Here is a 106,053-nt window from a genome sequence, read left to right on the forward strand (position 1 = left end):
AGATAGATAGATAGATAGATAGATAGATAGATAGATAGATAGATAGATAGATAATCTCCTGTTGGCTCTGTTTCTCTAGAGAACCCTGATATATATGAACTGAGAACTTTTTACAAGGCAAGTCTTTTCTTCAGTTCTTACAGGTGAGTGATTCATGTTCTGTAGATTATGCTTTTTACTTATTGCTGGTCTGAGGAAAACTAGAATTCTGGTTCTACTTCAATTTTTATTGATCCATTCATCATTGTTGAGTTCTTTTCATTAGAAAGTGGAAACAGGGGCACCTGGCTGGCTCAGTCAGTGGAGCATGTGACTCGATGTGAGGTATGTGGGTCAAGCCCCACACTGAGTGATTACTTAAAAATAAAATCTTTAAAAAAATGAAAAGAAAAGAAAATGGAAACTGGTGGTCTGCTGGATCTTTTGCCCTACCTCCAGGGGTCATGGTAAAACAATTTTTGAGAAATTCCCTGATCTAGACCACGTCAAACATATCTTAGAACTTCAAAATCCCTGGGGCGCCTGGGTGGCTCTGCCTTCGACTTGTGTCATAATCTCAGGGTCCTGGGATTGAGCCCCACGTCGAGCCCCACGTCGGGCTCCATGCTCAGCTCAACGGGGAGCCTGTTTGTCCCTCTCCCTCTGCTCCTCCCCCTGCTCATGCTCTCTCTCTCTCAAATAAATAAATTAAAATCTTTTTTAAAAAAAGTTGGTATCAATCTAAGATATAACTATACACAAAATAGATATAATTCCTGCCCTCCCTGGTGAGTAAGAAATACAAACAAGTGATTCTAATATACTGTGCTATGTGTTAAGCCAAGCCCAGGGACGTGAAGGGAGCCCATGCCTACGTCACCTGCGGTAATCAGGGAAGTTGTGGAAAGTCCTCTTGGATGAAGTGACACCTAAGTTGTGATGTGAAAGGAGAGGAGAAAGTGGCAATGAGTGGTTGCCTTGTGGTGTGAAAGAGGAGTGAAGGGGAGGTAGGAGGTTGGAGGCGGAGGTGAGAGATTTCCTCCAGGCAGAAGAAACAGCAGTGACAAGAACACCACACGAGGTGGTACTAGACTTCGTTGAACCCACTCCCACCCCACCCTCTACTTTTTCTAGGCTGAATTCAGATCACAACATATCCACTGATAAAAATGGGAAGCTGTTATTATACAGCAGTGTTCGTTGCCAACTAACAGCTGACTTTTAGATAATCTTTGTACAGCAGTGCTTGTGCAAGTACCTGAATATTTTACTGCATTGGAACTTTATATTTTATAAAAATTAATGAAAGAAATAAAAAATGTTACTATTAATAGTATAATTGAAACAAAGGCCAAAAAAAAAAATCATTAGGTTTTCCTCACATTGTGAATCTTTAGCCCAAATCAGATGCTTGTTGAAGTGGATTTCCTGTGAGTTCAATGAAAGGAAAGAACGTTATTAAAGCACGTTTAGAAAATACTGGAAATTTACCCTTGACTGTTGTGTCTAAAACATAAAATACAGTGATGAAGGAAATGGAGAAATTGTTAAAATTATGGATTGATAATTGCCATCCTTAAGTATTCCAGTGATTCGAACACAGGAAGAACGTGGTGCAAACAGAATAGGGATGCACCTCACTAATGAACCTGTTACCAAGAGAAAGCTGGAATTCAAGTTTCTCAGTAACTTTCCAAGGTTAATAAGACATTAACAAAAACGATCAATATTCTAAGAAATATACATCATCAACTTCTTTCCAACATGAAAAGGAATTTTGTCTACTAAATGTCAGCATAAATGGGAGAACGAGAATGTGTGTTAAGAAATTTATCATAATGTTTAACCTAGGTTTTAAAAATATTATATATACATATGGCAGGGGTTAAAAAATAAAACCTTTGTACAATAATTGGGAATATTCTAGTATTTGTATTATAATCTTACAAGCCTGGTATAACATGTCTTAACTTTTGCTAATTTAACTTTCACATATTTTGGGGGACCCCACTATGTACAAAAGCAGACAATTACTTGTATTCCTTGACCTGGATCTGTGTGTGTGTGTGTGTGTGTGTGTGTGTGTGTGTGTGTGTGTGGTGAGGGAAATGGTGAGTGACCAGATATGAGACTACAGAGACAAACTGACATTGGATTGTGTAAGGCCTTATAAGACACATAAAGGAATTCAGAACCATCCTGAAATTAATGGAAGTACTGAAAGTGTTGAGGCAGGGAATTATATGAACTTCTTTGCCTCCAGAAGATCATGAGGGTTGCAGCATGAAGAGTGGATGTAGGGGGAATACACTGAACCCCCTGGATCTGTACTGCAGTAATAGTAAGCAGGAAATCATGGCTCAGATTAGGAAAGTGGGAGTAGATATGGAGTGGAATGGATGACTTCGAGATATACTAAGGAGGAAAGTTTAAAAGATTGTGGTGATAGAGTGGATGTTGAGGAAGAAGATGGGAAATGTAAAGTAAACATTTAGATTTCCAGTTTTGGGCATTTGGGTGGGTGATGGCATCAGTTCAGTGTGGACATTCTATATTTGAGTTGGGTGCCTATGAAACACCCAAGAAATATCAAAGAGGGAACTGAATATATGGGTTTCAAGCTTAGGAGTGAGTTGATGGCTAGAAGTCATTGACATATGGATAGTAAAACCATGGGCATGGATAAGATCATCCAAGAGAATGTGTAGACTACACTAGAGTGTTCAGAGCCTTAGACTTCCTTGGGATGGCAATATTTAAGCAAAGACAGAAGGACCAAGGACAACGAGGAGTCGCCATGAAGGAAACAGTGAAGTGTGGTATTAGAGAAGTTAAGAGAACAGATTGTTTCAAAAAGAAAGGAATGCTCAACGAATTCAAATGCTGTTGAAACATTAAGTTAGAGATACCATGGGGTGCCTGGGTGGCTCAGTCGGTCAGGCATTCAACTCTTGATTTCAGCTCAGGTCGTGATCTCAGGTGGTGAGATCAAGCCCCGTGTCCGGTTCCGTGGTGGGAGTGGAGCCTGCTTAAGATTCTCTCCCTTCCTCTCCCTTTGCCCCTCACCCCCTCCAAAAAACAAAAAAGTAAGAGATATCATATAATAGGGATGATATTGGTGACTTTATCAGAGTAGTTTCAAAGCAGTGTTGGGAATGAAAGCCTGGTTAAAAATGGTTAAGGAGTGACTTGGAAGTGAGGTAGGGGAGATAACAAGCACAGAAAATCCTCTGGAAAATTTTCTTTAGTGAAAGGAAGGAGAATCTGGGTAGAAGCTAGAGGGAGGGAGGATATGAGGGCGATACTTTCCACAAATGAAAATACCAATGGCTAGGAACAAGTAGGGTGAGAGGTTGAATACACAACAAAGAGAATGACTGACGGAGCTAGGTCCTCCAGTAGACAGGAGGAGTTGAGATTCAGAAAAGACAGAATGATGGTGTTCTATTGTGGAAAGAAGGACGAAGGGATGGATATGGTTCAAAAGATGTGGGGTTGATTATAATAACTAACATTCACTATCATGTAATTTTTAATTCTTATAATAATAAACTATACAGTATAAGTATTTTTTAAAATATTTTATTTATTTATTTGAGAGAGCGAGAATGAGAGAGAGAGAGCACATGAGAGGGGGGAGGATCAGAGGGAGAAGCAGACTCCCTGCTCCCTGCGGGACTCAATCGCGGGACTCCAGGATCATGACCTGAGCCGAAGGCAGTCACTTAACCAACTGAGCCACTCAGGTGCCCAGTATAAGTATTTTTTAAAAGATTTTATCCATTCATCCATCTGAGAAAGAGAGTGAGCAGGAGCCGGGGAGGAGCAGAGGGAGAGCAACAAGCAGAATCCCGGCGGAGCACGGAGCCCAACCTTGCTCTCACGATCCTGAGATCATGACCTGAGCCGAATTCAAGAGTCAGATGTTCAACCAACTGAGCCACTCAGGCGCCCCTAAGTATTTTTTAAGATTTTATTTTTAAAACTCTCTACACACAACGTGGGGCTCAAACTCACAATCCCGAGATCAAGAGTCACATGCTGTATCAACTGAGCCAGCCAGGCACCCCCAGTATAAGTATTTTAAAAGGCAGAGAATAATAGGATTTGTCCTGCTTATTAATACCATTTTCTCTGACTTCCGAGACTCAAGCCATCTAGGTTTATGAAGCCTAGCCAGACATTTCTTCTTTTGCAAGGCACCTACTACAAAGTCTGAAACATAGTAAGTATTCAATAAATGCTAATTTAATTCCCTTTTGTTGGCTGACTCTGGACTCCTGTAGTCAGCTGCTTCACCACTAAAGGCATCTAGTTCTCCCTTCTGGCTTTGCAGATCTGTACCTTCTGGTCTAATCGTCTCTGCCTACTAGGTCCCTCCTGACATTGAAAATACCTTCTGTTCTGGTCTAGCCCCACCTCTGGAAAATGCTATAGTATAATTCACTCAATGAAGTATATTAAAGACTACATTCATATTCTGCATGAAGATGTGAAGGCATTCTGTGTATGTGCATGCCCCCCACCCCCAGAGCACACAAAGGAATAGAGGAGCCCCTAGAAATTGCTGCTAGCTATGTGATAATTCCTCTGAAAAGTAATACAACTTAGAAAACTGAACAAAAACTAAGATGGGTATCAATTTTCACAGTCTTTCACAGACTTTCGCACAATATATCAAGGAGTCCTTAGGGGCGCCTGGGTGGCTCAGTGGTTAAGCCTCTGCCTTTCAGCTCAGGTCATGATCTCAGGGTCTTGGGATCGAGTCCCGCATCGGGCTCCTTGCTCTGCGGGAAACCTGCTTCTCCTTCTCCCTCTGCTTGTGCTCTATGGCTCTATTGTCAAATAGATAAATAAAATCTTTTAAAAAAGAAAAAAAGGGCCCTTAAAAATATCAAATTGGGTTCTTCATTTACTCGGGATGAAAATGTACAACTGTATTTATAGTTAACAAGTATAAAAATTTGTTAAAGGTTGAAAGACTACAAAGAAACCTGTAGAGAAATAGATAAATAGGACCAAGTTTATCTATTACCTCGTTCCAGGGAAATATTTCATTTGAAACATCAATCCGAGCAGCCGATGGCTTCTAACCAATGAATACTTGATTACACAACAGTAAGAATCGATTTTGGAACTAGTTTAGTGACAGGAGGACAATGTAAAATATAGTACATCATCTCATGTACCTTAACTATAACTGTATCTTAAAGAAAATGATATGAAAATACTACACAGCTACAAGTCCAAAACTTTAATAGATATATTATTTTTTTTACTTTTAAAAAAATATTTTGTTTATTTGTTTGCTAGAGGAAGTGGCAGGCAGGGGAGAAGCAAGCTCCCTGTTGAGCAGGCAGCCCAATGCGGGACTCGATCCCAGTCCTGGGATCATGACCTGAGCCGAAGGCAGATGCTTAACTGACTGAACCACCCAGGCGTCCCTCTAATAGGTATATTATTAACATTTCTTTTAAGATGTCAGCAAAGATTGAAAGAAACAATATAGAAATACTTTCAGCTATACAAATTCAAAGCTTCCATGACAAAAAAAAAAAAAAAAAAGACTGGGGATTCCACCAGTATTTACATACATTTTTTTTCTACACAGAAAATGCCTATATCTAACACAATCTTACCAATTTTAACCCTGGGCAACGGTAGCACTATAATTAGACAACAGACTTATTATTTACACGTTACTTGCCTCATGTCAGGTACGGTTCTAAGCACTCTACAGGTATAAACTCATTTAATACTTTTTTTTAGAAAAGATTTTATTTATCCGACAGAGATAGAGAGAGAGCACAAGTAGGCAGAGTGGCAGGCAGAGGGAGAAGAAGACTCTCTGCTGAGCAGGGAGCCTGATGCAGGGCTCGATCCCAGGACCCTGGGACCATTACCCAAGCCGAAGGCAGACACTTCACCGAATGAGCCACCCCGGCGCCCCTAAACTCATTTAATCTTAAAACCATGTAACAGGTGGGCACCTGGCTGGCTCTACGGGTGGAATATGCAGCTCTTATCTCGGGGTCATGAGTTCAAGCTCTATGTTGGTTGTAGAGATACTTAAAAATAAAATCTTAAGGGGGTGGAGCAAGATGGCCGAGGGGTAGGAGACCTGGATTTCGTCTGGTCTCAGGAACTCAGCTGGATAGGGATCAAACCATTCTGAACACCTACGAATGCAACAGGAGATCAAAGAAAAGAATAGCAACAACTCTCTGAACAGAAAACGACCACTTTCTGGAAGGTAGGACGTGCGGAGAAGTGAATCCGAGGCGATATTCGGGAGGATAGACGGCGGGGGAGGGGGCCTCCGTTGGCCGCTTCTGGCAAGTGCTAGAGCCGCGAGCACAAAATCGGAACTTTTAGAAGTCGGCTCCGCTGAGGGATGTCACTCCAGTGGCTAAGAGGGGGTTGGAACCCTCGCGGGACAGTGTGGTCTCAGGACCCTCGGGGTCACAGGAAGACCGGGGGTGCCTGAGTGCGGCAGAGCTCCTGGGTAACAGAGCAAGGAAGCAGGCTGCACAGACAGAGCCGAGGCGTGGGCTCTCAGCTCGGGGTTGCCATAAACCGTGATCCGCGGCCCAGTCGGGCCACTGCACCTCCAGCAGGGACCTAACAAGCGGCAGATCTGGGGAGACTCCCCTTCCTCCCCCGGGGAGGAGCGGCGCGGGAGCACACCGCAGGGATCTGCTGGGTTTGGAGACTCCACACGGGGTCGGGTGCCAGAGATAGAAACGCTCGATCACAGGCCAGGTGAGCACGGAGTGCGGCCAGAGACCGGGGAGACGGGAGTGACTGACTGCTTTTCTCTGGGGGCACACTGAAGAGTGGGGCCCCAAGTCCTGGGCTCCTCCCCGGGTGGAAAATGGGAAGCCGCCATTTTCAGTCTCGTCCTCCAAAGCTGTATCGAAAACTTGCAGGGAACAAAAGATCCCGAGAGCCGACCCAAGCAGATTGCTTGGCCCGGACCGTCAAGGGCGGGGGCAATTGCGCCTCCGGCAAAGACATTTGAGAACCATGGCAACAGGCCCCTCCCCCAGAAGATCAGCACGAACAGCCAGCAAGCCAAGACCAAATTTACCGATAAAGGAGAACAGCAGAACTCCAGCGCTAGGGAAATACAGCACATAGAATTCACGGCTTTTTTTCCCCCTGATTCTTTAGTCTTTTAAAGTTAATTTTTTTAATTTTCTTTTTTTTTGAATTTTTCTTTTTCCCTTTTTCAACCAATATCTTATCAATCCCTTTTTAAAAAAATATTTTTATGTTTAATTTTTAGGGTCATATTCTATCCCTTTATAGTAGTTACCCTTATTTTTGGCATATATATATATAAGTTGTTCTCCTTTTAAAATTTTGAGATACAGTTTCTTCTAACAGATCAAAATATACCCTAAATCTCTAGTGTATGGCTTTATTCTAGTCTCCTGCCTGATCACGTTCTTTCCCTTTTTTATTTTTTCTCTCTCTCTTTATTAAATCCTCTTCTTTCTTTTTTCAAACAACTTCTTATCAATTCCTTTTATAAATTTTTTTTATAATTTTCATCTTTACAGTCATATTCCATCCCTTCATCATATCGACCCTTATTTTTGTACATATATAAGTTTTTCTTTCTTTAAAATTTTGGGAGGCACTTTCTTCTAACAGACCAAAATACACCCAAAATCTAGTGTGTGGCACTGATCTATGCACCAGCCTGATCATATTTGATCATATTCTGTTTTTTTTTTGTTTTGTTCTGTTTTTCTTTGTTTTTATCTTTTTCTTTTTTTCTTTTTGTTTTTTCTTTCTTTCCCTGTCTTTTCCCCGGCTTCAGGTCTTTTCTGATTTGTTTAGAGTATATTTTCTGGGGACATTGTTACCCTGTTAGCATTTTGTTCTCTCATTCATCTATTCTCTTCTGGACAAAATGACAAGACGGAAAAAAATCACCTCAACAAAAAGAACAAGAGGTAGTACCTTCTGCCAGGGACCTATTCAATACGGACATTAGTACGATGTCAGACCTAGAGTTCAGAATCATGATTTTAAAGATACTAGCTGGGCTTGAAAAAACCATGGAAGTTATTAGAGAAACCCTTTCTGGAGAAATAAAAGAACTAAAATCTAACCAAGTCAAAATCAAAAAGGCTATTAATGAGGTGCAATCAAAAATGGGGGCACTAACTGCTAGGATAAATGAGGCAGAAGAGAGAATCAGTGATATAGAAGACCAAATGATGAAAAATAAAGAAGCTGAGAAAAAGAGAGATAAACAACTACTGGATCACGAGGGCAGAATTCAAGAGATAAGCAATACCATAAGACGAAACAACATTAGAACAATTGGGATCCCAGAAGAAGAAGAAGAAAGAGAGGGGCAGAAGGTATATTGGAGCAAATTATAGCAGAGAACTTCCCTAATGTGGGGAAGGAAACAGACATCAAAATCCAGGAGGCACAGAAAACCCCTCTCAAAATCAATAAAAATAGGTCAACACCCCAACATCTAATAGTAAAACTTACGAGTCTCGGAGACAAAGAGAAAATCCTGAAAGCAGCTTGGGAGAAGAGATCTGTAACCTACAATGGTAGAAACATTAGATTGGCAACAGACCTATCCACAGAGACCTGGCAGGCCAGAAAGGACTGGCATGATATCTTCAGAGCACTAAACGAGAAAAATATGCAGCCAAGAATACTATATCCAGCTAGGCTGTCATTGAAAATAGAAGGAGAGATAAAAATCTTCCAGGACAAACAAAAACTAAAGGAATTTGCAAACATGAAACCAGCCCTACAAGAAATATTGAAAGAGGTCCTCTAAGCAAAGAGAGAGCCTAAAAGCAACATAGACCAGAAAGGAACACAGACAATATACAATATACAGGGTAACAGTCACCTTACAGGCAATACAATGGCACTAAATTCATACCTTTCGATAGTTACCCTGAATGTAAATGGGCTCAATGCCCCAATCAAAAGACAAAGGCTATCAGATTGGATTAAAAAACAAGACCCATTGATATGCTGTCTGCAAGAGACTCATTTCAGACCCAAAGACACCTCCAGATTGAAAGTGAGGGGGTGGAAAACCATTTACCATACTAATGGACACCAAAAGAAAGCTGGGATGGCAATCCTTATATCTGACAAATTAGATTTTAAACCAAAGACTGTAATAAGAGATGAGGAAGGACACTATATCCTACTTAAAGGGTCTATCCAACAGGAAGATCTAACAGTTGTAAATATCTATGCCCCTAACATGGGAGCAGCCAATTATATAAGGCAATTAATAACAAAAGCAAAGAAACACATTGACAACAATACAATAATAGTGGGGGACTTTAACACCCCCCTGACTGAAATGGACAGATCATCTAAGCAAAAGATCAAAAAGGAAATAGACTTTAAATGACACACTGGACCAAATGGACTTCACAGACATATTCAGAACATTCCATCCCAAAGCAACGGAATACACATTCTTCTCTAGTGCCCATGGAACATTCTCCAGAATAGATCACATCCTAGGTCACAAATCAGGACTCAACTGGTACCCAAAGATTGGGATCATTCCCTGCATATTTTCAGACCACAATGCTTTGAAACTAGAACTCAATCACAAGAAGAAAGTCGGAAAGAACTCAAATACATGGAGGTTAAAGAGCATCCTACTAAAGAATGGATGGGTCAACCAGGAAATTAAAGAAGAATTTAAAAAATTCATGGAAACCAATGAAAATGAAAACACAACTGGTCAAAATCTTTGGGATGCAGCAAAGGCAGTCCTAAGAGGAAAGCATATAGCAATACAAGCCTTTCTCAAGAAACAAGAAAGGTCTCAAATACACAACCTAACAGTACACCTAAAGGAGCTAGAGAAAAAACAGCAAATAAAGCCTAAACCCAGCAGGAGAAGAGAAATAATAAAGATCAGAGCAGAAATCAGTGAAATAGAAACCAAAGGAACAGTAGAACAGATCAATGAAACTAGGAGCTGGTTCTCGAAAGAATTAACAAGATTGATAAACCCCTGGCCAGACTTATCAAAAAGAGAAGAGAAAGGACCCAAATCAACAAAATCATGAATGAAAGAGGAGACATCACAACCAACACCAAAGAAATACAAACAATTATAAGAACATATTCTGAGCAACTCTATGCCAGCAAATTAGATAACCTGGAAGAAATGAATGCATTCCTAGAGATGTATCAACTACCAAAAGTGAACCAGGAAGAAATAGAAAACCTGAACAGACCTATAACCACTAAGGAAATTGAAGCAGTCATCAAATATCTTCCAACAAACAAAAGCCCAGGGCCAGATGGTTTCCCAGGGAAATTCTACCAAACATTTCAAGAAGAATTAGTACCTATTAATTCCAAAAAACAGAAATGGAAGGGAAACTTCCAAACTCGTTTTATGAGGCCAGCATTACCTTGATCCCAAAACCAGACAAAGACCCCATCAAAAAGGATAATTACCCACCAATATCCTTGATGAACATGGATGCAAAAATTCTCACCAAAATACTAGCCAATAGGACCCAACAGTACATTAACAGGATTATTCATCACGACCAAGTGGGATTTATCCCTGGGCTGCAAGTTTGGCTCAACATCCACAAATCAATCAATGTGATACAATACATTAACAAAAGAAAGAACAAGAACCATATGATCCTCTCAATCGATGCAGAAAAAGCATTTGACAAAGTACAGCATCCTTTCTTGATCAAAACTCTTCAGAGTATAGGGATAGAGGGTACATACCTCAATATCATAAAAGCCATCTATGAAAAACCCACAGCGAATATCATTCTCAATGGGGAAAAACTGAGAGCTTTCCCCCTAAGGTCAGGAACGCAGCAGAGATGTCCACTATCACCATTGCTATTCAACATAGTATTAGAAGTCCTAGCCACAGCAATCAGACAACAAAAAGAAATAAAAGGCATCAGAATTGGCAAAGAGGAAGTCAAACTCTCACTCTTTGCAGATGATATGATACTGTATGTGGAAAACCCAAAAGACTCCACCCCAAAACTGCTAGAACTCATACAGGAATTCAGTCAAGTGGCAGGATATAAAATCAATGCACAGAAATCATTGGCATTCCTATACACCAACAACAAGACAGAAGAAAGAGAAATTAAGGAGTCGATCCCATTTATAATTGCACCCAAAACCATAAGATACCTAGGAATAAATCTAAGCAAAGAGGCAAAGGATCTGTACTCAGAAAACTATAAAATACTCATGAAAGAAAATGAGGAAGACACAAAGAAATGGAAAAATGTTCCATGCTCATGAATTGGAAGAACAAATATTGTGAAGATGTCAATGCTACCTAGAGCAATCTACACATTCATGCAATCCCCATCAAAATACCATCCACTTTTTTCAAAGAAATGGAACAAATAATCCTAAAATTTGTATGGAACCAGAAAAGACCCCGAATAGCCAGAGGAATGTTGAAAAAGAAAAGCAAAGCTGGCGGCATCACAATTCCGGACGTCCAGCTCTATTACAAAGCTCTCATCATCAAGACAGTATGGTACTGGCACAAAAAACAGACACATAGATCAATGGAACAGAATACAGAGCCCAGAAATGGACCCTCAACTCTATGGTCAACTCATCTTCAACAAAGCAGGAAAGAATGTCCAATGGAGAAAAGACAGCCTCTTCAACAAATGGTGTTGGGAAAATTGGACAGCCACATGCAGAAGAATGAAACTGGACCATTTCCTTACACCACACACAAAAATAGACTCCAAATGGTTGAAAGACCTCAACGTGAGACAGGAGTCCATCAAAATTCTAAAGGAGAACACAAGCAGCAACCTCTTCGACCTTAGCCACAGCAACTTCTTCCTAGAAACATCACCAAAGGCAAGGGAAGCAAGGGCAAAAATGAACTACTGGGACTTCATCAAGATAAAAAGCTTTTGTAAAGCAAAGGAAACAGTCAACTAAACCAAAGACAACCAAGAGAATGGGAGAAGATATTTGCAAATGACATATCAGATAAAGGGCTAGTATCCAAATTCTATAAAGAACTTATCGAACTCAACACCCAAAGAACAAATAATCCAATCAAGAAATGGGCAGAAGACATGAATAGACATTTTTCCAAAGAAGACATCCAAATGGCCAACAGATACATGAAGAAGTTGTCAACATCGTTCACATCAGGGATATCCAAATCAAAATCTAAATGAGATACCACCTCACACCAGTCAGAATGGCTAAAATTAACAAGTCAGGAAACGACAGATATTGGCAGGCACGTGGAGAAAGGGGAACCCTCCTACACTGTTGGTGGGAATGCAAGCTGGTGCAACCACTCTGGAAGACAGTAGGGAGGTTCCTCAAAAAGTTGAAAATAGAGCTACCATACGATCCAGCAATTGCACTACTGGGTATTTACCCCAAAGTTACAAATGTAGGGATCTGAAGGGATACATGCACCCCGATGTTTATAGCAGCAATGTCCACAATAGCCAAACTGTGGAAAGAGCCAAGATGTCCATCGACAGATGAAAGGATAAAGATGTGGTATAGGGGCGCCTGGGTGGCTCAGTCATTAAGCATATGCCTTCGGCTCAAGTCATGATCCCAGGGTCCGGTGATCGAGCCCTGCATCAGGCTCCCTGCTCTGCGGGAAGCCTGCTTCTCCCTCTCCCATTCCCCCTGCTTGTGTTCCCTCTCTTGCTGTCACTCTGTCAGATAAATAAATACTTAAAAAAAAAAAGATGTACACACACACACACACACACACACACACACACACACACGCAATGGAATATTATGCAGCCATCCAAAGGAATGAGATCTTGCCATTTGCAACGACATGCAACTGGAGGGTGTTATGCTGAGTGAAATAAGTCAATCAAAGAAAGACATGTATCATATGACCTCATTGACATGAGGAATTCTTAATCTCAGGAAACAAACTGAGGGCTGCTGGATTGGGGGGTAGTGGGAGGGATGGGGTGGCTGGGTGATAGACATTGGGGAGGGTATGTGCTATGGTGAGCGCTGTGAATTGTGCAAGACTGTTAAATCATAGATCTGTACCTCTGAAACAAATAATGCAATATATGTTAAGAAACAAAATATAAAGAAGAAGAGGATAGCAGGAGGGGAAGAATGAAGGGGGGGGAAATCGGAGGGGGAGACGAACCATGAGAGACAATGGACTCTGAAAAATAAACTGACGGTTCTAGAGGGGATGGGGGTGGGAGGATGGGTTAGCCTGGTGATGGGTATTAAAGAGGGCACGTTCTGCATGGAGCACTGGGTGTTATGCACAAACAATGAATCATGGAACACTACATCAAAAACTAATGATAATGTATGGTGATTAACATAACAATAAAAAATTTAAAAAATAAAATAAAATCTTAAAAAAACACAAAAAACCATGTAACACAATATGATAAAAAGTACTTTAAAAAACTTGAAATTGCTACTTTTCTCTCCTACCCCATCATATGTATTCAGTAAAGGTCCAGTGAAAAGATCTTTAACTTGGACTTGTAAGATTTGAGTTTGTTTCTGGTTCTACTTATTTCTGGGTGACCTTGGATAAGTTAATGAAACCAGAACTTCCCAAACCCGATGATCAGAATTCGAAGGAGAGTGTTATACGTGCGTGTGCACACTCACACACACACACACGTTCACACGCCTGTTTTGGAGGTGATTATATATATGGGTTTTTCTTTTTCTTATTCAGCTGATCTTCACAATATACTTTTTATTTTCATCCCTAAAATACTTTGAGTATTTATGCCTGACATCATGGATACAAAGATGAATAAAACAAAGTTTTTGGTGAAGACACAGTCATAAACATAAGAATAGCAGCTTAAGCTCTAAAAATTTAAGTCTGGCTGAATTTTAGTTTCTGCAGGCAATCAGAAGCCAAAAATGTCCATATTATAAATATGTTCTGGCCCTGTCATATCAAGCTGGTAACCACCATGTACTACAGGGAACAGTGCATTTGAGAATCTCAAAAGTTTGACTCTGACTCTGCTATTTGACAATTTGTAGCAAGTCTTTAAGCCTTCTGGGCCTCTTTTTTTGAACCATGTGTGCCTCACAAAATTGTGAAAACAAAATGAAGTACTATAAATGTTAAGGAACCATGAGTATTATAGACAGGAACATGTATTTTGAGTTGCTTTTCCATCAATAGTGACAAATTGCCTATAACCACTGCTTTCTTATCTGGCCAATACACCCAAAGAGGCTTTTGTTGTTAACAGTTGTTAGTGTATGTGTAGTTACTTTACATTCATATAATATTTTTTATAAATTGGTATATAATAAGTATGTATATGCACATTATATAGCCATGGATGTTTAAATGTGTTTATGCATATACCTTTCAAAATAGAAATACTGAAGACATGAATCTAGTGGGCAAAATTTCATCTACTGTAGGGTAGACATTGGATAAAACCTCACAGGCCTATATATTTTATTTTGTATTTCTGATTAAGCAATGATGGGAATGACAGAAGATTCACAGGAATGCTTCATGTTTCAGATAAACATGTAATTGCAGGTAAAATTCTTATTATTCTATAGGGACAAGAATAATGCTTTCATAGAAAATTCCAGTAAACATCCCCCCAAACATAGATTAGCTATAACAGCAGTGAACATAAGAACTGTAGTTACTAAAAATTTTTTACTCATACTATATTTAATATATAAGGTTTGATCATAATAAAAATGAAACTCACAAGAAGAAATCTAAGCTTATCTTTCTTTTTTTTTGGAATCTAAGCCTATTTTAAAAACAGAATCCTTCAGGTTCTTTGAGTCGCCCAGGCAGCTAATTTAAGAACGCTCATGAGTTCTACTGGATATTAGTGCTAATTATTAATGATATGTAGTTACAATTATACCCTTTCATCCAAGTACCTCAAAGAGCTTTTAAAGCATTAATTTGTTATTTCTTATAATATCTCTGAGAGGCAGGCCAGTAGAGGGTTATTATCATTTCTATTTTACAAAGAAACTAGGGCATGGAGAGGTTCAGTGACTGTGCTAGGGTCATATGGTGAACGAAGAACAAAAAAGGGCCTCAAGATCATTGTTCTCATTTCCAGTTCAGTATGGTATCCATTAAAGGGTAGTTTAATACACCTACATGTATTCTACTCCAGGAAAACTGAGAATAATATATTTGAATAATCTACAAACTAAAGGTGAGAGTTCCTTATTTTTAATGTTCAAAAATGCTGAATAAAAACTAATAATTACTCTTTGGTTTGCCACTGTAGCTCTTATTTACAGGGCTTTTGTTATTTGTAGCTTTCTGAAGTCTCTGCTCAAAATGATCCATTCTATTTCTGACTGCTTTCAGCTAGGTTGGCGGGGCTATCAACAACTAAGAAGCAGCTGAGACAGGCTGACTAATGAACTTGAGGTTGTCTGTCATTGTGTTCTCATTGCTCACTCTTCTTGAAGTCATCCTCCTCATTTTCCATTCAACAGATATTTGTGCAGCCTACCATCCTCAATCCTTTGTGGCTGCTTTAAAGAAGTTGTTTATTGTCAATGATTAAACCTAAATTTTTTTAAAATTAACAATGGCATTTCATCTTCTGAGTTAATGCTTATATCCTAGTTAATCATTGTCATACTTGGATTTTTGTAAGCCTGACCTTTCTGGTCCTTAACAGGAACATTAAACATTTGAGTATTAGCATGTCGTTGGGCATAAGTAAAACCACGTAGGGATTTTTTAAAATGTAGTATTTCAGCAATTTTCCCAAGAAAAGGGAGAAGTGGTTCTGAAACTGTGCTCAATGAAGTGAGACTGCAGTGGGCTTGGATGTGGTGATACAAGCCTGCGGTTTCTAACTTGAGCCCAGAATTTCCCGAGCTCTAGACCCATGTAGCAACTGCCATTAGACAGCACCACTGGTACTTCAAGCTGGCCAGGTCCAAAATGGCACTCGATTTCCACATCCCCTCCCCTATCCCACCCCAGCCATTTCTTTTTCATTTCGTAAATTACCCCTTTACCCTCCCCCAAAAGCAAAACAAGGCATCATGTTGCTACTTCCATTTGCTTACCCAGAATCTGCCCCCAGCAATCAAATACAATCAGTTGACTTGGCATCCTGATATTTTCGGAATCCATCTTCTTTGAGTCCTCACTGACGCTCTCCTAACGGTCCTTATCCTGTCTCTTGATTTCACGGCCCCTTGTCTACAAGCCCTCTTACCCTTCTCCTCCCCTCATGTCCTCTACTAACAGCCTAAACTGCAAAACTGTCCAGGGTCATTCCTCTACCCATTGCTTCACCAAGGAGTGAAAGTTCGCAATTTGGTTCCTATCTACTTCTGCAGATTCATCTTTTTCAGCAACTCAGGCTTGAACTTTTAAGTCCTGTAATTACCACCCAGACTTCTAAATACGTATTATTTGTCCCTGTGCTGCATGTCCTTTTTATTAGAATCTGGATTTACCATCCCACCCCTTATGTTTTTGCTAGAAAATCCCTTATCTTGAAAATCTAACGCAGTTACGAGTCATCCATTCTTTCCTCTGAATACAATATACCATACTTCCAGTCATAATTATCTGCTTTCATGTCTGCCCATTAGACTTGGGTATTCCTTGAACGAGCTGTGCAAAGCAGGGAGTTGGTACTCAACGGTGGGAGGAGATAGGGGATAAATATATGTCAATAGATAAGACTGTAAGTGCTAACGGATGTTAGGCAAACGATCTATTTCGAACCTGTGAAAGGATTCAAATAAAGCAACCGATTTAGTGGAACTACTCTTAACTTAAGCTACCAAATCACAAGATGGGGGCACCGTTTGATCTTAGCGCCGCACCAGACACCAGACCTGTGGTGTCCGGGGGGCTCGAGCCCCCTGAGTAAAGGACCACAGACCATCCTCCGGCCGAGCTCTCCAGGGATCAGCAGTTAGACATGAGGCCCAGGGGAGCTACCGAAACCCTCCAGCCAGTGCAGGCAACTGACCAAACCATCTCCAAGGATTCGGCCCGCAACGAGCCACGTCGCCAGCTCCGCTCTGGACAACCCCAGCCGCGAGACAGAGCGGCCTCCACCCTTGGACAACCAGGGAGAAGCGGCTGACCCTCGGAAGCAAGATGGCGGCCTCTGCTTTCCCCTCCTTCCCCGAGAAGCCCCTCCTGGTCCCCAGAAGAGAGACAAGGATGTCGCGGCGCCGACGCCGAGATCCGGGAACCTCCGCGAGGCCTGCGGCAGCTCCCGAGCCCCCAGAAAGCGACTCCACCTCTCCTCCCGCGGGGAGCCGGGGGTGGGGCAGTACAAAGTGCAGCGCAGCCAGCTCTCGGTACGCCTCGGGTGGACGCCGGCAAGCCCCCGCCCTCCTGGCCATTGTTCTCCAGCCCCTGCCCTCAACACCCTCCTCTCCGCCCACGGACAGGAAGTCGCTCCCCAGCCGGCCCCGCCCCGCTCCCCCAGCGCCCCGGAAGTGATCTGCGGCGGCTGCTGCAGAGCGGCCAGGAGGAGGGTGGATCTCCGGAGAGCGGAGCGCCCCTAGTCCTCCTCCTCCTCCTGCCGCCCAGGCTCCGCCGCCGCCCGTCGGGCTCGTCCTTCTGCCGCTCGCGGCGGGGAGCCTCCCAGACGACAAGGGCCAAGCTCTCTCCGGCCGAAGCCAGCTCAGCCGCGGCTTCCGGAGCCCGCGGGGCGGCGGACCGGCTTGCAGTGCAGGTGAGCGATGCCTGCCCGGGCCGCCCCGGGAGGGGTTGGGGCCGCCGGGGCGGCGACGGCGGGGGTGTGTCCGGGCGGCGGCGGGCCGAGGCCCAGGCTCAGGGCCCGGACGCCGAGATTGCACATCCCGCGTTCTGCCCGGGAACGAGCTGCGGGAGGAGCGCGGGCTGGAACCCGGGGCGCGGTGTTCGCTACTGTGCGGGCGAGCGCACCCCCGAGAGCCGGCGGCTGCGGCGCGGTCCTCCGAGCCCAGCACCTCCTTGAGTTGGCCTCGTCGGAAGGTCACCCTGTATCTCTGGCCCGCCGCGCCGAGGTCCCCGCCTGGGCGGTGCCCGCGACCTGGGGGGACCCGTCGCCACCGCCGCAGCCCCCGCGCTTCACTCCGCCCCTCTCCCTTCCTTCCCTTTCTTTCACTCCTCGCCTGTACTAGAGCAGTTGCTTTTTAAGCATCTTCGCCAGGGTTTTGTGCCAGTTAAAGGAATGGCTTTTTCAGACTGAAGTCATTAGATGCTCTGCATTGAACTGCACAGATTTACCCATATTAGAGTAATCTAGCCTCTAAAGCGAGGAAGAGAATATAGATATTTTTTGAGTAGGGGGTAATTCCTGTGATTTGTTCCTTATGGTTTTCCGGAGTGGAAGGAAGATGTGATTTGTATGCTTTAGCCTGGGTGTATGTGTGTAAGTGGGCAGGGATGACCACAGAGAGGTGGCAGTGTTGTTTCAAGGTTTAAGGAGAATTAGGGAGTTAACTGGCCTTTGCTTGGGAAACCTGAATGTCCAGACTTGTCAGAGCTTATCCAGGTGTCTTTGGGGGTTGTGTGAGAACTCCAGTGCCACGCCCTACGTGTCACGCTGAAAAGGACCCAGTTTACAAATTGTGTTTGGTGTGTGTTGGGGGCAGGGGGAGTGGGGAGGCCTTTATAAAACATGTGTCATAAGTTAATTTTTGTCCTGAAAGTTTTACAACTTTAATCATGTTCCCAAACTCAGATAACAAAATTTGTTAGTAAACTCTCAGTAGAAGGACTTTTCTTTAGCTTGTTTATTAATATACTTAAATGTATCTTACTAGTTTGTGTTTCTGCGCCAATTAATACAATATTATTATAAAATGACTCTTGTGACTCTTCAGACATTATTTTCAGACTTTGAATTTTTTCAGGGCAGGAACCATGTCTTATGCATTCCTGTGTTCACAAGTGATGACTGGAACATAGAAGTTATTCCCATATTTCTTCCCTGAATGAGTGAATGTGTAGGTGATCCCACAGTTGCCTCAGGAGTCATTTATTTTGTTGGCTTTTTGTTTTGTGTTCCAGTTTCTTGGCATATACAGACTTTGCGTTGTCTTAATGTTTTTTTAGAGTGGTGAAAGGACAATCCAAGAAGAATCCTTTGCTGTTCTTCCAAAACTATCCTCCCCTGAAAGGTTGAAATTATATTTGGGGTATTGTGATTGGATATTATAATAACTTGTATTCCAGTCTTCAGTACTTACTACTTAAACATGTTTATCCAAGGTTATTAAGAAGAGATTTCCTAGTGATAGTAAGTTTATGTTTGGGGTTGATAACCATACCATATCTTAATAAAAAAGAGGAAATTGGGAGTCACCGCTGTTTGGAAAACCTGATACATCACAGAATTGCTTATAGTGGCTTATTTCTGCCATGGGTACATGAAATCCTCTGACATCCTGATATGACCTTAGCATGATTTACCAGTAGCCACTTTCACATTTCTTTGCAGAGATCCAGATGTTCTTTAGTGTGTCTGCTGAATGTGCAGTCATCTGTATCACTTATTTCAAAGTAGTTTCATACAACCCTTTCTTTGCAGGGCTTTCAGGGGAAAAAAGGGCTAATTATAGGGAATAATCTTGTGTACCATTTGTGTGGGGGAATACTTTTTGTCTGTAGATGGGTTGGGTTATTTTCACTTTAGAGAGGTCCAAAAAAAAAAAAAAGTGCTGGTATCTTCTTTCCTCTCCAAATGTCTAGTGGTGGTCCTGCACTGGTTTTCCAAGCTCAGCTTCTGCAGGATATAAATGAATGTACCAGAATCACTTCTTGTATATGTGTGTATCACTGTTATACACACCTGTAACCCTTATAGATGGGTGACAAGGACAGTCATTTTTGAAATAGTATGTATTTTTAATGAGGAAAAAGATTATGATTTGGAAGTAGGGAGACGGTTTATAGTTTTTATATTGTTTTATAAAATGTTTTAACTCTTAGACACTAAGGAGAAAGAAGCCTGCAGTTTCTTATCCCAGCAAAATCACCACTGTACAGAGGTCAGATCTCTCTTTAATTCAGCAACCCTCTTGGTAATAACAGTCTGTATACATTGATTGCCTGCCAAGCACTGTGATAAAAGCTTTAGTTATATTATTTTTAATTTCCACCGTACCTCTGTAAGATAGGTAGTTTTTCCATACTTTACTAAGGTTAAGTGAAGCTGTTGGCTGGAGGGTAATAGCTAGTATTTAGGAGAGTCTGGATTTGAAAGTAACGATTTCTGAGAGCATTGCATATTGCAATTAATCCTAAAAGGCTGAGGAAAAACAAGTTTCTGATTGAGCTGAACTTCAGGAAATGAATCTAATGATCTCAGCACTCTTGGCCATCAGGTGGGCCCTGGGGTCAGGTCACCACTGTTTATCTCCAGCGTGCCTACAAATGCGGTGTTACCATCCACTGTGTGTGCCGTGATGAAGTGGTTGGTATTGTCCTGAGGGGTCCTGAAGGAGGAGAGTGTTAGGAACTCAACAGTGGTGTTGATTACTGCTTTTTACCTCTGAAGTACCTGAATAATCCCTACTGGAGGGGACAATGGAAAACCTATTTTGTAGTGACCTTTCCTGAAATCTTGTTTTTTAGTTCTTTCACTAAAGGAGGTAGTGGGGGGAATGTTGGGGGTAGGGGGAAGAAGCGGAATTGGGAAGAATGTAAAAGAAGCAGAGGTATCCTGGGTCTGTTTTTACCATTTCAGACCATGTATCATTTTCACTTTGGATTTAATATAGAGGCTTAAAGGTGGCAGAGTTCTTGTAAGGGTCTAATTGCTATTCAGTGCTGGTCGAACTCTCTTTATTCTTCTCAAGCCTATGCAGTTTTTTTTTTAATGCACTTTTAATGGGCTTAATTTCTCTTGGTTAAAAAAAAAAAAGAAGTATGTAGCTCTAAGTAAAAAATGGTTCATTCCCCAGCCCCCATAGGAACAGTTATTCTTTGTTTTTCTAAGACACCTTTCTTACTACCTTATTACATTCAAAAGGATTTGGTTACAATATAGAAAAAATGAAATAAAGCTCTATGAGTTTTACGAGTCATGTGAGTAAATTTTAGAAGAGAATTTGAATCTTTGATGTAATTATACCTGAAGATATAATTCCTCAACATCAAGAGGGTAGTCTGTACAAGCCAAAAACAGTAAGCTTACATGAAATATTAGGATACTATTCTTCAAGCCCTTCACAGTTAGAATTCTCTATTAGATGCAATACACCTAACGCTGGACACACATAATCTTTTTGAAGTCTGGGATCCAATTGGGTTGCTGAATTCACTTACTGAAACTAAGTATCAGAGTTTGACAATGTCATGTTGGAGAATGAAACATAGCAAGATTATGAAATGACTTCTACTCCCAGATGCATCATGAAGGGCGGGCAGAGATCCCCAGTTTCCACAAAGATCGCGATTGTAGTCATCTAAGCCACAGGATCCCTGCTTTCTAATGCAGTTGAGTAGCTAGCATAGTAACTCATTGAAAATGGAGGTTGCCCACTACAGATTGCAAATGCTTTAGTTCATCTGCCCCTCTAGATCTGTTCTGGATTACTGTAGCAGCCTGTTAGCCTTTTGTTGCCCACCCCACCCAGATCTGTTCTCCACACTTGGTTAGAGCCATCGTGACACTCCCCTGCTTAAAGCCATTTTGCAGCTCCTTCTTGCCCATTAATAAAATCCAAACTCCTTTAATCCTTAATCTCATATACAAAACTTTCAAGACCTGCTCCTTCCCTAACTCTCTAGCGTCATCTCTTCTCTTCCGGGATATTCTCTTTCAGCAGTAACAAGCTTCTAGAATGCTAGCGTTTTCTTAGTGCCCCATTTCCTCTTGTACTTGTAGCCATTCCTCCTTACCCCAGTCTACTATATGCCTTTTTGTCTTCCAGCACTCAGTGTAGGTTATACCTCTCCAAAACTGTATCTTGATTAGATTCTTTCTCTTGATCTCATCCCTCAGAAACAAGAAGCCAAAAAACCAACAAATAAAAACTTTAACAACCTTCAAGACTGGGCTAGTTGCTCTTTTTATGGGCTGCCATAAAATCCAACATAGCACTTTTACCACTATGGGCAGTGCCTTCATTAGTCTATTATAAACTTTCTTGACCACAATCCATAGTAACTACACACATAACTCATAAATACACTCTTAAAAGCCTTCACAGACCTTTACCAGAAGTTCCCAAACTTTCTTGGTTCATGACATCCTTATCATATCAATAACTTTTTCACAGCATCCCTAGATCAAAAGAAACACCTAACGGTTTAATTTATTAAATAAGCCCAACCAACTTACTAAATATTTAAGTCCTAAAAATTTAGTAGCTGTTCGGAAAAAAAATACACATGAATTAAATAATTTTCTTTCTTGGGCGCCTGGGTGGCTCAGTTGGTTAAGCGACTGCCTTCGGCTCAGGTCATGATCCTGGAGTCCCTGGATCGAGTCCCGCATCGGGCTCCCTGCTCGGCAGGGGGTCTGCTTCTCCCTCTGACCCTCCCCCCTCTCATGTGTGCTCTCTCTCTGTCTCACTCTCAAATAAATAAATAAAATCTTTAAAAGAAAAAATAATTTTCTTTCTTAACTGCATAGTACTCCATGGTTTATTCAACCAGTCTCCTGTACTTGGACACTTAAGTAATTTCCAGTATTTTTCAATTACAAATGACATTATAATGAAAATCTTTACGTACGTATGTCTTTGTATCATTGGAAGTAAATATTCAGGATAAATGCATCTATAAGATTTGTTAGATATTGCTAAATTCCTCTCCTTAATGGAGCTGTACTATTTTGAATATCTATCAGCAGTGTGTAAGAGTGCCATGGCCTCACCAACGGAGTATATTGCCAAGTTTTTTAATTTCTGCCAATCTAATAGGTGAGAAATGGTATCTCAGTATAGTTTTAATTTGTGAATTGAACATTTTTTTGTATACTAAAGGGCCATTTTTTTACATTTTTAAAAATAATTGTTCACGTTATTTGCCCACTTTTTATTTTTATTTTATTTTTTTTTTTTAAAGATTATTTATTTATTTATTTGACAGAGAGAGACGCAGTGAGAAGGGAACACAAGCAGGGGGAGTGGGAGAGAGAGAAGCAGCTTCCTGCAGAGCAGGGAGCCCGATGCGGGGCTTGATCCCAGGACCCTGGGATCATGACCTGAGCTGAAGGCAGACACTTAATGACTGAGCCACCTAGGCGCCCCCTATTTTATTTTTTAAAGATTTTTATTTATTTGAGAGAAAGAGAACACACAAGCAGGAGGGCGGCAGAGGCAGAGGGAGAACTGAGCAGGGAAGCCCGACGGGGCTGGATCTCAGGACCCTGGTATCATGACCTGAGCCAAAGGCAGATGCCCAACCAACTGAGCCACCCAGGTGCCCCATCAAATGTATTAATCTTAAATTTATTACATCTGGATTTTTACTTATCCTTAGAGAGTCTTTCTTTATCCCCCAGTTATAGAGGAATTTACCCATGCCTTCTAATACTCAGTATGGTTTCATTTTCCACATTTAGTTTTCTGATCCATTTGGAGTATATTTCTGAATATGGTGTGAGGAATGGATATAATGTTACTATTTTCTACATGACTATCCAGTTGTCCCAATGCCATTTATTTTTTATTTTTTTAAAAGTATTTTATCTCTGGGCGCCTGGGTGGCTCAGTTGGTTGGGCGACTGCCTTTGGCTCAGATCATGATCCTGTAGTCCTGGGATCGAGTCCCGCATCGGGCTCCCTGCTCGGCGGGGAGTCTGCTTCTCCCTCTGACCCTCTTCCCTCTCGTGCTCTCTCTCTCGCAAATAAATAAATAAAATCTTTTAAAAAAAAGTATCTTTATCTATTTTTTAAAGATTTTATTTATTTATTTGCGAGAGAGAGAGAAACAGCATGAGAGGGGAGGTCAGAGGGAGAAGCAGGCCTTTTTTTTTTTTTTTAAATCTTTGCTCCCTTTATCATATAGTAGATTTCTGTATGTAGTTGGGTGTATGTTATTCTGTTGGACTGTCTGACTCTTCATGCACCAGTGCTACACTGTTTTAGTCATGGAGGCGTTGGATATGATTTCATACCATGTGGGACTAGTCCCCATTATAGCTTGTCCTCTTCGTTGTTGTCCCTGATATTCTTGCATGTTTTATTTTTCCATGTGAACTTCAGCATCAATTTATCTAAGTCCATTCTTAAAAAGCTTATTGCTATTTTTATGGAGATTGCATTAAACTTATGATTTAACTTAGAACTAATTTCTTGATGGTGTGGAGACATTTTAACCTAGAGCAAGCAATGTTTTTTCATTTTCTTAAATCCACTTTTATGTCTTCGGGGAATGGTTTATGGTTTTCTTCATACAAGTTTTGAACATTTCTTGTTAAGTTTATTCCTAAGTATTTTATCTTTGTTGCTGTGGTTGTTGCTATTATAAATAGAATTTTTTATACATTATATCTTCTAACTGGTTATTACTCATGTATGTGAATATTGCAGATTTTTGCATGTTTTCCTGCTACCTTGCTAAACTCATATTTTTTGAGTTACTTCTATCATTGCTTCTTTTAGGCTCAGATACTATTATATCACCTGCAGAGATTTCACTCCTTTCTTTTCTAGTGGTTATGCCTCTAATTGTTTATCCTGTCTAATCGCATTGATTAATATCTCCAGGACACTTAAACTGCAGTTTAACAGTGTCCTTAATAAGAGGTGCTGATTGCTTTATTATTTTTTCTGTGGATATACAAAGATGTACATTGCACTAAATATTGACTTAGATATGGAAGTGCCTTTCAAAGACTGCAGTCCTTCACTGTCTCTATAATTATAAATGGAGATGCATGTGGTGAGAGGCAGGAAAGATGGATTTTCTTAGTGGGCAAAGTACAAAGATAAGCAAGGTGAGGACTGATCTGTAGTTTCCCAGCTCACGCAACCAGTCCTGAGTTTGTTCTTTCTTACCTTGCCACGCAGTTTTGTCGAACTTCATCATAATCTTCTCTCAGACAGTCATGGATGCCACAGGGTAACCTCCTTTTCTCCTATGGGCTGAAGCTCCCATGTGTGTCTGATGATCTAAGGGTGCCCTTCCAGGCGTTTGCAGTCTCAAGTGGTTTCTTTGCGTTGCAGACAGACAAATTAGGCTTACCTTGTGTTGATGTGGTTATGGCTTGGGTTCTTGGGGCTATAGATCATGTGGCGAGGCAGGTTTGTAATTAGATGAATTTATCCATGGGGGTGACCTAAAGTACACAGATGTGGGGTGGTTCCAGACAAGTTTGTAGGGCCTGGATCATCTGTTCTTTCTCCAAAATTCATTTTCAAAGACTTAGTCCTCTAACTGGAAGCGATATGCTTGTGTGGAAGCAAGTGTTGGGCCTCTAGCACACATTCCATCCACATGTCAATTATGGATACACACCAGTGCTGTCTCCCAAGTTCTAGAGGTGCTTTCATTTCACTGCCATGTAATTCACCCACAAAGTTTAAATAGCATATTTTCTGTAGATTCTTATAATTTCACAATTATCTAGGTCCATTTGTGAACTCCCAATCCACATCCTGTTGTCTTTTCATTCTAAGTATTTCCTTTCCCAGGAGTGTTGGGTGGTAGGATATTTATTAATTTCTTGCCCCTTATGCTGAGGAGCTCCTCCCCAGAAGTCCCTACAATTCTTAGTCCATGACCTATTGTCCATCTTCACTGTCCCAGGAGCACTGGTAGGTAGGGTGTTTAATAATCTCTTCTTATCCTTAGGTTGAAGAGCTCTCACTCACCAAGTGAGTGGTCCACTTGTCCATCTCCGCTTTTCCTGGGACCCATGTTGCCTTTTTCTCTCTGGGTCATGTTGCCTCACTTGCATGCAGTTCAGCCTTGCTGGGGTGTGGGGACCGCCCTGCCTTGAAGACCCTCATGTCCCACCCTCTGGTACATCGATGGTACCTTGATGGCAGAACTTGGGGAGGAGGCTGATTTTTTCTGTTCCTATTTTTTTTTCCTTATTTAACCTACCCCCACCTTTTAAGGCTGAGGACAGTCTGTCTCCCCTCATCCTAATGCCTAAGACATTTTGACTGTGACAGAAGATCCCCATTCCCTGAGGTCTTTGGTTGCCCTGGTCTTAATGCTTGGATTATTGGTAACTTTCCCACTACCCTGTTGGTCTCCAGGGTCTCCCTTCTTCTGTGTCTGTTTCTTCATTTATTCCTATTTGCTGCTTGTGGGTTTTAGTAGCTTTCTTGACCCCTTAGAATAAATAAAACTTGATCATTTGCTCTGTTTGTTATCTCTTCTTATTCTTTGCTTTGGCTCAGATCATAAAACTCATTCTTGTCTTTATATTTTGTTTTGTTTTTTGAAGTTTATTTGGGTACAGCTGTTTAAGCTCTTTGTACAGTAACTGGTCATTTATATTTTTTATTCTGTGAATTGTCTTTATGTCATTTGCTTATTTTGGGGGAGTGGAGGGGCTGCATTTAAAAAAAATAACAGATTTATTGAGACGTAATTCACATACCATAAAATTTACTCTTTTAAAGTATAATTCAGTGGTTTTTAGTATAGTCATGGAATTGTGCAACTATCACCACTGTCTGATTTAAGAACATTTTCATGACCCCAAAAAGAAACCCCATGCTCATTAGCTATCCCTCCTGATTCCCTCCAGCCCCAGCCCCAGAGAGTCCACTTAACTGTTTGTACAGATTTTCACATCTGGACATTTCTCCATTCCGTAAATGGAATCACACAATATGTGGTCTTTTGTGTTTGGCTTCTTTCACTCAGCATGTTTTCAGTGTTCATCCAGGTTGTATCATGTATCAGTACTTCATTCCTTTTTATGGCTGAATAATGTTCCATTGAATAGATGTACCACATTTTGTTTATCTTTTTATCAGTTGAGGGACAGATTTGGGTGCTTCCACTTTTTGGCGTATATTGGATAATACTGCCATGAACATTGATGTACATGTTTTTGCATGGATGTGTGTTTTCATTTTTCCTGGGAACAGAATTACTCAGTCATTTGGTAAGTCCATATTTAACATTTTGAGAAACAGCCAAACTGTTTTCTAAAGCACCTACATTCTTTTACATGCCCACTATTGGTGTATGAGGCTTCCCAGTTTCTCTGCATCCTTACCAACATTTGTTATAGTCCATCTTTTTAATTACAGCCATCCCAGGGAGTGTGATTATCTTCTTTCATCTGCTAGAATACTTTGTCTGAGATGCCCTGTGTATGTGAAGTAATGACATCTTAGCATATCACATCTTTTTCTTCTTAGATATTTTACTTTGAGGCCCAATTCCAAGAATGTTTTCTTTATTGTAAAAACTATAAACGTGGCTTTTTGTTTGAACTTCCAGGTGAACTTTGCTTTTGATTCATAACAAGATTTCTGTTTTAGTGTGTCTGATAAGTTTTAAGCTGTTAGAACTTTAAATTGTTAAAAGCACACTGTTAAAAATTGTGGCTTAACAAGTAGAAAGACAAAATGCTGAAGATAGAGGGTGAAGGGGAATCGTTCATAATGAACACCGACAGTGTTTTGGAGATTTGTTGGTGCAGTGTTGACTACAAAATTGAGGAACACCAGTTATACACAAGAGCAGCCAAGAATGATGCTAGGTTTGATCCTATGTTTGTATTCTTATTCTTACCAGGAAGGTACAAAGTGTAAGTGACTAAATTGAAACTTAGCACTCTTGTGTACATGATCTCATTTGATCTTTATATCAGCCAAGAGTTACAGGTGGAATGGGTGCTCTTTGGGATGGGAAAATTTATTGACCTTCATTCAACAGTGTTTTCTTGGATATACCTGTAACTTAAATATTTCCACACCAACTAATAACTGTGTTTCTTTGTCTTCAATGATTCTTTCAAAAAATTATTGGTTAGTATTAGCATGTTCATAAAGCTCTAACTTGCTAAGTCTCTGCATAATTATTTTATGCTTTCAGTTTCCATTTGTTCCCTGTTATTATCTGTATGTTAATAAAGAGATGACAGTCTCTAGATCTCAACTATATCCCTCTTTCTGAAATGCATAGAGAGCTGCATTGGTGATTCTTTTACATTTGGTTACATTTTAAAATGAGAGTGCTCTTCCCCCCCCCCAACTTTGTATTTTGAAATATTCCAAACTTATAAAAAAGTTAAAGGAGTATTATATTGAATGTCTGTATTTCCCAATCACCAATTACCAATTATTATTTTGCCCCATTTGCTTTATCTTTCTAAGTATAGATGCTTTTATTTTTCTCTACTATTTGAAAGAAGGCTGGAGACCTCATGAAACTTCGCCTCTATATACTTCATCTTGCATCTTCTGAGAATAAAGGCATTCTCCTGTATAACCTTAATGCTATTGTAACACACAAGGAAATTAGTAGTAATTCCATAACATCATCCAGATTCAGATTTCCTTCCCTAGTTGCCACCCAGTGTCTTTAATAGCTGTTTTTCCTCTGATCCAGGGTCTGATCAAGGTTCATGATTTCTCTTTGCTTATTATGTCTTATTTAGTCTCTTATTCCATCTTTTCTAATTAACTTTTTTGAGATACAATTTACATATCATAAAATTCACCCGTTTAAGTTTACAGTCATTTTTAGTAATTGATTGTGTAAACATCACCACAATCCAGTTTTAAAAACATTTTTATCACTTCAGTAAAATCCCTTTGCCCATTTGTAGTTAATAATCCCCATTCCCACCTCCAGCCCCAGGCAGTCATTAACTTACATTCTGTCTCCACAGATTTGCCTTTTCTGGGTATTACTATAAATGGAATCATTCCATATGTCATCTTTGGGTTGTTGTTTTTGTTTTTTGTGTTTTTTTTTTTCTGGTTCATCATGTTGTGGCATGTGTCCATAATTCTTTTTATTGGTGAATAGTAGGTATGTATTCCATTTTATGATATGCCACATTTTGCTTATCCATTTACCAGTTGATGGACATTTGGATTGTTTCCCCTTTTGGTTATTATGAGTAATTCTGCTATGAACATTCATGTACAGGCCTTTATGTGGACATATGTTTTTATATACCTAGAAGTAGAAATGCCTAGTGGTATGGTACATTTATGTTTAACCTTTTAAGGAGGTGCTAAACTGTTTTCCAAAGTGGCTACATGTTATTTTGCATTTCCACCAGCCGAGTTTGAGAATTCCCCATTTCTCTGCATCTTTAGCAGTGGTTATAGTCTTTTTAGAAATTATTATGGCCATTCTAGTGGGTATAAATTGGTATCTCATTGTGATTTAATTGCATTTCCCTAATGACTAATGGTGTTGAGCATCTTTTCATGGGCTTATTAGCCATTCACAAATTTTCTTTGGTGGAATGTCTACTTAAATCTTTTTCCTATTTTTTTAAATTGGGTTATCTATCTTGTTATTGAATTGTGAGTTCTTTGTGTGTTTCAGATACAGTCCTTCATCAGATAAGTGATTTGCAAAGATTTTCTCCCAGAGAATGCTGTTTTGTTTTTGTAATGACGTTAACCATGAGCCTTGCTTAATTTTTCTCATTTGCCATGGGGCTTTTTTAGACAATTGGAATAAAAGCTAAATCTTTTCTTAATTCTTCCACATGTCTAGCTAGTACAAAAGCAGAGTAAATAATTAAAGACAATGATAGTCACCTTCATCTTCATTCTGCAATTAAGCGGTGGGAAACTTCCCATCTGAACTGTGAGAAGCAAATAGAGATAGATACTGCAGATATTAGGGTTCTTTTGGTTGTAAGAGCCAGAAATCCAGTGTAGACTGCCTTTTTTTTTTTTAAAGATTTAATTTACTTATTTGACAGAGAGGACAAGCAGGGGGAGCAGGAGAGGGAGAAGCAGGCTCCCCGCTGAGGAGGGATTCCTGGAAGACGCCAGGCTCAGTCCCAGGACCCCAGGATCACGACCCGAGCCGAAGGCAGGCGCTCAATGACTGAGCCGCCCAGGCGCCCCTTGAGTGTTCTTTCATGTAGTTTTCTTTAGCTCTCTGAGTGGGGGTTATATCCAACTGTCTTGGAGTTCCTACGTTCCTACAGATTGCTGAAATCAATTTTTTATAATTAGTTTCCTTCTCTCCTCTTTCATTTACTTGGATTTTCAAGCCCTGTCAGTGTCCATATGTTGTATGATTCATCTTCAAAGTGATTTTTTAAAAGTAAGGATAGTTCCCAATTCCTTTTCTTGACATTGGGTGTATGATGTATATGGTGATAGTGACGATGCTGTTGATGTAGTTGTGGTTTTCCTGCTCTAAAAAGGGGATAATTTTTATTGCTTAAAAGGTTTCTTATCTAAAATCTTTAATAGATAGCTATAACCACTATATAAATACTGTCCCTGAAGTTGCTTCCATACTCTTCCCGTGATCTTTAGGGTTTGTTTTCAGTAGGAAAGTGAAATGCAGAAATGAGAACTTACGGTTTGGGCCTGTCTGTATAAATTGTATCATCTTTCATTGAGTTAGAAGAATGGGCTTTGAAAGGTTTTCTAACATATTCTTCCACCGTTTACAAAAACCCCTTCAAAACTACCCAGCCACGAGCCATTGCTTAAGCACTTGCCGTGATCTTGTGGAAATCTGGGTCATTTTTGGATGTTTTCATTTAAAAATTCATTCTTGTTTTGCACTGAAGTGTATTATCCTGTGACTTCTCTTTGTGCCTGGTTTGCTCTCTGAAGAAGCACTTAGTACACAAACGTATTTTTGAACCCTTGTTAAACAGGCATTTTGCAGATACCTTTCTTCAAATAATTGAAGATGGCAGTGATACAAGTCCTTTGCCAGCTTCCAAAGTGTCTGCCTGTTCAGGCCAAACACCCCTCATTTCTTTAGTTAGTGCCTAACTGTCCTGATCACAGGCTTCCAGAAATAATGCGGTAACATTCACTTATTTCAAGGTCAAATTTTACAACTTAAAATATGAAACACACTGAATAGAGGAAAGAGGAAACTTGAATCTGTAGATTTCTTTCTGTGGCCAGGCCCTGGCGCTAAACAATTTCAGATTCATTATTTCCATTTAATTGTCCAGATTCAGCCAGATGAGGTAGAAGGTGAGGAAACGGAAAGGCTCTCAGAATCAGGAAGTAAAGTTTAAAAACACACAAATAGAAAAGACAACAGACCTTTGAACATCCACAGTAGAAAAGCAAGGTCCTAGCACCCAAGGCTATTATGCATCTGATGCTCAAGAGAATAATTATGACATCTTTCAGAATTCTTACTTTATATCTAATTACAGAAAGCCAGGTAGTTTGCGTCCAAACAGTTAGGGGCAAAGGATGCTGCTGTAGGCAAGCACATAGGCAGTAGTGATCAGTGAGGGACAACTATCAGAGGAAAGCAAGAGGCAGAAGGACTTATAACATGACCATAAGAGAATTCAGACTTCCACATTCTAGGGCTACAGAATCCAGGGAAAACGGCCCGGAGTCATAATAACCTCTAAGAACAGGAGAATAGTTGCTTATTAGGATTCTGGGTTATCAAGGAATTTTTTAAAAAACTTAGTTAAGTTGAGGAATTTGTGAGACATACAATTCTGAACTCAAAATCTTTGTTGAATGCACCTCAAAAATTAGAGTACTATCCTACCTGGATACTGCTTCTGGTGGCTAAATCGCTTGTTTCTCATCGATTATCATCTCTTTACTAAATTCCCATGATGATTTTTTTTTTAATGTCTGTTAAGCATTAAGTAAAATAAGCTGTTCACTTGTTGATGATTGATTGCGGGAGGTAATCTATACAGTCAGAATTTGTCGTTTCCTATAATGTTGGCTGAATTACCAGGGTTCTCCCATCTTGGATGTGCTAAGGTTTATTACAGCTTGTCTTCCCTTTGTGTGCCAGCGCATTCTGATCCACTTCCCCTGCCATCAGTTGATAAATATTTAGAGAATGCTGTTATTGGACTAAGCAGAACAGTTTAAATTTTCATATAAAAATGTATGTGAGTACTTTTAAAATTACCTAGTTAACAGTTGTTTTCTTTTGGATTGGGAAGTAAAAGTATAAGATTGTATTACTCCAGAAATACTTTAGGTTTTAGCCTTCCTCTCCTTTTCTTCCAAACCCCAGTTTGTTCATTTGGTTGCTGTTTTGATATAAGTGGTCAACTGCCCTTTATTCTTGTAAGTTTTAACTGTCTCTAATATTATTATATCTTTAAGTCTTTGATGCACATATTGACAATTTGTTCTTCAATCAAAAAAAGATTAAAATGTATAGTGCCAGAATATTGATAGGGTCTTTTTTTTTTTTTTTTGGTTGTTTAAAACCTAGCAGTAATCTTGTCAGAGCATTGCTACCCTTGAGGATTATAAAACAGTAAGCTTCTCTGTGCTTTTAGTGAAATTTTAGTAACTTCATATTAAGAACAGTTTGTCATGCAGCATAGAATGTATATAATTACCTAACAGATTTGTGAAAAATGTAGGAAACCCAACCTCTGCTTATAAACTTCTTTGTGCTGTTTCTTTATGTTGATAGAGGAAGAAGTATGATACATTCAGACTTTCCAGTGACTTTCTTTAAAAGTGTGAAGCGTTGGGGTGCCTGGGTGGCTCAGTCGTTAAGCGTCTGCCTTCAGCTCAGGTCACGACCCAGGGTCCTGAGCCGCATTGGGCTCCCTGCTCGGCGGGAAGCCTGCTTCTCCCTCTCCCACTCCCCCTGCTTGTGTTCCCTCTCTCGCTGTGTCTCTCTCTGTCAAATAAATAAATAAAATTAAAAAAAAAAAAGTGTGAAGTGCTCTTTGGCTTAAAGTACTGAGACTGTAATTATAACAGCATTTGGGTTCGGAACTCTGGACTCATTTTTTCAACTTACTGTCAGTATAAAATATTTTCGCTTACACTGAAGTATTTGGGCCAATGATAAACAGCAGCACGTTTCCTTTTTGTAGTTTATTTTTCCTAGATTAGTCAGTAAACCTGTGTTTTAGGGCAGGAGGGCTTAGAAGGAAGCATTCCGGGTTTTTTTGTTTTTCGTTTTTTTGAGAGAGAGCGAGAGCGTGCGCACTCCTGGGAGCAGGTGAGGAGTGTGGGGGGTGGGTAGGGGCAGAGGGAAAGAGAGAATCTTAAGTGGGCTCCATACCCAGGGCAGAACCCAACATGGGCCTGGATCTCACGACCCTAAGATCATGACCGGAGCTGAAATCAAGAGTTGGAAACTTAACCGATTAAGCCACTCAGGCATCCCAGGAAGCATTCCCTTTTAAGGCAGTCATATGAAAATAATTTTGAGATGAAAGTTGTTGCTAATGTGTTTTTCTTCATTCCAAAACTTGGACACATTGGCAATAATGTTTCATAAATGAAACGAGAAAGGGAAGGTTGATAGTAGTTGGGGGTTTCTCTTTAGAAATTATAATTTGTTTTGTTTATTCTTTAATATTTGAAGCTGATAGACATCCATTTATTTGTCAGTAGAATGAAACTTTTTTAAGAGAAGTATAGAACATTTTGGGGGAGACAGTGTAGTGTGGTGACATGAACGTAGGTTATGTTTAATAAAATGTTTGTTGAATGAATAAGCACCTGTTGTGTGCCAGGTACTGTGCTGGGACACATAAAAGGACTAGCACTCAACCTGCGCTTAAGGAACAAGGAGAGTTTTCTGGAAGTGACCACCAGGAGGATGAGTAGGAATTTGGTAAAAGAAATTAGGATCAGGTTGAGTTGGACATTGAGGGTTCAGGACCAGGGAATCAAATTCATGCCATGAATTTAGAGTGAGTGTGGCGTATTCCTGAGGGGTAAGGAGGGGAGAGTGTAAAGGCCTTGAGGGAGAGGGTTGGGAGGGTTGTAGACCCATCATAAAGCCCCTCATCTCAGGCCCTTGTGGAGCCATCAAATAAATTTAGGAAGCATTATGATCAGATTTGTGTTTTGATCATTCTCGATAGCAGTGCTTCTGAAATTAACTTTGGTGAAGAACTGTTTTTAAAATTTTCAATACGTATCAGACTGAGAATTTTGTAAAATACGATAATGAATTCCTAGAAAAATGAAATTTTAAAAACAGAAAACAAGCCCATTTCAGTATATGTGCTGCCAAAGCGAGCACAAAACAAGCCCATTTCAAAAGTTAGATTGAACAGATATAAAATCACTCTTAAGTTTCTCTGTAAGTTTCTGAATGTATGCTCTCAAATTTGTTCTTTCCTGGTCATTAACTAGTTAGGCTTTGAGTACCTCTGCTACAGGGGAGTGATCTCTTTTTGATCATATGCCCCATCACTACAGAATTCTAGAAACCCGCATGTGTATATTTATTTTTAAATCACATACATATACTGTGCAGTTATACATTATACATTATAAATCATAAAATATAAATTCGTAAATAATGGGAGGTTATATAAGCTATTTGAAATTTAAAAATTTTTTATAGTATGAATTTTTTCTTTGGCACTAAAACATTGTTTAGTGAAAGCACTGTAGTCAGATGTGCTTTATTATAACTTTTACAAGTCTTGGTTCATTCATACAACAGATAAATAGTATATTAAGTCATCATGTTGTATATAATTTCTCCAAATAGAAATTTGTCAATTTTACCTCAATAAAGCTGGAAAAAAAATAAGTAAAAAAAACAAGTGTTATTTAGGCCCTGTTATAGGTGCTAGGGGATACGGTAGACCATAATATATGCCCCCCCCCCAAAAATCTCTGCTTACACGGTCTTCATTCTAGTGAAAGTCACTTCACTTTGTGAAATGGTGATTCAAAGGCTTTGTTTTAGGTGCAATCTGTTTTATATTTGTTTTAATGCTTGTCACATTTGAAATAGATCCCTCATTAAGATATAGATCAAAAATGAGAATGATGTTGTTGATTGTGTTGGCTTAATGAGAGTCATCAGTTTTTAATTTTATCTAATAAATAACAGATTTTTCATGAAATTTGTCTTGCTGATTTCCATTTTCTCTGATGTCAGTCAGTTCTTGCAAATTCATCAAAATGTGTTTCCTTTTTTGTGTGTATTTGTAATAAATGTTTTCAAAATCCCGTGAAACTATAGATTTAAACAGGTTAGAAATTAATTTTCAATTTGGCGTTTAGGTGAGATTATCTTCTAAAGTGGATACATTTACTACATTTGTAACAGTAAAAGTTGCCAACTCCTGGTGTATCCATTCACTAATATTACACTGTCTTAATTACTGTAGAAGTCTTTATAGTCACTAGAGTAGGAGTCAGCAAAGGTTTTCTCAAAGGGCCAAAATATCAAATGTAGGCTTTGCAGGCCATATGGTCTCTGTTAAAACTACTCACCTCAGTTGTTGTAATAAAAAGTAGCCATAGTCAATACGTAAGCAGATGAGAGTGGCTATGTCCCAACAAAACTTTATTTACAAAGAGAAGCATTTTGCTGTAAACCTAAAACTGCCCTAAAAAATAAAGTCTGTTAAAAAGAAATGTGGACAGAAGAAACAGCATCACTTTTTTTGTTGTTCCTATGGAAGATGCATAACCTGAATCTAATCATCAGACAAAACTCAATGAAGAGACATTCTATAAAATATTTGGTTAGTAATCTTCAAAGTTGTTGAATTCATAAAAGTCAAAGTATGAAGAATTGTTCCAGACTGAAGAAGGCCAAAGAGATGGAACAATTAAACGCAATACATGATTCTAAGCCAGTGCAGAATCTTGGATGGGGTCTGAGGATTCTATGATAGGACTGTGTTAATGTTCATATCCCAGTGGTGATGACTGTACATTGGTTAGTAGGGGATTGTCCTTGTTTGTTGGAAATAAACTCAGAAGTGTTCAGGTGAGATGAAGCATCTTATCAGCAACTTACTCTTTTCTTCTTTTTTTTTTTCCTCGAGAGAGGGGGAGAGAGAGAGAGCAGGGGAGGGGCAGAGGGAGAGGGAGAGAGAGAACCTAAAGCAGGTTCCACGCCCAGCACAGAGCCAGACGCACAGCTCAATCTCACAACCCTGAGATCATGCAGGACCTGAGCTGAAATCAGGAATTGGGACGCTTAACTGGCTGAGCCACCCAGGCGCTCCAGCAACTTACTCTTAAATGGCTCAGGGAGAAAACTTTCTGTATTGTACTTGTAACTTTTCTATAAATTTGAGATAGTTCCAACACTTAAAAAATACATTATCATTAAAAGTAAGTAAAATAGGGGTGCCTGGGTGGCTCAGTCGTTAAGCATCTGCCTCCGGCTCAGGTCATGATCCCAGGGTCCTGGGATCAAGCCCTGCATCTGGCTCCCTGCTCCACAGGAAGCCTGCTTCTCCCTCTCCCTCTGCTTGTTTTCTCTCTCTCGCTGTGTCTCTCTCTGTCAAATAAATAAATAAAATCTAAAAAAAAAAAGGTAAGTAAAATAAATTTATTATAGGAAAAAACCCAAGCAGCCTAGTTTGTCAACCACTGGGTACTTTGGTGACTGTCTTCAAAATTGGTCTTGGATGTTGGATGTTATACAGATTTTTGTTTTAAGATTTTATTTCTTTATTTGAGAGAGAGAGCATGAGTTGGGGGCAGGGAGAGCAGACTCATTTCTGAACGTAGGGTCTGACACGGGGATCAATCCCAGGACCACGATACCATGATCTGAGCCAAAGGCAGATATTCAACCAACTGAGCCACCCAGGTGCCCCATGTTGCTGTACAAATTTTTAAATCAACTGCCAGGTTCTACCAAAAACCTGCTGGGATTTTGATTGGGATTGCATTAAATCTATAAATTTGAGAAGAATTGACATTTTTTTCTTTTACAGTAATGAGTCTTCTAGGCCATAAACATAAACTAAAGCATATTTAGGTCTTCTTTAAATTTTCTCATTGCTGTTTTATAATTGTTTATTTAAAGTTCTCTGTGGTCTCCATCCTCCAAATTGCCCATCAGAGATTGTTGCCTCTGTTCCCTTTCACATTGACCAAATGACATTGTGTGACTTCCAAGACTAGGTCATAAAAGACATTTTAGCTTCTGCCTTGCTCTTTTGGATCACTCATCTGAAGAAAGCAGCTGTCATGTTAAGAGAACATTTAGCAGCCCAGTGGTGAGTGACATCTTAGAGGCAGATTCTCCAATGTTTAAGCCTTTAGATGGTTGCAGTTTGACAGCATCTTAACTGTAGCCTCATGAGAATCTTTGAGCTAGAACCACCTAGCTAGGTTGCTTGAACTGTAGAATAATAAATGTTTGTTATTTTAAGTCACTAAGTTTTAGGGTAATTTGTACAGCAAAAGACAGCACAGTTTTATACATATTTTATTTTTAAGTTTTCATTCTCAAATTCTGTGTAATTACTGGTTTTGTTTCCTTTTTTTGTGGTAAAATACATATGCCATTTACCATCTTAACCATTTTAAGTGTACAATTTAGTGGTATTAAATACATTGACATTCACGTTGTTAGGCAACCATCACCACTGTCATCCGTCCCCATAACTCTTTTCATCTTGTAAAACTGAAACTCTGTACTCAATAAATAATTTCACATTCTCCCTTCCCTTTAGTCCCCGAACCACCACATTCTTGCTGTCTTTATGATGTTGATTGCTCTAAGTACTTCATATACATAGAATCTTAGAGTATTTGCCTTTTTGTGTTAGTTTACTTTGCTTAGCATAATGTCCTCAGCATTCATTCTTGTTGTAGCATACGTCAGAACTACTTGCTTTTTAAGGCCGAATAATATTCCATTGTGTGTGTGTGTGTGTGTGTGTGTGTGTGTGTGTGTGTGTATACCACACCACATTTTGCTTATTCATTTACCCATGGACACATGGGTTGCTTCCATGCTTTAGCTATTGTGAATAATGCTGCTCTGAACACGGGTGTACAAATATTTCTTCAAGACCCTGCTTTCATTTCTTCTGGGTACAAAGCACAACGTGGAATTGCTGGATCCTGTGGTAAGTCTGTTTTTTATTTTGGGGAGAACTGCCATACTGTTTTTTACTGTGGCTGCGCCATTTTACATTCCCACTGCTGTGCACAAGGGTTCTGATTTCTCCACATCTTCGCCAGCACTTGTTTTCTGTTTTTCTGATAGTGGTCATCCTAATGCATGTGAAATGGTATCTCATTGTAGTTTAATTTGCAGTTCCCTAACAATTAGTGATGTTGAGCAGGTTTTCGGGTGCTTGCTGGCCATTCATTTACCTTCTGTGAAGAAATGTTTGTTCAAGTCCTTTGCCCATTTTTAAACTAGGTTGTTTGGTGTTTTTGTTGTTGAGTTATAGCTCTCCCTCGATGTTCTAGATACCAATCCCTTATCAGATATGTGGTTTGCAAATATTTTCTCCTGTTCTGTGGGTTGCCTTTTCACTCTGTTGATAACATCTTTTGATGCACAAAATCTTCTAATTTTCATGAAGTCCAGTTTGTCTTATTTTTTCTTTTGTTACCTCTGCCTTTGGTGTCATAGCCAAGAAACCATTGCCAAATCCAATATCATGAAGGTTTTGTCCTTTTTTTCTTCCAAGAGTTTTATTATTTTAAGTCTTATATTTAGGTCCTTGATCCTGTAATTACTTTTTAAATATTGCAATATAATGTTAAGTTAGGAACACATTTTCAGCAATTTTGCTAAATTCACTTGTTAGTATTTAAAATGTGATTGTTTTGGAATGTTGCCTATGAATAGTCTCAGTTTTGCTTCTTCCTATCCAGTCTTTTGCTTTTTATTTCTGTTCTTGCTTTATTGCACTGACTAGAATTTCTACGACTTTACTGACTAGCAGTGATTAAAGTAAGCAGTCTTGTCTTATCCCTCATCTCATGGGGAAAACATTTGCTATTTTACCTGTAAAGTTTTTGTAAATATTATTTATTAGTATAAAGAGGTTTCCTTCTGTTTCTAGTTTGCTAATAAGGCTTTTCCTATGAATGAATGTTGTATTTTGTCAGACACAATTTTTTGCATCTGTTGAGCTAACCATCTGATTTTCTCCCCTTTTGTGAATTACACATTGATTTGTGAAGAGAACCTTGTATTCCTCGAATAAATCCAATTGGATCATGATTTTTTTTTTGATGTATCATTGGTTTTGGTCTGCTAATATCTTTAATGTTTTTACATCTTCGTTCATGAGAGATTGTCCTGTCTTTGACTTTCTTTTCATTTTCAGGTTTTCATACCAAGATATGTTGGTGTTACAAAATGAGTGGGGATATGGCCCCTCTTCTCTTCTGTATTTTAAGGGTCTTATTTTTATAAAATGAACCATATTAATGGCATAACATTTTGTGCACTTTCAGTTTCAGTTTTGTTACACTAGCTGTGAATTATGCAGAGAATAAATTTCAGATGTGGTGCTATCTCTATGTGCTTATCCTCCTCATTCATCCAAATAGCTCCACCAGTGATCCAGTCACATAGTTTTTCCATGTAGCACGTTGGTTTTATGAAAGAAGTAGTTTGCTTTTGGAGATCTCTTCTCTGCTACCTTTTGCTTTTTTAGCAAATAAAAAAGCAGCTCTTGTGTGTTATGTTATTCTGGAATCCAGTAAATACCTTAGCTGATATGATAGAAACATCTGCATTTTACGTAAGAATCCTCTTGTTCTTGTTAACCTAAAACCTATGTGATTTCCAGAACTGTTTGTTGTTAGTGAAATTCAGTTTAATTTTGCCTTTTGTTTTCTGTGTTATTTTGGACGTTTTTACCATGACAGGAACAACAAGTGTTAATAGAATATAATGTGGATTTTGCTATTAAGAAGCCTGAATGGATGCTTATGAACCTTTATCATTAATTTCAGAGTCATTATAAATAATAAAAGTTTTGACTCAGTATTGCATTACTTTAAAGATGACTAAAAAACATGGAGATTTTCTTGTTCTAACCCTTAATTTTTAAAGACCTTATTAACTCTAATTGTTTCCTACTGCTATTCCATAATCCTTTTATCCAAAATGGATGTGTTTTAGGATTTGGAATCCTTAGACCTAAAGAAAGATAATTTTATGCATATACTAAATATTTCATAATTTGGGGCAGTACTCAATTATCAAATAATATTTCTACAGCAAAATATCTGACTATTCACACTAAATAAGTCAATAGTACAAATAGTCTCTTGTCTGTTCAGTTCAGGTTTTGCCTCACATCAGTTTGCACAATACTTACCTACAAAAAACTTCATCATTCAGACCTTTTTGTATTTTGATACTGTGGCTGACTCTTGGTTAGCAAGGAGGAATAGAAATGAGGGTTATTGTTTATACGTTGGAGACAGCTGATCTCAGCATTCCCCTTCTTTTGTAAACGAACTGATATGGGTCCCTGAGCCTGAGTGGATCATCATTTGAGTTTCAGTTGTCTGTGAATATCCAAATAAATATAAGTAGTAGCACTCTGGGGATACTAGCAGGGCATGCCACTGCCCAGGATAAAGACTACAATTCCCCATCTCCCTTACAGTTAACCATGGCCAGGCTGGCCATTGAGATCAAGCAGAAATGATTTGTGAAACTCCAGGAAGGGCTTTCAAAGTTGAGAGGGTTGTACACCTTAAACTTACTTGTAATGACTGGGAATCCTCTGCACCATGGGGATAGCTGCCCCCTGGAAAACCGGAAGCATGCTGGTTGCCAGATAACATTGGAGCCATGTTGTCAGCCCTGGATTGCCTATCTCTGTATACTTAGATCATCATGGAAATTAATTTCTTTTTTTAACCATCATTTGGGGTTTTCCATCATTAGCAGCCAGACCTAAACCTAACACAGAATTAGATATATAAATCCATATTACCATTTCCATCTTTCATTTCAATTTGGCCTACTTCTCAGATCTGATTTACTTTGTCATTGTTTTCTTCCATGAAACTGATGCAGAGTTTATACTAGAAGTGAAAATGAATTGACTCTCTGCTGTTGTCTTGTTGCTTGCGTGAATCTTTTCAACTAATGGTTTCTTTTCAGGGAGCTTATTAAATTATCTATCTTGTAAAGATGTTTAGGTAAAACTTAGATAATATTTTTTATATCTGTCTGCCTGGGTCATGTAAACTAAATACACCCTAATATTCTGACAGTTAGTGAACAGCTAGGAGAGCACCATTCTCCATCTCTCTCAGATTGCTCGCTCTTCCCTTAGGTCCGACCCCTCAAACTCCTCCATTTGACAGAGACCCAGTGAGGATGTCAGTGTCAGTCAGCATGTTGGCTATTAGTAAAGTTTAATTTCTTTCTCATTTTTTGAGATTAGAAACACATGTAAATACAAGTTCTAATATTTTCCCATATTCCAGTGGCTCATTCTCTATTCATCCTGGGGTGCATATAAGCCTACTCTCAAGGTCAGTATTCTAGAAAATGCACTGGAAGGGGTCAGGCTATCAGGCGAGGATAATATGATTCTTAGAACAGCCCAGGCTGATAGGATAATGTCCTAAATAGGATCAGGGGGATTAAGAAAAGCAGCTCGATTTGAAATACTGTGTAGGGCTTGAGTGATTAATTACGAATGAAAAGTTAAGGAGAGGCATCAAGAATAACGGAAGTTTTTGATATGGGTCCCTGAGCCTGAGTGGATCATCATTTGAGTTTCAGTTGTCTGTGAATATCCAAATAAGTATGAGTAGTAGCACTTGGAAACAGATGGACTCTGTTCACATCTCCACTCAGCTTGTTAGTATCAAGGATTTCATAAACCTGTATTTGAATAAATGGCTCAGCCATTTATTAGCTGTGTGACCTTGGACATGTTACATAACTTTGGGGACTCATTTACATGGTCTATTACAAAAATCTAAACAAAGAAAATTCCTGGGGTGCCTGGGTTGCTCAGTCAGTTAAGCATCCAACTTCGCTCAGGTCATGATCACAGGGTTCTGGGATGGAGCCCCACGTCGGGCTCCCCGACTCATACTGTCTCTCTGTCTCTCAAATAAATAAGACCTTTAAAAATAATAAACCAAGAAAATTCCTATCTACTTTCCAGCCTTATTACTGTATCTAACATAAAGCCTTGGACATTTAAAACCCTTAAGTAAGTGTTTCACCTCCGTGTCACCAACTTAACAGCTGCGCTGCCACTCTTCTATATAGCATGACATTTTTTCCAGGAAGTCAGACTTACACTTCCCTATCAACACACCTTTATAGAGGCTGTGGTCAGATGCCTGTGGGCTTGAAGAGTATCTCTCATTGCCTAAGTCTCTAAAGTCATATGCACAGGTTTGGATGATCATCAATTTTAAAAGGGGCCATGGTTCCTAGTGCAGACCTCATTTTACAGATCTGAAAACCATGGTCATTAGAGAAAAACTAAAGACTTTAGAGGCTGGTAAGTGGCAGAGCCTAGACCGCTGACTCATATTCTAGTCTTTTTTAAAAATGCTCTAAGTTACCAGGGGCTTTGATTATATTTAAAAAACACTATGAAAGTAGGAAGTGAGAAAAAAGTTAACATACCCGATTTGTTTTACCAGTAATTTTTCCATCAACTAGAAAGTATTTTTTGTCATTTTTCACGGTTAACTCATTCATTCAACAAATACTACTGTAGGGATCTACTATGTGTTATGCACTACATAAAGTAATGGAGATGTAACAAACAGTAAACAAAGAAAAATTCCCTGTCCCTGTGAATCTCATATTTTACTGAGGGGAATCCTAAATGGTGTGAGTGAGTGAGACGTGTTTATCTTCTAGTAGAAGGCATGGCAAGATAATTTAGGACCTTACATTTCATTGTAAGACTGTTATTCAGAGTAACATGGAAATTCTTCTCAGGAGTAGATCTATTTTAGAGCTTACAGATTTGGCAGCAGATCAGATGTGGGCTGTGAAAAAGGAGGCAAAAATGACTCAAGGGTTTTGGCCTGAGCAACTCAAAGAATGGGGTTGCCGTTTACTAAGACAAGGAGAAAACAGAGAGAGAGGTAGGTTGAGACAGGTGATACTAGGAGTTTAGTTTTGAACAGTTTGGAGTTTGGAACACAACCAATTGAAGATGTCAAGTAGGCAGCTGAATATAAGTCTGGCCTTCAGGGGAGAGATGAAATCTGGAGGTATAAATTTGGGTGTCATCTCATATAGAAGTATACTGAGTGAGGTTATGAAGGAATGAGTATAGACAGAAAACAGAGGTTCAAGTTGAACTCTGAGATCCACCACACTTAGAACAAAGGGGATCAAAAGGGAGCAGCCATAGAGATTTGAGGAAAACCAAGTGATTATGGTATCCTGGAAATAAAACAAGGTATTTTTCTTTAAAGATTTTATTTATTTGTCAGAGAGAGAGAGAGAGCACAAGCAGGGGGAGCAGCAGGCAGAGGGAGAAGCAGACTCCCTGCTGAGCAGGGAGCCCGATGTGGGACTCAGTCCCAGGACCCTGGGATCATGACCTGAGCCATAGGCAGACGCTTAAGGACTGAGCCACCCAGGCGCCCCCAAACAAGGTATTTTAGGAAAAAGGGAGCGATATCTGGGTCAGCTGCTGCTGCTAAGTGAAGTATAATGAAGGTTGAAAATTGACGATGGGCTTCGCAACCTGAAGATCATTGGTGATCTTAACAAAAGCCTGTTAAGAGTAAGCTTGGGGAGGAGGAGGGGAGGAAAATTAAGACAGTGCGTTGGAGAAATGGAAGCAGGGTTGAGAGTGTTTATTTTGGGGTTTTTTTGTTTTTAATTTTGTTTTTTAAGAAAGGAGAAATAACATGTTTACATTCAGTAGAGAGAGACAGATTGATGTGTTGGTTTTCTGGGCTTTCTGGAGCGATATTTGGAGTCAGCTAAAGGGAATGGAATCCTACTGCATGAGTTGGAAGCATTGATCTTACTAGTTTTCATTTATAGCATGTTGGCAAGCCACAGTTCTGGAGCTAAAATCAGCCTACCAACTGTCATTGAAATAAAGTTTTATTGGAATGCAGCTGTGCCCATTTATTTAGCTATTGTCGCTGGCTGCTTTCAAGCTGTTGTGAGAGTTGCTACAGAGAAGCCTAAGCTATTTACTATCTGGCTCTTTGCAGAACAGGTTTGCCGACCCTGGATTTACAGTAACTGAAAGAGGAGATGAAATGTGAGTGGGAGAGGAGAAGTAGAAGGCAGTTCTAAGGAACTGAACATTTTGAAAAAGGTATTCAAATGTTTTTTCTGGCTTGGATCAGACCAGAAGGAAATGAGAACCTTGAATTTAGAGCAAAATGAGTTATAGCCTAGGTGCTTTTTCAAACTGAGGTGGGTTCTTAGAAGGACTGCAGTCTCCAAAGGTATAAGCCAACCACATAGTCAGCTATTGCTGTGTTACAAATGACCCCAGTCTTAGCAGCTTTAAACAACCAACATGATTATCTCACAGTTTCTGGGGGTCAGGAATCGAGCAGTTGAGCGGTATGGTTCTGACTCAGTCTCCCGTGAAGCTGCAGTCAAGGTGTCAGCCAGAACTCCCATCATCTGAGATGTGGCTAGGTCTAGAGGTCTGGCTTTCTGTCTCGCTCACGTGGTGCTGACAGGAGGCTTCAGTGCCTTGCCACAGGGGCTTCTCCGTGGGACAACTCACAACGTGCTTTCCCCGGAAGAGAGTGATGAGAGTGAGTGCCCAGGACAGAAGCCTTAAGTCTTTTATAATCTAGTCCTGGAAGTGACGTGCCTTCACTTCTGCTCTATTGTAACGGTCATACAGATCAACCCTGGTACCTTATAGGAAGATACTGCAGAAGGGTGTGAATACCAGAAGGTGGGGATTGTTGGGAGCCATCTTGGAGGCTGACTACACAGACTCATTTGAACGTCTGCAAAATACATTGTGTACCTCCAGCTTTGCCGGGTAGTGACCAGTGTTTTCGTAACTGCCCACAGCAGCTAGTAGTGACAGTTTGATTATATTAAAGCCCAACCACAAACACTGTTTAAATATTGTTTCCTTTTTGCTAAGCTTTTTTCTTTTCTGATTACAAAAGAAACATTCATGAAAGAAAACTGGAATTCAGAGAATTGTAAAAGGCTCTGGAAATTAAACATTTTTCATGTGCCTCTGTTTAGATTACTCTTACTGAGATTTTTATTTTGCTGTCTGATGTTTTTCCTGTTTGTACTAATATGTAATCTGTTTTCATATTTCACATTATTTGTGAGCTGCTTTCACATATTTTGTGATATTTTTCAGCGTCCTTCAGTACTCAATGTCACTTTTTAATGATTGTTTTATAATCCCATTTTATGGCTATCCATAATTTAATTCTTCATTTTTTAATTATGAATAATGTTACAGTAAATATCCTTGTTGTTAATTCTCTTTGTACAACCATGATTATGATAGCCTTTTTTTTCAAGTATCAGTTCTTACTAATAATTCACATACAAATTCAACAAAAGCAATAACTGTAGATACAAATTTTATAATATTTATATTAGTTTTTAAATAGGACCATGGTGAGGCTTCTGTGTTGAGGGTCCATAGACATTATTAGGTTCTCAAAAGTGACGGGGATATTCACGTCCTGAGTTAATTTGCAAAAATAGGTCAGTGACTATAAACTTACCTTACATAAACCTCTTGGGTTGGATATAAGAACATAACACATCTAATGTCCCCCAAACTCCTAAATCTTATATGTATGTAAGGTGAGAAGAAAAAATGTTTGTGGAGATTTGCCACTTGCTGTAGTGATCTTAGTAAATGACCTTACTGTCAGAAGATTGAATTGCTTTGTAGTCAGATGTTATATAACATTGATGTGGTTATATTAATTTATTAAGAAAATTGCATGAAGTATCTGCTGAACTTAGAATTATCTCTGTTCCATTTAATTTTTTTCTGAGGCCTTTTTTGGACATTAGTTTTGGAAAAGCTAACTTAACAAATTAAAGCAGTGTTTAATTTGTCCATGATGCATAATACATCATAATTCCAAGTAATACAACATGACATTATCAGATGTGGGAGCAGTCTGTCTCCTTTGCTGGCTCTCTTTTCTCTACCCATCCCTCAATCAGCAATTTTTTTTTTTTTTTGAGTGAGAGAGAAAGAGCATGAGCCGGGCAGGGAGGGAGGGACAGAGGGTGAGGGAGAAGCAGACTCCCCACGGAGCAGGGAGCCCGATGTGGGGCTCCATCCCAGGACCCTGGGATCATGACCTGAGCCAAAGCCAGAAGCTTAACCAGTTGAGCCAGCGAGGCACCCTTCAATCAGCAATTCTTAACTGGAGTTCCTATTCTTGTTGGGGGAATGTCTCAGGATTTTACCAATACTGATTACCTGTTCTCCAGTCATTTTCTAGAGTTTGATTTGTTTTTCAAAAGTATATGTATGTATTAGTTATTTGCTAGATACCATGCTAGATGCTGGGATTTTTTTTTTCAGAACTGAAAAAAAAAAAGCTCTTTGCTGTTGAAAAGCCCCCAGTAATTAATGTGTTGTGAAGCACTGAGAGAAGTTATGTCCAGAATGCTCTAGAACCACCAAGGAAGTAGCCACTCAGGCCCCAGAGAGCAGTTGGAAGGCTGGGCCTGCTTCACAGAAGAGGCTCTGTTTAAACAGCTTTCTTTACCCTCATGTACACATTCACATCACCCTGTTAGGCCATTGTTTTCATTGAAAATGTTTTGATCCAGTTGTATGAATCAAGAACTTTTTTCACGATTGACTTAATATGGTATCAAATATGCATTAAATTAGTCATCTTAGAAATGGCTAAAAAGTATATTTATAGAGTGAGAAGCAATTTAAATTTAATTATCTGAGTCTCTACCACCCTCATTTCTACTGTTTGAATCCTTTGTTGGGAGCTTGTACACAGTTCATTCATTTTTTACCATAATAAGTAATCAGAGAGAATCTGCCGGTGAGCCAAAATTTTGCCTTTTTCTTTTCCTCAGTATTTTTAGTTTTAAATTCTAAACATTTTCTCTCAGTCTGTAGCTTATCCTTTCATTTTCTTTTTTTTTTAAGATATTATTTTAAAGTAATCTTTACACCCAACATGAGGCTCGAGCTTACAACCCCAAGATCAAGAGTCACATGCTCTACTGACGGAGCTAGCCAGGCACACCTCATTTTCTTTTTTGAAAGGGAAAAAAAATTTTTTTTAAATTACGAACTCGGGCGCCTGGGTGGCTCAGTTGGTTGAGCGACTGCCTTCGGCTCGGGTCGTGATCCTGGAGTCCCGGGATCGAGTCCCGCATCGGGCTCCCTGCTCGGCGGGGAGTCTGCCTCTCCCTCTGACCCTCTTCCCTCTCGTGCTCTCTATCTCTCATTCTCTCTCTCTCTCAAATAAATAAATAAAATCTTTAAAAAAAATAAATAAATAAATTACGAACTCAATCCACTTGATATATCTCAAAAGATGCAATACTTTTCTTCATTTATCAACAGTAGAAGTTAGAAATTGGCTTTAAAAAACCTCAGCAAATGACAAACAAATCTCCTTGGAAGTCACAGTCACATATAGAGTGCATCCCGGAAAAGAGTAGGGGCAGATCAGGTACCACCTGCTTTTATGAGTTTCATCAAATACTGGACCTACTCAACGGTGGACAGAAAAGTCAGCTCTCAAAAAGAAGTATGTTACTACGTGAGGCTTTTAATACATACCTTCCTAAGAGCACGTAGTGGGGGCGGGGGGTAATGACATGTTTTCTGAACTAGATCTAGGAAGTGGAATCAGTTTATTCTCTATACCTTAAGGGCTGTCCACTGGTTAATGACTTTTTAAATTTTATTTTTTAAAGATTTTATTTATTTGGCAGAGAGAGACACAGCGAGAGAGGGAACACAAGCAGGGGGAGTGGGAGAGGGAGAAGCAGGCTTCCCAAGGAGCAGGGAGCCTGATGCGGGGCTCGATCCCAGGACCCTGGGATCATGACCTGAGCTGAAGGCACTTAACCGACTGAGCCACCCAGGCGCCACCTAATGACTTTTTTCAAAGACTAAATAAAAACAAACCAAACACACACACCCCAAAATGGAAAAGGAACAAATACTACTAAGATGTCCCTGCTTACTGTCTGGACTGGAACCAGGGAGCAGCTTCAGCAGTCCAGATTAGCCTGTTATAGAGTCATCACAAGTATGCCTTGCTTTTAAACAACAGAAACTTTTTTTTTTTTTTGGAATCAAAAGATCAAAAACTAATACTGATCACTTTTCTGACAATAGAGAACTACTCAGAATTAACCAGTATCGGGGGAGGTGGGGGGCCATACTGATGGGCCCTGCCTCACACAAGTACATGTGGGGAGGTGCAGGGCATTTGTTGTTATTGGAAGGACAGGTTTTAATTTTTGAGTCAAACCTCGCTTTTAGTACGATGCTGACACCAGCTGTGCAGAAAGGGCTCTAGAGAGACGTTCATAGCAGCACACGCCTGCGGCTCTTCAGGCTCCGGCTGGGGGGCGGGCAGCCGGTATTGCGTCATCAAACACATTCTTTAGGCCTTTCCGTATAAGTTCAAAGCACTCCACATATGTGATAGCCTTCAAGCAGTCTCTGGAGTGGTAGGCTTCTGTTTGTTCTTAAAGCTTCTCAGTAGGAGAGTGGTCATCTCTCAGATCAGTTTGGGTCCCAACCAGCAAGAAAGGGGTCTTTTCTCAGGTACTCACTTTTCTTTCACATTTTGAATGAGGACAGAGACAACAGTGAAACACACAAAGTCCAAGAGTATGTGGCTCTCCACCAGTCATAACCATGACTGCATGGTTGTCAGAAACAGTTGGGTACATATTCAGAGGGAAATGTATCCTGTAGGGAATCAGGAGACACATTTTACCAGCAGCACCATCCACCATCGCCCAAAACAATGCACTTGTTTATTTGTCTGCAGTGCTGAAACAGTTTTGTATCTTTTTTGAGTATTTCAGATTTCCTGTTGACTTCAACTTCACCACTGGGGCCTTTCTATCCTTTCATTTTCTTCTTCTACGTGCATCATTTTTTTTTTAAAGTAAGCTCTACACCCAGTGTGGGGCTTGAACTTATGACCCCAACATCAGGAGTCTCATGCTCTCCCAACTGAGCCAGCCAGGAACCACTCCTTTCATTTTCTTAACTGTCTTTTATTTTTTGAAGGGAGAAAATATGTTTTTAAAATTTTTTTTTATTTGAATATAGCTGACACACAACATTACGTTAGTTTCAGGTGTATAGCATAGTCATTCAACAAGTCTGTATATTCTGTGCTCACCACAAATGTAGCTACCACTTGTCACCATTTTGGAATGAATAAATCCCAGGAATAAAAGGCACACCATAGGAATGTAGTGGATGATGGTGGAATCATTTACTTACCGGTCTTTTGAAGAGTAGCAGTTTTTCCTTTTGATGTCCAATTTATCAGTTTGTCTTTTGTGGATTCTACTTTTGGTATTCTATCTAAGAAATCATTACTTAGGGGTGCCTGGGTGGTGCCTGGGTGGTGCCTGGGTGGCTCAGTCGTTAAGCGTCTGCCTTCGGCTCAGGTCATGATCCCAGGGTGCTGGGATCGAGCCCCACATCGGGCTCTCTGCTCAGCGGGAAGCCTGCTTCTTCCTCTCCCACTCCCCCTGATTGTGTTCCCTCTCCTGTCTCTCTCTCTCTCTCTCTCTCTCTCTCTCTCTCTCTCTGTCAAAAAAAAGAAAGAAAGAAATCATTACTTAACCCAAGGTCACCTAATCCAAGGCCACATGCCTAATTCTATGCTTTCTTCTAGAAGTTTTGCAATGATAGGTTTTACATTTAAGAATGGTCCAATTTGAGTTAACTTTTGTATATGGTACTTTCCTTTTTTTACATATGGATATCGTAATTGTCCCAATATCATTGTGAAAAGACTACCCTTTCTGTACTGCATTACCTTTTGCACCTTTGTCGACAGGGGTCCAAAACTATGAACAGCCCACTTTTCCATCAGCAGGTGGATAGGTAAATGAGTGGTAGTGTATCCATACAGTGGAGTTCTGTGCTTATACAGGCAACAACAGGGATGTATCTCAAAATTATGTGGCGTGAAAGAAGCCTGAGGGATACATACTGCATAATTCTAGAAACTAGAAAATGCTAATTAACCTATATAGAAAACAGTGTACTTAATTCTGGGTATCAAGGAGGGTGGCAATAGAAGGGGAGATTACAAGGGGTCAGACTTTAAAATACGTGCATTTTATTATATATTATACCTCAATAAAACTGTTACAAATAAAATTCTAAAAATTTTGTAGAATAACACAGTAAACTTTTGATAGCTAAAATTTTTCTTTTCTTATTCCTTAATCTTTTCTTCATACAATAACCCCTGCTTTATTATTCCTATTAAAAAGTGGTGTGTAGATCTCAACATAGCATTCAGAAAATGTGACCATTGTAAACTCATTTTAGGTATACCTTCTATTTCTTTATTCAAGTCCTTATGTGATGTCAGTTCCTACAGGGTCTATTATCTTTCCTTGGTACCATTGTTCAACTACGTACAACCCACTTTGTTATCCTTTTAACTCATACTCCCCCAAATGTCCACACTTATTTCACCAGTAGAAACTGAAAAATGCATAGGATCAAGATATATAAGGTTTAAGGGGAAAAGTGTAAAAAAGGAAATGATCGGGGGCAGATAACATAGGGAGACAATATTATACAATTTAGATTTTAACCTAAGAGCACTACAGAGTCTGAAGAATTTTAGCTAATCCATGTCAGACAAATTTCCCTTTTAATGTGATAGATTGTGGTTACATAAAGAGGCATGCATTATTAACAAGGGGCTTTGTATCAGTCTCTTTGGTATTTTAGTTAATATGTAGTTTTTGGGGGGTGGCAGGGTCAATACTCTTCTTCTGATACTTTAATTCATTCCCAGGCTTTGTACATTATATCTGCATCCTGTCAAGTGAAATATAAGTAGCAATTCAAAGTTCAGAGCTACCTGAATTTTCTTGCCTGCTTCTTGGATTTGGGAGAATGACAGCTGTATTTAGGCTTAAGAATTTAGTCTACTGGAATTAAATACAGGCTTCATGTATTCATCCTTGCTGTTTTTCAGTATGAAATCTTATAAAATGGCATGTAAATGGTTTTAAATATCTTATTTTTCTTCCTTTCAAACCTGTAAGTCAAGGTTCACTAATTTGGGATTAGTTATGATTCTCGGTAAGGCCCTACTGATTCTCGATGACAGCAAGAGACGGCAAGAACCCAGAAAGGAAAAAGGTGATTTAGGAGCAGTGGCCAGGCTTCTGGCAACTGGAATGCTCTGTTGTTAAAGTGACTTTATTGTTAGAAGTTTCTTTGTCTTCATGCAGCACCTGTCCTTGCCTAACCAAGACCATGTCTTTCAACACCTGGCATAATATGAAACTACTAGATCATATGAGACCAGTCCTTCAGGAGGTTAGTTGAACTCAGTCCTCCAGTAGGGTGAATTGGTGACTGTGGAAGCCCATAAGTGGGTACCAGTTACTAGTAAAATAAACATGCTCAGCCCGTCCCTTGAACTGAACCCTGGGTTTTGGGATAGAGCAAAAGAATGACAGTAAGGGATACTGGCTTCAAAAGTCATGGGTGAGTACACAGTGATGTCCCGTCTGTTCTAACTACACGGACTCAGATACATGGATTCTGCTGGACCATACCATCCTGGGTCAGTTCCGGTTTTAACTCTACCACAGCTTTCTGTGGAATTTCTTGCAAGTGACTTACCTCTTCTCTAGCCCTTATTTCTTCTTATGAAAGATGAGAGAATTGACTATTTTAAGACTTCCTTCTCAGTTTTTCAGTTACATTGTATTTATTTAACATCTTACAGTGAAACTTCTAGGTAAAAATGGAAATAACTTTTTAAATCCTATCACTTGTAAAATTGGAAGAAACAGGCTAGTATACCGAAGGAGATATTGTATTGAATGAGGTCCCTAGGTAAATCTCACTTTCTATGGGGCCTGGACCTTTCAAATGTTAGCTCTTTGATTATCAGATTGTCCTCTATACTGAAGCCTATGAGCCTTACATGATAATGAGATGCTACAACTTTGCTTCTACCCCCAGTTTGATTTTAGGTGCACATGTTTAGTGTTTTCATTTTAATATATGGTTGACTTTTTGTTGATGCAGTTTAAAGAGATGGGAAGCTTCCTTGTGCATGGGCGTGCTACCCAGCCTATGATTCTCGACCATTCCTGATGAGCCGTGACTATCCTTCATCAGCCCCTTGCACCCACTCACGCTCACCGGCCCACAGCCCCCACCCCACTTACAGTAATAGGACATGCATTCTGTTCTGTGTTCTGGCTGTTAGATGTGTTGGAAATGACCGAGGAGGCTTGTCCCTCCTTGACCACATAGACAGTTGCTGTATGTGGGACTTGTTTTAAATTAATGTTATCCAGTCTCTGCTCCTGCCTCCATCAATCCATCTAGAACCCCACTGGTCTTTATTCCAGACATAATGATGATTTGCCCTGTAGTATCATTGCTGACTCCGCTCCTCCTCTTCTCAACTGCCTTTCTTTCCCCCTCATTTCCCCATACAAAGTCCAGGTATATTTTGCCCACTTCTTGGCTAGTGTTAGGAAACTTGCAGCAACAGGTGTACAGAACTTAGTGCCTGGTACAAAGTAGTCGTAGTAGATATTCAGTAAATGTTAGCTGTTTTTAGTCTTGGCTACTTTCTATTAAATGAATCAGATGAAATTGCCGTTTTATAAGTAAAAAAAGAAATCTAATGTGGGCAGTTTTATATAGTTCAACTTTATAGATATACAGTGATAGTTTTTAACCAGGATGCAAATTGGAATTATCTAGTCAGCTTTTTGCAGTATGTAAATATACACTGCCCCTATCCTATCCCATTGAATCAGGATCTTCATGCATGGATCCTGAATAAATACTTTTTTTTTTTTTTAAGAGAGAGGGGGCAGTGCACAGAAGCAGAGAGAGAATCCCAAGCAGGCTCCACACCCAGTGTGGAACCCAGTGCTGGGCTCGATCTCACAACCCTGAGATCATGACCTGAGCCAAAATCAAGAGTCTGGTGCCCAACCGACTGAGCTACCCAGGTGCCCCCCGGGTAAATGCATTTTTTTTTAAAGATTTTATTTATTCATGAGAGGCAGAGGCAGAGGGAGAAGCAGGCTCCCTGTGGAGCAGGGAGCTTGATGCAGGACTCGATCCCAGGACCCCGGGATCATGATGTGAGCCAAAGGCAGATGCTTAACCAACTGAGCCACCCAGGTACCCCATGGGTAAATGCATTTTTAAAAAGCTCCCCCGATGATTCTGATTCATATTCCTGCTAAAATACCTGTCAGATAGTCTTCCCTTCGGGTTGTTTTTCTTTTAATGTACAAGTTCTTTTATACATACCTGTATGTTTTTCATGTAATCTGTTATCTGGTCATGAACTGAAACTTTATTTTTATGACTCCACAAATTACTGTCATTTTTAACTTTCAGATATGATCAAATCTCAAATTAAGACTTATCAGTACTCAATCTTGGGAAGGCAAATCTAGGTGCTATAGGATGTTTTCATGATTTTCAAGGAATTTCCAAGTCTTCCCCCCCCCCCCCCCGCCCCGGTTATGAAAGGTCACTTCACATTCTTTCATGCAACTTAAAGTTAGGATTATGCACTTTTCCAGTATACTCTTGCATTTTCACACAAAAGAGAATAAACAGTAGTAAGCGGGCCACAGTTCAGTTTAACTTACCTTGACTCACGTGACTGACAATGTCAGCTTACCCATGTAATTTTAATGTAGCCAAGAGAAAAGTGGAGGGAGTTTCTTTGAACAGCAGCTTTCTCCCTTCACTGATGGTAATTTGTGTCCTGTTCTCTTGTTTGTTGTTAACCAGTGTTGTGAAATCTCTGGGTAAGTGGGTTCTAGATAAGCCCAAAATTACCGGCAAAATTTTTCTGTTAGCTCATTGGCAGCTATAGACAAGAATAGTAAAACACAGAAAAGAGGATTCTGAGCTTTTTTCTACTTCCTGCCACCATGTTCTCTCCGATTTGCATTCCTTCATCATGAAGTGGGCTTGCTTTAGTGGCATACATACTTCCTTAAAATACAGAGAAGTTTAAGTTTAGTGTGGCTCCTGAAGAAAAATGACTCTCAGATTTGTAAAGCATTTCATTAAAGTGTATGTATACACTAAACAACATACAGCCTTTGCTAGTTACCTCAAAAATGTTTTATCAGGAAGGAATATTGAATTTTACCTAATGCCTTTTTCTTTTCTCTTCTGTTGATTATATGGGTTTTCTCATTTGGCTTATTCATATAATTAGATAATATTCTAGCATTCTTATTAAGCTGTTAGTATTTCTGGGATAAAACACATTTAACTGTAATGGATTATTCATTACTAAGAGGTAGAAATCAGGTATTTGTATTTTACGAAATGTCTGTTCTTTAATGAAATTATAATGTGGCCTTTTTTTTGGTATGATTACTGCTATTTTGGTACCACTGGCTTTTATTACCCAAATAAAATGATTTGGGTAGCTTTTCTGTGCAGCCCTTGAGAATTATCTTTTTATGTTTAAGAGAAATTGTCTTTAAAACTGTCTGGGGCCCGGGGCACCTGGGTTGAGGCCCTGGGTGCTCAGTCAGTTGAGCTTCCAGCTCTGTGCTCAGTGCAGAGTCTGCTTCAGATTCTTTCTCCCTCTGCCGCTCCCTACTCACACTCTCTCTCTCTCTCAAATGAATAAATAAAATCTTTGAAAAACAAACAAAAACTGTCTGGGGCCCAAACCCTGTAGAAAGTTCATTCTTATCAGTTTCTTCCATAATGGTAGTAATGTTTAGATGGTAAACACTTAGGATCTGGAATTTTTTTTAAAAAACCCTGGCTTCATTCCAACGCTGTGACTTTTGGCACCTTCTAAAAGCTCTCTGTGGCTGGGCTGTAAAATGGGGGTTATAGTTTTAATGTCCTTTAAGAGTTTCTCGAGATAAGTAGTTGAAAAAGTGTCCAACTTAAATACTCAATAAGTGAAAATATTTATTTTCCTCCAATGTTATTGTCTATCTCCAGGTATTTTTTTTAATTTTCCTTTTTTTCTTTTTCCTGCTTTCCTTGGGATTTTTCTCCCAGCTTCTTGAACCATATGATTGGTTTGAATGCTCTGTATAAGGTAGTCCTCGTGGGGCACCTGAGTGGCTCAGTTGGTTAAGCAGTTAAGCATCTGCCTTGGGCTCGCTCGGGTCTTGATCCCAGAGTCCCGGGATTGAGCCCTGCCTGGGTCTCCCTCCTTGGCGGGGAGTCTCCTTCTCCCTCTGCTCTCCCCTCCCCCCCGCTCCTGTGCTCACTCTCTCAAATAAATAAAATCTTTTAAAAAAGTTAAGATAGTCCTAGAAGAAGATAAAAATTCAAAAATATTAACATTGGGTAATAGGACCACACAGGTGACTTTTCCCCTTGTCTCTTTACTCTCAAAGTTTTGTATGATGAGTACATGTTACTTCTTATAATAATGAAAAATTGAGTGAAGGAGGAGCACACATCCCATGCATGTGTGTGTATGCACGTGTATGCATGCACACGTGCGTACGTGTGTGTAGGCGGTTGATCAACACTAATGATAACATTAAGAGTGCTCCACGGGATTCAAGATAGCCTTCGGAAGTGAGCCTGTGGTAGAGAGATTTGCAATGGAGAATTTAGCTGATAAATACTCAAGTTGTTATTAAACATAAGTTCAGATTGTCTATTTCTTATATTCATTGTTAGAGTTTTTAATTAAAAACAGTGTTATTTCCTGTCTTTTTGCTGTGCCATACTTATACAGTAAGCATCATAGAGTCCATACCAAAAGCTTAATGGGACTACGTGGATGCCTGGTGCCATGCATAATAGCATGTCAGAATTTCAGAGGTTACCAGTTTCTATTTTCTTTCTTTCTGTGTTTTGAATCACTCCCTGTTATTATTTTAAAAGAATTGGCTGCTGGCCTTCCGCTCCCCCCTGCAGCTCCCCACTGCCTTCTCTCTGCCCACCGTGGCCCTACTGCACCCCCAGGCCAGGCGTGCTGTCCAGGTTCATTGCCACCTTCCACACCGCCTTCGCTCTGCAGCCTCTGCCAGAGCCAGCTCCTGGTGGACCCCTGTGGAAATGGGGCCCCCACATCCCATCATGGGAGTCCCAGAAGCCTTCCAGAGAGACACCAACCGCAAAAAGATGAATCTGGGAGTTGGTACCTACCGGGGTGCTAATGGAAAGCCTTATGTGCTCCCCAGCATCCGGAAGGCAGAGGCCCAGACTGCTGCAAAAAATTTGGACAGAGAATACCTGCCCGTCCTGAGACTTGCTGAATTTTGTAATGCAGCTGCAGAACTAGCCCCGGGTAAGAACAGCCAAGTGCTGAGAAGTAGCAGGTATGTCACCCTGAAGACCATTTCTGGAACTGGGGCCTTGAGGAATGGAGCCAGTTTTCTGCGAAGATTTTTTAAGTTCAGCCAAATGCCTTTCTGGGGAAATCAGGGACACAGGCATGCAGCCAAAGGTTAATTGATACAGTAACCCCAAGACATGCGGCTTTGACTTCACAAGCACTCTGGAGGACATTTTGAAAATGCCACAGCAAAGTGTTCTTCTCCCGCATCCCTGTGCCCACAGTTCCACCAGAGCGGACCCTTGCCCTGAGCAGCGGAAGGAAATCGCAAACAGTGGTGAAGAAGAACAGCATTTCTTGGCATTCTTTGACATGGCCTCCCAAGACTTTGCCTGCGGTGATGGCAACAAGGACACCTGGGCTGTACGCCACTTCATTGAACAGGGCATTCGTGCTGGTCTCGGCCAATCCTGTTGCCAAGAACAGGGGCCTGTATGGGGAGCATGTGGGAGCCGTCACTGTGGTCGGCCAAGATGCTGAGGCAGCCAGAAGGGTGGAGTCACGGTTAAAGATCTTGATCCGTCCCATGTATTCCAACCCTCTCTGATCAGTGGGGCCCAGATTGCCTTGACCATCCTGACCAGCCCCAACCTGGGAAAACAACGGAGGCAGGAAGTAGAAGGCGTGGCCCACCACGTCATGAGCGTGTGGACTTCACTGGTCTCCTGCCTCAAGAAGGATGGCTCCTTCCACACTGGCAGCACATCACTGACCGATTGGCGTGTTCTGTTTCACAGGTGGAGAGGCCAAGGAGTTCTCTGTCTGTATGACAAAGGACGGCCACACCTCTGTGGCAGGGAGCTACCTTGCCCCTGCCTTTCACTAGGTCGCCAAGTCATTTCCCTGGTGACCAGAGACAGCCTTCCCATCTCCGGCCTCCGCTGTTGGGAGAGTCACATGGAGGAAGGATGGTGGATGGTGGCAAGCCAGTCATTTCTTTCAACCACAACACTCAACCACTGAATGTGTTTCTCAGAAAAGAACGTGTTGTGGAATAGGGCAGAGGCTTCTGTGGTGGGTGTCCGAAACTTTGTGGCTCAAAACCGAACTCCTGCTCATCCTTTAACTCGAGCTGTTCCAAAAGAGTTTACATGTACAAGAAAGACCTAGCCCCCCAAAAAACACAAAAAGCAAAAAACCTCGCAATCATACCATTGCGATGTTCCAGAAGCTTTCACTGCCACACATGATGGTGTTGGGGGCACCTCTGTAGACCCAGCCTGAGAATAGCACCTGTGGGAGGCGTTGCGGGAAGACCCCGCTCTAGCATTAGCAGGCAGCCTCGTGTTTGTCCTCCCGTGACTGAGCAAGCTGATTATCCGCAGACCTCCTTACAGAAATCGTGTTGCATGAAAACCAGCAAGCGTGCTGCCACTGCACGAGGAAAATAAAAGATGTCATTTTCTATCTTATTTAAGAAAGAGAAAAGTTCTTTTTAATACTTTCAGGCATTTTAATGTTCCTGTCTTCTCCCTTAGTGTTGCTGTTCTTTGCCTTAGGCACAGATATCTGTAACTAGCCTAGGTTCTCATCCTGTTAGAAGAGCTGTAGTAGAGGTTAGTTGGTACAAAGGGAACTTCTCTTTATTGCTGTAGAATTAATCTTTAGCTTGGAATCCCTGGTTTATGGGGCACCTGAGTGGCTCAGGCGGTTTAGCATCCCGCTTCAGCTCAGGTCATGATCCTGGGACTTGGAGGATCCAGCCCCGTGTGGGGCTCCCTGCTCAGCCTGGAGTCTGCTTCTCCCTCTCCCTCTGCCCCTCCCCCTGCTTGTGCATGCTCTCAAATAAATAAAATCTTAAAAAAAATAAATTCCTGGCTTATAAAAATAGTTTCAGTACTTAATTTGCAGAGCACGATTGATCAGTATGGCCCTTGTTAAATTCTTAGTTTTAGCTAACCTGTCTCAGTGCTATAAAGAACACATTTTTTTAAAAATGACTTCAAGTCTTCTCTGTAGCAGCAGTGAAGACTACTGGCTCTCCTTTCTCTTTTCTCCCATTTGTGCCTCACTCCTCCTTTCCTGTGCCAGATGTTGCCTAATCTTAACTTTTTTCTTTATTTATGATTATTTGATCACTCATTTCAGGAAACCTATTTATTCTTAAAATTGGTACTGGATAATTGTATTCTTTAAAACTGAGGCTAATTTGGGGCGCCTGGGTGGCTCAGTCAGTTAAGCATCTGCCTTTGGCTCAGGTCATGACCCCAGAGTCTTGGGATCGAGTCCTCGTATCGCAGTCCCTGCTCAGCGAGGAGTCTGCTTGTCCCTCTCATTCTGCCCCCACCCCCCGGCCCCGCTCGTGCTCTCTTGCTTGCTCTCTCTCAAATAAATAAATAATCTTAAAAGATAAAGCTGAGGCTAATTTTAATTCGATTGTCTTTAACTGAGATTTTCATAGTTTCTGAATTTGAAGTATTTGGGGATTTCAAGTAAGCCAACAAAGAATTTTAACTCAAGTTTGTAGTGAAAGCCAATAGACTGACTCCTCTGTGTCCCCGACTCCCGGTGAAATGACAGAGGAAAATAAAATTTACAGACAGAAATTTGTAAATTCATGACAGCACTGAGAATGGGAACAGATGGAGTGACCATCAGCAAAGCAGAGACTTCCCAGGTTTTAGAAGACAGAAGACAGATGGCATTGATGGATGAACCAGGGTGGAGGAAGCCCCAGTCCAGCATACCCATGAGGAATAGCTGCAAGTGGAATCTTTTCTTCCCCATAGATTGCTGAAGAGACTTTCAGCTGAGTCAGTAGGAACAGAGCAGAAGAGATGGTAGGACATGGTATTATGAATGCATGCATTAAGAGCTAACTGGATGTTCTGCCCACACGCCCAGCCCATACAAATGTTGCAGCTATTTTAAACTCTCAGCCTGAGGAGGACTAGGAGTTCCAGTGAAAGTGTTAGTGACCCAAGGTAAGCTCTCCTTGTTTGGATATTTGGAGAAGAATCCAACCTGTCATCCTGTTGCTTGCCCAAGAACCTTGAAGTGAAGCGTGTCTGTTAAAATGCCAGTGAACATGGAGTCTCCAGATCTGTAATGGGAAGTAGATCTACCCACCACCAGAGGAAACCTGCTCTGGTAGCCTGGGGAAGCTAGAGGAAAGAAAGCCTAGCCAATGGGGACATGAAATTATATAAAATGTAATACGATACTATTGACAGATTAGTACAGTATATGAATTAACAATTCACAAAATTACTAAATACATGGAAAAAATATTCACACTCTTCATGTAATCAAAGATGGCAGAGAAATAACAATGAGATCTTTTTCCTAATATATAAATAGCAGATTTTTTTAAAGAGTACCAATCGCTAATAGGAATATTGTGAACAGTTGTATAGTCCTTTTGAAAAGGAGTTGGACATTATGCCTAATAAACCTTAACCTCATGAAAAGCATTTTAAGTGTAGAAATAGATGGTCATTCACTGTTACACTGAAGAATTCTAACCGGCTATAATGTCTTCTATTACAGGACTTGGTAAGTAAACTGCTATATATCTCCAGAATGACATATTAAGTAGCCATAAGAATTACAGCCATGAAGTCAACAAAACAACACAGAAAAACAAGTATGACTTAAGTGGAAAGGGATGCAGAAAGCAAACTTGTGTGTACAACTTAACCTTTTCCCATCATGTCTCAGTACTTGATTGTGAGATCCTTGAAGTCGGGGATCCTGACTTGCTATCTCTATGCCCATCCGCTACTGCCCCCTGATGCCTTAGCATGGTACCTGACTCTCAGTAATTATATATTGACTCAGAAGATGGGCATAGGAAAAAGAAACAGGAAGGAAATCCAAAAATAAGCCAAAAGATCAGAGAAGCCACTTTACACAGAGAGAGCTAGCTTACTAATGAAACATGCATTAAAAAGCAGAATTTAACAGATGTCTTCATGTGAACTTAGATTCCTGAAAAATATTTCATGACTATTTACTGTGAAACTTTTTGTCAGTGTTTCTTCTAATATCTAGGGTTTTTTTTTTTTTTAAGATGGACTTATTTTATTTTAGAGAGAGAGAGAGCGCAAGCAGACTCCACACTGAGCGCAGAGCCCAACACCAGCCCGATCCCACAACCCCAAGATCACAACCCAAGCCAAAACCAAGAGTCGGTCGCCTAACTGACCGTACCACCCAGGCGCCCCCCAAATGTCTAGGTTTGATATGTCTTATTTACTTGAATAATTTTTAAGCTGGATCATCCAGACATGATTAATTCAATTCTTTTTTCTGGTTGCATTTTTTAAATTAGCAAAGCTTTCATAGACAATATGCAGTTCATAAATCTATCAATAAGAGAAACTGTAACAGTATATATATATATATATATATATATACATACACACACACACACACACACACACACACACACACACACACCTAATTTATAGCTCATACACAGTAGAACCTAAAGCAGTTATAAGTTACCCAAATTACACTTTTTTATTAGATCTGTTAAGCATCCAGGCTCTGATTATTTCTTTATCCAGTTTTGTAGCTGGTAAATTCAGTAAATAACAATGTATTTAATTTTCAAATAAGTAACATTCTCATGGTTCAAAATTCAGATGATTACTATCTGTTATGTATCCTTCCAGAGTTACCATAGCAGTACAGAAGCAAAATGTATATTGTTTATAATTATTAATTACTTAATGGTTTCGTAAACTACATAATCTTATTTCAAAAGCACGTTTAGGGGTTCAAAGACAAGTGTTAAAATAGCTGTAAATAGTAGTTTATCAGTTTTTTACCTTTCGGGTTCCACCCTGTTATTTATTTCTCAACATTATTGAAATCAAGTCATGAAAGGATGCCTGGGTGGCTCAGTCGGTTAAGTATCTGCCTTCGGCTCAGGTCATGATCTCAGGGTCCTGGGATCGAGCCCCACATCGGGCCCCTTGCTGGGTGGGGAGTCTGCTTCTCTTTCTCCCTGCCCCTCCCCCCTACTCATACACTCTCCATCTCTCTCTCTCTCACTCTCTCTCAAATAAATCTTTAAAAAAAAAAAGAAATCAAGTCATAATATGGTAACAAAACCACTGAGGCCTGGGTGAAAAAAAACACTTAGGCTATACTTAGATTCTTGTTTTAAATTATTTTGCTGTATTAAAAGATCAGTATTGATTTCCATCATTTCCCTGCATGAACCCTTCTCACCACCTACCCCTCCACCCCCAACAAAAGGCTGCTCATTCCTCTTCTTTTCCTTACCCATCATGTCCATTCTAGCCAGAGAGTTGGGTGATTTGGCTTGAACTTCTTCCCCCTTCAAGTCTCACATCTAACCTGTCCCCAGATTGGTTGAGTATCTCTTGAATCCATCCTCACCTTCTCCCTGGTCTACACTCAAGTCCACGTGGCCCTCTAGCCTTCCAGCCATTCTGCCTGCCTCTGAGTCATAGTCTGTCTTCAAAACTCCCGGTGGGTCTCCACTGCTCTGAGGACAAAAATCTAACTTCCTGGTACATCAGGTTCTATTTCTGGCCCTTTTTACTTCTTCTGGCTTCATCTCTCACTCTCCCTCCTGGGTTTACCTGGTTGGCTAGTGCTTTGTCTTTTAAGTCTCAGCCCTCACTTCTTCATTTGTTCTAGAGAATTTTTGTTAGTTTTAACTGTGGCAAGGGCTTTACCTTTGTGCTGCTGTTAGTAATTTTGCCCTGGCTGGTGGCAGAATGTATGCTGCATAGAAAGGTAGGATCTTCTAAAAAGATGCTTAAAAAGATGAATGTTTATGTTACCCATACTTACTCTGTTAGACATCTTACATATGCTGTTTTATTCATGTTAACCTTGGGTTTCCAAACAAGCTGAGACCCAAGGAGATAAAGTAATTCGAGCCTTTGTGATTTTAAGCCTGTGCTTTGATATCTGACATGTTTGACAAATCATATAAATAAATTTTATTATTCAGACAAGGCAAAATGTTAGGCCATCTTTAAGTGGTTTCCAGCTACTGTATCTTTAAAACAGTATTACTTTCCTTAGTTCAGTCTTTATTATAATTTTGTATTCTCCTTATTCAGTGCAGCTTGAATAATTGGAAAATATTATGTTGTTACATTTTAAAAATAAAACAGTGCCTCAAAAATAAAACTTTCCGACTTTGAATGTTGCTCATACAGAGCTTGGTTGTATCTTTTAAAGTGGAGGAAGACCTCCTGAGACTTTAGGGTGACAGTTACTACTAATGTTATATTTCATCTGGACTTCCTTCCACCTTCTCTTTTTAATAATGACTAATTAATAAGGTTTTGTTTATAAATATTCAAAACAGTAGTTTCTTTGTCACTTAATATTTGTCAAAGATATATTGGAATTCTAAAAGTATGAAACAAAAAAATGAATTGGACTCTGTCAAAATTAAAAGCTGCTCCTCTTCAAAAAACATGTAAAGAAAATGAAAAGATAAGCCACAGACTGGGAGAAAATATTTTCTGGTAAAGGATTTTCTTCCAGAAAATGTGAAGAACTGAAAAAACAAAAACCCAATTTTTATAAATGGGCAAAAGATTTGAACACCAAGGACATAGATGGCAGACAACCACATAAAAAGATGCTTGACATGATTTGCTATCAGTGAAATACTACTAATCTACTAGACTGACAGTACTGGAGAGAAAGCAACTAGAAATCACATACGTGTTAGTGGCAATGCAGAAGGGTACAGCCACTTGGAAAATATATTTAAACACAAATTTACCATGCAGTTTAGCAATCCCATTCCTAGGTATTTACCCAAGAGAAGTAGAAAAAAAGAAATACACACACACAAAGACTTCTACGTGAATGTTTATAGCTTCTTCATCCTTAACATCTTTTAAATGGAAACAACCCAAATAAATCTGAATGGATAAATAAATTGTGCTATTTGCAGGCAGCTGAATACCATCCAACATTATAAAAAGATATATGCACTACTGGTACATGTAACAATATGGATGTATCTCAAAAGCCATAGCTAAGTAAAAGAAACCAGGTACGAAAGGTTACATACAATATGGTCCATTTATATAACATTCTGGAAAAGGTCATAGGAACTGAAACTGGATCAGTGGCTGCCAGGGGGATGGGGTCATGGGGAAGATTGACTGCAGAAGGGTAAGAGGAACCTTTTGGGGGGTATGGAAATGTTACTTGGGATTGTGATGGTGGTTACATGACTCTATACATTTATCAAAATTCATTAAAAGGGTGATTTTATTGTATGTAAGCCAAACTGCCTTTATAGAAAAAGTTAAAGCCAGTTTTCAACATCAGAAACTATCTTCACAAATTTAAGGGTAAAGAAAATTCTAGGAGATAGATCCAGTCAGTGACTGCCAAATCAGGTCCCTTGTCTTTTGAGTCAATGGTGTTTGTTTTTTTTATTATAAATAAATCCTTATATATTAAAAAATAAGTCTTTTTTTATTATAGGATTTTGTGCCTTTACCAGTATATGATCTTCTTTCCCCCAAACAGGATCTATCTTCATTTATTTGAGTCACCCTTTATAAAGTTACTAAGTACATTGTTAAATTGTCTTCATGTATATCTTAGACAGTTTGTGTCAGTCTTATTCTTATGTACCCTTTGTGAGTGCTGTTGTAAATTCAGTCTTTTTTTTTTTTTTAAAGATTTTATTTATTTATTTTGACAGAGAGAGACACAGAGAGAGAGGGAACACAAGCAGGGGGAGTGAGAGAGGGAGAAGCAGGCTCTCCCCTGAGCAGGGAGCCCGATGCGGGGCTCAATCCCAGGACCCTGGGATCATGAGCTGAAGACAGATGCTTAACGACTAAGCCACCCAGGCGCCCCAAATTCAGTCTTTTTTCCATTATATATATATATTTTTTTCTTAATTATTAGACATTTGGTTGTTTCCAGTTTTTGGCTACTGTGAATAAAACTGTGAACATTCTTTTTTTTTTTAGATTTTATTTATTTATTTGACAGAGAGAGACACAGCGAGAGAGGGAACACAAGCAGGGGGAGTGGGAGAGGGAGAAGCAGGCTTCCCGCCAAGCAGGGAGCCCGATGCGGGGCTCGATCCCAGGACCCTAGGATCATGACCTGAGCCGAAGGCAGATGCTTAAAGACTGAGCCACCCAGGCGCCCCAAAACTATGAACATTCTTGTACAAGTCTTTTTGTGGACATACATCACTTGGGTAAAGCATAGGAGTAAAACTTTTGGTCATAGGGTATGTATGTGTTTAGCTTTTTGAGAAATTGCCATTTTTCAAAATGATTGTACCATTTTTATACTCCCATCAGCAAGGCATTAGAGTTCTGATAGTTCATCATCCTTGCCTACATCCAGTGTTGACTTTTTAATTTTGGCTATTCTAGTGGGCGTGAAGTAGGATATCCTTGTGACTTTAATTTGAACTTTCCTCTAATGTTGAGCCGTTTTTAATGAACTTTTTGGCCAAATAAATATCTTTTATGAAGTGTTTTTGAAGGTCAAGTATTATGCCCAGTTTTTATTGGGTTGCTTATAATTTTTTCATTACTTTGTTGCAGTTATTTATATACTCAGGATGCAAGTCCTTTGACAGACATAATAAGTTGCAAGTATTTTCTCCCAGCCTGTGGCTTACCATTTAATTTTCTTAACAATCTCTTCTGATGAGCAGAGAATGTTTTGATAGTCCAGTTTTTCAGTTTTTTCTTTTGTACTTCATATATTTTGTGTCCTCTCTAAGAAATCTTTTTCTCCCTCAGGGTCTCAAAGGTATTTTCCTGTTTTCTGAAAACTTCATATGTTCGCTTTACATTTGCATCTATCATACATATCAAATTAATTTTTTGGTGTAGTGTGAGAAATGCATAGAGGTTCTTTTCTCCCAAGGTTTATACAGTCGTTTCTGGACCATTTGTTGAAGATTGTCATTTCCCCCATTTAATTGCTTTGGCCCCTTCTTCCATTATACGTTCTAACTGGTTATTTGAGAAGAAATTTATTTTTTATGTAACATATTTGTTAACAGAACCATTTACCCTTTGAAATCTCTTATAATAGCAATTTTTCAGTTGATTCCTTTGGCCTAAGTATGAAATCATATTCATTTTATAATGATCATTTGCTCCTTATTTCTCTTTCTGATGTCATCAGATGCTACTTCCAGAACAATGCTAAAAGGAGTGATGATAGTGGGCATTCTTATCTTATTCCTGACAAAAACATTAGTGGAAATGCTTTTATTTTATCAAGAAGCATGATGAGATTTTTAGGGTTTTGGTTTTAAGGTCACCAGTTTCTGTGTTGTGTGAGTACCAGTAAATTTCTGCTTTGTTAAGGGTTTTTATAAGTAGTGGACTTTGAATTTTATCAAATATTCTAGATCTTATGAAGATACTAATATTATTTTCATCTATTAATATGAGGAATTATATTGACTTCCTAAAATATAAAGCTGTTCTTGCAATATCTGGTTGAATCCCACTTGGTCACTTTGGTTTATTCTTCTAATGTGCTGGATTCTATATGGTAACATTTTATTTTGTTTTATTTTATTTTTTTTAAGATTTTATTTATTTCTTTGACAGAGAGACAGCGAGAGAGGGAACACAAGTAGGGGGAGAGGGAGAGGGAGAAGCAAGCTTCCCGCTGAGCAGGGAGCCCGATGCGGGGCTCGATCCCAGGACCCTGGGATCATGACCTGAGCCGAAGGCAGATGCTTAACAACTGAGCCACCCAGGTGCTCCGGTAACATTTTTTTATTTAGAGTTTTTACACTGTATTCACATGATAGGTCATATCTGACCTATCATATCTATATCTATATCTACATTTCCTCTAGTCTCTCTTTGTTAGGATTTCATCGATGTTAAGCTAGTTCTCTGAGGAGGATTTGGAAGCTCTTTCTGGAACAGTAAATAGTATTGATAATACCTGTTCTTTAAATGGCTGGAAAATTATGCCAGTGATATTATTTGTGCCTGGTAATAAACCTTAATAGTCTTAAATCCCTTTCAAAAAAGAATAGTGTGTCTTATTTACTTGGTCAAGTATACTCTAACTCTTCTAAAATTGTTAATTTTATACTAAATTCCTGGGGTTTTTTACTGAGCAGATATTCTTAATGCAGATAGGGAGTGTCATGGGTGAGTTTGCATGAAATACTTTACATTTTGAGAAAAAGGCATTAATTTGGCCTCTACCTACTTTTTTTTTTTTTAAATCTTGTTTATTTATTTGAGAGAGAGAATGAGATAAAGCATGAGATGGGGGAGGGTCAGAGGGAGAAGCAGACTCCCTGCTGAGCAGGGAGCCCAATGTGGGACTCGATCCCGGGACTCCAGGATCAGGACCTGAGCCAAAGGCAGTCGCTTAACCAACTGAGCCACCCAGGCACCCTCTACCTACTTGTGATTAGTAACGGTTTGATAGGAACTGAACTTGAGTGATCATAAACCTTTAATGCACTATTGAAATTGGAGGTGAGGTGAATGCTTCATTTAATTTCTTTAGTACAAGGAATCTCTCATTAAGAACTTTTACAGCTAATATTTTTGTTAGACTAAAGCCTAATAGTAAGTGCCTTTATTAGGAAAGTGTAAAGACAATAATGAACTCTGGAAATATGAAGATTGTTGGGATTTTTGTTTTTGGTGGGCAGGGACTGTTTGATATCTTACTCATTCAATATTGGAGAACTAGTTGGATCGTTTCTTAGAAAGTTTCTTAAAGTTTAAAATAGAGGGTTTAGAATTTGGATTGAAGATTTGTAGTCTGAAGCGCCTTGCCCTTTCTGTATGTACTAGGCTGAGTAATGGCCCACGATATCCATGACCTAATCCCTGGAATCTGTGAATGTTACTTTCTGGGACTTTACAGGTGCGATTAAGTTAAGGATCTAAAGATGGGATACTTATTCTGGACAATCTGGGTGGGCCTTAAATGTAATCATAAGTGTCCTTTTTAAGAGGGAAGTAGAAAGGGGGTTGATTACGGTAGAGGAGAAGGCAGCGTGACCACAGAAGCAGAGATTGCAGTGATGCAGCCAGGGGATTTAATTCTTTCTGCAAAGGGATTTAAGACTGCTTAGGGCCAAGGGAAGCCAGTCTCTAAAAACTGGAAAAAGCAAGGAAAAGATTCTCCCCTGGAGCATCCAGAAGGAATCTGCGCAGCTGACACCTTGATTGAGCCTTAAGACTTATTTTGGATTTCTGGCAGTCAGAAGTGTAAGACAATAGATGTGTATTATTTGAAGCCTCTGTAGGTTTGTGGTGATTTGTTACAGCAACCACAGGAGACTCATCCGTGTGGCTACCCGTCCACTAAAGCTCGGCGGCAAGGCCTTGGCCTGTGGAGTTCACAGTGCCTTTGTGGGTGGAGGGAGGGAAAGAAGGAAGGCAGAGAGGGAAGGAAAATCAGGGAATTCGTATTTTACATTTTGAGCATGGTTATAGGTGTCTAGTTTCTGAATGAAGCAGAGAAAAACAGTAAGATTGAAAACTTGAAGCCCACCCATAACCAAACAGGTTCTATAGTATTATTCTAGGACATCACTTTTAAAAAAAATTGGACAGCAAAAGGTAGAAGATAATTGAGAAACCAAATAAACCAAACCATTTGAACTTCAAGAATCCCGATCTCATAAGTTGAGGGGGGAAACCCATGCACACACATGGAGATGTCATATTTTAATTAAAATGTAGATTCAGTCCTTCGATTCCTAGTTTGGATGAAAGTTCCAACAAGGTAGTTAATTGCACTTTTGCCAAGTGAATGCAAGAAATAAACAAGCTTATATTGTTAGTTTATTTTATGACTGATTTTAATTCTTTATTTAAAACAAGTTGTAGATGCACATGATACAGAATTCTCAGAATGCAAAAAAAATGGTACGCAGTGAAAAGCCGTTGTCCCACTTCTATCCACAAGTGACTTCATTTCCATACTCACAGGCAAGCCTGTGTTACCATTATTTTACGTTGTTCCAGATACAATAAACAAGTAAATTCCTAAATAAGCCTCCTCATCTGTGTATGCCGTTCATAGCATACGAGGTACGCTGTTCTACATCTTGTTTTTTTTCACTTTAACAGTATGTTGGAGCTCCCTCCATATCACTGGGTAAAGAGCATCCTTGTGTTTTGTGGTTGCAAATGGCAACACTCCACACCCTTACACTCCCACTGCAGCGAATGGATGTGCCTGTTTCTTTACACCAGGGAGAGAGAAACTGTCTGTAAAGGGCCGGAAGTAAACATTTTAGATGCATGGGCCACATACCTTCTCTGTTGTATATTCTTGGTTTGGTTTGATTTGGTTTGTTTACAATCCTTCAAAAACAAAACCACTGTTAGCTCATGGGCTATCCAAAAAGCAGGCCAAGGGGCTATAGTTTGCTGACCTTTGCAAACATACTGTGATCAACCTGATGGGCAAAACAGTGGTGTCCCAATGTAATTTTATTTGTATTTCTCTTATCTGCAAAGTTGAGCATATTAGAGCCATTTACATTCCCTTTCCTGTGACTATTCATATCTTTTGCTCATTTTCCTATAGTTGTTGATCTTATTTATAGTAACGTTTTATATAGGGAAATTATCTCTTTTGAAATGAATTGCAAATATTTTCCTCAGTTTTATCTTTATCTTTTTACTTAGCTTGTAGAAGATTTTGTCATGTAGAAATTGTTTTGAGTAGTAAAATTTGTCAGTTATTTTTTTTTTAAGATTTTATTTATTTGAGAGAGAGAGCACGTGAGAGGGGGGAGGGTCAGAGGGAGAAGCAGACTCCCCGCTGAGCAGGGAGCCTGATGCGGGACTCGATCCCAGGACTCCAGGATCATGACCCAAGCCGAAGGCAATTGCTTGACCCACTGAGCCACCCAGGCACCCTTTGTCAGTTATGTGATGATGAGTGTTCTGTAGTAATTCATGCCTTTCCCATTCTGAGATTATCAGACAGTTCCTTCAGGGTTCTCTCCCCCCTCCCCCAGGTGCTTTTGTGATATATTTTTTTAAGATTTATTTATTTATCAGAGAGAGAGAGAGCATGAATGGGGGAGGGGCAGAGGGAGAGAGAATCTCAAGCAGACACCCCGTTAAGGGAGGAGCCCACCGCACAACCCTGAGATTGTGACTTGAGCCGAAATCAAGAGTTGGACGCTTAACGAACGGAGCCACCTAGGCACCCCGGTGCTGTTGTGATTTTATCATCTAAATCTTTGATCCGCTTACAGTTTATATTGGTGTGAGGAGCATGGATCCAACTTTATTTCTTTCCAGATGGCTCACCAGTTGTCCCCATACCGTTTATTGAATTATCCTCCATGCTCCCCTTCTCCTCCATTTGAAATGCCACCTTTATTACGCGCTAAACTATAGTATGTATTCAGATCTATTGCTGTATATTCTGTTCCATTGATCTTTCTAGACAGGCTTTGCTTTTGAATTACAACTCCCTCACTGAATTGCTGTGTGGTCATATTTCATTGAGGAACTACAGATGCAGTTAAATAAAGAAATGATCAAATCTGTCTGCAACCTTCACCTATACACCCCTGTTCTTCGCTTTACCTCACCTCCTGTTAAAAAGAAAGAGATGGCCCTCCTCTTGCATGACTCTTCTCCATTCCTCTGGCCCACTCTTAGAGGTACTTCGCTCCTGGAAGTACCCTCTCTTTTACATCATTAATTTCTCTTATTTTTGAAGTATAATTAACATACAGTGTTATGTTAGTTTCAGGTGTACAGTATAATGGTTCAACAATTCTATACATTACTCAGTGCTCATCACAATAAGTGCACTATTTATTTTTTTTTAAGAGAGAGTATGGGGGGCTGGTGGTGAGGGAGAGGGAGAGAATCTTAAGCAGGCTCCACGCTCAGCATGGAGCTGGACACGGGGCTCGATCTCATGACCCTGAGATTATGACCTGAGCCAAAATCAAGAGTCAGATGCTTAACCGGCTGAGCCACCCAGGTGCCTCGATAAGTGCACTCTTAAATCCCCTCTTGTTTATTCACCCGTCTCTCCACCCACCTCTCCTTGGGCAGCTACCAGTTTGTTCTCTGTATTTAAGAATCTGAGTTTTTATTTGTCTCTTTTGTTTCCTAAATTCCACGTATGAGAGAAATTATATGGTATTTGTCTTTCTCCTACTGATTTATTTCACTTAGCATTATACCCTCTAGGTGTTTTCGTGTTGTTGCAAATGGCAAGATCTCATTGTTTTTATGGCTGAATAATATTCCATTATGTATATTTAGCACATCTGCTTTATCCGTTCATCTGTCAGTGAACACTTGGCTTGCTTTCGTATATTGCTTATTATATATAATGCTGCAATAAACATGGGGTGCATATCTTTTTGAATTAGTGTTTTCCTTCTCTTTGGGTAAATTCCCAATTAGTGGAATTACTGGATCATATGGTCATTCTGTTTTTAATTTTTTGAGGAACCTCCATGCTGTTTTCCACAGTGGCTATGCCAATTTGCATTCTTACCAACAATGCAATGAGGGTGCCTTTTTCTCCACATCCTCTCCAATACTTGTTTCTTATGTTTTTGCTTTTGGCCATTCTGACAGGTGTGAGGTGATACCTCGGTGTGGTTTTGATTTGCCTTTCCTTGATAACTAGTGATGATGAGCATCTTTTCACGTGTCAATTGACGTCTTTGTACGTCTTTGGAAAAATGTTCAAGTCTTCTGCCCATTTTTTAATCAGATTGGTTTTTTTTTGGCGTTAAGTTGTATAAGTTCTTTGTATGTTTTGGTTCCTAACCCTTTATTAGATATATCATTTGCAAATATCTTCTCCCATTCACTAGGTTGCATTTTGTTTTGTTGATGGTTTCTTTTGCTGTACAAAAGCTTTTTATTTAGGTCTAATCCCAGTAGTTTACTTTTGCCCTTGTTTCGCTTTCCTGAGGAAACACATCTAGAAAAATGTTTCTACAGATGATATGAAAGAGATGACTGCCTATGTTTTCTTCTAGGAGTTTTATAGTTTCAGGTCTCACATTTAGGTCTTTAATCCATTTTGAGGATTTTTTTTTTCCCATTTTGAGTTTATTTTTATGTATGGTGTAAGAAAGTGGCCCAGTTTCATTCTTTTGCATGTAGCTCACCAGTTTTCCCAGCACTATTTGTTGAAGAGACTGTCTTTTCCCCTTTCTGTATCCTTGCCCCCTTTGTTGAAGATTAATTGACCGTATAATCATGGGTTTATTTCTGTTCCATCTATCTGTCTGTTTTTGTGCCATACTGTTTTGATTACTACACCTTTGTAGTAAATCTTGAAATATCCAGCTTTGTTCTTTCTCAAGATTCCTCTGGCTACTCAGGGTTTTTTGTGGTTCCATGCAAATTTTAGTATTATTTGTTCTACTTCTGTGAAAAATGTTGGTATTTTTGTAGAGATGGTATTAAATCTATAAATTGCTTTGGGTAGTATGGACATTTTAATAATATTGGTTCTCCCAGTCCATAAGCACAGAATATCTTTCCATTTGTGTCATCTTCAATTTCTCTCATCAGTGTTTCATAGTTTTTAGAGTACAGGTCTTTCACCTCTTTGGTTAAGTTTATTCCTAGATATTTGTTTGTTCTTGGTGCAGTTGTAAATGGGATTGTTCTCTTAATTTTTCTTTCTGCTACTTCAGCATTAGTGTATAGAAATGCAACACATTTCTGTATATTAATTTTGTATCCTGAACCTTTACTAAATTCATTTATCAGTTCTAGTAGTTTTTTGTTGGTCTGCAGGATTTTCTCTATATCGCATCATGTCATCTACAAATAGTGAAAGTTTTACTTCTTCCTTACTAATTTGGGTGCCTTTTTTCTTGTCTGATTGTTGTGGCTAGGATTTCTAGTACTATGTCTTGTCTGATTGTTGTGGCTAGGATTTCTAGTACTATGTTGAATAAAAGTGGTGAGTGGACATCCTTGTTTTGTTCCTGATCTTAGAGGCAAAGCTCTCAGTTTTTCACCATTGAATATGATGTTAGCCGTGGGTTTTTCATGTGGCCTTTATTATGTTGACATTTGTTCCCTCTAAACCTACTTTGTTGAAAATTTTGATCATGAACGGATATTGTACTCTGTCAAATGTTTTTTCCTGCATCTATTGAGATGGCCATCTGGTTTTTATCCTTTCACTTGTTAATGTGTTTCTGCCTCTTTTAGATGATTATCATATGAACATCCATTAATAATGTTTTAAAAGCAACCAAACAATAAATTTGTCCATCTATGGCCTCATTTCTTCATCTTCAGAGTAAAAGTGCACTTCTGTACCTTCTGTTTTCTCTTCAACCAATTCCATCCGGGCTGTGGTTCTTACCACATTGATGAAATGACTCTTCCCAAGGTCATTAGCAACCTTCATCTTGCCAAATCTGGTAATCTCTTATCTTATATATCTTACATATCTTACAGTAAATCTCTTATCTCATCATATCTCAGCTCAGTCTCCCAGCAGGAGTTGATATTTAACCACCTTCTGACTATATAGTCACTGGATTTTCTCCTGAGTGGCCACTTCTGAACAAGACTGCTGGGTTGTCTTAGGAGTCTCTCCTCTGCTGCCTTTTCCTGTCCGTCTTCATCTTATCCCCAAGTGAGTTCATTCAGATTTGTGACTTTAAATACATCTGTAAACTGGTGCACCTGGGTGGCTCAGTTGGTTAAGCATCCGACTCTTGGTTTCAGCTCAGGTCATGATCTCAGGGTGGTGAGATCAAGCCCCACGTCAGGCTGCACACTCAGTGGGGAGTGTGCTTGAGATTCTGCCTCTCCCTCTGCCTGCCCCACTCATGCGTGTGCGTGGTTTCTCTATCTCTCTCAAATAAATAATAAATAAATAAATAAATAAATAAATAAAATCTTTAAATACATCTGTAAACTAACCTTCAAATTCTTGTGTCCATCTCTACCCTCACTCCTGAATTCCTAGAACGTCCAATTTCCTTTTCAATTCCCAACTGGAGCAGAGCTTAGGATTTCTTTTGCAGACCTATTCCTTCCTGTCTTTTTCCATGTTAGGTAGTGGCACCACCACACATTCAGTATTTTTAGAAGATACTCTTGTTCCCCCCGCCCCCCTGCCATTTCCCCCATGTCAGCTGTTTCTCCAGAAGTATGCCAGATAGCATAGTAGTTGGGAGAGCCAGGCTGCCTCAGTTTGAGTCTTGACTCGGCCTTGAGCAAGTCAACTTCTGTGATCCTCAGCTTTCAATGAAATTAAGATAGTACATCTCATAGGACCGTTCATTCATAACATGTGGTACCCAACTGAACTGATATGTGTAAGGTGCTCTAAGCAGTGCCTGGCACTAGTGAGTGCTCAGTAAAGGTTTGCCGGTGTTGTCCCCAGTATAGATAGTATTGACAGTTATGCAAGTACTAGTTATGGGGGCCTAGGAGTATTACCATTTGGGCTGCAGCTGCCGTAGGCCAAGCATCTGCCCTCTCTTAAGGGGACTGTGAGACAGCCTCCTGGGCGCTCTGCTCTTGCACCTCTTGCACCTCTACCAGCCACTCTCCACACACCAACCAGGCTAATCTTCTTAAAGGTGTAAGTGCAATTATGTCACTATCTTGCTTAAAAACTCTCCAGGGACTTCCCTTACAATTAAAATTAAACTCCGACAACTTTCCATGGCCTGCAAGGCTTTTTGTCAGTTGGCCTTTTCTACCTCTCAGTCTCACCTCCTGTTACTCTCCCCACTGTTACTTCGAAGGCTCCATCCACTCTGGACTTCGGCTTGGTCGCTAAAACATGCCAGACTCTCCCATTTTAGGTCTTTGCACTTGCCATTCGTGTGGAATGCGCTTCCCTCAGAGCTGCCTGGTTCTCTCCTAAAATTCAGGTCTCAGCTCAAATGCTACCTCTTCAAAGGAGTCATCCTTGACCATCCTGGTTAAACTAGCCTGTCCCCCTACTCTTCAGCCCTGTGCCCCTCATCTTCTTTATTGAATTCAGCGCTATGGAATTTTCTTATTTATGTTTGTGTTTGTTTTAAGTTCTAGGTAAAAAGGGGCTTTGGCTTATTTACCATCAAAACAACATCTAGACTAGGGATTGGGAGCTAAATGCCAAGTTTTTGAACTGGGGAGAGAGGAGTGTCTCCTCGGTGGAAGCTTCTTGTCCTACATAGCCTCTTGAACGTATGGGATATGCAGCTCATAGTTATTAGGGACCGATTGTACTTTGGAAAAATATCTTTGGGAATCTGCCTTTTTTATATCTAAATCACAATATTTTACAATATTTAAATATATATTTAAATATGTATATGAAATAAATATAATGTAAATTTTTAAATTATATATTACAAATATTTAAACAGTATTTTAAATTGTTCTGGAAAGAAAAGTGTTCTAACCCAGTTGGCTATTGTTGCTAAATGTTTTGCTTTCAAAACATACACACAGCTCTTAGAGTATGCTTACTGTTTTAAAAATAAGACAGTAGTTACATAGTCATGAAGTGATTACAGCTACCAGCAAGTAAGGATCATAACGATGAGAAGTCATTTCCTGATTCACGTAGGAACACCAGCAACGTCATGTTCCATAAACTGCTTAGGCTGGGAAGATTTCAGGCTTTTAGTTCCTTATCTGAAATATGCTGTTATTTTTCACTATTTCTGAGCAGTGATAATCTAATGATCATGTCTTTGGTCCCAGGAAAAAGGGGGGACTCAATTCTTGTGTGTTGAGTTGATCAAATTGCTGGCCTCCAAGTATAGATTCCTTACAGGACGCTTCACAGTGCAAGCTGCTTCTGCTAAAATGTTTATGATACACAATAAGAACGGGGCCAGAAATTGCATATATAGTGTCACCTCAGGTTATGCTCCATACAGATTGAAAGCAGTCTCAAAGTATAACATGTTCATGTTGTTAAATGGATAGTAAGATTATGGGTGGTTGTGTTTTTTTTTCCTTAAGACTTTTCTGTTTGAGGAGGCGCCTGGGTGGCTCAGTGGGTTAAGTGTGGGACTCTTGGTTTGAGCTCAAGTCATGACCTCATGGGTTCTGAGATTGAGCCCCTTGTGGAGCTCTGTGCTCAGCAGGGTGTCTGCTTGAAGATTCCTGCCCCTCCCCCAACTCACACATACGCGCTCTTTCTTTCTCCCTCTCTCTGTACAACAAATAAATCCGTTAAAAAAAAAAAAAAAGACTTTTCTGTTTGGGCAAATAGTCATATGGGTGTGATCTCTGGGCGCCGCCTGAGAATTGTCCAGCTCTTGAGTGCCTGTAAGCCAGTGTGTGAGGTACAGACCCACAGTGGACTGTCCTTGCCCAGACTTGTGATCAGATCTCTAGTAGCAATGGCCACTTTATACCAGTACAGCCTAAATCACTCCCCAAGGCTGTCAGACTGAGAACATTTATTTGTTCATTCAGCATGTTTGTACTGAATGGCTGATTTCGCCGAGCCGTGTTAGTCACATTGAGCATAAAGTAAAGCAAGTAGGCATGGCTCCCTGCACTCGAGTTGTTTCTGGTGTATTAGGGAAGATGACCCAGAAGAAGGAACTAACACATTCGAGTGGTTTCAACCTGTAATAATGGTTATGAGGGAAAGTATCATCAGATGTTGTATGAGAGCACAGGGCAGGGGAGAGCCTAACTAATTGAGGTTGAGAGTTTCAGGTAAGGCTGAGACCCCAAAACTGAGAAGTCTTAGCCAAATAGAATAAGAGTATGCCAGGCGCAGGATACTGCATGGCGAGGGCCAAGAGGCACCGAAGAGTACTGCAGAACCGAAGGAGGCCAGTGGGGGGATGATGCAGCCGAGCTGGGAGACAGGACGGGGAGGTAGGCAGGAGGAGGTGTGGTCTTGTGAGCTGCAATTTGGGAAAGCCATACGGCAACCAGAACCAGTCAGAGGATGCTGAGAAGGAATGCGGCAGCTGGCCCCTTGAACCTCGAATAACAGAAGGCTTCTAGCTTGGGCTCCCCACGCTGCTGGTTGTGACCTCACGGCCTCTTTTTCTAAGGCCTGGTACTGGGTGCCATAGTGTGGAGCAGTGCTCCAGCTTCTGGAGGAACCTGGTCTTCCCACCGTGAGCACATACAAGTAGTACACAAGTGTGTGCCCTGAAGAAAGTGAGGGCACACTGCATCCAGCCGTTTAAGTTAGATCGGCCATCTACTCCATGATGCCCCTTGGGAGGTGTGGTATACAGTATTGGATTCTATCTATAATTCTGCTGCCAAGTTACCGAGATGAGATTTCTTCATTTATAAACTGACAGTGAGTAAACCTTTCAATCGGCAACCTCTTTATTGTTGTTGTTGCGGGGCTGGGTCGGGGGTCAGTTGTTTCTTACTAGAATTAGAAGAAACATCTCTTTAATTATTGCCAATAAAGGTTAATATGAAAACAAAGTGGGGCGCCTAGGTGGCTCAGTCGTTAAGCGTCTGCCTTCGGCTCAGGTCATGATCCCGGGGTCCTGGGATCGAGCCCCGCATCAGGCTCTCTGCTCCGCGGGAAGCCTGTTCTCCCTCTCCCACTCCCCCTGCTTGTGTTCTCTCTCTCTCTCTCTTGCTGTGTCTCTCTGTCAAATAAATAAATAAAATATTTAAATAAAAAGAAAACAAAGTGATTGTTTAACCTGTTTTCATAATCTGTGTGATTATATTCTAATACCTGTAACACTCCATTATTGTCAGGATGTGGTTGCACTGGGAAATTTTTACTTTGGGTCACAGCTTATTACTGAAAATGAGCTGTTCTAGGAGAAATGCCCTTGACTCATATACTTGTATTGTCATGGTCTTCTCTGATAAGTGGTTCTTCCTCTAAATTGAGCATACTTTATTTGCCATCTGTTGAAAATCACCACAGTGATTTCATGAAAATGAAAACCAGTATCTTGAAGCCCAAGGACACCGTATCTCTTTCCTACACTTGGAATTCTGAAGAAGAATGTACTGAGCATTACTTATTTTTTCATTCCTCATTTTTAGATTCTTCTTACTCCTTTGCTGCAAACTCTGTGACATAAGATGGCTGCAAACAAGCCCAAGGGTCAGAATTCTTTGGCCCTACACAAAGTCATCATGGTGGGCAGTGGTGGTGTGGGCAAGTCCGCTTTGACCCTACAGTTCATGTATGATGAGGTGAGTGCCCATTTTTAATGAATAGCTAAGTTTGGGCTTTCAGAGAGGATTTCTATGGCTTCGTTTTGGTGCTATTTTTAGATGTATTCCTGAATCCTTGAAAGCTACTGTCATCGTTTTTTCCCATTTTTAAATTCAGAGCCAACATCTGTACATATCTTGATTTAACAAGTCAATAACTCAAGATCCTTAAAAACTTTATACTTTAAAAACAAAACAAACCTGGAAACAGTACCTCCTTTTAAGCAATCTAACTTTGGCTTTTTTGTTTTAAGTGTTTAATGGAGGTTCCCACCTTGAATTAGTAGAACCAGTAGATACAGTACCTAATTGAAACTTGAAGTTGACATAATAAGGTGTTCTGTGATAATAATAATAATAAAAATAAAATAATTTTAATAATGGTGAAAAAAACAGTTGTAGTATTTGGCATGGAGCTACACTCACCATTAGACAGGTAAAGGCTGTGTCCCTAAAACATAATTACGAGAAGGCTACAGATTTGTGTGCCTGTATTTATATCAGACTTTACTGCCCCAGAGTTAAGGTCTCAGCCCATATACAGCAATATATTCTTTCCCCAGAAGACTCTTACCAAGCCTAAATGATTTAAGAGTTGATAATCCAGCTTAAACATTTATCCTCAACTCTTCCTTCCAGTAGAAGCAAGTTTTTATGATTACTCTTTCTTACTTAATCCTCATAACAATCCTGGTATGGTAGTATCCCCATTTTACAGATGAGAAAACAGAACCTCAGAGAGGTTTCTCAATCTGTCCAAGAGGAATGTGATCTCCAATGAGTAACGGAGCGTGAAGCCTGGTCTCCTAACAACAAATCCTGCAGATCCTTACCACCCGATTTCCTGCTCATCAGCATTTCTGTCACACACGCAGATGGCTTAAATCCAGCCAGTTGTCTTGCTCACTGGGGACTATAGCAAAATATTTGAAAACAGAAGAGATTGAAATGTTCTTTAAATGAACTTGCTGATTTTATCTGTTCAATCTGTTTTCCATACTATTCATTTTAATAGCTAGTCTTTCAAACTAATCGCTAAATCCGGCCCCTTCTTAACAATAAGTAGGAGGTCAAAAGTAAGACTATTCACATACCTGACATTTGATGAATGGTTAAGCTTTCACTTAGTATTCATCAATATTAATATTCACAGTAGTATCTGATGTGATATCTGAATATTTGTATTTGTTAAATCTTCATAAATATATAATACTTATAAAAATAATCATGGAAATAGGGCAGAATGTTCTGTAGCCTTTATAGTTACAAATACACTGTGTTCATTTTTTAAATAATTATGTGTTGAGTATCCTCCACGTACCAGGAACTGTTCTAAGCTCTGGGAGCTAACAGTGATGAGTAGAATAGTCAAGGTCCCTCCTCCCAGGGGTTATATTCTTGTAGGGAGATACAGACATGAGCAAATAAATAAGGAAGTATCAGATAATGAAAATATTTATAGGAACTAATAAAAAAAAACCTGCAAAAATATGTATGTATACATACACACATGCTTACAATGATACATTGATCAAAAATACCAAGATGAGATTTTACAGAGTTGAAGATAGATGTGGGAATGTAAAGTTGTTTAATTGTATTATTTAAAAAGTCAGACACTTAGAGAGAGATCTCAAAGTTCGTGATTTGCTGTTCTGCTGAGTAGTATAAGCCACTTTAAATTGACTTGGTTCATTTTAGAGAAGATTTCACAGCAACTTTCAATGCTTACCTCAATATTGACTCACTTTCAAGTTATTTCCACAATTCTGGCATGAAAATGTATATTTAGAGTCACATTGAAAAGAGTTTTTATATATTTGATTAAGTAGATGTATAATCGTGTTTGCAGGAAGAAAAAGGCACAGTTTTCAAGCTGTAAACCATCTAGACTTAATCATTCAATCCTTGCTTTTCTTTTTTTCTTCTTAGATTCTACTTTATTTGGTAAAACTCAGAAACTAACAGCCAATTCACGGCCCCTTACCTCCTTCCCTCTGAAGAAGGCAGCTCCCCAGAGACAAAAAGGCTTGCTTTTTGCCAAAGTAGAAGCCACCGAATTACCTAAAATGAAAATGTAAATTAATGTCGTGTTTACCACTGAGGAACACAGAAGGAAGAGTGCATGGGAGCTCTGTACTGTTTTGGCAACTTCCCGTGAATCTGTATTTCATCTTTTCCAGTTTGTGGAGGACTATGAGCCCACCAAAGCAGACAGCTACCGGAAGAAGGTAGTGCTGGATGGGGAGGAAGTGCAGATCGATATCTTGGATACAGCTGGCCAGGAGGACTATGCCGCAATTAGAGACAACTACTTCCGGAGCGGAGAGGGTTTCCTCTGTGTCTTCTCTATCACAGAAATGGAATCCTTTGCAGCCACGGCCGACTTCAGGTACGATGGGGACCGAGGCCTTTGCACTGACATTCCGCGCAGCGGTGTCTTCCCCCGAAACAAGCAGACAGCTGGAGGTGGCTCCTCATTAGTCTTTCACTCTGTGTGTCATTGTGTTTATTCCCACTGTGACAGCCTCAGTACCTGCTACTGAAGTGTTTCTCTTTGGAGTATACTCCTACTGCTGCCGTAATACTTGACACTTGGCTCACCTCGTGGAGCTCTGCCCCAGATTTTAGATCTGTCTGTGTGAGTCACCAGGGTTACAGCGCCTGTGTAAAGCTCAGCAGGCCCATCGCCCTCCCCCCCACAACACAGATGCCCAGCAGCACACACTGATTGTTTTAATAGAAATAATAACACTTTAGATTGGCACAGAAAGTTCTGTTATATATTTCTTATATCTTATTTACTATTTGCTTCATCAAAATCTGTCATCCATTTGGTTTGCAGGGGGGTGGTTAGTGAAGGGGAGAGAGGTTCTAAGAGAGATAGGGCATAAATAAGTTCTTGAGTAGTCTCAGATACTACATGCATAATCAAAAGTATTCTTTTTTTTTTTAAGATTTTATTTATTTGACAGAGAGAGAGACACAGCAAGAGCAGGAACACAAGCAGGGGGAGTGGGAGAGGGAGAAGCAGGCTTCCCGCCGAGCAGGGAGCCCGATGCGGGGCTCGATCCCAGGACCCTGGGATCATTGATTGACCTAGGCTGAAAGCAGACGCTCAACGACCGAGCCACCCAGGCGCCCAAAAGTATTCTTTAAAAAAAAAAAATTTATTTATTTTAGAGAGTGTGAGCGGGGAGAGGGAGAAAGAGAATCCCAAGCAGACTCTGCACTGAGCACGGAGCCAGACACGGGGCTCGATCCCACTGAGGTCACGACCTGAGCCGAAACCAACAGTCAGACACTCAACCCACTGAGCCACCCAGGCACCCCCAAAAGTATTCTTTAATTATATTTTTTTATTTTTGTGTTGCAAGTTTGCCTTGATATGAGGGACGCAAAAGAAACATGTAGTGTATCCTCTGTTTTCCAAGATTCACACAGCCTAGTTGAAAAAGGCATGAAACCAAGAGCAAGGTAGCGACAAAGTAGGAGACGTGGGCAGTGATCATTGCCGGGATCCCGGAAAGGAGAGGAGCTGAGAGGCCTTCATGAGATAGGTGAGCCTGAAGGATAAGAAGGATTTCCACTGATGAGGAAAGAAGTTTTCCGGTGGTTGAGCAAAAAGTGAGTTTTCCGGTGGTTGAGCAAAAAGTGAACCTGGGCTTATATAAAGCTTCCTTTTCATGTCCGCTTGAAAGTCTCAAGAACTTGAAGGAATTTAAGAGAGCATTCTTTGCAAAAAAAACATGTCATTGAGAAACTTTTAAAATGCAGATTTATGGGGCACCTGTGTGGCTCAGTTAAGCGGCTGCCTTCAGCTCAGGGTCCTGGGATGGAGCCCCGTGTCCCTGCTTGGCAGGGGGTCTGCCTCTCCCTCTGCCCCTTCCCCTGCTCTTGCTCATTTTCTCTCTCAAATAAGTAAATGAAATGCAGATTTATTTGTAAAATTAACTTTGTTGGTTTCTCTAAGGAAGGAGTTTTGTATGTGATAAAGTGCAAAGGGTGCAGGCCCTGGGAACTTATAATCTTGGGAGGCATGTTGCAAGTTATATAAATGTCAGTGCTCATTCACTCATTCAGCAAATATTTGAGTGCTTGTTACATAGCAAGTCCTGTTCTAGGTAAGGGGATAAATGTTGTCACCAGAGTTTGCCAAAGCCAAAGTGTATCTCAAGGGAATAAAGAATTATTATGCTAAGAGTGAGAATCTTGGGCTACTGCTGTGACAGAGAAGAAGTGAATCATTCATTACTCTTCTGTTGTACCTCCGACGTGTTGCCTTCCCATAAATAAAAATAGTCCCAGTGACTCAGCGGCAACAGGAAAGCATTTTTGAGGCCGTCTGAGTGGTTATGCTCCACGTGGTCTAACCCACAGTGGCAGCTCCTCTCTGGAGCCTTCCTGGGCCTCCCGTCTCCAGGGCAGAGCCACCGTTTCCTCATCTGAACACACAGTATGCTTGCAACAGCGCCTCCAGCACACTTACCACACTCCCAGAATCTGCTTGGTTTGCATGTATTTTTCCTGATGAGGGGAAAACTCTTGAGAGCAGGACCCACTTGTTACCCATCTGAGTATCCCTAGTACCCATATTTGGCCCGGTTCCTGGCATGTATCATACAGGGCATACTTAGTAAACAAATGTTTAATAGAAGTCTTAGAAAACACTCTTTTTTTTTGGTTCTCACTTTTCTTACGTCAAAAAGAAATTGGACCAGTTTGTGAAGGTACTTTCCTATTCTAAATTCTGTAACAGCCTCTAACACTATTTAAAGGGGGCATCACATTAAGTAAAATGTGTATGAAGATTGTAGACATAGCGTTGCCTTTCTCTGACATCCAGGAAAGTAGCTTATTCAAACCAACTAATTAACTCTCCATGAATATTGTCCTCTCACCCCTGAACCCAGTAAGTCCAGGCTTTCCATGGCCTCGTTTCTGATAGCATTCATTAATGCTATCACTGCATTTTCGGTATTGGTCTTCCTGAAGTACCTGACTCAGAGTATAGCTTAGTAGGTGTTTATTAAGAAACTAATGACTGTAGGGGCACCTGGGTGGCTCAGTCATTGAGCGTCTGCCTTCGGCTCAGGTCATGGTCCCAGTGTCCTGGGATCGAGCCCCGCTTTGGGCTCCCTGCTCGGCGGGAAGTCTGCTTCTCCCTCTCCCACTCCCCCTGCTTGTGTTCCCTCTCTTGCTAAATAAATAAATAAATAAATATAAATAAAATAAATAAATAGAAAGAAAGAAAGAAACTAATGACTGTATATACATATGACCAGAAGTACCAGAGTCACAAAAACCAGAGTCAGTCTCTGGTGGTTAGTGAGATCAAGTGGTAAGCCCATTGTTGTTAACATCTTAGTTGAGGCTGTTGATCACAAAGGAAGCTGGTTAAGAAGGCACCAGCACATTTGTTGTTACCGGCACTGGAAAAAGATAATGACTGACCCATATCCCCTTCACAAGCACATCAGAAATGTAATAGTAGTAATGGTGAGTGTTGACATGCTCTTTGGAAGAGGTCATGTGCGTGGTGGGAAACATCACAGCCCTCCAGTCCTGTACAGCTCAGCACGTGTCCCCCAGTTACTGTGCCCCACTGACCTTGTTCCTTCCTAAAAGGGAAGGGAGAGAGGGAGAGAGAGAATCAGCGAAAGATGGAGGTGACTGTGTGGTCCATAATCTATTCCTGCCAGAAAACGGGGAACTCGGGTGCAGAGAGCTGCCAGCGAACACTGAGTCTGTTAGAATGTTTACGACAACATCGGTCATCGGGTGAATGCAGGAATACTAAACATAACCCTGCCTAATACTCACACAGTGCTCACCACACACCAGGCACTGCTCTGAGCATGAACAAGGTGCTAGGGAATTTCACAGATTCTAAGACACACATTTTTTTGCATTTTATCATCTCTTAATGTCAGGGCCGTGACTTGTAGTGGGACATCTTACTGTTCCAACTAGCAGCGGTTTTTCTCAGTGGTGCATCACATAATGCATGCAGTGATCGGCATTGAAAGCCCATGACCCACTGGGGATGCTCAGTGAATTGTTAGCGGTGACGGAGGTGGCAGTGGTATTCAGGCGACGCTGTCTAAGAAGCACAAAATAGACAAATCTGAGATTAAGCCTTGGTGAAGATCCATATTCCATCTCAAACATCACGATAGATCCCTGCAAAATCAGTGTCGTCTGCTGACCTGTCATTCTAATCACTCCTTTAATTTTCTCATTTTCTCTTAGTCTAAAATATTGTTTCTGTAGTTTCAGCGTCTCTTCATTTCAAAGGAGAGGCATTGATAAGGTGGAAAGAGAAGGTTGATTTTAGAAGAAAACCTCTTTCTCCAGTAGAGTACTGGTAATCGTTAAGAACAGCTCACCTGTGTTGAACATTTACTTTGTGCCAGGCTCAGTTCGAAGCACTTTACATTTCATCCTGCTGGCAACTGGATAAGGAAGGTCCTGTTGTTAGCCCCATTTTATCCATGAGGAGACCGAGGCAAAGTACTTTGCTCAGAGTCACGTGACTAGGAGGGACTGAGAGCCGTGATACCTTTAAAACTGGTGATGGCCTATAACCTCTCTCTAAACACAAAATCTATACTCAAGAGATGTCTGGCCCTTGTGGGGCTTTTAAAAACACTTAGTGGGACCATTGATACGAAGTAATAAGAATATGAGTAAGAATAAGAATGGTGCTCTCTCCCTCTGTGGTCTTCCTCCCTAAATCCCATGACCAGTTTAATCATGAGAAAAACATCAGACAAATCCCAGTTGAGAGATGTTCTACAAATGAGCTGACCAGCAAGTCTCAGAACTGTCAGGGTCATCAAAAATAAGGAAAATCTGGGAACTGTCAGAGCCACATGGAATCTAAGGAGAGTTGATGACTAAATGTCACATGGAATCCTGGATGGGATCCTGGAACAGGAGAAGGACATTAGGTAAAAACTAAGAATATCGGAATAAAATTCGGACTTCAGGGGCACCTGGGTGGCTCAGTCGTTGAGCGTCTGCCTTCAGCTCAGGTCATGATCCCAGGGTCTGGGGATCAAGCCCCACATTGGGCTCCCTGCTCCGCGGGAAGCCTGCTTCTCCCTCTCCCACTCCCCCTGCTTGTGTTCCCTCTCTCGCTGTGTCTCTCTCTCTCAAATAAATAAAATCTGTAAAAAAAAAAAAAAAAAATTTGGACTTCAGTTAATGATGTATCAGGATTGGCTCGTTAGTTGTGGTAAACGCATGCACTAGGGTAAGATGTTACCAGTAGGGGAAACTGGGTGCAGAGAGGACGGGAACTCTGTGCTGTCTTCACAACTTCTCTGCAAATCTCAAACCATCCTTCTCGTAAAAGTTTATTTTTAAAAAGCATTTGGAGGAAGTTGCATTTGACACTTCCATTTTGTACCTCTACTGCCATATTTATATTGTCTTCTCTGGTGTATTGTTCTTTCATCGGAGAAGTGAGTATGTAACGCCAAGTGACTGATGATAGAATGAGGAGGTCGTGCTGCTTATTTCCCACCATGCAACAAATGAGCTCATTGTTATTGTAAAGAAACATGTAAATAAATGCTCGTTGCAGATGGTATTTGTTATTGTGTTGGTCTAACACATGGGGGTAATAATTAATATTTCTTTCTCATTTCCTCTCATCCAGGGAGCAGATTTTAAGAGTAAAAGAAGATGAGAACGTTCCATTTCTGCTGGTTGGTAACAAATCAGATTTAGAAGATAAAAGGCAGGTTTCTGTAGAAGAGGCAAAAACCAGAGCCGACCAGTGGAACGTTAACTATGTGGAAACATCTGCTAAAACTCGAGCTAATGTTGACAAGGTAAAGGGCGGCCTCCTTACAGCTACATCGTGTTGACAATACGTTGATTCACTCTAACTCCACCCCATTGTGTCTAGAGATTTGTGAAATTTTCACACAGTGACTTAATAGAGTGTGCTCTACCTGCGCAAGACATCAATTAGGAGTGCTGATTGTTATCCGCCCTGAATGCTCAAGTACGACATGTTACGAATTTCCTACTTCACCTTGTCCTCAGGTTCCCAAGAGACACCGAAATACGAGACACCACTTTTTTTCTAGCACTGACAGGATTTCTGACCTGAATCCCTGCCCTTTTTAAATTTTTCTTTTTACTTATCCTGATGAGCTGGGTAATTTAGAAGGCAGGGTGTTAAGTCCTCTAAGCTGACACCTGCCCAGCCCCATGTAGGTTCGCTCCCAAGACAAAGGAGCCCCAGAGGAGAGGGCTTTGAAATTTTTTACTACACCTACACTCCCCGCCCTCAACCTGTTTTTCCCTCTGCCCTCTTCTGTATCTCCCCCCCCTCGCTCAGGTGGCCCTTTCCTGAGTCCAGGTGAGGAACACCCTGGCCTCCTTTCTAGGAGCCAGCCCAGGTACATTATTTCTTCCTGCTGCCAGAGACCTGCATCTTCAGTGTTCAGGAAAACTGCCCTCTGGGCCAAGGCATGGGCTCCTTGAGCCCCCCATGTAGGGCCTTTTCCAGCCATCAAGCATCTCGGCTCTGCCGAGTGCCTCGCAAACTCTTAACTGGCAGAACTGTCTATGAAACTTCATAAGAACGGATTCCTGGGTCTGACCCCCAGAGATTTTGATTCATTTGCTGTGGGTGGAACTTGAGAATTTGCATTTCCAGTAAACTCCCTGGTGGTACAGACTGTGGCCCAGGGGACCACACACTTAAAGTAACACTGTTTCTAGGTGGCCTCAAGTTTTAGTGAACTGGTCTGCTTGTTGCCTGTAGATTTATAACGCTGATCCAGAAATCATAAGGCTAAAAAAAAAATTAGAGATTCGTTCTTTTCATTTACTGTAGACATTCATTAGTTAAGACAATGTCATTGTCTTAATTTATGGCTTAACATACTGTCTTAAGCCGATTAGGGTTTTTGTCACGTGGTCAGATTCCTATAGGCCCAAGATAATCTGTACAAAATGAGTGTTACGAGATTTTTACTTAGTATACCGGTTTTCTCTAAAGCTATGGCAAATGTATTTAAACTAGTAATGAAAATATGTCTTAAAGTTCAGTGTGTTTGGAGTTTTGAGAGGCAACATTGAATATTAGCATTGTGTGTGTATTGGGGTCCTCCTAATTGATGTCTTGCGCAGGTAGAGCACACTCTATTAAAACCTATTTGAACTGAGGGGAGTGGGGAGAGGAGGCGAACAGGATCCAACCAAGCCATGAAGCTGTCGTCCCAACGATCCCTGTGGTGTCATCTGCTGGCAGGCATTTTTTTGCCCTATGCATGGATTGTCAAAGGAGGAAAGGTCAAGGTATAGGGCTATTTTAGTTACTCTGGCTACATAAGAAACTGTACCCCCAAAACTTACGGATGAAAACAGCCATTAATTATGCTCATGGAATCTCTGGGCTGAGCATCTGGGCAGCTCACAGGGGAGATGGCTTGTCCCTGCTCCACAGTGTCTGGTGCCTCCGCTGAAAGCTTCAAGTCCGGGAACTGGAAGCCTCTCGGCTTAGCTTCTAAAGACTGTTCACACATGTCTGGTTCAGCCAGTTGATGCTGGCTGTTGTCCAGGGACACCTCGGTTCCTTGCCATGTGACCTTTTCCAGGTGCCCTACTTGAGGCTTTCTTCCAGCAGGGAGGTGGGGTGGGTGCCAAGGGCCAGCGTCACCAGAGAAGAAGAACCAGGCAGGAATCACGTCACCTTCTCTGACCCAGCCACAGGAGTTTATGCGGCATTATTTCCGGTTTGTTCTCTTGCCCGAAGGAGGCCCAAAGTCCGCCCCGGGGTCAACAGGAAGGGAAATGGACTCCAGCTCTTGATGGAGGGTGGCAAGACACTAGAAGAACACAGAGGGAATATTGCTGTGGCCGGTTTTGGAGAGTGTAGTCTGTAGCCAGTGGTCACCTCTCCAAAGCAAAATTAGATGAAATGTGGCGGCTTGTAAACCAAGGTACAGGTTCATACTGAATACTGTGATTGCATGTCATGCTACACCCTGAAGAGTGTACATGCCAGGTAAAATACCTCAGTGGCTAAATACAAGTAACTTGCAGCAGTTATTCAGTTTCTAGAATTAGGTGATAAGTGGTTTCTTGCTGAGGAAATCATGTTCATAGTTGAAAGAGCTCATACTCGGTAGTGTTGATAAGACACAGGCGCTGTGGCCAGCACTAGACGTGCATCTTTAACCCCATAAAGCAGAAGTGCTCTTCTCATGCTCACTTTTTAGATGAGGAAACTGAGATGTGGAGAAATTACATACCGGAGTCAAGTTCAGAAGGCCTGTGATGGCAGCTGCTGGCTCTGGGTTTGGCCGACTCTGGTGCCCAGGTCATCTCGCTCTTGTACTCCACACGGTGGTTGGAGTACCTGTGGTATCCCCCGGGGTGTGTGTCACCCACTGTGGGAGCCTGCTACAGGCTTTTCTGGGCTTATGAGTGTTAACACTGTCTCCTTCTATTATATTGGGAAATATCTTGTTTTGTCACAGAAAACAAATCCTAGACATTAAGGGCTCATGCCATGTCCTCTTTCGGATTCCCAATAGACTATCAAATGAAGTTTCCAAGAGGTGGATTTTGAATCCACCCTGTGAAAAGCTTCATGACCATCTGAGTGGTCGAGCCGGGGCCTCACCTGTCTCAGAGGCCACGTCTGTCACAGAGGAGTCACCCAGAGGCGAGAGGACCCCCTGGCCAACCTGCTTGTGGACTCACTGAGTGCCAGGTTCATCTCATGACCTTGTTAGTGGCCTTCTGGCTAAACGCTCTGACTCTCTAAAGCGTAACTCCAAGGTCGCTCCTAATTTTTAAGGAACGTCGTGGAGGAATGGAAAGAGGTTGAGCAAGTAGATGGATGTCAAAAAGGAGAGTATGATTTCTTACATGAAGAGAGCCAATTTTATGTCAGGAAAAGAATTTTAGTAGAAATATACTGTATTTTTAATTTTTTTTCATTGAAAAACATGAACACATGTTATTGCATAAAGAAAAATTCGTAGTAAGGAGAAAAAAGGAATCACTCTTCACCCAAATTCCACTCCACTCCCCTTCCTATGAGGTAACCAGTGGTAACTCAGGTGTGTCTTTCCAGATATTTATGTGCATTTAAAGAACAGTATATAGAGTCTAAGGGAAGGCTTGTGTTTGCTTGTGTTTTCCCTGTATAAATAGGATTTTTACAGTATATATAGTACATTTATATACTACATCTATATAGTATTTCTGTGTATGTAGATCATGCATTTCTGTAGTTTGCTTTTTAAATTTTATAACGGGTGCCTGGGTGGTGCAGTCGGTTGAGCGTCCAGCTCTTGATTTCTGCTCAGGTCAGGATCTCAGGGTCGTGAGATCAAGCCCTGTGTTGGCCTCCATGCTGGGCATGGAGCCTACTTAAAAAAAAAAAAAAAAAAAAATTAAATCTTCTTCCAAAGTTCCTTCCATATTGATGTATCTGCATCAGAAAGCTTCAGGAGAGCCCTCTGATATTACACGTAGCTAGTTTGGAAGCTTCCTGCCGCGGCTGGCCAGCTGTGGGCTTGAAGGCCTAATTCCGAATTCCGAAATCACCCCAGGGAAGCCAAGATGCAGCAAGTGGGAGCAGAGACCCCTGGGGTCTGTGTCACTGTGTTTCAGTCTCCTGCATTCTCTGTGGATTTTCTTTGCTTCATTTTTCCCTGTTCTAACCATTCGCACCCCTTTGTTGGTCCTATGTCCGTTTGATTTAAGCCATTAGTCTCTAATCGCTTGCCTTTTTTTTTTTTTAATAGCTTCCTTGCTTTCTGACTGACTTTTTGTTTCTTGCTCCAGATCAGGAATCAGCCATTTATCTAAGGAACACTGGTTCCCTTGGGAGGAATGGTATTTAGCAGCCATAGCCTGAGGATGAATGTGCTCACTACTGTTATGTTTCATGGCCTTTCAGTGAAGTGCTGGGAAATATGTATTATTAAAGAAAACAAATCATGAGATCATACTGTTACTTCTAATTCAGTTTTAGCAATCAGGATTTTCTGCCACTCTGACTTTGTATCTTCTCTCTTACACTAAAGGCTAAGCTACATTAGCATACTTGCTCTCTTACACTATCCTGCAACGTATATATAAGATTGTTCCCTGTTCCTATTAACAGCTAAATTACAAAGTGATGTTTAAGATTGGTCTTGTTTTTTATTTGTTGAGGTTTTGTTTTTTATTTTTATTCTTAGCTTCTATTCTGAGATGTATATTCCATATGCTGTGTTTTAAAGTCTCTTGAATTCTTTCCTCTGTATAATTATGTCACCAACTCTGTGGTGACATAATTCGTCTTAATTTGTTTTAGTTTGATTTTCAGTTTTTGGCAGCTGCTTTTTTGTGTTTAATTTCATTTTTTAATATGTAGAACAGTTAGTTGCCAAAGTAGAAGTTGTATAATGAAGCATATTCAGACACACCTCACTGTTCCATGTCCCCTGTTCCCTTTAGCCCAAAAATAATAGTAGTGTTTGGTTTATCATTTCATCATTTCTAGTTCAGATGCAGGCAGATCCACATAACTCCTGCAGGTAGCTCTCTACCTGTTTTCCAGCACCTCGCTTTTTCAGTTAGCCTTTCCTTTAGAGAGCTAGAAGCACACCGGCCATTACATAACATACATTTGTTTACTTAAAACAGTCACGATGCACAAGCTAACTAGAATTTTTGACATCTTTGTTTACCGTGGAGTTCTTAATAAATCGGTGTGGTGTCACTTCTTATTTCATGCTTACAAGAAAAAGAGATAAAACAGAAGTAATAACTGAATTTTTTTAATTCAGAATTTTAGAGCATAGACCATGAAAGTTATTCATTCAGTCATCATCCACATACTTGTAACTCTTTGTGTACGGTGTGAGCCCATGTCCTTCTAGACCCTTGTCTGTCTGCCCTCAGACATTTGTTAGTGTTATTTAACTTTTGAGTTGTTACACTAGTCATTTTTAAATTATTATGCTAACAGCTCTCATTTGCCAGTTTCTAGACATCAGACAGAATTGATAAAATCTCAGATATGTTGCAACAAAGAAAATTGTTTTCTTAGTACCTGGTATCAAAACGATAAAGGAAGCACTCATTTTCCTCAGCTTTGTTTCTAAAAACGGAGCTGAAGGAAAACAAGTTAGTAAATACAAATTTTATTAAACATAAATTAATTACTTTAAATATGAATTGGTAAAATACATTCATTAATTGTGTAAACAGAATCCATTGAGTTGTAACTTTGGAACTGTCATCATTTGTAGTGCTATTGTCTTCTTTATCTTGAAAATTGGGATGGGAAGATTAGGTTATATGATGTGACCAATTTTACCAAAAAGTATTACTCAGAAAATTTCCCAGTACACTTGGAGAAGGAGACTGGTTTTGTGCTGACTTCTCCCTCTACTCCCCAAACAAGAGCTCTTAAGCTTAAGTAGTTATTCCCAAGGCTTACTGCTGTGGTTCCAAGAAGTACCAACCTCATATTATCTGTTGGCTTTATTTACCCTGTTTTCTTCTTTCTAGGTATTTTTTGATCTGATGAGGGAAATTCGAGCCAGAAAGATGGAAGACAGCAAAGAAAAGAATGGAAAAAAGAAGAGGAAAAGTTTAGCCAAGAGAATCAGAGAAAGATGCTGCATTTTATAATCAAAGCCCAAACTCCTTTCTTATCTTGACCATACTAATAAATATAATTTATAAGCATTGCCATCGAAGGCTCAATTGACTGAAATTACTTTAACGATTTGGAAATTGTTATGTATCACTAAAAGCATGAATTGGAACTGCACTGAAAGTCAAATTCACTTAAAAAAGAAATTAATGTGGCTTCACCAAGAAGCACAGTTCAACTTCTTTCGTAATTGCCTACATTTATCGCGGTCCTGAATGTAGCGTGTGGGCTTGTGTTTCGAGGGCAGTCTTTCTGGAACTGTTAGAGCTGAGACGGGGTGGGGGGGATGGGAGGAAAGGCTACTTCCTCTGGTTTATTATAAAGCTTAAATTTTATATCATTTTAAAATGTCTTGGTCTTCTACTGCCTTGAAAAATGACAATTGTGAACATGGTAGTTAAACTGTACCACTTTTTTTAACCATTGTTATGCAAAATATAGAAGAAAAGTTATTGGCATGATTGTTGCATATAGTTAAATTGAGAGTAATTCATCTGTGAACCTGCATCAATTACCTGGTGATTAATGTGGAAAAGTGGTGTAAGCTTGTACATGGAAATTTTTGAATATGCCTTAATTTAGAAGCCGAAAAATGCCCGGTGACATCATTCTGGGTGTGTCCTCACTGGTGCCATGGGCCCATCGCCCTGTGTGTCCTGTTGAGAGGATATTTGCCTGGTACGGAGTACAACTTTTGTATAGAAGGTTCATAAAACATAACCGTCTGCTAGGAGTCTGTCCAAATTTAAAATGTGTGCCATACTCTGGTTCTTGAAAGCAAGGGTCCAGAGCACCTTGATTACTTTTAATTAAATATAGTTTGCAGTGAAGGGCCAGCATATACTTGTAAGATAATTTTAGACTGTGAGGGTTCAGCACAGTCACGTTTCAGTGATCCCTCTTTTTCTCTAAAATGCCAGTCCCTGGAAATCCCTTTCTGCAAGCAGTGAGCATGTGTTAAGCTCTTGGTCTCTCTGGACCAGGTCATTACTGCTGCTGCATTGTGCACTGGGACACTTGGGGAAGGCGGGCGTGCTGGCCACCTGCTAATTTCTCAGTCTGTGCTCAGGAGGTGACAGCTTGGCTCTGGGAGAGTTTTCAGGAGTCTCTGTAGTCCGTGCTCATCAGAAGAACACCAGAGCCACATTTTCCTGACGCTAACACCAGGCAGTCGACCCCGAGTATAGTGCAGCAAGCGTGTTTGGCAAACACAGGCCAGACATGGGCTTGTGTCACCGTTGGGTGGTGCGCCCACTGGAAGAATTCTAGCATGCTACTGGGGAATGTAAATTCAACGGAAATAAACCGCTACCCAGATTTTTCTTTTCTTCTTCGGACTGGGGCTAAGACAGTTGATGCAACAAAGTTCGTCTTTCTTTTTTGCTCAGTCCTAATTTCAACAAGTCGAAGATGTGTTCAGGCATTCCAGGTAACAGGTGTGTATGTAAAGTGAACAAAAATAGGCTTTTTAGGAACTCCGCTCTTTAGGTATTACATCTGACTTGTCATGTTAAATATTTGTCCTTAAAGGATTTGAGATGTACATCTTTCCTTTCGTATTTTTCATAGGCTATGCCATGTGCAGAATCAAAGTTACCAATGTAACACCGGCCCCGCGGGCCCAGCGATCTCCATGTGTACTCATTGCAGTCTTATTTAACCAGGGGTCCTAACCACTAACATTGTGACTTTGCTTTAGACCTTTCCTCTCCTGGGTACTGAGGTGCTATGAAGCAAACTGACAAGGATGCATCACATGTCAGGCTGATGCCACTACCCGATTGGTTTATTTGCAATTTGAGCCATTTAAAGACCAATAAACTTCCTTTTTTTAAATGCTTGTGGTGTTGATGTTTAACATGTAATATTCAGCCTTACCAACCTGGGCATCTTTACAGGAGATTTTAAAATAGCTAAATTCCCAGGCACCTGGGGGGCTCAGTCGGTTAAGCGTCTGCCTTCGGCTCAGGTCATGATCCCGGGGTCCTGGGATCGAGCCTCATATCGGGCTCCCTGCTCAGTGGGAAGCTGGCTTCTCCCTCTGCCTCTGCCTGTCGCTCCCCCTGCTTGTGTGCTTTCTCTCTCTGTCAAATAAATAAATAAAACCTTTAAAAAAATAACGCTAAATCTCCTTTGCTCTCCAGCGTAGGGCTTTCTTTTGGGTAACGCCAGATTCCCTAGATGACGGTAGCATCGGTGCTCAGCTGCAGCCCGGGCTCAGAAGTGGGAGAATCCCATGTGCACAATTACAAGGAAGATACCCGTATGTGGTCATGAAAGTCACACTGTGTGCAGTACTTTTAGAATACTACTGAAGTCCAGAATGACTAGGGGATGGCTTTATACTCATGTTCTAATCATAATGATCCCCACAGGTCATTTAATTTCCAAATTGTGGCAGGAGTCACCACCCTGCTACCATCTCATCAAGCCTCAGACCATTCATTCTCCCTCACATCGGATGTCTGGTGGGAAATGGCGGCGTATTAACTGTCAAACAGCCTGGGGGTTAGAAACGATCTGGCCCGATTTTGAGCACTACCTTTTCAAAATCCAGTTGATTTTAATTTCTTACTTAATTCATAAACAGCGCCAGAACAAGCACATTTGAGTTATAATCGGCATAGTTTTAACCTCACTGAACCCATTTTTAAAAAGATTTTATTTTGGGGGAGAGCGAGCGTGCATGTACGGGGATGGAGGGTGCAGAGGGAGAGAAGCAGACTCCCCGCTGAGTGTGGAGCCCAGCTTGGGGCTCAATCCCACGACCCTGAGATCATGACCTGAGCCGAAACCAAGAGTCGGACACTTGACCGACTGAGCCCCTGGGCCTATTTTTAACACCAATATGGGGTATGCTGTTAAATATTACATACCAAAGGTTAGATTAAGTTCCAGTCGTAAACTAAATCAGAATGTCATGTCTCAAAGTGCGACAAGGACATAAAACTTAATATTTGGCAAACTTATATTACCACCTTTAGAGTAAAACCATCAAAACATTTACCAAAAGTTCCCGCAAAGTTTTCAAAATAATCCTTTTGATTGAATCCAGTGTTATAAGTCTCCTTCAGCAAATTACTTTGGAAGTCAAGAGTGGCAGGTCAATAGAGGTCTTCATGCCTTTCCTTTTCAGTAGATATGTGTGTGCCCACTTGTGGGCACTGCTGGGAATATAACAGGTGAAGGACAGACATGAGTGAGGGGCAACTAGAGATTCACGCTGAAGAAAGGACCTCCGTGCCCCATATGCAGAAGGACGGAAAGTTTAAAAAAAAAAGAAAGATTAGGTCTACTCACTCTGAGCTAGACCCCCTATGACTGGGGATCTCAGATGGGGTCCCATTTCATGATTGTCAACATGTAAAATAATCATAAGGGGCACCTGGGTGGCTCAGTCGATTGAGCATCCTACTCTTGATTTCAGCTCAAGTCATGATCTCAGGGTCATTGAGTTTGAGCCCCGCATTGGGTATGGAGCCTACTTAAAAAGATAATACAGGGACGCCTGGGTGGCTCAGTCGTTAAGCATCTGCCTTCGGCTCAGGTCATGATCCCAGGGTCCTGGGATCGAGCCCCACATCGGGCTCCCTGCTCCGCGGGAAGCCTGCTTCTCTCTCTCTCCCACTCCCCCTACTTGTGTTCCCTCTCTCACTGTGTCTCTCTATGTCAAATAAATAAAATTGTTAAAAAATAATAATACTAATATAACAGCAAGCTGCATCCTATATGCCAGATACTGTATATATGTATTTAATGTGCATCCTACGAGGCAGGTGCTATCACTTACCCCTTTTTTGCGGATGAAGGAACAGGCCAAAGAGCAGTTGAGTAACTTGCCCAAGGAAGGCCCAGGGGAGCTTTGGCCATCTGCATTCTCAGTCTTGGCAGAACACCATTTCTAGGGGGCAGGCGGGGCCGGGGGCTAATCTGATAGAAGAACAAGATGGCTTTTAGCAAAAGCCCCAATGAGAAAACAAATAGCTGAAGCCTTTCGGTGCCCGTGAGCACCCAGCAGGAAGCGCTCGGAAGGGCAGAGTGTTCCAAACAGCCGAGAAACAAGAGTGTGTTGAATGGAAGGGAAAGGAGCAGACAGATCTGACGACTAACATCTCTGGGGCCCCCACGGCAAGGGAGCTCATCCGCGGAGCGAGGGCAAGGAATTTCAGGCTGTAGCCCCGCGAGTTGTCCGCGGACTGACCTTGGCAAAGGATGCCCGACGTGGTGGAAAATCCTCAGATTTATTTTCCAGAGTCCTAGAAGTTGGCTTAGAAAGGGTCGGAGCCACCATTCATTCCATCAGTATTATAGGCCGGCAAGGGGAGGAAATTGCCCAAGATCACACAAGTCATTTGGAACCAGAATTAGAATGCGTGTCTTGGCTTCTGACTCCAGCTCTTCCAGTCGTTCACCTTTCCAACTTGTGGGTGGTGCTGAGGGTGCTTTACCTGGAGACAGCGCGGGAGAGACGGAGGCTCCCAGAACCTGGCGACCTGACTCTCCAATCCGGCCTCCGTGGCTTCTCCGTGCCCTTGAGGAGCTCCCACAGGCCTCAGGTTCTTGGTTGTAAAACAGGCAGTCACTGCCTACCTCCTGGGATGATTGTGAGCATGGCCCAGAGAATACACTATTTTTACTACAGGGCATACATTTTTTTTTTGCAGAGGAAGGATTTATTTATTCCTGGCAGCCCCCCCGGTTTTTTTTTTTTTTGCTTTTTATTTTTTTCTTTAAATTTTTTTTATTGTTATGTTTATCACCATACATTACATCATTAGTTTGTGATGTAGTGTTCCATGATTCATTGTTTGTGCATAACACCCAGTGCTCCATGCAGAACGTGCCCTCTTTAATACCCATCACCAGGCTAACACATCCTCCCACCCCCTCCCCTCTAAAACCCTCAGTTTGTTTTTCAGAGTCCATCGTCTCTCATGGTTCGTCTCCCACTCCGATTTCCCCCCCTTCATTCTTCCCCTCCTGCTATCTTCTTCTTTTTTTTTTTTTCTTAACATATATTGCATTATTTGTTTCAGAGCTACAGATCTGTGATTCAACAGTCTTGCACAATTCACAGCGCTCGCCATAGCACATACCCTACCCAATGTCCATCACCCAGCCACCCCATCCCTCCCACCCCCCACCACTCCAGCAACCCTCAGTTTGTTTCCTGAGATTAAGAATTCCTCATATCAATGAGGTCATATGATACATGTCTTTCTCTGATTGACTTATTTCACTCAGCATAACACCCTCCAGTTCCATCCACGTCGTTGCAAATGGCAAGATCTCATTCCTTTTGATGGCTGCACAATATTCCATTGTGTATATATACCCCATCTTCTTTAGTCATTCATCTGTCAATGGACAGCTTGGCTTTTTCCACAGGTTGGCTATTGTGGACATTGCTGCTATAAACATTGGGGTGCACGTACCCCTTCGGATCCCTACATTTGTATCTCTGTGGTAAATACCCAGTAGTGCAATTGCTGGATCATAGGGTAGCTCTATTTTCAACTATTTGAGGAACCTCCATACTGTTTCCAGAGTGGTTACACCAGCTTGCATTCCCACCAACAGTGTAGGAGGGTTCCCCTTTCTCCGCATCCCCGCCAACATCTGTCGTTTCGTGACTTATTAATTTTAGCCATTCTGACTGGTGTGAGGTGGTCTCTCATTGAGGTTTTGATTTGGATTTCCCCGATGCCGAGTGATGTTGAGCACTTTTTCATGTGTCTGTTCTGGCCCCCTGTTCTTAATAAAAATCGTGTCTGTGTGACGTTCTGTTTGGCACTGATTAATCCAGGCGGATACCTCCTGAGTCCATGCGTTTCGTGCTGGTGTGTGAGAATAAAAGGAACTAGGAAACTTGGAGAAGGAGCCAGAAACTCGGGTTACCCCGCATCTGTACTCTCTGAATCTTAGCACTGAAGGGACCCTCCGATGAGAAGGCACAGGGACTGGGAAGTGAAGTCTGCAGGGACCAGTGACAGGTGCGAGGTCCTAGCAGGAGAGGCAGAACCCAGGCAATCCTGCACGGCGGGCTGAGCCCCGCTTCACGCCTTTCTGTCCCACTCCAGTACCCCATGAAAGTCAGGAATTCCTCCCAGCGAGGCCTGAGGACCGTGGAAGGAAGGATAGATCAGATGCAGCTACTGGTTCCTCATCCTCACGGGAGCCCTGGGGGAGGGGCAAACTCAGGGGTCCCTAACGTGGCCGTGGATATTCTCTGTGGCCCCTGATATGAACACTCCTGCCAAGAGGAGCCATTCGTTGGTACACTGCCCAGTTGACTGAGTCCAGGGTGATACAATCATTCAATGTTTTGACCCTTGGTTTGCAGGAAGCACGCAGTAGAGCACTGCTGAAGAATTTCATTCCTGAAGAATTTTTTTAAAAGATCTTATTTTTTACGTAATCTCTACACCCAACCCAGGGCTTGAATTTACAACCCTGAGATCAAGAGCACATGCTCCACCGATCGAGCCAGCCAGGCGCCCCCTGAAGAATGTTTTTTAAGCAACCCAAGGTACCACCTCCAAGAGTTTGTGGGGTTGAACTAGCACACCCCACTTCATAGGCTCTAAGTAAGGTTGCATTTTGGGAAGTCTGGGGTGGTTCACTGGGTCAGGCCACTAAAATTGAATAAGATGCCTTCGCCTAGATCCTCCACTTGGGTGGTCGGCTTGCAATCATAAAATCGCATCAGTGAAGCAAGCAGGTGAGAAGGCACATACACCACGTGTGGAGACACGCCATACCTTGCCGTGCTCTCATCTGGACCCAGCATACAACACTGAAATCCCAGAAGGAAAAATGCCGTAAATCTCAGAAAAGCGACAGTAAATGCAAAGATCAGCTAAGTAAGTTGTGAAACCTAAGTCATGGTTTTACTTATTTATTCTAAGACAGAGTAACACTCAGGAGTTCAACCCATGCAGGACTTGGAAAGGCCAGCCCCAGCCCGTACCGAATCCAGGTTACTCCCTGTCCCCCCACCCTGCCCCACTGGGTGTCTGCTTCTCTGCTGGGTCACCGTCCTGGTGCCCAAAGATAAAGGTTTCCAGGAGAGAGGGGCTAAGCCTTCTGAGGCTATCGACCATGTGGACCTTGGAAGGCCATGCTGTGATGGTCAAGGTCTGCATGTCTTGGCAGCACACTGTGCTTCTAGAATGGAAACCTCTAAGCGGGGAAGCAAGCTCCTTTTGTTCCAAGACAGACCACTCGTTCGTTCGTTCATTCGTTCATTCATTCATCAAACATAATTCCTCATTCTTCTCCATCTTTACCACCTCCATTCTCATCCAGGCTAAATGATTTCACCTGAGCTGTCCCGACAGCCTCCTGGTTTCTCACCGTAGCCTCCCTTGCTCCCTTCCTAACCCCCACCCAGTCCATCCTGGATACAACCATCAGAGCAAAGGTCAGACCTGATCAGGTCCTCCCTTTGCCTAAACCATCTCATTAACTTCCAAGTCTTTTTTTAGGATAAACACAGAACTCCAAAAAAAGATGGGGTTGGCTGAAAAACACCCCCTCAAAGATGTCTATGTCCTCACCCCCAGAACTTGCAAATAGGTTACTACCTTACATGGCAAAAGGGACTTTGCAGGTGTGATGAAGGAAGGCTCTTGAGATGGGGGATCATCCTGGTTTATCTCGGTGGACCCAGTGTAATCACAAGGGTTCTGATAAACTAGAAGCTGAAAGGTCAGATGTAAAGTCAGAGAAGGTGTTAGGACGACAGAAGCAGAGAGCCAAGCGATTCAGTGCCATCATCTGACCCACCCTGGATTATAAATTCAATGAGTTAGCAACAGTATTGCTTTTCCTTACCATCCCATCCCCCAGGGCAGCACACAGCGTAGTACATATTAATGCTCCACAAGCATTTATCACTGGACTGGATGAGGTTGGCCCACAGATAAAACAGCCTCGGAGAGCCTTCAGACCGGAGAGGAGGCAGGGTCTACGGACGGCGACAAACAACAGAGGAAGTGCTATCGAAGTGTGAAAAAGTCCCGTGGGAAGAAAAAGTGGGATGTCCCACGAAGTCACTCCTATCCATGGAGTTGTGTTGTCTGTTCAACTTTTTATTTTACGGAAAAACTTAGTCATTCTTTTTTTTTAAGATTTTATTTATTTATTTGAGAGAGGGAATGAGACAGAGAGCACGAGAGGGGGGAGGGTCAGAGGGAGAAGCAGACTCCCCGCTGAGCAGGGAGCCCGATGTGGGACTCGATCCCGGGACTCCAGGATCAGGACCTGAGCCAAAGGCAGTCGCTTAACCGACTGAGCCACCCAGGCACCCAAAACTTAGTCATTCTTAAGAGTAGAGAGAAGAGTAGGACACCCGCCCACACCCTGTACCTTCCATTCAGTTTCATTAAGTAGTAACATTATGCCAATTGTTTTTCATCTTTTTCCCAAAACTACATTTTTCTTTCTGGGATAGTTTAAAGTAACCCCAAGAAATTATATCACTTTACCCATAAGTACTTCTCTTTTGTTTCTGAATATTTTAACTTTTTTTAAAAGGAGATATCCATTTATATTTTATTTATTTATTTTTTAAGTAATATCTACATCCAACACAGGGCTCAAACTCATGATCCCGAGATCAAGGGTTGTATGCTCTATGGACTGAACCAGCCAGGCGCTCCCATTATTTCTGAATATTTTATTTTTTTAACATTTTTTATTTATTTATTTGAGAGAGAGAATGAGAGGGAGAGAGCATGAGAGAGGGGAGGGTCAGAGAGAGACAGCAGACTATCTGCTCAGCAGGGAGCCCGATGTGGGACTCGATCCCGGGACTCCAGGACCATGACCTGAGCCGAAGGCAGACGCTTAACCCACTGAGCCACCCAGGTGCCCAATTTCTGAATATTTTAAAACAAATTCCGGCTATTATGTCATTTCACCTATGAATACTTCAGCATGCACGTTCAACAGGTAAAGATGATTTTTGTTCATCACACCTAACAAAATTAATAATAATTCCTTAGTATCATCTAATACCCAGTCTATATTCAAATTTTTACTGTTTTCTCCCCCCCCCCGCCCCCCAAGTCTCTTTGTTTGTTTGTTTCTGTTGGGATCCAAATACGTCCACATGTAGTATTTTATTGCATGTTCAAGTATTTTCTTTTCTTTTCTTTTTAATATTTTATTTATTTATTTATTTATTTATTTATTTATTTATTTATCAGAGAGAAAGAGAGCACAAGCAGGGGGAGCAGCAGAGGGAGAGGGAGAAGCATGCTCTCCACCCAGCAGGGAGCCCGATGTGGGCCTCGATCCCAGGACCCTGGGATCATGACCCGAGCTGAAAGCAGAGGCTTAACCGACTGAGCCACCCAGGCGTCCCTCAAGTCTTTTCTTTTACACATTTTTATGTCACAGTAATTTTAGATTTACAGGCCAGCTGCCAGGATTGGACAGAGAGTTCCTGTATATCCTTCTCCCAGCATCACCCGGTCACACTTGTCACAAGGAATAAATTCACACGGGTACACAAGGGTTAAGCTACAGACTTCGTGGGATCTCAGCAGTGTTCCCACTCTTTCTGTTTCACGTTCTAATCCAGAATCCGCACTGGACTTAGTCTCGTGGCTCCTTTGTCCCCTCCGGCCGGTGACAGTTCCTAGCAGAGATGAGCTGGAAGCGTGCAGCCGCAGGGTCCGTGGCACGGAAGGCACCGTCAGCCTGAGACCCGCTAACCTCGCCGGCCACGGGTCTGAATTCACCGCCCTCAGCTGGTGGGCAGTCGGCATAGGAAACCGTGGGTCTTACATTCAGAAGTCACGCGGTTGTCGGCCACGGCGCGGGGAAACACGCACATCTTGGAGGGTGATCGGGAAGGATCTAGTAAAATAGCAAAAGCACGGGACGCCTGCCTGGCTCAGTCTGTGGAGCCTCCGACTCTTGGTTTTGGCTCAGGTCGTGATTTCCGTGTCGTGGGATCAAGCCCTGTGTCGGGCTCCGTGCTCAGCGCAGAGCTGGCTTGTGATTCTTTCTCCCTCAGCTCCATCTCTCAGTCTCTCTCTCTCCCTCCCTCCCTCCCTCACTAAAATAAAATCTTATAAATAAACAAACAAACAAATACATACATACATACATACATACATAAATAAATAAAGCGAGCACATGCCTTAATGTTCACAACATTCCCTTCCTCTGTGCCTTGCTAAAGAAACACTCCCACGTGTGCCCAGAGCCCTGTTCAGGGCAGTTCCCTGCGGCACTGTTCTCCAGCGAAGCGCTGGGAAACACCTGGGTGTCTAGGAGCAGAGGTGTGGCTAAACATAACTTAGTCACCCAAGGCAACGCTTTTACAACAGTGTGAAGGAGCAGACCAGAGACAGCTCTCGGCATTAAGAGGCTCTCTAAAATATCCCTAATTCAAAAATGCATCTTGCACTGTGATACAAACAGCATAACGTTTTTGTAAAACCCATATACAAAACAGCACCATATACATTCTGTGAGTTTGTGTATCTTGAGAAAAGTATTTTTAAAAAAAATCTAGGTGATATGCCTCAAATACATAATGATAGTTATCCCTGGGAAGGTGGTGGAAAAGGAAAGGATTTGGGGGTTTTGAACTTTATCGAATTTACTTTGCTGTTTTTAAATAAAGAACGCATTCATGTGGTGTGCCTGGGTGGCTCAGTCAGTTGAGCATCTCCTTTTTTTTTTTTAGATTTTTTTTCTTTAATATTTTATTTATCTGTCAGAGAGAGAGAGAGAGCACAAACAGGGGGAGTGGCAGGTAGAGGGAAAAGCAGGCTCCCCGCTGAGCAAGGAGGCCAACACTGGACTCCATCCGGATCATGACCTGAGCCAAAGGCAGATGCTTAACCGACTGAACCACCCAGACGTCCCAAATATATGACTCTCGGTCTCAGTTCAGGTCTTGATTTCAGGGTTGTGAGTTCAAACCCTGTGTTGAGCATGGAGCCTACTTAAAAAAAAAAAAAAAAAAAAAGGACACATTCATGTACTACTTACATGGTTGAAACTGATGTTTTTAAGTATATGATTCCATATATCCAACAAACACCTTGTATCAAGAATATATAAAGAACTCTTAATATATATATTAAAGAATATATAAAAAACTCAACAGTAACAAACAAACAAACTCCAATTAGGAAACAGACAAAAAGCATAAACAGGTATTACACTAGCTGGCAAATAAACACATGAAAAGATGTTCAGCATCATTAGCCACTAGAAAAAATCCAAATTAAAGACACTCTCAAGATAATGAAAAGACAAGTCACAGACTGGGAGAAAATATTTGCAAAAGACACATCTGTTAAAAGACTGTTATCCAAAAACACACAAAGAACGCTTAAAATTCAACAATAAGAAAACTCAATTTAAAAATGGGCCAAAGACCTTAACAGATACTTCATCAAAGAAGACATAGGGCTGGCAAATAAGCATATGAAAAGATGGTGCACATCATAAGTCATCAAGGAAATGCAAATTAAAACAACCAGATCCCACTACCTACCTATTAGAATGGCCAAGATCTAAAACACTGACAACACCAAATGCTGGTGAGGATGTGGAGAAAAAGAACCCTCCTTTGTTGCTGGTGGGAATGCAAAATGGAACAGCTACTTTGCAAGACAGTGTGGTGGTTCCTAGAAAACTAAATATACTCTTGCCATACAACCCAACAATCGGGTTCCTTGGTATTTACCCAAAGAGATTGAAAATTTTCATCTACACTAAAACCTGCACTTGGATGTTTATAAGCAGCTTTATTTTTAATTGCCAAAAATTGGAAGCAACCATGATGACCTTTGGTAGGGGAATGGATGAATAGATTGTGGTAAATCCAATAATGCAATATTGTTCAATTCTAAAGAATTAAGTGCATATCACTAAGTGAAAGAAGCCAGCCTGAAAAGACTACATATTGTATAATTCCAACTAAATGTCACTCCAGAGAAGGCAAAATTATGGAAATAGTTAAAAGATGAGTGGGTTGCCAGGATTTAGAGAGGAGAGATGAATAAACAGGCAGAGCACAGAGGATTTTTAAGGCAGTGAAAATATTCTGTGATACCATAATGATGGATACATGTCATTATACATTTGTTCAAACCCATGGAATGTACAACACCAAGAGAGAACCCTAATGTAAACTATGGATTCTGGGTGATAATGATGTCTCTGTGTAGCTTCACCAATTGTAATAAATGTACCCCTCACTCCTGTGGGGGATGTTGATAATGAAGGAAGCTATGCATGTGTAGGGGCAGGGACTGTATGTCTCTTGATTTTGGTGTGAACCTAAAACTGCTTTAAAAAATGAAGTCTATTTTAAAAAACATGGAGGGAATGCCTGGGTGGCTCAGTCGGTTAAGCATCTGCCTTTGGTTCAGGTCATGATCCCAGGTCCTGGGATGGAGCGCCGCATCGGGCTGCCTGCTCATCGGGGAGCCTGCTTCTCCCTCTCCCTCTACACCTCCCCACTACTTATGCTCGCTCTCGCTCATGCTCTCTCTCATTCAAATAAATAAATAAAATCTTTTTTTTAAAAAAAGACAAAAAACAACAGAAGAAAAATATATAGATAAATTGGACTTCATCAAAATTAAAATTGTTTGTGCTTCAAAGAATACCTCCAAGAAAGCACAAAGAATGGGAGAAAATATTTGCAAATCATAAATCTAAGGGACTTGTATCTACACTATATGAGAAAACTCCTACAACAATAAAAAGACAAATAACCCAATTTAAAAATGGACAAAGGATTCAAGCAGACATTTTTCCAAAGAAGATATGCAAAAGGACATAAAGCACAGGAAAAAGCTCGATGTCTCCAGTCATTAGAGAAATGCAAGTCAAAACCACAGTGAGGGGCGCCTGGCTGGCTCAGTTGGTGGAGCGTGTGACTCTTGATCTCAGGGTTGTGAGTTCGAGTCCCATGGTGGGTGTAGAGATTACTTAAAAATAAAATCTTTCGGGGCACCTGGGTGGCCCAGTTGGTTAAGCGTCTGCCTTCAGCTCAGCTGAGTCATGGTCCCAGGGTCCTGGGTTGGAGTCCCACATTGGGCTCCCTGCTCCATGGGGAGCCTGCTTCTCCCTCTCCTCCTTGTTTTTGCTCTCTTGCTCTTTCTCTCAAATTAATTAATTAGATCTTTTTAAAAATAAATAAATAAATAAAAGTAAAATCTTAAAAAAAAAAAAAAGACCCACAAAAACCACAATGAGAGCCTACTCCTCACCCACCAGGATGGCTGGAATCAAACAGACAATCTCAAGGGCTGGTGAGGATGTGGAGAAATCAGAACCCTCATCTAGCACAGCCGCTTGGGAAAACAGTCTGGCAGTGTTATGGGATTTCTTTTCCCGCAGTGCCTGGGGTTCTTGGTCACGCAGCTTCGAAGAATGAAGAGATAGACCAGACGAAGAGTGGTGGGCAGCAAATCAAAGTTTATTGAGCAAAAGAATAAGTTTATTGAGTGATAGTACAAAGCTCCCAAAGAGGGAGGGGACCTGAGAGGGTTGCCTCTGGATTTTCTAAGTCTAGGGGGTTTTTATGGGCTTGTTGGCGGGCTGTTTTAATCTGATTAACTGTCCTTGCACATCCAATCAGGTTGTTGTCATCTATCACGTGGGAAAGGGTGGAGGGCTCCTTCCAGGGTGGTGTAAAATCCTTTTAAGGTTGGTTTCCTCTTGGGGCGGGGGTCTCTTCTGGGCCTGCCTTTCTTCCAACTATCCTTCATTAGCAGTTCCTGGAAAGGTTAAAACACAGAGTTACCATAGAATCTGGCAACTCCATTCCTAGGTACATACCTAAAAAAGAAATAAAAACCTAGATCTACACAAAAACTTGTATGTAAATGTTCATAGTAACATTATTCATAACAGCCACAAGTAGAAACAATCGATCAATTCATACTAGCCAACGAATTCGATCTATAAGATAGCCAAGCAATTCTATCAATTCATCATAGCCCTAAGTGGAAACAATGGGGAAATGGAGAAACAAAGGTGCTACATCCATTCCATGGACTATTATTCAGAATAAAAATGAATAAAGTCCTGATTCCTGCTGCAGCTGGGATGAACCTTGATATCATCCTCAGTGAAAGAAGCCAGAATACAAAGGGCTAAATAGATAATGATTATAAATATTAGATGATTCCATTTGTATGAAATGTCCAGAACAGGCGAATCTCTACAGACTGAAAGCCGATTGGTGGTTGCCTGGGGCCGAGGGTTGGGGAGAAATCGGGAGTGAGTGCTGACTGGTGGAAAGTTTCTTTTTGGGGTGACAGAAAGGTTCTGACTTGACTATGCTGATGGTTGCAGAAGTCTTTTACTACATTAAGATCTTGCCACTGAACTGTGCGCTTTAAATGAATTGTATGTGAATTATATATCCCTCAAGCTGTTACCTTTCAGATGAAGACTGCATGCTGTACAAGTCCATTTATAGAACATTCCCCATCTAGAAACAGGTGGGTGTGAACACAAAGAGGCAGCAGGAAGTTCTGTTTCAGTGATGAAACAGATCTGTATCTTAAATACAAGAATGTCTATACAGATCTATACAAGTAGCAAACACAAATGAATGCAGGGGTTTTTTAATTTAAAAAGTGATGAGAAGTGGGGCACCTCGGTGGCTCAGTTTGTGAAGCATCTGCCTTCGGCTCAGGTCATGATCCCAGGTCCTGGGATGGAGCCCCGCATCGGGCTCCCTGCACATCGGGGAGCCTGCTTCTCCCTCTCACTCCGTCCCTCCCCCTGCTTGTGCTACAAGCCAAGGGACCCTCCGTGGATTCCCCAGGCCTGCGTGTGTGATCTGGAGTGTGGAATTCTCCCAGAAGTGCCTGGAAGCCCTCGAGGGCTCCAGGTAACCCAAAGCTCTTTTTTTTTTTTTTT

At 40.9% G+C, this 106,053-nt stretch overlaps 1 protein-coding gene and 1 pseudogene across 1 annotated transcript; both read left to right on the forward strand.

Annotated features, from left to right (window-relative positions):
• The first annotated feature begins 17,502 nt into the window (after positions 1-17,502).
• On the forward strand, positions 17,503-92,976 carry RALA (RAS like proto-oncogene A). The gene is made up of 5 exons (XM_025853141.2): positions 17,503-17,717; positions 77,280-77,432; positions 79,637-79,845; positions 85,120-85,294; positions 90,993-92,976. The coding sequence occupies exons 2-5, from the start codon at positions 77,319-77,321 to the stop codon at positions 91,113-91,115; spliced, it is 621 nt and encodes a 206-aa protein (XP_025708926.1). The 5' UTR covers positions 17,503-17,717; positions 77,280-77,318; the 3' UTR covers positions 91,116-92,976.
• Positions 51,105-57,154, forward strand: LOC112809725 (aspartate aminotransferase, mitochondrial-like; annotated as a pseudogene).
• Positions 92,977-106,053: the final 13,077 nt, after the last annotated feature.

The sequence above is a fragment of the Callorhinus ursinus genome, unplaced genomic scaffold, assembly GCF_003265705.2.
Source record: "Callorhinus ursinus isolate GAN/ISIS: 27379988/994484 unplaced genomic scaffold, GSC_fseal_2.0 scaffold73, whole genome shotgun sequence".
Classification (NCBI taxonomy): domain Eukaryota; kingdom Metazoa; phylum Chordata; class Mammalia; order Carnivora; family Otariidae; genus Callorhinus; species Callorhinus ursinus.

Bases quoted from the DNA above. Each gene is read 5' to 3' on its own strand.
- RALA (XM_025853141.2), top strand. From the start codon at position 77,319: ATGGCTGCAAACAAGCCCAAGGGTCAGAATTCTTTGGCCCTACACAAA. The intron at 77,433-79,636 runs GTGAGTGCCCAT...CATCTTTTCCAG, and splicing joins TACAGTTCATGTATGATGAG to TTTGTGGAGGACTATGAGCC. The intron at 85,295-90,992 runs GTAAAGGGCGGC...TCTTCTTTCTAG, and splicing joins CTCGAGCTAATGTTGACAAG to GTATTTTTTGATCTGATGAG.